Source organism: Tachyglossus aculeatus, chromosome 17, assembly GCF_015852505.1.
Source record: "Tachyglossus aculeatus isolate mTacAcu1 chromosome 17, mTacAcu1.pri, whole genome shotgun sequence".
In the NCBI taxonomy this organism is placed as follows: Eukaryota; Metazoa; Chordata; class Mammalia; order Monotremata; family Tachyglossidae; genus Tachyglossus; species Tachyglossus aculeatus.
The window spans coordinates 51,458,343-51,600,251 of record NC_052082.1 but is presented as its reverse complement, the minus strand read 5'-3'; the positions used below and the strand labels follow the sequence as shown (position 1 = coordinate 51,600,251).

The following is a 141,909-nucleotide window of genomic DNA, read 5'->3' as shown; positions in this document are numbered from 1 at the left end:
TAGGTAGTTCCCCTGCCTGCCACTCCTCCATCCCTAGGTCGCCCTGTAGTGGGGAAGGGTCAGAAAGAGAAGAGTGTAGGGACAGAGAGATGAGGGAGAGGTAGAAATGGAGGTGGAAAGAGGAGAAATGTCAAGGGAGAGAAAGGGAAACAGAAAAGGGGAAAGGGAGAGCAGAAATGAAGGAAAGTAAAAATGGCTATAGGAAGACAGTAGAAGAGGGAAGGAAAAAGGCGTGAGAGGGAAGATGGGCCATAAAGGGGTATACTTACCTCCTCCCCATCCCTCTCCATTCTCTACCGGATACCAATGCCTAATCCCAGCAGTTCTGCCAGGGCCGAGGGTGAGGTGAGGTGGATACTGCCTATTATCAGCACTGTTACCGCCTATGCCAGGCGGAAAGAGACTGGCAGCAACGGGATTGATTCCCAACCTCACCCAAACTGGCCCTTTAGACCAATAAACCAGATGATGGATTTTCACCTTGCTGGAAACACCCATTCCCAGGCACTCCTCATTTTCTTCAACAGCGGCCAGAAGAGCCACCATCAAATTGCTACCCCAGCCTAAAACCGGACTCCTCACGTGTCACTCATTAGGCCTTTTGGGTGGCAGGACAAAACTTCAAAAACACCAGTCTTTTTTTTCCTAATCTGTCACTGCTAATTATTACGTACCTAACAAATAACCTCCTCAGAGTTCCTGTCTTTGGGCTCCAAGTGTTGGTTCTTTCTAGCCCAAGTAAAGGGTCGAAAACCCACCTCCCTGGGCTTGTAATTCCTGTCCCTCCTTACTTCTTCCTTCGCTGGTGTAGACCTGTCTTCTTCCAGTCTGAATCATGGCACAGACAGTATTTCAGCAACTGTCCCTCTCTCCTGTTTTACATTCTCCTGGGCACACACAGACCCTTCCTGATGCCCACTTTATGTGTCTCTCTTGTGCAGGGTGAATGAAATGTGCCAAGAGAGTAAGCTGAATAAGGGAAACCGATTAGTGGGAATTAATGAGGATCCCACCCCTTCAACTAAGAGAGCAATCCCAGGTAATGGGGCCCCTTTGGGGGAAGATAAACCAGCAACTCAGTTAAAAGGGCCGAGGCACGGGACCCTTCAGGACACAACTCACAAAATGGACCTTATACTGAACAAATTCTGCTTTAGGTGAAGCAGCGGCTTATATTTTAGATTCCATCCCATAGTTTTTTTTTTAATAAAAAACACTACCAAAATAAGCTATCATGAAAAAGCTCCTTTACAAAAAAAAAAAATTAAATCACAAACTTGTTTTACATCTTCCTCTGTCCTCTAACAATGGGATATTCATAATTTTCCCAGAAACAAACCCCAAAATCTGAAACAGCCACCTGGTAACTGGCTGCTTTTTACCCCAGTCTTCCCTGAGCTTAGCTTAGAGTCCTTGGTCGGGAACATTAACCTCGCCAACTTCTCCAGAGCCTTCAGGCTTCTTGGGAGAATTGATTCCCTTTCTCCAACTCCAGAAATCCACTTGCAAAGCCCTCTACTCTTTCCATGGAGAAGCCCTGTGGACATAGTAGATTTTTTGTTTTTGTTTTTCAGATCGAAGACCTGATGTGGAAAGTAAAAGGAAAGGTGTACGAAACTCCTTTGTGTGAAGGGGAATGGTCAGAAGGTTTCCTTTGTCTCTGGTTGTTTCTTCACTAGGTGGTAAGCTCTTAGAGGGCTGAGATTCTATCAACTGTACTGTATTGTGTTCTCCCAAGTAAGCTCAGGACACATAAAGCACTCAATAAATACCATTGATTGATTGACTGATTAGGTCACAGGACCTAATGACAGAATATACTGGCCATTTCAGCCTGGTTCTAGTTTATGAGAGAGGTTCTACCACTCACGGTCTCATTTCTCTTTTCTCTTCCAGCTGCTCCCAGCATACAGACTGGCTGTAAGGGCCAGTTTCCCATTTTTTAGCAGCGGGTGAAGAAGGACCTCAAATTTGGGGTGGTACCTTTAGGGACAGTACTTTGGAGGGGGGTGGTGACTTCCAAATAATGAAGTCAGAATATAGCTTTCAATAAGTGACTAAAAGTTTTAAAAAGACATAATGTTAGCAAAGACAAAATGGGTAAAAGACATCTACCCATGTAGAAAGAGCATGGGTTTGGGAGTCAGAGTACTTAGGTTCTAATTCCAATTCTACCAATTTCCTGCTGTGTAACCCTGGGCAAATCACTTAATTTTTCTGTGCCTCAGTCACCTCATCTGTAAAATGGGGATAAAAGCCTCCTCCCTCCATTTTAGAAAGTGAGCCCCCATGTGGGACTGGGATTGTGTCCAACCTGGAAAACTTCTTTACCCCAGCATTTAGAACATCGCTTGAAACATAGTAAGTGCTTAACAAATACCATGAAAAAGAAGGCTTAGGTAATGTCTGTATAGTGTTAGGTACATGTTCTTAGGGTTTCTATGGAATTGGTCATCTGAGGGGGGCCTGAAATGGAAGGGGAGGGAAGAGTGGGGAGAAGAAATGGGTAAGGGAGAGGGAAGAGCACTAAGAAGAAATGAGAAAGGGGGAGAGAATAAGGAAAAAAGATGGGGAAGAGGAAAGGGAGGGAGACAGACAGGGAAGGAGGGAGGAATATCAAAGGATGAAAGTAATCACGGAAAGAGCTGTATTTTTTTTTAAACCCCAATATATCACCCATGGTGGCAGGTGGAAAGTTGTCCTTCCCCAAGACGTCAAACATGATGGCAAACAGTGCTCTACTAACTCTCAAGAGATTACCCCTGAACTCTCTTCTTCAAACCCAAGGACCCGTATGCCACTGCTAAGAATCTCTGAAAGATGGTACCGTTTAGTGGCATTAAGTGGTCACAAGGCGGAAGCGGGAGTAGTGAAGGGTACCAGACGGCTTGGGTTTTGAAGGCTTTTGAAGTCTAACAGATTTTAAAGATTAATTTCATTCAATCAATCGTATTTATTGAGTGCTTACTGTGTGCAGAGCACTGTACTAAGTGCTTGGGAAGTACAAGTTGGCAACGTATAGAGACGGTCCCTACCCACCAACGGGCTCACAGTCTAGAAGGGGGAGACAGACAACAAAACATGTGGACAGGTGTCAAGTTGTCAGAACAAATAGAATTAAAGCTAAATGCACATCATTAATAAAGTAAATAGAATAGTAAATATGTACAAGTAAAATAAATAGAGTAATAAATCTGTACAAACATATATACAGGTGCTGTGGGGAGGGGAAGGAGGTAGGGTGGGGAGGATGGGGAGGAGGACAGGAAAAAGGGAGCTCAGTCTGGGAAGGCCTCTTGGAGGAGGTGAGCTCTCAGTAGGGCTTTGAAGGGAGGAAGAGAGCTATCTTGGAGGATGTGTGGAGGGAGGGCATTCCAGGACAGGGGGAGGACGTGGGCCGGGGATTGACGGTGGGACAGGCGAGAACGAGGTTTGATGAGTTACTTCAATTTGGAATGCTACTGGGACAAAAGCTGAAGTTTGATAATTGGCTTCATTTTCCCAATCATTTATTGAGCTCTTACTGTGTGCAGAGCTCTGTACTAAGAGCTTGGAAAAGAACAGTATAGCCAACACATTCCCTGTCCACAGTGAGTTTACAACTGTGTTTAGACTGTGTTACAATTTAGTGCAGTGGTTCTTTCTGATATAAACTACCATGCATACTGATTAGAAGAGCACATTGTACAGACACTATTTTCCACCTCTGTTGGGCTATTCCAAGGGCTTAGTAGTGAGCACTGCACCCAGCAGATGATCAATAAATCCTGCTGCTTGATTATTATTGCTGCTTAATTTACCCCATGTTTTATTTCTCCATCTACTCCCTGCCTTCTAGGTAGTGAAAGTTTGTGGGCTGGAGAGTGTGTCTGAATCTATATCATTCCATCTGTCACCAGTGTAAGGAACCCTGAATATTATAGGCGCTTACCAAATGTCACTAATACAAATGATTCTAGTACATTTTAGTTGCATTCCTGCAAATCCCTGTGTTGTCCAAAAATTGTGTTGTGTCCACTGTTGTTTCATCAGGAAATAGGGGAGTCAGAGGGAAGATGGTTAAATTAAAATATCAGTACAGTCGCATTAATACCTAGTTAATCCTTGTGTTTCTCCTGCTCCCACTATTTCTAAATAATCTTGTCTATCTTGTCGATTTAACTGTATGCTACTTGAGGGCAGAAAAAAGTGTATTTGGTTCTGTTATGTTCTTCAAAGTGCTTAGAATAAAGCTTTGCAATCAGGTGCTCAACAAGCAGTGTGGTCTAGTGGAAAGAGCATTGGCCTGGGAGCCAGAGGAGCTGGGTTTTAATCCTAGCTCCCCCACTTGCCTGCTGGATGACCTTGGGCAATTCACTTAACTTCTCTGTGCCTCAGTTTCCACAACTGTAAAATAGGGTTTCAATACCTGTTCTCCCTCTTACTTAGATCGTGAGCCCCATGTGGGGCAGGTACTATGTCCAGCTGATTAACTTGTGTCTACCTCAGCGTTTGGAACAGTACTTGATGAATAGTAGAGGATTAACAAATACCATAAAATAAATGAATGAATGAATGAATAAATGCCATTGGTTGTCAGTCTTCTCACTGGGCTCGTTGCCTCCATGCTCTCCCCTCTTCTGATGCCTGGGTCATTTTTCTAAAACATCATTCTGAACACATCACTTGGCATCACAAAAATCTCTAATGTGGTTACCTATTACCCTCCCCATCAAACAATCTCCTGACTTCTGATTTCATGGCTCTTCACCAGTATTCTCCTCCTCACACATCTCTCTCTTCACCTGTTGTTCCCCAGATTACCTTTTAACTCCTGTTCCCTGTTCTTGACTGGCCCATCAATCATACCCTTCCCTGTCCCTGAAACTCTCTTCTTCCTCAAATCTGTCAGACCAAGTTCTTCCCATTTTCAAAGGCTTTATAAAAACCCAGCCTTATTACTTCTCTACCCATGCTTTTCATTCCTTTACTGTACACCTACCAATTGCAACTCCTATTTAGTCTGGGGAGGGGCATACGAGTGTCTGCTGCTGAAAAAGGCTCAAGAGATATTCTATTCCATGGCCACTACCACTTCTACATAGATTGTTCCCAAAGATACATCTCCAGCCCTGATTTCTCACCTGACTTACAATCTTGCATATCTTCTTGCTTCCAGGACTTCTCCAGATGTCTAACACTGAACTCCTCATCTTCCTTCTTGAATCCATTCTTCCCCCTAACCATCCTCTTTGTCTCAGTAGTTTGGCCACCTTGACATCACCATTGACACCTCCGTCTTCATCCTCTTACAACCAGCCTGTCACTAAATCATGTTGTTTTTTCCTCCTCAACTTTTCCTGGATCCTTCCCTTCATCTCTCCCAAATGGTCACTCTCCTGGTTTAAATTCTTGTCATCTCCCAACTCGACTTCTATATTGCATCTGTCTCTGGTCTCTGCTTCCAACCCCTCCCCTCCTCAGTCTCACTCTTCTCAGTCTTTTACCAAACCCCAAGAGCTGCGAGCAGGGTCAAAAAAGCCCCCAAAATCAGGCCTTCTACCTGATGCAGTAGGTCACATCATGTAGCCTCCCGAATACTTCCTGCCACTCCCAAGCTCTAGCATGCTTGCTTCCTTCCTCATATAAACCCTCCCACATTTTCACCCATATACTCAAAATGAAAAACTGACAGATCAATCAATCAGTGGAATTTATTGAGTACTTACTGTATGCAGAACATTGTACTAAGTGCTTGGGAAAGACCAAGACAACAGAGTTCGTAGAAATGCTCCCTGCCCACAAGGAACTTACAGACTAGATGGGGAGACAGACATTAAAATCAGAGGCAGATGGGAGAGGATTGGGGCTAGGTAATGAAACTTGAAATGTTTTCTGTGTCCCAGGAGCTACCCCAAACTGGACTGTCCTGCAAAACCAGGACAACCCCTCGTATCCCCACCTGGCCAGAACAGCAGGTAAATGTCCAAAAGATCACTGGGGGAATGTCTATCTGGAGTGTGATTGACACTTGCTGGACTGCCCCATCCAGCTAAACAGAAAAATCTAATAAGATTCTGTTCGCCAGAGCTCATTTCTAGCCCAGAGCACTGGGCAGCCACTGTTAAACGGATTCACAGTGGTTCACATGGTTCACAGTGAGGCAGGCATTTGGGCTCCTCTTTCTCCCATCATGCTCTTCCACCTCTCCCATCTTCTTGAGGGCTACTATCTGAGTCAAGGGCAAGGTTCCCTGCTGGAGGCACCACCTCACCCCAAAAGAATACCTTGATAGGCCCTTCTGGCCTCAATTAAGCAGCCAGGGCTCCAGACAAACTTTCATGGCCCTTTTGCTCAAAGTAGAGTATTTAGGTCATTTATTCAAAACTGAAAAACAATTGTTACATGCCACAATCCTGGGGAGAACAGAAATATCAGACCTCAACTTCCCACCTTCCTTGCCTGATGTGCAGTCATAAAGGGTTTCATAGACATTAGATGGGCCTCACTGCAGGTATCAGTTTAGCAATAGCTGTCCAGCTGGGCTGAGAAGACTGCCTACTTCACAGGATGATTCTTCACCCTCCAAGTATACAGATTTTACCCTGATTTACAGGAAAGGCCCAGCCCCAGGGAGCAATGTTGGAGGGAGAACGGAGGACAGGAGGGTAAAGAGAAATAGGCCAGCCCAGTGGAAAGAACACTAGACTGGGAGTCAGAGGTCCTGCTGGGTTTTAAAACCAGCTCTACCACTTCCCTGCTGCATGACCTTGGAAAAATCACTTAACTTCTCTGTACCTCAGTTTCCTCATCTATAAAATGAAGATTCAACGCCTGTTTTCCCTCCTACATAGGCTTTGAGCTCCATAGGGGGCAGGAATTGTGTCTGAAGTGATCACCTTGTACCTACTCCAGTGCTTAGTATAGTGCTTGACACATAATAAGCGCTTAAACAATACCATTATAAAGAGATGAACAAACATCCTGGTTAAGTCTGCTCTTTGCCCAGTGAGATACAGACCGCTCACCCACCTGTTCTAATTCTATGATCCAATTTTTACAACCTGTATGAAATAGGGAGGATATTTTAGTTTCATTTTCCAAAGTACTCCCATTTTACCTCAGAACTTGGTTTCCGGAAAGTTTTCTCGTTTGGGGCAGAGTGAGGACACACCCACACCCACCCGGGGACTTACTCTACAGTCCCTGACTCAGGGAAGTCGAAGTTGTGCCTAACACAAGGGAGCAAGACCTTGGATTTTAGAGTCACGAAGGTGCCACTCCTGGATCCAAGACTTTTTCTTTTCGAAATGCCATTTTAGGATGCTGCCTCTTCTTAGCTCACCATCTCTCCTTTCTGCCTGGTAGATTTTGCTGCCTGCTCCCCAGGGGAGGAGTTTGAAGCGGCAGTGCCCAGCCTGGCTCAGGGGCAGGGATCGCCTCGTCTCTGGTCGGTGAGTGTGGGGAGAAGGGACTGGTGGTGGTGGGACTGGCCAAGAATGAGGGAAGGAGCCACATGGAGTGGAAATGCAACTTTTTCCCCTTCAGCACCTACTGTATCAGCCTCCGCCAGTTAGGAAAATGAATCCTTGGAAGGCATGCTGGGGGGAGCTGGGGGCTTGGGGACAATCCCTTTGTTAGCCACAAAATCTATTTGAAAAGCAAGATATAAAATGCTAATCAGTCAATCAATCAAAAGGTGGCATTCATTCATTCATTCAATTGTATTTATTGAGCACTTACTGTGTGCAGAGCACTGTACTAAGTGCTTGGGAAGTACAAGTTGGCAACATATAGAGACAGTCCCTACCCAACAGCAGGCTCACAGTCTAGAAGGGGGAGACTGACAACAAAACAAAACATGAGGACAGGTGTCAAGTCATCAGAATAAAGAGAAGTAAAGCTAGATGCACATCATTAACAAAATAAATAGAATAGTAAATATGTACAAGTAAAATAAATAGAGTAATAAATCTGTACAAACATAGATACAGGTGCTGTGGGGAGGGGAAGGAGGTAGGGCAGGGGGGATGGGGAGGGGCAGCGGAAAGAAGGAGCTCAGTCTGGGAAGGCCTCCTGGAGGAGGTGAGCTCTCAGTAAGGCTTTGAAGGGAGGAAGAGAGCTAGCTTGGCAGATGTGCGGAGGGAGGGCATTCCAGCATTTATTGAATGCTTGCTGTGTGCAGAGCACTGTACTAAGCACTTGGGAGAGTACAATACATTAGAGGCGGTAGACACATTCCCTGCCCACAGTGGCAGGGAAGCTTACAACCTACAGGGGAAGACAGACATTAATGCAAATAATCTCCTTCCCTTATACCTACCTTCCTGCTCCCTGTGCATCTAGACTCCTGTTGAATCTCTGGGAGTGTAAGTTAAGCTGCCCAGTGACCACTCAGGTGAGGTTCATCATCTATTATTGCCCTCTTTTTGATTTTTTTAATTTTCATGGTATTTGTTAAGTTTTTATTATGTGCCAAGCCCTGTTATAAAAACTGGGATAGATACAAGGTTATCAAATTGGAAACAATCTTTGTACGGCAAGGGCCTGACAGTCTAGCTTAGGAGGGAGTAGGGTTTAATACCATTTTACAATTGAGGGAACTGAACCATGGAGAAGTTAAGTGACTTGCCCAAGGTCACCCAGCAGAGAAGTGACAGAGCCAGGATTAGAACCCAGGTCCTCTGATTCCCAGGCTTGTGCTCTTTTCCCTAGGCCTCACTGCTTCTCTGGGCCTCAGCTTCTCCTATCTCTAGGTCCTGGTGCTGCTCTGAAACATGGGTATGGTAGAAAATGGCCATTTTAGAGGGAGAAATGAGGGACCTGGGTTGTTCCTCATGGGCTAGTCTGGAAACACCTTCTTTTTAAACCTAGAGTGAGAACAGGCAGCAGGATTCTCCAACCAAACTGAGACCGTCTCAGCCCAGGAGTCCTGTACTGTCCAGCTGTTACTGACTGGTCACTCTTGCTGGTTACTCCTTGAGAATGTTCTGCCTGTGTTGTATCTAATCTATGGCAGTATGAAATGCCAGGGGAATGGAGAAAATAGGAAGAAGTCATATTACATTTGGTAGCCCCTCTTCTACCGTAACTGAACAAGCCCCACGGAAAGAGTTTCTGAGTTTGTCTCTGTTCAGTTGTTCAGGTCCAGCCATGAGCAGTCAGAACCCAGATGGACAGGAGACAAATGGAGGGTAAGTTGTTTTGTTGTTGAACACTGGACTGCTGTTTTCTGGTGTCCCTTCTTTGCTCCTCCACAGGTGCTGTTTCAGGATTTGCTCTGTGGCTAGTGGAAGGGGAGATGAAAATTATTTGCCCTCGGAGCCCTGAGTGAATCACCATTCAACCGAGTGCACACTGGTTTGGGTGAGGTGGAGTCTTAGGTGGGACTTCCACATTTCAACTCTTCTTCAAAGTGCCTCCATTCCCCCTTAACTCCAGAGCTCCTGCCCTCAGCCTCTGGACTAAGCCACCTGAAGAAGTTCTAACTATTCATGGGGTATCACCACAGGAGTCCAGATTACAGTTGGCAACATCATCATCAATGGCATTTATTGAGTGCTTACTCTGTGCAGAGCACTGTGTGCAAGCACTTAAGAGACTGCAATACAACTGAGATGTTATGATTTCAATCAATTAGTGGCATTTACTGAGTGGTTACATGCAAAGCCCTGTATTAAGCTCTTGGGAGAGTACAGTAGAGTTGGTAGATACCCTCAGTCTTAGACCGAAGAGTCGAGAGAGCAGGGTCTAGTGAGAGGCCAGTGCAGGTGAGCCACTGGTGAAGCCGATGCTCTTCTTTGACAGAAGAGTGGATATGATCTGAGTAACCCCTCTGGCAGTCAGAGCAAGGTTACACGAGGTACAGAATGGTTTCCCCACCATGACCACCAATTGAACCCAACATTCTTTGAAGAGGATGTTGAGGTTGTGACCTGGTACATGTGTTCTTGCTTCTTGCTGAAAAACCTGTCCCGAGCCATGCTTTTGTTCATTCGTTCATCTTCTCTGCAGATTACAAGATGACTTCGAACCATCAGGCCAACAGAAACCCACTCTGGAGGAGACAGATGCTTCTGATCTGTGAGGAGATTTTGTGACTTATGTTACCAAGAGGTGACCGGGGAATCCCAGCTGAACATGCATGTGCCAGAGTTGCGTTTGGTCAAACCCAAGATTGACAGTTTCTTGCCACATATTGATGCAATCCTAGGTTGCTAGAGGGGTGGTGCTGGGGCAGACCAGAGGGGAGCCCTACTTGGTCTGAGGATAAAGGGGGTCAATCCCCTTCCACAAGCCCCCCACCCTGTCACCTCCCCAGATCTAGTCTCCTTCTTCTCCTCTCCCTCTACAACCGAGGCCCATTGGACTCTGAGGGTAGTAGGTTCTACACAGCAAAAGGAAACAGGTCTTCCACCAGTTGGGTAGGCATATGGAATTTGTTACCAGAAGAAGTTGTGCAACCAGTTTTACCAGTTTGCCCCTGGGAGCAAGGAAGGGAGGATCATAGATTGGACTACTGTTTTCCTAGTGGATTCCTAGGAAGGGGAGGTCTCAGATGTAAACTGCAACTCCAGTCCTGGTTCTCTTTGGGTGTCCGTGTGAGTCAGCCCCTGTGGGTCACTGGGTTTGAAGAATGTGAGAAAATAGATGAATTGTGTTATGTATTATTCCAGTCAGAGCAATAAGAAGGTGGAATGGTTTGTCCACAGACATGGATCAAACTTTGAAGTTAGGGGAATGGTTTGATGTCTGCCCAAGAGAACAGGAATGGCATCCTGCCTGTGAATGTGGTCTCCCATAATTAAAAAAACTCCTAAAATCTGGCTTCAAGACTGTACATCTGCAATCTCCCTCTTACCTTTCTACCCTCTCCTACAGCTATAACCCAGCTTGACCTCTTCACTCCTGCCAAATCAACTACCTAACTGTCCTTGTGACTCAGCTTTTTCTGACCTGAATTTCTTTCCCCCTGGGTGCAACTTCCTCCCATCTCCAATCTGCTAAACCATATTCCTCCTCATCTTCAAAATCCTTCTAAAAAGCCATCTCATCCATAAGGTACTCCATAATTCCCAGCTTCCTGGCCACCAGGCACCTTAGAACTCACATATATCCGTTTATTCGCTAAGTTTGTTCAATCAGGTGCTTACTTTTGTCTTATTGTATTTTGACTTCATGCTCGTTCTTATTTGCCTATTGTACATTTGCCAGTTAGTGTCTACTTGCCCACCCCACTAAATTGTTAGCTATTCAAGGTGAAGTAACTTTTTAAAAATTTCTCTTGTGTCTAGTGTATAGTTCAGTGCTCTGCACCCGGTATGTGCTCAGTAACTGTCATTTAAAAAAAAAATCTCAACTTCTTTAAAGACAAATACCCAGCCCTGATTTTCACAGCATCGCAAGCAGCAGGTGGGAGACACAGGTGGATACTCATTTGCCTTCTATCTCACCCAGGTAATTAGACTCCAACATGAACCACACTTGGTGCTTTATTCCTTTCCAAAAGAACCTCCTTTCTAATATGGCCTTGATCGAATTCCTGTCTCTCACACATCTCATTCCCTTCTTTGTGGAAACTGGGAGGTATCTATTCTATTTATTTTATTTTGTTAATATGTTTTGTTTTGTTTTGTTCTCTGTCTCCCCCTTCTAGACTGTGAGCCCACTGTTGGGTAGGGACCGTCTCTATATGTTGTCAACTTGTACTTCCCAAGTGCTTAGTACAGTGCTTTGCACACAGTAAGCCCTCAATAAATATGATTGATTGATTGATTGATTGGGAAATGATGCCCAAGCTCCTGGCTGAAGCCACAAAAATCAAGGACCTGTGGTTCCTGCTGTGAAGGTCTGGGCTTACAGGGGAAGTGGTGTGCAGTTTCCATGGAAAGGGGCAATCATATTTTCCTGGTCCAAGAGGCATAGAAGGCAAGCTGAAGGATGTTGGTAAGGGGTGGTTTAAACTTGCTATAACTCTAAACCACGCCTTGTGGGCAGGGAACATGTCTAATAATAATAATAATAATAATAATAATGATATTTATTAAGCGCTTACTATGTGCCAGGCACTGTACTAGGCACTGGGATGGATACAAGCAAATCGGGTTGGATACAGTCCCTGTCCCACACGGGGCCACAGTCTCAATTCCCATTTTACACATGAGATAACTGAGGCACAGAGAAGTGAATTGACTTGCCTAAAGTCACACTACCATCTCTGTTGTACTCTCCCAAACACTTAGTACAGTGCTCTGCACACAGTAAGCACTCAATAAATATCATTAATCGACTGAAGACAGAAACAGAGACCACCAGAAAGAACACAAATAATAGTTCTCCATCCAATAGCATGTCCATTGGGTTAAATGTTTTCTCCTTCTTCCCAGCTCCGAGTATGACTGCATAGACTCTGAAGTGCTATTTTCTTCCTCCCATGAGGCTCAGATGGCACAGGGAAGTGACTGTTCAACGAATGGGTGAGTTTGGGATCTTGGAGATCATTTCTCAATCAACTCAGTTCCTTACTGCAGGTTCAGATAATGTCTCACCTTTCCCCTTGCTCTAAACAAACCTTTCAGGGCTGAGTGACCCACTACATTCACCTGCCCTGGCTGTCAAGTGCCACAAAAGTTGGGTGGTGTTGGGGTGGTGGTGGGCACCACCCCAATACAATACAATGTAGAGCTGACCATTAGACTGGTCAGCCTGGCATCAAGAGGGACCCACTGGACAGGCTCATACAGGCCTTTCAACTCAAGACCCCCCCAGCCCACATCATTTTGTCCCCACACTTGAGGAGGCTGTGGGGGCTGCACCTCAGTTGATGGGACACTGCTTCTTGTGTGGTAGTTCCCCACCTGTAAAGATGCTTTCTGCACTTCTATCTAAGACTACAGCCCAACAGCCTCTACTTGTGTGCATAACGATATGGTACCTTGAGTTTGGCTTCCCTACTAGAAACATTGCGGACTGTCCATCTGTGCAAATTTTTTTTTTAAAGGTTAGGTATCTATCTATCCTGGCTGCTTTAGAGGTCTGCCCATCTAGATCGAGTGATCTGTTCAGGGCTCCTTCAGCTCTAGGCCTCGAGGGATCAGTAACCTGGCATCCAGAAGCAGCGTGGCTCAGTGGAAAGAGCACGGGCTTTGGAGCCAGAGGTCATGGGTTCGTATCCCAGCTCCGCCAATTGTCAGCTGTGTGACTTTGGGCAAGTCACTTAACTTCTCTGTGCCTCAGTTACCTCATCTGTAAAATGGGGATTAAGACTGTGAGCCCCACGTGGGACAACCTGATCACCTTGTAACCTCCCCAGTGCTTAGAACAGTGCTTTGCACATAGTAAGCGCTTAATAAATGCCATCACTATTAATAAATGCCATCACTATAAATGCCATCACTATTATCCAGCCGGAAATGAAGTCAGCATTTCCCAGCTCTTGGTTCAGCCAGTTTGAGCGTCCATAAGGGGCAGAGCATTCCAAGCAAGGGAAAGGAACATTTAAGAAGTAGAAGAGTGCCAAGGCCAAGGGAAGTAGTAATCATAATAAGTATATAAGTATTTGTTAAGTGCTAGCTATCTGTCAAGCAGTGTTCTAAGCGCCGGGGTTGATAAAGGTAAGTCAGGTCAGATACAGTCCCTCTTCCACATGGAGCTCACAGTCTAAGTAGGAGGGATATCAGATATTGAATCCCCATTTTTCAGATGAGGAAACCGAGGCACAGAGAAGTGGAGTGACTTGCCCAAGGTCACACAGCAGACAAGTGGTGAAGCTGGGATTAAAACCCAGGTCCTCTGAGTCCCAGGCCTGTGCTCTATCCACTAGGCCACGCTGCTCCTTGGGGAGTCCCAGAGGAATCCAGTTGGGCCCCAAAGCCACTTTAGATATATGGAGGCAAAGGAGGAGAGGGAAAGAAGGGACAGACGGTGAAAAATTTTGGACATGGGGACCTCAAGGACCCCTCAAGAGGGCAAGGGGAATAAGGAACATGCATGTTTGACTGAGGGTAAGATTTAGTGCTGACAACCCTAAGGGTGTGACTGCCCACAAAACTCCAGTTGTTCTCTGCACTTTGCCCTCTGCTCTCTGCTGAAGAGATTCAGCAGGAAATGTGGTTTACAGTGGTCAGGGAGTGCCCTGGGAAATTATTGTTATTATTATTATTATTACAGTACTTGTTAAGCTCTTACTATGTGCTAAGTGCCGTACTGAGCTTGGGGTAGATATAAAATAATTAAATGGGACACGGTCCCTGTCCCACACAGGGCTAACAGTCTAAGAGGGAGTAGGATTTAATCCCCATTTTGCAGGTGAGAGAACTGAGGCACAGAGACTTAAGTGACTTGCCGAAGGTCGCATAGCAGATAAGTGGCATAGCTGGGATTGGAACCCAGATCCTCTGATTCCTAGGCCCGTGCTCTTTCCACTAGTCTATGCTGCTTCCCTAGGGATACATTCCCAAGTGTGTCTGTTATTCTGAGTTCCCAGAACCAGATTTGGATTCTCTGATTAATACGAGAAAGTCCTTTCAAAAGATATTTAGCTGGTGGTATTGTCCAACAATTATAATTGTTTTAATTCAACCAAAGCACTTTGGTGGCAGGTGGTGGGATGGGGGCGGTGGGGAGGATGTGGAGTGATTAAGTGACACTCAGATTTAATAGAAAGTTTTCAATCTGTCCCATGACCACTTGTGGGAGTTTTTTTTAGAGCTGGTCACAAATCCATATGAAGCCTTCAAATCTTTTTGTAACCATTGGCAAGTGAAAATCCCAGATTGAAAATATGTGTGGATTTGTAATTTATGACACTTAAATATTCCAGGCATTTTCCAAGTGGATCAGAATCCTATGTAGCAGGTGGATACTGCCGGTGTCCCGACCAGGAGGACAATTCAGAAATCAAAGGTGCTCAAGCTATTACGAGGTAATATCTCCTGAGTAGGGTCCACTCCTGGTACTTGGGAAGGGTGAGTTATTTAAACTGTGAGAGACTGCAGGATGCAAAGGTGATGAAATCTTTATTGATCTAGTTTGTGACACCTTTGACCACCTCGCTCTGTACACCTAAAGGTCCAAAACAGGGAGAACCAAGCTCAGTGGTAATTTAATTCTGTAATATCTGTGTCTGTTTAACTGGCAACTCTAAACTCTTCTTTCCTGTGAGTCTGCATAACCAAAGATTTCTGGGCAATTATAGCAAACTTACCAGGATCCTAGTGACCAGAAGGCACAATGCAGCCAGGGTGCCATCTAAGGATGGGGAAAGTAGCAGTGTGAACCAGATTTAATCATATTTAAACAGCCTTTGCATCCCTGCTGTCTCTGCTCCAGGACCTAATGACCCATGAAAAAAGACATTTAGGGCTCTGCCCTGTAGTAGAACATGTTTAAAGTAGGAAGAAGACATGGCCTCAGGCCCAAATGGTGACAGAGAAGGCTCCAGCTCCCCCAACCATATCTGCAGCCTAGGTACAGGCCTCAGGAAAACTCCAGGCTCTGTGCCACATCAATCAATCAATCGTATTTATTGAGCGCTTACTATGTGCACAGCACTGCCACATAACATGTGAAACGTGAGCACTGGGAGATTCTAGAAATGCTGCAGGACCCCTGGGGTGGAAGAGAGCAGGGCAAGTCTCTTGGGGTCTAGTGCCTCCTGCAGAGGATGGAGTAAGGGAGTGGGGCAGAGAAGCATCCCATGACCCCAAAAAATCAATCACTCAGTGAAATTTACTGAGTGCTTACTGAGGGCAGAGCACTGTACTAAGGGTTTAGGAGGGACAATAAAATGCAATGAAGCCCAGGACTGGGAACCAGGGCCCTGGATGTCCTCTGAACCAGGGCTGTGGATGTCCTCTAAGACTCAGGCCTGCTGCAGGGAGAATGTCTGAGAAATGCAGAATGAGGCTGAATTCAAAAAATCTATAATCAATGGAATTTACTGAGTGTGGGAACAGGGACTGTGTCCAACCTGATTAACTTGTATCCACCTCAGTACTTAGAACAGTGCTTGATATAAAGCGCTTAACAAATACCATAATAATAATGATAATAATAACCTGTGTAGTAGAGGGAAATACAATGTAATTGAGTTAGTAGACAGGCATTAAAATGATTTACAGATATGAACATAAGAGCTGAGGGGCTAAAGGTGGGGTGAATATTAAGTGCTTAAAAGGTACAGACCCAAGTGCATAGGTGATGCAGAAGGGAAAGGGGATAGGATAAATGGGGGCTTAGTCCGGGAAGGCCTCTTGAAGGAGATGTCATTTTAGTAGGGCTTTGAAGGTGGGGAGATTGATTAGGGTAAAGTTAGTAATCTCTGACTGCCATCTGTCAGGCAGATTGAAAACACCAGGCACAGGGTGAGATGTGGCTGGAGGAAACTTGGCTTTTTAAATACAGTACAGTTGAGCTTCCTGATCTAAAATCTCTTCTTCATTCCCAGGCTAACCAAAAACTTAATTAAATGCATATGCAACGGAGACATAACTCAACTCAAAGTACAGCTGCAAAACCTTCAGAGAAATGGGAGAAATATCATGGATGTGCGAGGTACTGTTACTCAGTCTTACTCGGGGAAATGAAGCTCAGAAACAAGTAACTCCAACTTCGGGGAGAAGCTCAGGATCAGGACTGAAGGAGTAAAATCATTCCTTTTGCCCCAGTCAGTCAATGGTATTTATTGAGCCCTTACTCTGTGCAGAGCACTGTACTAAATGCTTGGGAGAGTACAATACTACAGAATTGGTAGACCCTGTTCCCTGCCCATAAAGAGCTCACAGTCTAGAGGCCACTGAGGCTCTGCCACTGCTGTATAAGCCCACCTTGGCCCCTTTCGGCAACAGAAGGCCAAGCCCAGCTTGCCCCACCACCCAAGAAGGTAAACCCACATCCATCTCTGCCTTTCACTGTCCTTGTTTTTCTGTCTCTGATTTTTCATTTGGCCATCTCTTTCTTGCTCCCTCATCTCTCTTCTCATCTCTCTTACCCTGCCTGGGTTATCTGACTCTGGCTGTGGTCACTGCCCCTAGGTGCCTCACTGGATGGTAGCTTGGCATCCCCTCTGGTTCCTGGTGGCATCTTTAGCTGAACTTCTGGATCTTTGGCAATATCTCTGAGGTCTGTCTGGGTTTCTCTCCTACCTTTTTCTCCCCTTCAATCTTCCCTGTATTAAAGTGAAGAATTGGTGTATAGTGTATTAGTGCATAGGCCAGGAAGGGTCCCATGCATTGCTAAAACTTTACAGAATCTATTTTCATGCTGTGTTGGTATTAGTACCATGAATGGAGCACCCCAAGTGATCCTCAGCCTCTCCCTTCTTCAGTTCATACTTCCCTCTACTACACAGATTATTATTATCATTATTATTATGGTATTTGTTAAGCACTTAATGTATATCAAGCACTGTTCTAAGTACTGAGGTAGATCCAAGTTAATCAGGTTGGACACAGTCCCTGTTCCCACATGGGACTCAGAAAATTAAGTACCTTTTGAGGAAACTGAGGCAAAAAAGAGGAAAATGGCTTTCCCAAAGTCATACAGCAAGAAGTTGGGAGAGCTGGATTTAGATCCCAGGTCCTCTGCTCCCAGGCCCCTGCTCTTCCCAGTAGGTGATGCTGCTTTTCATATTAACTTTCTGAAATATTCTGCACATATCTTCCCACTCCTCTAAAATCTCCAATGGTTGTCCTTTCCCCTCCATGTCAAGCAAAAACTCCTGACAACTGGCTTTAAAGGATTCAATCAATCAACACTCGCTCCTGTCCACTCTTTTCTCCCATTATACTCCACTTCTCACACTTTGTTCTTCTCAAACTAACTTATTCACTGAGACCTGTTCTCATCTCTCCCATTGCCAACCTTTGACTCACACTGCCCCCACTGAATGATACTTTGTCCCCTTACACACCCAAAAGACCACTGCCCTCCCCATCTTCCAAACCTTTCTGAAGCTATTTGGATAATAACCACACCTCTGGTAACAGCGATTAGTGTCTCTGCAGAGTAGGAAGGAGGTAGCTGGTAGCACCTCTACAGAGGAGGAAGGAGGACCAAGGAACTGGAAAGTATGACTTAGCCACCTTCCCTGAGATAGTGACCTTGGGTTTTTCCCAGGGTTGGTTCATTAGACTCTTTTAGTCAGCTGCAGCATTTAGTAAGATGGACCAAAGAGTTCATATTGTCTCACTGTTTTTTAACAGAGGGAGAATCTAACAAGACCTGCCTGATGAAAGCACTTCTTCAAGCCTGCGATAAGACTGAAGACATAGTGAAGCTACTTCTACACCATGCTAAGGAGTATGGGGGTTTGGAAAACCTGTTGAATGCCACCTACGAGGATTATTGTTACAAAGGTGAATGTGCCTTGCCCCTGCCCACTTTGGTTGTCTCAGTATTTGTTGCCAGCTTATTGTATCTTGGGGGCTGAGTTGTAAAACCATCAATAACCAGGGTGAAAACAACTCCACAGGGCCTTTGGCTGTTTCAGTCCTCCCTATCTTCTAAGCCCCAAAGAGAAGGGAGAAGGAAGTTGTAACATCAATAATCCTGACCAATTACTAGCCTTATCCACAGATGAGGCCAGGGAAGAAAAGCCCTCTGAATTTGGCTCCCCAAAGAGGAGAATATTTAGGTCATAGATCAGGCCTTGGCTCCACAACTTCCATCTTTAAAGGCAGCTTCTTTAGGCATCCGGGCCCAGCGTAACTCAGGAAGGTGTTTCCCTATAATGTCTAGCAGGGGGGCAATCTACTTGGGGTTTATGCTGATGTGAGTCCAGAGAGAGTATTGAGCAGATTCCTACTCAGATGGAGTAACAGTAAGAAATACTTTACTGAGATATTAAGTCCCACCCCATTCCCAAGTACCTATATAAGATTATTCCTTCCCAAATAAAATTTTAACATCCAAAAAGAAATGCAGGCATGAGCCTCTCACTGCTCCGTACATCCAGATCTCATCTGACCACCTAGATTTCTTTCCTCCGGGGTATCATGACCCCAGGTGGCTAGGTCCTGCCTCCTACATCAGATGCAGGCAGAGCCACTCAGTCTCCCAAATCCCTAACTTCTACACTCTCCCCCCTGGCACAAGGCTAGCAAACTTCCAATATTTCCTGTTGACTCCTGGTTACCCACCCTGTAGTCTCACAAACATTATGCCCACTCCATACCTAGACAGGGAGAGCTCAGCTCTCTGTTCAAGGCTTCTGAGCTCACAGCAGAGATACAAAGAAAAAAGTAAATTCCCTCTGAGGCTCCCTGATTCTTGGAAGCAATATTGTGCCTGCCTCAGAGTGTCAGTGGCAGGGGTGAGCTGCTCTTCCCTGTTCCTTTCTCTCCCAAATCAGGTGTTTGATATGCACTGTTAGAGACCCAGAAATGCCAAATGGCAGCTGCTGCCCTGACTGCAGAAAAACCTTACTGCCTTTCTCACCTACCTCCCCTTCTCCTCTGGACCCATCCTAAACACACTGCACATCCTCACCCCACAGTGTCTTATTACGCTCACTGGGGAGCATTGGGGGAAACACATCTATTACATGTATTTGTAACCTCATTCCTCATTGAGTTAAACCACTTGGCCACCTTTCAATTAGTAGTATTTTTCCTGGTCTTCATTAGTAATGCAGGATGCAGTCTGGTACTTAATAGTCACCCCACATCCCTCTTAGGCAGTGAGGGGAAAATAAATGGGAAAATGTACCTCAGCAGCATCGGAGATTTGGAGCCATCAAAGTGCTGGAAGATCCATCCTAATGACAAACACCTGTGCTTCTCAGTTTCTGACTTACCTACAGCTCCTCTGGGCTCTGCCTTTCACTGTGCTGCTTCTTCAGCTGTGGGCCCTGTGAAATGATGCAGGAAAGGCAGTGATTGGTTGCTTGTCAAATGGCCATTCAGGAGCTTGAACAGAAAAGTAAAAGGAATTCAATCCTCTTTTCTCCCTTGTTATTACCAGGGCTGTCTCCTCCTTCCCCCTCTCCTCCCCACCTAAAAGCCAGACTGAATATGGCTTGCATTAGCGACCCACTTTCCTGAGGGCTGCCACTTCAAGCCTTTATGTTCCCCACCCCTAATCCCACACCCTTCATGGTCCTCCTCCTCTTCCTCCAATCCAGGGGTAAAACTCTTACCCAGTACTGGCCCTCACCCACAGGACTAGCTTATTCATTCAGTTGTATTTATTGAGCACTTACTGTGTGCAGAACACTGTATTAAGTACTCGGGAGAGTATAATACAAAAATAGACACATTTCCTGCCCACAGTGAGTTTACAGTCTAGAAGACTGAACCTCTCTAAGGTAGTTACTGGGAGAAGATCTTTCCAAGGTCTGAGCAGCCTGGGGCCTTCCCAGATCAGGGAGGAGAATGTAAGCCTGAATGTGCCAGATTCCCTTTGAGCTGCTAGGCCTCTGAGTGGATACACTACAAACATTCCCACTTTCTTCCTCTTTGTCAATCACCCAACTCATATACGGTTCCAGTGACAAAGATGAAAAGAGATTAGTGGGGAATGTTACCTCTCTCTCTTCCTCCTAAATCTAATGCCTCTGATCTTCCCCCTTCTTCTCCAGGGCAGACAGCACTGCACATCGCGATAGAAAAAGGGCTAAAGGACATAGTCAAAATCCTTGTGGAAAATGGAGCTGATGTTCAGATTCCGGCAACAGGATTGTTCTTTCAGTTAAACAGAAAGAGAGAGGACTGCTTCTATTTTGGTAAGTTACTCCAGTAGATCTATTGCCTAATTTCTTGTCTGGGCAACATCACTCAGGTCGATTTCATGGAAATGGGAAGAGTGATGAGGCCCTGGTATTGTCTAAGCAGAGGGGAAGACTTGTGAGGTACCCCAGTGGTTAGTAGAGTTCTTGGCACATAGTAAGTGCTTATCAAATATTATTATTATTATTACAGGTTCTCCAGGTTTTAAGGGCTTATGTAACAATGAAATTAATGTCATTTTTCAAGAGTAATCAGAATTTTTGTTAAATCAAATACAAGCTAACCTGGATTGAAAGTAACTAAAATAACTTTTGTACCCAGTATTATATATATTTATCATATCTAATACTGACTTAGAATATTGGTCTTAACTCTCACAAATCTTTTCATACTTTCCCCAGGGTGACTAAAGCTGCAGTATTCTCAACTCCATTTCCCCCATAAGCCTTCAGTCTTATCTATCATTGCCTTGTCAATCATGGAATAACTGAGTTTGGCAAAGGAAAATTTTATGATCCTGTTAGGGCCAGGGAAATTCCATGCTGACACTGCTTGAGCAATGAATGTTGGGGAGAGCCCGTTTGGAAATTCCTTTTTCAACCCAGAGTGGTTATTTTCCCAAATTGTTTTCCTAACGCTTCTGAATTCACTATGTGAAGCTAAATCCAAGGAGTGTCTGAGAGACAGCGTGCATTCATTCATTCATTGTCATATTTATTGAGTGCTTACTGTGTGCAGAGCACTGTACTAAGCGCTTGGGAAGTACAAGTCGGCAACATATAGAGACGGTCCCTACCCAACAACGGGCTCACAGTCTAGAAGGGGGAGACAGACAACAAAACGTCTATGAAAGAAGTTTAAATGTGAATTGAGGACAACTGGAGTGATTAGGGGTTAATGATCTGCCATGCAATGGGTCCAGCATGGGGACTGTCAATCACAGTGGTACATATTGAATGCTAAATGTGTGCAGAGCACTGTAATAAGTGCTTATTGGAGTATTGTACAATAGGGTTGAAAGATATACTCCCTGCCCACAAGGATTTTACAGACTACACAATCCCAGACCCCCATAGTTTCATCTAATAACCTCCGTGTTTCCTGCAGGGGAGTATCCTCTCTCACTGGCTGCCTGCCTCAACCAAACTGAAATCGTGGAATTTCTCTTGGACCGAGAACACAAACCCTCCAATCCAGATGCTCGGGATTCTCTGGGGAACACCGTGCTCCATGCTCTAGTGATGGTGGCTGATGACACGGAGAAAACACACTTTGTGACCAAGATGTACGACCTCATTCTAAAGAAGAGTGAAGAGAAGATTATAGAGAAAAAGGAGTTTTCTAAGGCCAACCTGGAGAAGCTTCGCAACAATGAGGGGCTGACCCCCCTGCTGCTAGCAGCCAAAGAAGGAAAACTCCAGGTACAAGATTCTGGGCAAGAGACGAGGAGCGGAGGAGTAGAGCGATGTGTCAGTCAGCCCCAAGCTTGACTTTTAGCTGTTTAACCCAAAAGGGGAATTCTGATTGATCCGTCCAGAGCTCAGGCCACAAGATGAGGAATGGGGAGGTTTCCTGAAGCATGGGAGAAATTCCATGCAAAGCACTGAAACCCTGAATCCAACTCTAGAGATGGGTTTTCCCGGGGGCACTTGGGGCTATATATGCCCTGGGGCTGAAAGCCATTCATTCTAGAATGGAAGGGAGCAGAAATGACCAGTCAGTAAACTAGTGTTGCCCTCCTCCTTACTTCCCATACCTACTAGTGAGGGCACATTGGAAGTCTCCAGTCCCAGAAGCTTCCTTCATGGTGAATCACACTGTAGAAGTTTTACCCGGAGGCATAGCTTTATGGGAGCTTCCCAACCAGCTGGGTGGAGGGAGCCTATCTAACCCATTGTCCTGAATTCTGCCTGGCCAAGCCAGCAATGTACCACAGTTAGTGACACTTAGGTGTTGAGCATCCAGAAGCATCAGCCAGACTGAGTGAGAGGCATGCAGGAAGTGACCCATAGCATATGACTCTGCTCCTCCTCAAGCAACAGGATTTATTGAACATTTAGACTGTACTGAGCACAAAGAGCCACTGAAATAAATTTCAGGAAGGAGGAAGCAATAGTGGCAATATGCCTGAAATTGACCCTGGGGCTGGGGATGTCTTGAAAATGAAGGGCCCTGGAGTCTGGGGCTAGCTAATGGCCCTGGTTACAGGTGAGTCTTGTTTGCAGGCTAAGGTGTTCACTGCTGTTGCTCCTAGGACTACAGGAGGCTGATGCAGGGAGTCATGGAGGCTGAAAGGGACCTGACTTTCCCACTTCATGAGGACATGCTCTGTGGTGCCCCCATGACCCTGCTCAGGCTGGCTGGACGGCACAAAGTCCAGAAAAGTGTCAATTCCCTTAGCTTGGCTGTAGCTTGTATGTTAGGGCCCAGCTCCTGATGAAGAGGGAGAGGGAAGGGAAAAAGATGAAGCACCATGATCATACCTATGGGGAGAGTTCAGAGAATGACCTTCTCCATTTCTTTCTGAAAAGCTCTTTCGGCACATCTTAAGCAGAGAGTTTTCTGTCCGCGACCGAATGCACCACCTCTCCAGGAGGTTTGTTGAATGGACTTATGGGCCCATTTGCGCCTCTCTGTACGATCTGGATGAAGTGGACACGACAGACCAACAGTCTGCCCTGAAGATTGTGGTGTACAGCAGCAAACAAGAGGTGAATGCCGGCAGAGGGGAAGCTGGGTCACTGCAATGGGATGGGGTTGTGCTCATCTGTGAGTGGGGCTGACCCACAGAGGTTTTGCCACCGGGCCACAGTCCACCACTGTCTCCTAAAATCATATTCTCCTCCAAGAGGTCTTCCCTGACTAAGCCCTCATTTCTATTATCCAACCTCCCCTCACCATCAACTACGGCTGTGTACTCCCTTAAGCATTTTAATACTCGCCCCAGCCCCATACATGCTTATGTAAATCTCCTTATACTCTACTATTTCCCCAGTCTGTAATTTATTTTAGTGTCTGTCTCACCCAGTAGACTGTAAGCTCCTTGTGGGTAGGGATTGAGTTTACCAAAGCAGTTATATTGTACTTTCCCAATCGCTTACTACAGGGCTCTGCACGCAGTAAGCACTCAAATGCAGTTGCTTAATTGAGTGGCCCCACCGTTCCCATCTGCTACAGTGGCTATAGGAGAGTGACTAAACGAAGCCAGGAAAAGCAGCCCAAGGACCTTGATTACTCCAGGATAGGAGAGAGTTTTAAATTTCCCTTTCTCTCAGGAATACAGTGACCTGCTGGATGTGGAGCCCCTGAAGGAACTGATAGCGATCAAATGGAAGATGTTCGCTGCAGTCATGTTTGGTGTCAACACAGCCTGGTACCTCCACTACATCATCCTGTTCACCATGATCACGGCCCTGCAGCCCCACATAACTCAGGTGAATCCTCACCCCCTCCAAGCCTTGCCCACTTCTGTACCTCGCAAGGAAGCCAGCCCCAAGGCTAGGTCTCCCCTCTCCTTCTCCTCATCGTGTTTATTCACCCTCCCCTATTCCCAGGCCTGCTTGGCACCCTGCACAAAACTAAGAGAAGTGGTCTGCCCATAAAGAGCTGGAGAGGGTATTTCAGTGTGAAACTATTAACCCTCTGAGTAGAATTGAGACCAGACCCTGGAGGTCCTTAATAAATGGGATGTGGGGAGGGTACTGGTGAGTTGTGGGACTGGGTAGACCCTGCCCTAAGAGTCAAAACAGATTTTCCCTTTGGTCCTTCCTTGGTTTCCTTTTTATTCACATCCTTCCGGGGCCACTAACTAATGTTTCTCCTCTCTGCCCAAAAGTTTTCGCCCAAGTCAGAAAGCAGCTCTTGGCTCACCTTTGGGAAGGTTTACATTCTGATTGTGGCCTTAGGCCTCCTTCTGAAGACGGTAAGTATAAGAAGGATTTTCTGGAAAGAATCCTGGGGGTGCTAGAATTTGTTCAGAGGTGATTCTCTATGACTAGGAACTCATATTTTCCATGATTCCCCAGTTGTTTTTCCTTTATAAGAAGCTAGTTAGCCCAGAGGTAAATTTCAGGTTTTCCAGGAGTGGTTACTCTGCTCAGATCAACCAGAGCAGATTCATCATCTAGCCTCCCCCATAGCTTCCATGGAATCTTGCATTCTTAAAGGAGCCTGATTCTTCCCACCCTCCCCAAGGCAAAGGTGGAGTAAGAGAAGCAGAGGGGTATCCTCTGCACAGTTTGCTAGCCCCAAAAGTTTGAGTCCTGGGACTGAAGGGAGAAGAGGGGGAAGAGTCAGACAGGGCATCCTTTCAGTGCTTCCAAAACTTCCCAGACTCATCACCCTACCAGGGAACTCCTGGCCATAGTGCCATGGGAGCTGGGAAATGAGGAAAAGAGGTGAGTGGAGCCTCATCCCTGTACTAGCCCACGGAAAGCCGATAACTAGCCCCATCCCAAAATAAAAGGGAAAAATCAAATCCGTAGCTCTGAGGCATCTGAGATGCTGACTGTAAGCTCCTTGTGGGCAGGGACTGTGTCTACAAACTCTATTGTATTTGTTTTCCCCTAACACAAAATATGGTGTTCAGTACATAGCCAGCACTCAATATCATTGATTGAAAAACTACCCTGGTCTGGATTGGACAGTTTTGTGTGGGGGTGGGCTGGGATGGTGGGGTCACGGGTCTAAGAAGGGTGTGTTCACCATCTGATGTCCCCACTGCTGCAGAGAGGTCACTTTTCAGGACCTGCACTGCTTCCAGTGGGCAAGTTAAATGCTCTGAAATCTGAATTAAATGTTTCCAATGTTTGCAGATGTGTGTATATATACGTATATACTTTGTTCTCAGGCCTTTGACACCGTCGCGATGTGGCCTTTTCAGTTATACTCCTTCCTTGAGAACTGCTATTTCCATATCCTTTTGTAAGTTCACTTCAACCTCTAATGCAACCTTTCATGACATTGGCATTTCTAATAGAGAGGAAATTTCCTGACTGCAATTTGGTTTTTCTCAGTGTTCTTCAGAGCTCCCTGGTGGTGGTCTCACTTCTCCTGTACTGGGATGGAAATGAGAACTTTGTGGTCATGCAGGTGATGGCTCTAGTGATAGGCTGGTTTGATCTTCTCTATTTCTCCAGAGGATTCAAGTTCACCGGCATTTTCACTGTCTTTATCCAGCAGGTAAGGTCAGGGACCTTGCTGCACTTGGGATATTTACCCAAACGCTTCAGTTAAATACAACCAGACCTCAGACCTCCCCCTCATCCACCCTTAATTAGACATTTCACATGCTGGCGGGGAAGTTGGAACTCCCAGAATTTGTGATTCCCATCAGCCACACACAGGGTGTTCACCAAGCTCTGTCATCTGACTTGGCTCCCTTAAGGAAGCTCCGTCTGCCTTCATCATCATCATCATCAATCGTATTTATTGAGCGCTTACTATGTGCAGAGCACTGTACTAAGCGCTTGGGAAGGACAAATTGGCAACATATAGAGACAGTCCCTACCCAACAGTGGGCTCACAGTATAAAAGGGGAGACAGAGAACAAAACCAAACATACTAACAAAATAAAATAAATAGAATAACTATGTACAAGTAAAATAAATAAATAAATAAATAAATAGAGTAATAAATATGTACAAACATATATACATATATACAGGACATATATACATATATACAGGCATATATAGGCATATATATACATATACATATATACAGGCATATATATATGCCCTGAGAACAGGCAGCAGTGCTCCTTGAACCAGCCCAAATTTCCCTAATCAAACACTGTTGGTCGTACCTGCCCTCCTGTTTGATACCATCACAATTCACTTTACAAAGGCTCTTTTTATCCCAAGTCACATTTCTTTATTTTGAAGGGAAGGAAGGCCCCTGGAACCAAAGCCTCCTTTTCTTATATATAATTAGATTTCCTATGCAGATCTGTGTTTCCTCAGAATGTGTCCTCCATCCCAGTTGTAAATTAATGGCATCTGAATATGATTCCTGAACTCAAAGGAACTTTATAAACCTCATCCTTGGAGGGAGAAGTGGAAAGCAGGTGGAGGAGTTAAGGGGGTAGATGAGGTTCAGCTTTCTCACTTGTAAATGCTTGGGATCCTGATTTTTGCTTTTGTAAAAGATTCACATTACCCAACCTTTGTTCTTTTAGAACACACCAGCTTTCCTATAACCTGGAGTTACTTTTTGAAAAACTCGGTGTTAGGAGAACTTGCCTCCTAACTTGTCTCCTGAAGCCAAGCATTTGCACCCAAACCATTTCTTCTGACACCTCGGCATGCTGTATCCACACTCCCATTGTAGTGCAAGTGCTTTATAGGATTCACGTTCTCTAATTCCCTCACAATGTTCTAGATAAAGCATATAGTGAAAATATTTGTTACAGCTGAACTGAGTAGAGGTCTACAGTAAAAATGGACAGTTTAATGGGCTTTCTCTCTCTCTTTCAGATGATTCTCAGAGATGTCTCCCGGTTCCTTTGTGTGTACATAATGTTTCTCTTGGGGTTTGCAGCAGGTAAATACAACTCATCTAGTGGGAACACAGACTTAAAGCTCTCATCTGACTTCTGTGGGATCCCGGTGTCTGAGAGAACTGTGCTCTTCCCTTGCAGCTCTTTCCTCTTTGAGCGACAAGTGTTCTGCGGAGAACCCATGCCTCTACAATGGCTTAGGCAGAGCAGCAGAGGAACTTTTCAAACTCACTCTCGGTATCGGAGACCTGGCGGGCCCTGAGAATTCCAGTTATCCTGACCTTTTTCGGTTTCTCCTGATCGCCTATGTGACCCTGACCTGCATCCTTCTCTTAAACATGCTGATCGCACTAATGACACAGACGATCAACAGTTTGTCCGAGAAAAATGAGAAAATATGGAAAATGCAGGTGAGATGGTGGATCCAGGCTTATTTGGCAATGTGATCAGTCTGCTGGTAACAAGATAAGGGATGTTTGTTTCATTTTCCTTGTCTCTTTGCCATGTGTTTAGTGCACCCATCCCTACCTAGCCCCAGGGAAGCAGTATGGACTAATGAATAGAGCCCAGCCCTAGGAGTCAGAAGAACCTGGGTTCTAATCTCAACTCCACCAGTTTTCTGCTGTGTGACCTTGGGCATGCCACTTAATTTCTCTGTGCCTGTTACTTCATCTGTAAAATGGGGATTAAGACTGTGAGCCTCATGTGCAGTGACTAGGTCCAATCTATTTAGCTTGTGTCTATCTCAGCGCTTAGAGCAGTGCTTGACACATAAGTAAGCACTTAACAAATACCATTATTATTATTAGGCCCACAAGCCCTTAGACCTCAGGCCAGGCTTGTCTGGACAGACTGCAGATTGGGTCCAGTTCCTCCAACCCAGGAAAATTTTCTCTTGACTGGAACCTCCACTGGCTTCCTCAAGGACATGACATCCATCTTGGGCACAGGCTGGCTCCTTAAGACAGCTTTCCAAGGAGATTGTCACAGTATCCCATTCTAGGGAGAAACTGAGAACTCCAGGGTCAGGACTCACTCAATCATCAGTATTTACTGAACACCTCCTGTGAACCAGAGCACTTGTATTGGGTACTTGAGAAAATACAAAAGAGGGGAAAGATGTAGTCTGTCTCCTCAAAGAGCTTATGATATTCTCACAGGGACACGAGTGGTAAACTGATGATATATAACTGTTACAAGGGAGAGAATAGCTAGAATGCCGCTGATACCAGCACTTAGTACTCTGCCTAGTGCATAGTAAGTGCGTAATAAGTATCATTTAGAAAAAAATAACATACAAAAATAAAAGGAAAGACTCTGGGACTCTGACCAAAGCTGGATACCAGCACTTAGTACTCTGTCTAGCACATAGTAAGCACTTAATAAGTATCATTTAGAAAAAAATAACATACAAAAATAAAAGGAAAGACTCTGGGACTCTGACCAAAGCTGGCCCAGGCCCAATCAGGTTGGCTTTATTTTAGCCTGACCAGCGATAAGGATTTTGTTCTTGCAGAATCTGCAGGCTAGTTGGGTCCCCATCAGGGCTCTCCTTGCAATTTGGAGCTGAGACTTTCGCACCACCTTTTCAGGAGCTGCAATTGCACAATGAGCAAAGCTTCATTCATTCAATCCTGTTTATTGAGTGCTTACTGTGTGCAAAGCACTGTACTAAGAACATGGGAGAGTTCAATGCAACAATAGACACATTCCCTGCCCACAGTGAGCTAAGCTCCACTGAGAAACAGGATGTAGCCCAGTCTGGGCAGAAAGTCTGCAGGGCAAGATGTGGCCTGATCTATCCGTGAACCCTGTACAACCTTTACTACCTTAGTACAGTGCTCTGCACACAGTAATTGCTCTATAAATACGATTGAATGATACCTGTTCCCTTTTCACTGGAAATCAGCGCTCAGAAACTCACATAGTAAGCACACAAAAAATGCCATTGATTCATCAGGTACCTCCGACCCCCTGCAATATTCCACTCCTGCCACTGGGTGCCGCTGTTCTTCCTAGACTAGATAGATACACGAGAAAAATGCTCTTAGCAGTCAATCGATTGTATTTATTATTAATAATAATAATAATAATGGCATTTATTAAGCGCTTACTATGTGCAAAGCACTGTTCTAAGCTCTGGGGAGGTTACAAGGTGATCAGGTTGTCCCACGGAGGGCTCACAATCTTAATCCCCATTTTACAGATGAGGTAACTGAGGCACAGAGAAGTTAAGTCGACCCCCGGCCCACGTCATCCCCCAGGCCTGGAATGCCCTCCCTCTGCCCATCCGCCAAGCTAGCTCTCTTCCTCCCTTCAAGGCCCTTCTGAGAGCTCATCTCCTCCAGGAGGCCTTCCCAGACTGAGCCCCTTCCTTCCTCTCCCCCTCGTCCCCCTCTTCATCCCCCCATCTTACTTCCTTCCCTTTCCCACAGCACCTGTATATATGTATATATATTTGTACATATTTATTACTCTATTTATTTATTTATTTATTTTACTTGTACATATCTATTCTATTTATTTTATTTTGTTAGTATGTTTGGTTTTGTTCTCTCTCTCCCCCTTTTAGACTGTGAGCCCACTGTTGGGTAGGGACTGTCTCTATATGTTGCCAATTTGTACTTCCCAAGCGCTTAGTACAGTGCTCTGCACACAGTAAGCGCTCAATAAATACGATTGATTAAGTGGCTTGCCCAAAGTCATACAGCTGACAAGTGGCGGAGCTGGGATTCAAACCCATGACCTCTGACTCCAAAGCCCGTGATCTTTCCACTGAGCCATGCTGCTTCCCAATTTATTGAGCGCTTACTGTGTGCAGACCATTGTACTAAGCACTTGGGAGAATACACTATGACGGAGTTGGTAGATATGTTCCCTGCCCATAACGATCTTACAGTCTAGAGGGGGAGGCAGACATTAATATAAATAAATTACGGCTATGTACATGAGTGCTGTGGAGCTGAGGGAGGGGTGAATGAAGGGAGCAAATCAGGGCCTCGCAGACAGAAATGGGAGAAGATGAAATGAGGACTTAATCAGGGAAGGCCTCTTGGAGGAGATATGCCTTGAGTAAGGCTTTGAAGGTTGGTGTATTAAATAGAGCATGGCTGTAGTACTCAGAAGGTCATGGGTTCTAACCCCGACTCTGCCACTTGTTTGCTGTGTGACCTTGGGCAAGTCATTTCACTTCCTCTGGTCCTCCTCTGTTACCTCGGTTCTCGGTTACCTCATCTGTAAAATGGGGATTGAGATTGTGAGCACCACGTGGGACAGGGGCTGTGTCCAATCTGATTTGCCTGTATCCACCCCAGCGCTTGGTATAGTGCCTGGAACATAGTGCTTGGCAAATACCACTATTATTGTTGTTATTGTTTTTGTCTGTTGGATATGAAAAGGTAGGGTATTTCAACAAGAGGAGGAACACAAGTGAGATATGGGCAAGAAGTCACCAGTGAGATAGTTGAGATCGGGATACAGTGGGTAGATTGGTATTAGAAGAGTGAAGGGTGCAGGCTGGGTTGTAAGTAGGAAAGCAGTGAGGTAAGGTAGGAGTGATCAAGGTGATTGTTTTGAAGTCCACGTAAGGGGGTTCTGTTTGATGTGGAAGTGGATGGGTAACCACTAGAGGTTCTTGAGGAGTGGGGAAACATGACCTGAACATTTTTGTAGAAAAGTGATCTTAGCAGCAGAGTGAAGTGCAGACTGGAGTGGGGAGAGACAGGAGGCAGGGTGGCAGCAAAGAACCTGATGCAGTAATCCAGGTGGGAAAGGATAAATGCTTGGATTAACGTGGTAGCAGTTTGGATGGAGAGGAAAGGGTGGATTTTCGTAATGATGTTGGATGGTGAGGATGGGGAGGGCTTGTTAGGAAGAGGGGGCAAGTTGCTGGGAAGGTTGGGTGGGGAAGGGCTGATTGGAGGGTGAGGATTGAGGCGACATGATGAAGTTGGAGCAGTTTAAGGGTAAGGTTATTAACAGCAATAACTGCTTAATCTGATGGTTTCCTGAAAAAAACTGCTGTATTTTATGCAAATCCTTGGAGAGTGAAGAGACAACTACTTAGGAGTAAACAGAGGGTTTGATTGATGCTTATGTAATAATCCGGGTTTTCACTGGGGTGTCAGCCACACCTGTTCTGTGTTCTCTACTGTGGATTCAGACCAGGGTGTGGGAAGAGGGAAAATGAAGGAATAGCTGCTTCTCGGCTGAAGGAGTTTGGCTGATGCAGATCTGCAAGGAGATCTCTGCAGCCTTGGACAGATCTCTGTCCTGGCTGAGGGCACTCAGCGGAGAGATCTCAATGTCCCCGGGCAGGTCTCTGTCCAGGCTGTGGCTGCTTGGAGGAGAGCTGTTAGTGTCCTCAGGGAGATCTCGGTCCCGGACGTTGTTCAGTGGGCCAAGCCAGCTGTGGCTGCTTGGAGGAGAGATCTTAGTGTCCTTGGTCAGGTCTTTGTTCAGGATGTGGCTGTTCTGCAGAGATGATGTTGCCAATTTGTACTTCCCAAGCGCTTAGTACAGTGCTCTGCACATAGTAAGCGCTCAATAAATACGATTGATGATGATGATGATGATGATGTCATCATTGTCAGTAGGAAGTCTCATTCAAGGGCCTGCACAGCAGGAGTTTGCCCACACTACCAGGGCAGGGAGAGAGAATACAGCCATTTTCAGCTGTCTGCCTATGACACCTGGCTAAAAAAGTATGGAAGTACAGCTGTCCATTAAGAAGTTATTTCTTTGTGCAATAATAATAATAATAATGGTACTTGTTAAGTACTTACTATGTGCCAAGCATTGTCTTAAGTGCTGGGATAGTTAATTAAATTGGACACGGCCCCTGTACCACAAGGGGCTCACAGTCTTAATCCCCATTTTACAGATGCAGTCACTGAGGCACAGAGAAGTTAAGTAATTTGCCCAAGGTCATGCAGCTGACAGGTGGCAGAGCTGGGATTAGAAGTCTTCTTGACTCAGGCGCATGCTGTATCAGCTAGGCCACCAGAACCTTGCTCTAGAAGGTCTCCCTCAGACAAGTTAATTCTGAGATCCTCTGAGGATTTTATTTATTTTTTTTTACAGAGGGGTATCCTGGGATTCTGAAATCATCCCAGACTAGAACTAGAGAAGCAGGATGGCCTAGTGGAAAGAGCCAGGCCTGGGAGTCAGAAGGATCTGGGTTCTAATCCCGGCTCTGCCACTTGTCTGCTGTGTGACCTTGGGCAAGTCTCTGTGCCTTAGTTACCTCATCTATAAAACAAGGATAAAATGCCTGTTCTTCCTCCATCATAGACTATGAGCCCCATGTAGGACAAAGGACTACGTCCAGCCTATATCTACCACAGTGTTTGGCACATAGTAAGTGCTTAGCAAATGCCGCAATAATTATTGTTATTTTTAACTGTACCCAAGGCACCCTGGCAGCCTCAGAATCAATCTGGACCACAAAGGCCTTAGTAAGTGTTAAAGTTAATCACGTGTCAGAATGACTAACCCTAACCCCAGACTGTCCCAGGACCCTTTCAGCAAACTGACTCAGTAACCACTACCGGGAAACCCTAACATGAACATTTCAGGGCTCATGGGAGATAAGACAAAGGACCAGTGATTCCTGTACTTCATGCAATATTCTCTAACTGGATCTGATTTCCAAGCAAGTAGAATGCCAATCAATTAATGGTATTCATTGAGCCCTTACTTTCTGCAAAGCTTAGTACTAAGTGCTTTGGAGAGTAGAATAAGTAGACATGATCCCTGCATTCTAGGAGCATTCACTCTAGCAGATCCAGGTACTGTCTAGGGTTTCCCAGTCCAGCTCCCCCTCTCAAGCTTGACCTTGCCCAGAAAATACCAAATTTTACTATACGCCCTGGAATTGAGGGAGTAAGGTTTGCTGGAAAGTTACTTCCCCAAGAGCAAACTCCCTTTTTCTGCCCTTTGCTGTCATCTAGACCAGCATGGGGAGAAGCAGCAGTATAGTCTAGTGGGTAGCAGCCTGGAAGGCTATTACATAGCCATTGCAGGAACAGAAAGGAACAGCAACTCAGTCTGGGATGAAGCAATCTACATAGGTCAGACTGGAAAAATCTGGACTCTGGTCTGGAGATGGGATGTCACTGGAGTTTACAAAATGATGAAGATTAAATGCAGAATTGCTATTCACCAAATCCCACAGCCCAAGGACAAGGGTGTCCCCATTGAAATTTGCAAATTCAAAACAAAGGACACTTTTTCACACAGTAGGTATTTAGCTTATGAAAATAGTCATCACAGAAGTGTGGGTAGAAAATATAGCTATATAAATTTGGACAAATTAATGAATAGACCCCAAGCTTATTAAATTAGTAGTATTAGAGAAATTGGGCTCCAAACCAGTTTAGATCAGTTCATGGACATTAGGTCCAAGATGGGTTTTTTTGGGGGGGGTGTTTTGTTTTTTTTTTTTAAATGTTAAGCACGTACTATGTGACAAGCACTGTTCTAGGTACTGGGACAGAAAGTCTCACAACTAACAAGTGGTGGAGCTGGGATGAGAACCCATGACCCTCTAACTCCCAGGCCTGAGGGAGTCACTAAGCCACATTACTTCTATTAGAAAAGTTTCTGGTCCCTTTTTGTTGTACCTGTCCCTGCTGGAACCCCACCCACCATCAAGGCTGTTTTTCCATTGCTTATCCATTATTTTCTCATTCCCAGAGAGCCATCACCATCCTGGATCTAGAAAGATGTTTGCCAAGATCCTGGCTGCATTATTTACAAAAAACAAAAATTCACTCAGATATGTTTGTCGGATGGAGCCGTTCTAATAAGGAAGATCGAAGAACCTGTTTACGGTAGGTTAGTGGGGTCTTCGAAAATAGGTGCTTCTTCCCACACCTCTTTCTTGTGGAATTCCTTTCCCTGTCTCTGCCTCTCAACTGCAGGTGGGAGAGGGCAAGACAGCAGAGACCCGGAGGGAAGAAAGGGCCCAGAAAGGAGGCCTTCACTCGGGCCCCATGTGGGCACAGAATGGCTATCCAGGAGCACAGCTGCAGCCCTCCAACTGGAGAGTTGCACTAGGGTTGGCTGTGGGACCAGCCTCCTTGAATCCGAAACAGACTTTCCTGCTAGAGGAATGGCGACATTTTAACCTGGCAACTCCAACAGGCTCACAATCCATCCCTCTCACCGGAAAAATCTTCCCAACATCAGAGCCTCAGCTGGTTCGTTTATAATTCAGATTTACAGCATGAGCAAGAGTCCAGAGAACTCTGGGACTCCAGAGTCCCAAAGAGGCAGAATCCTCGGGCTCCTTTTGTTTGTTTCCTTCTTGGGCACAAGAATTTGCAGGAAGGATGTCCAGAAATGCACTTGGCCATCCCAGCATATTCTGGCTACCGGAGCTGCCAGATCAGGCAATCAATCAATCGTATTTATTGAGCGCTTACTGTGTGCAGAGCACTGTACTAAGCGCTCGGGAAGTACAAGTTGGCAACATATAGAGACAGTCCCTACCCAACAGTGGGATCACAGTCTAAAAAGGCAGAGGCTGGGGCATGCTGAGGCTCCATCCGCAGGCTCAGAGCCGGTTAGAACTGCCACCACTGAAAGTGCAGCCACTTCCATGTCACTTGGTGAGCCAGAGGGAAACTCCCTGCCAGGGTGTGGTCCACCGCTAGTATAGACCCTTCTTTACATGCAGGCAGTGGCAGACTGTCCCTGTTTTCTGTGTTACATCTTCCATGGCTCTCACGGCTCTTCCCTGTTTCCCCTTTGTGACTGTCATTTGCAGGGTGAATGAAGTGGGGCAACAGAGCAACTCTACAAGCCGGGTTGTGGGGATCATTGAGGATCTCATCCCAGTACCTAGAGGAGCACCAGGTAATAAGGCTCGGGGTCGGATTCAGGGTGCTGGGAGCCTGAAGCAGGGGCGGATTGGGGACCTTTAGGACTAGAATCACGAGCAGAGGAGCTGGATTTGATAAACAGAAGTTCCTTTCCAGCCAAACCCCCAAATTTCCCCTGTTCCGTTGTGTACATTTCCTTTAAACTGTGTCATGGGAATTTCTGTGGCTTTGGCTTTCTCAGAAACAAGCCCCAGCCTGGCCCAGCCCTCTGGTGACTGGCTCCCTTTGACCCCTTGTGCCCCAGGGGGTGGCCAGAGGCTTACCCATTTGACCAGTAAAACCAGCCGCTCTCAAGCTCTCAGTACCTCTGAGCGAAGGTGTCCCCTTTCTCAAATCCCAGGAATGCTCCTGCAGATACCCTGAAAACATACAAGGGGGATTTTTTTTTTCCAGACGCAATCACAGGTATGGAGGATCAAGATGAACTGGACATAATCACCTCCCACGTATGAAAGAGAAGGGCCAGAAGTTTCCTGCTCGCTGGTGGCCTCAGGCCCCAGAGACACCTGTTATTTCTGCCTGGGCCTCAAGTTTTCTGGGAAAGGTTCTGCCACTTGTGGCCAAATTCCTCTTTTCTCATGCAAATAGTACACTATAAACCAGCCCCTGGGAAGCCAGACCCCATGAGTATTTACCCAGATGAGGCACCTGTCGTGTATTTGTACTCTCTATTGACTTATTGAACTGAATTTGGCATACGTGGGGTTGTGCATGCTTTTGTTGAGCAGGATTTAGCGTTAGTGACCTACAGCACCATAAAAGAATAATCGATGGTAATATGAGGAAATGCCAGAGAGGGAATCATTGCTTTGTAACATGATTTTTTAAAAAAATCCCAATAAATAGTAATTGTTTATTTTCCCAACTTTCAGCTTTTAATGCAATGGTACATCAACTTCTGGCTGTTGTTCTGGCAATGCTGCAGTCAGGAAGTGAGGACTGGTGATTCCAGAACAACATGCCAGCACACTTGGTCTTTTCATTGGCCCAGGAAGTGGTGGGAGGGCTCTAAGTGTCTATGGGAGGGCCCATCACCTGCCTAATTTACTCCTCCCCTTGGTTCACAAAGTCTATTGTACCCTGGAACTAAAAGGGAGGAGGCATTTAGTTAGAGGTTGAAGAGAGTTAAGGTAACCTATGTCCTCAATCATGAGCATTAATTTCCTGTTGCCAAGAGGACCGCCCACTCTGCCTTATGGTCTCTGAGGTTCAAACCTTGAGGAAAACAGGAGTCATGGCCAAAGGTGATAATTGTTTTGCCAATTATTATGGGGCTGGCTCCCCTGCCAGCATGGCAGTGGGATTAATAGCAATCAATCAATCACATTTATTAAGTGCATACTATGTGCTGAGGACTGTACTAAACACTTGGGAGAGTACAGCACAACAGAATTAGCAGGCATGTTTGCTGCCCATAACGACCTTACAATCTAGAGGAAGAGACATTAATATGAATGAATGAGTAATTTATAATATAAATTTCAATTTCATTTCAATCAATCATTACAATTTATTGAGTGTTTATCATGGGCCAAGCACATTACTAGGCACTTAGGAGAGTACAGTAGAGTTGGTAGACCTGTTCCCTGCTCACAAGGAGCTTACAGTCTAGGGGGGAAAAGACATCAAAATAAATTACAGATAGGAGAGATGGGAGAGTATTAAGGATATATATATGTGTGTTGTGGGTCTGGAGAAGGGGTGACTATTAACAGCTTATAAGACCCAAGTGCATAGAAGATACCGAAGGGAGGGCAAACAGGAGAAATGAGGGCCTAGTCAGGGAAGACTTCTTGGAGGTGATTGATTTTAGTAGGGCTTGAAGGTAGGGAAAGGGTGGTTGGTCAAATATCAGGGGGATTCTAGGTCTGCCAGAACTTGGGAATTAGGTAGCTGTGTCACTTTTGGGTATTGCAGAAAGTGGGATTGAACAACCCGTTTCTCTGTTTTTCTACTTAGTATTTAGATGTCTTCACAAGCCAAGAAAAGTAAAAAGTTGTCATTATTCAGTCAATTTATTTAGTGTAGACAGCCAGTCTGGATCATTCAAGCCAAAAGAACCTTGTTCTCCTCAAAAGCAGATCTTGGGGGACTGAATTAGAGAATTGCCTCCATTTTCCACTTCACTTTGCACAAAGCTAGTAAGTGAGCTAAACACATAGCAAAATGACACCAATAACTACATTTACACTAAAAAACTGACAGTGCATTCTATAGATACAATTACATTGTAAATGTCCATAAAATGTCCCCTTTTTTCCTGTTATTCTTGTTGTTCAAAAGACCTTCAGATATGCTGAAACTTCATTGGATTTTGTACCTTCTAACCCACCCACCCTAGATATGGCCAAATTTCCTTGTCAGAAAGGACCAGAAGCTTCTTGCCTGAAAGAAGAGGAGCACTTGGAGAGAGTCAGTACTCACCTTTGAACTTGAGACTACTCCCTGCTTCTTGAGCTCAGGCCAGAACCAGGAGGGATAGCTCAGACAGCTGGACTCAGCCAGTCTCTGCCATCAAAGGGTGGGTTGCAGGGCGGGAGGGAGCCAAGTCTCTGTGTGCTGAGGGGGCCAGAGGCCAGGACTTGATAACTGGGGGGCCAGGTTTTCAACCTACCCTAGTGTGGCCTTGTGGATACAGCATGGTCCTGGGAGTCAGATGGACCTAGTTCTAAACCCAGTTTACCAAGGCTGCTGTGTGACCTTGGGCAAGTCACTTCACTTCTCTGAGCCTCAGTTTCCTCATTTGTAAAATGGGGATTAAGACTGTGAGCCCCATGTGGAACAGGGACTGAGTCCAACCCAATTTACTTGCATCCACCTTAGTACAGTTCCTGACACATAGTAAGCGCTAACAAGTACCACAAGTATCATTATTATTACCAGCCTGTCGGCTTGCAGGGCTTGGAACCAGGCTGGCTTGCTTATGGTCTTGCTCTGTGTGGGATCGGGCTGGGAAGGTGATATTTTGGCTAATTCTTTTTAGGAGCTTCATTTTACACTAGATTATTTCTGGGCTGAATGCTAATGTTTGAGAGACTGGGGTAAGCACCCACTCCAACCTCTCAAGACTAAACAGATCCAGCCCAGGGATTTTTTCCTTTCTAGACTCATTCTATTTGTTGCCAAAATTGTACTTTCCAAGTGATTAGTACGGTGCTCTGCACACAGTAAACGCTCAATAAATACTATTGAATGAATGAATTCTAGCTTCCACTGAGGGCAGGGAGAGAAGATTGGACTTTTCAGAAGAGGTCCAACCCTGGGCCAATCTGATACGATGATCCAGGCCAGAAATGTTTGCCAACTCTTTTCCAATAGTCTCCCCTGTTCGGATCCTTGTCTGGAGAGAGCTCACCGTGGGCAAGTTAGTTTTGCTTAATGAAACCAACCTCAAGATACCAACCTATCAGGGTCAAGAACACCTAAGAAGGCAAATGAGATCCTGGGGACTTTGAAACTTTTTCTTTGGACCTGCATTTCATCTAAATAGGTAAGTGTGTGTATATTAATACATAAACGATATGTGCTTGTGTACATATAAAGGTGTATATAGATATATATTGTATGTATAAGCTATCCTCATGCCTTCCCAACTAATGATGGAAAGTCATTTTCTCTTGGAGGAAAAATGTTGATTTTTGGGTCCAAGGCCAGAGTAAATATGCCCTTACTGAGGTATTTAGGGAAGGGTTGGCCTTGGAGCTTGGGGCCTTATCCCAACTCATGATTACCTAACTAGACCCAGGGATGTTAGGTCTGAATTTGGCACAGTGTCCTTCACTCCTCTGAACATTTATCTTCTAAAATAAATGACACCTTCTGCACTTCAGCATCTTCTGGCTTAAGTGAGCCTGAAAAAGGCCTTAGCCTGATTTCTTCGGGATGGGGAGTTGGCCTTTCTCGAGTGCTTCCGTCTCTTAAAAGTGGAACCAGAGGAAAGGTCTTCCAGTTTTTCCCTGAAACTTATATGGAAAGTGGAATTAATGATTCTGGAAAAAGAAAAACAGAGAAACCATTGTGTTCAGTTTCAAGTACCACTAAGAGCTAAGGAAATAGCTGGAGGGAGCTCCCATGTTATGTCAATCTCCTCCTTGGTAGCAGCAGAACATATCTCATCTGTGTCTGCTGATTAATCTCTCCAGGCTCCTTCAAATCTACTACTGACTCTCTGCGAGCCCATGGAAAAGTCACTTAGTCTCCATGAGAATCCATGGATCTCCATTTCTCTATATAAAACTGCCCTTCCTGGCCTTCCAAGGATGCCGTGAAGGGAAACGGAATACATCCGTATGGGGAAATGTTCTGATCCCTCATGAGAGGAGTCACAGCAGGGCCTAGTGGAAAAAGCAAAGATCGGGAGTCAGAGGACTTGGGTTTTAAACCCAGCTCTGCAAGTTCCCTGCTGTGAGACCTGGAGCAAGTCACTTAACTTCTCTGGGCCTAAATTTCCTCGTCTGTAAAATGCGGATGCAGTGCCTGTCCTCCCTCCCACTCAGACTATGTGGCATCTGGGACAGGGCTTAGAACAGGGCTTGACAAGTAAGTGCTTAACAAATCCCATAATAATAATTATTTTTAATGACTTTCTGAACCCATCTGTCTCACACTGAGTAAACAGAACCTTTTTCCCCCTACACAATCCACCATTCACTGAATCCTCTCTCACCTCCAGTTCTTTCCCCCGGTCTCTTCCTTCCCACCCAGTTAAAATGGTTGATAATAAATGTGGGGACAGCAAAGAAAACATTTATTCAACCAGAACCATAAATGTCCTTATATGATTCTCAATGACAAGAAAATTCTGGGCTTCAGTGGTCAGTTGCATGGGTCTTGAAAACATTTAGCTTCAATCTGTGTAAATTATACAAAATATGTAAGCGAATAGGATTTAAACATAAAATGAGTTATAATAATCAGCCAGAAGTGTTCTTGTGATAAATATCCACATTTTTAAAACAGTATTTAGAACCACCAGGATCAACAGCTCTGCCTTAGTCCCTTCTTGCTATCTCAGGCCTGCTACAGTCTGATAAAAACAAGCTGTTGAGCTGCCGCAGAGAACATGGTAATTTCTAGTCTCGTTGAAGTATTCCAGCCACATATATTTAAATCAGCAACACAGCATTAAACCCTACTGAATTTGACCATCTTTTCTATTCATTAGAAATCCCAACCTTTAGCATCCTGAAAGTGAATGGCCTGCCAGTAGGCCCCTGACTTTGTTCCCCTCGGGGACTGGGAGACTCAGACTTTGGGTGACAGGTAACTCGGGATGGCAGAGGCAACTTTCCAGGGGAATTTTAGACAATCTAAACTTCTTGGGGATTTTCCCTCACGGGCCTACTGCCCCCAAAGCATTCCTAAAAGCAACTTCATATTTGCCTCTAACTGGGATGACAGAACATTGGCCCCCCAGGCAATGAATTGTCATGGCCCTGCAGGGCCGTGCTCTCTATGGGACAAATGACCCTCACCCCAATTTTCAGTCCTCTTCACTCTCATGTGTCTCACAGAAAGCCAGTCAGGTTGAGGAAAAGACTGGGGTCCCCCCTATAGCTCAATCTTTGTTTCCTGGACATTATGGAAACTCTTGTAAATAAGATAAATTAATTGGGTTCTAATGGGTCACCATGTTTATTAGTAATAATATTTATTAAATTCTGTGTGCAGAACACCGTACTAAGTGCTGCAAAAGAGTATACAAGTGAGAATTAGACACAGACCCCAAGTTCCTCCAGGGATTCACAATATTTTAGAACTGGCCTGAGTTACAAGTCAGTAATCCTCAAGTTTAGCTCATATAATTCAGAGTGGCATCTCCTCCCCTTTTTGAGAGGGGCAGCATGATCTAATTGGGCATCTCCTCACGTGAAGCTGGGTTGTGAGCAGAACAGGGAAGGTCATTTTACAGTAGACTAAATTCTTTCCAGCCCGGAGGGTAAACAGGCACAACTCGAAGGTGCACAGGACATTCTCAGGAGAGGCCCTCTGCAGACCATCTTGACTGCAGGGAATCATCTTTTTTGCAGGAGGGGCTTCATGCCTGCTCAACTAACTGCACTTTTCATCATCATCAATCGTATTTATTGAGCGCTTACTATGTGCAGAGCATTGTACTAAGTGCTTGGGAAGTACAAATTGGCAACAGAGACAGTCCCTAACCAACAGTGGGCTCACAGTCTAAAAGAGGTGCCATCATCAGAGAGGTGCCATCCCTAGCCTTCTCCCTTCCTCTGAGTTCCCTTGGCTTCAGTACACTTGGTGGAATGTTCTCTTCTCCTCCCTGATTGATGTGCTTATTTGGAGAAGCTGGGACATCCCTCCTGACAGGAGCTATACATATTGCATTTGGATTTAGGGGTAAGATATTCAGGAGGTGGAATCAGTGATTTGTGTTGTAAAACAGAAATTCTGTTTCCAGGTCCCAGCCCGCCTAGGAGACCAGTGGCCACAGAGAGAGTCGAGAGGTTCCAGAACATTTGTTGGAGACAGGACGTTCTTAAAAAAGCTTCCTTCCTCCCTTTCCCTTGTCTTGGCCTAGATGCTCTCTTCAATCAGTGGTACATGAGTGCTCTACTGTGTGCAGAGCACTGTATTAAGGCCTTGCTGAACTGTTAATATTTATTTAGCACTTATGGTTTGTTTTTCACCTCACCCATTCACAGAGTTAAGGGAACCCTGTTCCTATGTTCCTACAGAAAGAGAAAGCCCTTCTGCAGCTCAAGGGCTTGGGACTTTAAAGGCCTTTGGCTTTAGCAATGACAAAGGACTACAGATCCCAACAAATGTAAAGGGTACAACTTGGAGACACAGATCAACTATTCTGCGTGTGTCTGTTGGTGAGCAAAATGGCACTGTAGCAATATCTAATCTCAACAAGGTCTATTTCTACTGCAGTTCAATGGCTTGGGACCTTTAAGACCTTTGGTTTTAGAAAGGACAAAAGGCTACAGACCACTGCTGTATGAAGTAGGTATCAACTCAGACACAGATCAAATATTCTACATGTTGTGTTTAGGTAGGGGGTAGGCTTCTCGTGGATCCTGGAATGGGGATTTTGGGACAAATAGTATCATGCTTTCTTTTCTAGGTCAATGGAAACAGTGTGTACTAGTGGAAAAAGCATGGTGCTGGGAGTCAGAGGACCTGGGTTCTAATCTCAGCTCTGCCACTTGCCTGCTTTGTGACCTTGGGCAAGTCACTTAACTTCTCTGGGCCTCAGTTCCCTCATCTGCCAAATGGGGTTCCATACCTGTTCGCCCTCTTCCTTAGACTGTGATCCCCACGTGGGACCCAATTATCATGTATCTACCGCAGTGCTTAGTACAATGCTTGGCACATAATAAGCACTTATATTCCACTATTATTATTATTACTAGATGGGGGCAGACAATACTTTTTGGACTGCTAGACTGGGAAGTCTCCTTTTTGTAGAGATTTTAGTGCTTGGCACATAGTAAGCACTTAAATACTATGATCATTATTATTACATCACCTATTCAGGTAAATGTTTGTAGTGTAGGCTGAGCAAAGGATGTAGAGAAGGGAAAACGGACTAGTTGGATGAGAGTTGTTCCTTGGGCCTGATGATTATCACTACAATATTCCCTGTTGGGGCTAATCCCCCCTTCCCACACCTCTGCCTTTGGTTTAAATTCAGACACGAAAACGTGGGGATGGCCCACCCTGATGGAATATGGCAAGAACCAGGCTATTTTGTGGTCCTGGGGTTCTCACCTCGGCCAGACCTCAAAGAAAAACTCAAGGTGCGTTTAATCCCTTCACTGTTTCCAGGGTCCTCGTTGATGATGCCTAGATTGGTGTTCCAATGGGTCCAATTTACTTCATCGACTCTGTAGAGAGAATTGCAAGAATGAAATCCCACAGGGAGACTGATAAGTCAGAATAGTGATTGGAAGAAATTCAGTGAGTCTGAAAAGAAACTGGGTGATGAAAGAGTAAGATTTTAATGTGGAAAATGTGTCCTCTGTACTGGAACTCGATTTCTTCTGGCCCCGGCGGTAATCACTTTTCAGATGGGGGCATTATTTGGTTCCACCCACATATGTGAAACCCTTTGAATATTATGTAGATTTTTGCAACAGGTAGATTAAGACTAATGGAATAATTTTGATAGAGAAACTCTACTAAGGTGGTCTAAGTGGTAATGGCATGTCTCGTTCTCAGGTGTTACAGGAGCAGAGCATTTGGTTGTTGCAAAATGATGTGAAATGCTAATTTAGATTTCTCTGGGTTCTTAGAAAATCTCCAGGAGGATGGGCATATAGAATCTTCTGCCTTCAGTTACTATACTAATAGTGATAAAGAGTCTTTATCTACCCAAATCTACCCAGGTTATCTAACCAAACTCAGATTGAGGACCCAGAAGTCTGGCTGGAATAGAGTCTCTTACACTCTGAAAAATTAGCTGTAGATGCAAAAAGGAATATAAATATTTCAACTGGGATACAGGAATTTTATCCTCTTCTCATCAGCCATTCAACCATTTCACTATGGATTTTCACTTTAACTTCCCTAAACTATGGGGGATGCGGGGGCAGGGGGGTGGGAGGGAGAGGCAGCTTCAGATGTCGTGCACACTTGTCACAGAAAGTGGCAGCTGTTGAAAATTTGAAAGTGCCCTGCCTCCCTCAGTCTGGGTTGGAAATGATGCTTGTGTGAATGGAGAGTTGCGAGGGGAATGAACTGGCTCTGAATGAGGACGGTCAGGGGTTCCCTCTAGAAAAATACACTAGGTTTGGGTGGGCTTGTATATGATGTCATTACATTATGCTGTGTACCCAGGAAGGGGGCAAACTATTCTTCCCTCACTTCAGGACAGCTAAAAGTCTCAGGCTGGCCCTGGGGACCCCAATCCAGCCCCCATATTGCCAAATTGTAGGGGACCGCCAGTGTTTGCCTTGAGGCAACTGGGGAGCCCTGACTTCTGCCCCGCAGCCTGTTGGGCTCTCTGTCTGTCCAGCAGTAGGGCTGGGATGCCCTGCTGCTGCCCACAGAGTTGCGGGTAATGAATGGCCCAGGAAAGGGGGTTTACCTAAAGCACCATCTGTAATCGTCCTTTCCATCAGGCGTGTAGCCCACCTGGACCAGCTTTCCCGAGCGGAATGCTTTCCTCATGCAATTCAGGAAGCTCTTTTCAATGTCCAGGATGGTGATGGCTCTCTACAAAGGGAAATGCAGAAGACAGAGAAAATGCTATCCACACAAACTCCTCTCTCTGCCTCCAAGGACGCAAGGCCCTGTGGGGTCTGGCCGGGCTGGAACACTCCCGCCTTTGTTTCCTTCTAGGAGGAGTGACCATTAGCAGTTTGGGATGGGGGTGCTAGGAGAAGGTTCAGGTTGGGGCAGAAGAATTCATGAGACAGAGAACAAGACTCAGTGTTGGGAGACAAAGTGCCAGGAAAAATCAACAGGTTTCCAACCTGTCTTCAGTGATTCCATCTCCAGGCTAAGGAGAGGGCACACATGATTAGGGGTTCAGAGTTGGGAGGCTGGATTTTCTGCTTTTCCTCTTACGTATGTGTACACACACACACACACACACACACACACACACACACACACACACACACACACACACACACACTCTGACAGAAGGGAAAATAGAAGAATATCCTGGCACCTGTACTAGAAAATGCCATTTACGCTAGACTTTGATGTCTACCTGTCAACCTGGGACTTGAGTTCCCTGCCTATCCTAAAGCCCACTGGCGTTTTTCTACTATTAGAACAAACTTTCCATTTCTCCTCTGGTTACAGCTTCTCACTCTCCTCTAAAGGCCTTTTCACTGGTTATTAGTGCTCATTTGCTCTTAATTCTGTAAGTGACTAATCAGGCAATATCCCCTTAATTCAGTTTTGCATGCCCTGAAAGCAATTAATGGAGCACCAAGCTCAGACTGGGCCTGACCAACCACCAGGGAAAGGAATTTAGTGCCAGCCCCAGCCCACAGAGCTCTGCTAATATCAGGAAGATGGGAAAGAGCCAACAGACCTGGAGTTTCCAGATGTTCTTGCTTTCTTGCGAGACCTTGTTCACTGTTTCCCCCATCAGGGCGATGAGCATGTTTAGCAGGAGGATATATGTCAGGATCACGTAGGAGAGCAAGAGAATGATGAAGACAAATTTGAAATCATAGTTATCGGTGAACTCCAGATCTCCCATGCCAATAGTGAACTTGAAGAGCTCCAGGCAGGTGGAGTACAGGCTGTTATAGGAAGGGGAAGAAGGCTTACAGGTGTTGCCTCGTTTCCCCTGCCACAGACAGGTACATTCTGTGTTGTTTTTTCCACCTTCAATCAGGGACACCACCGCTAGAGCCAACGGGAAAGCAACATAGATGGAAAGTTGTAAGCTCTTGGAGGACAGAGACCGCGGCTTCTACTTTGTACTCTCCCAGTCAAACCACTTCCTAGTAAAGTGCTCTGGGTACAGAGGGTGCTCAAAAAATTCCAAATAGGTAAGAACCCACATCAAGTTGGGCCAACTAGTTGGGCCCTCACCTCCCGTTTCCTGTCCCCAGGCTCTGAGAGTGCCATTCATCCAACTCTAGGGGCTGCCATACGCTACCCAGAATATAGGAAATGGAAGGCTATGAGCACCACAGGGATGATTCCTCTCTGGTTTTCAGCTTGTTCAGGCCCTGGGATTCGGGAAGTAGAAACAATTCCCTCACCCTGAAGAGCCTCATTTCTAACCACATAGCTCTCCCTCCATGCCAGCCCCCAGCAAGGGTGAAAATGTTCCACTTCTGTGGCCTGTCACACTCGGCACAATGAGTTGCCATTCATAGAGGGAGGAAACACCAGCTGAATCTTATCTGTTTAGCCAATGGAAATATCGCCAGACAACAGACAGGTGGGGCCCCATCTCCCTGGAGCCTGAGGAATGAGCAGGAAAGCCTAAGATTACCTGTGGAGAATCCAAATAGAAACACACTGTAGACAAACATGAAGCGACATAGGTCTCTCAGGATCATCTGCAAGAAAGACAGTTCTGTTCTCTCTGACAACCCAGCCCCCAAGGCATCCCAGACTATGCAATGGTAGGGCAGAGCTGTCACAAGAGATATAGTTTGAACCCTGACCCAAACTGAAATGAGACTTGCCATTCTCAAAGCCTGCATTTACAAAGAAGGAAGGGCAATAGATATACTCTCAGGGTATTAAAGGGAGTCAAGATTGAATTTAATCAGAGGGCACGGAGATATCTAGTCAGGTTCTCTTTCTCTGGGGACAAGTGTGGGAGGGTTCTTTTGGCCTCTCGGGGGGCTCTATCTGGGGTTCTGTAGGAGGACTGTGTCCCATCCCATATTTTTCCAGCTCAACCTAGAGTGTGGGAGGTAGCTGAGTCATATTATCCACATTTCCAGAGCTGTTGGCCAGCCCATCTGGGACCAGGGCTGGGGAAAAGGTCTAAGGGGCCCCTACTCCCCGACTGACCTTTTCAATCATGACAGCATAAATGCCCATCTGCTGGAAGCCACGGGTGTAGTACAGCATGTTTGTCCAGCCCATGGCCAGAGACAACACCATGAAAGCCACGTACACCTTCTGGCCACTGAAGTAGAATCCCACCGAGATGAGGAGGAGCAGAGACTGGATAAAGCTGAAAGAGACAAACATCCACAGACAGAGGAAAGAAAGAGAGAAAGGGACAGAAGGAGCTGGATTGGTCCTGACCCTGAAGACTGTGTTTGTCTCATGCAGGAAAGCAGCGTGGCATAGCACGGGACTGGGAATCAGAAGGTCATGAGTTCTAATCCTGCCTCCACCACCTGTCTGCTGTGTGACCTTGGGCCAATCACTTCACTGGGCCTCAGTAACGTCATCTGTAAAACGTGGATTGAGACTGTGAGCCCCAGGTGGGACAGGGACTGTGTCCAACCCAATTTGCTTGTATTAAGCCCAGCACTTAGTACAGTGTCTGACACATAGTAAGCACTTAAATACCATTATTAGTAGTAGTACTAGTAGTACCTAGAGTATGGATTCATTTGGTGGGCACCGTTTACACTTCCAGAGCCACAGGCTCCCCCCGGAATTTTCCAAGTGGATGCCTCAGCACCACAGTCAGCAGGATATTCAGTGTGGCCTCAGAAGGCAGCAATTTGAAACTGTGGTTCTGCCAAAAAAGGAATTGACTATCCCCTAAAGTAAAATTTTCTGATCTGTTCATGGTTTCCCTAAATCTTGTGTGTGTGACATATGGCTGGGGGAAAACAATCACTCATGCAAATGAGACTGACTGGTTTGTAGTAGCTGCAGAAGAAATCAAACTCCTGCCTATTAGTCCTTCTGGCTGAAACAGTTCCATTTTACCCCCACAGCCAGTGTGAGGGAGTTAGTGGGGAAAAGGCTCAGTAGATCAATCCTTCCTGGGCATTTTGGGTCACTGAAGCCAGGTTGCCTGGAGGTGTTCTGGCCTGATGCAGGCCCTGTGCTTGGCCCCTTCCCCTCTGGTCTAATCTCACTCCTATTAATTTCAATATTAATCATGAACATACTGTCTAGAATAGCTTCATTAAGTTAGTGTTTCTGAATAGGCCTTAAACAGATTACATGATTCTTGAAAACATACCTTGCCTTTTCTTGTTCTATGCTCATAACCCCTAATGCCTAGTACAGCTCTATGCCACCCAGTGCCAGCTCCATTTATTTTATTTTGTTAGTATGTTTGGTTTTGTTCTCTGTCTCCCCCTTTTAGACTGTGAGCCCACTGTCGGGTAGGGACTGTCTCTATTTGTTGCCAATTTGTACTTCCCAAGCACTTAGTACAGTGCTCTGCACATAGTAAGCGCTCAATAAATACGATTGATGATGATGATGATTAGCTGAAATGGTCCGAGTGAGATTGCCTAGGGGCCGGAGAGCAGGAAGAGACCAGTTCAGCGTAGGAGTGGCGGCAACTTAGTTCACAAACTCTATGAAGGTAAGAATGGGGGCCTTCTCTAATTGTTGTTAAATCCCCAGGTTCCTTTTACAGAGCGCCCACCTCAATAACTGTACGCAGGGGATGCTGCTGAGATGGAGCAATTCAAACTGGATGTGTCCCTAATCAGAAATTAACCTTGTGAGTATCGCTAGGAGGGAAAGAGACCCAGCGAAGCCCAGATTTAGCCTTATCTTAGCAGTCCTTGTGTTTAAAATAGAAATGGGAGGGGAACGTACAAAAGCACCTCACTGTAGCTGTCGACGAACAAAGTCTTCAAGGATGGTTGCCTCTGCAGGAAATACTGTATCTGCAAGGAAGCCACAATAGACAGTTGCACTCAGAGAAGCAGCATGGCCTGGTGGAAAGAGCACGAGTCTGGGAGTCGGAGAATCTGGGTTCTGATCCCGGCTCCACCACTTGTCTGCTGTGTGACCCTGGGCAAGTCATTTAACTTCTCTGTACCTCAGTTACCTCATCTATAAAATTGGGATTAAGACTGTGCACCCCATGTGGGACATGGAATCTGTCCAACCTGATTATCTTGTATCTACCCCAGGTATGGTGCCTGTCACATAGTAAGCGGTTAATAAATACCATTAAAAAAAAAAAAAACTCTCAGAGGGAAGAGATTAGGGGCTGCCACTCGCCTTGGCCACTGGAATTCCATTTTTGGGCCCTCTCCCCTTTGCCTTGCCTGAATGGTAGCAATGAAATGGGGGCTCTTCTAATTATGGGATTGGGTGTCCACCTTCTGGTACCGGTAATGGGTGTGGCCCTGGACACACATGCTGGGACAACATTATCAAGTGACAGGAGACAGTCTAAAGCACTTACCCCTCTGATAAAGAAATAGATCCCTCCCAGCAGGGTCAGAAATTCTCCAAACACTTGTAAATACTGCAAGGCGGTGTTCCCAAGAGCATAAGGAGGCTGCAAGACCCAGAGAAGTAGGTCACCAAGTGTATGTCTCATGAGGGAAAGTTTCTCTTAGAGAAGAAACTCCCAGAGAAGTTCAGCACACTGCAGGAGAGACTGAGGGGCAACTAGAGACTAAATCTGAACAGGCCTAACACTGTCTTGCTCATGAAACATTGCCTGATTCCACTCCCTTCTGAGCGTGGAATCAAGTGGAAATGGGGAGTGGGAGCACCTCAGGAATTTCTCCAGAAATTTAGGCAACCATGAAGACATACAACCTTTTGGGTTAAATCCACAGGCCTGTAGCAAGCAACAAGAGTGAAGGTGATGATATACAGGATGTAAACGAAGAAGTTGAAGTAAAATATGCGTTTGACAAATCTGTCCCACTTATCTTGCAGGAGCTTATTCAGGGGCTCAACCAAGAGCATGTCATGGCGGTTCTAAAGGAAGCAATGAAGACAGGAGACAGTCAGTTCCCCAGACTGGGTACCGTCATTTCCTGGGGATGGTGCCATTGTTAAATTGGCTTGCCTCCCTCAGCTCCTATGATACAGCCCTCTAGTCCATAAGCTCACTGAGTCTACCAACTCTGTAGAGTTGCACTCTCCTAAGCACTTAGTATAATGCTCTGCCCACAGTAAGTGTTCAATAAATAGAATTGATTGATGTTGAACTTAACCCCATATTATACTTTACCCACTTGGTATGGCTCAAAACAGCCTCAAAAAAAAGACACACAAAACTGGAGGAGACCTCAAGTGTCTTCTAATCTCCCTTCTTCTACTGGCAGGGGAATTCCTATACTTTCTGGGACAGTGATCTCTGCTGTTTTTCAAAATCTCCAGGGATGAATATCCCATAAATTCCCTTGGCACACCTTTGAGAACTGCTGGAAATGGAAGAAAATGGTGCCCCAACAAACCAGAAGTGTGAGTTTGCCTCTGGGTTTAAGTACAGCAAAACTTTAACAAGATATATCCTCTACCACAAGCCTCCCTGCCTCCTTCTTCTGACAATCTGATACTCACAGGGGTTTCACTGCTGTATGCAATAACCTCGAGGACTGAGTTCTTCTCACATGTGTCAATGCAGGAGAGGTCATAAAGAGATGAGTGCACTGGCCCATAAGCCCACTCTGTGAATTTTCTGGATAGGTGCCTGCATTCAGGTTCTTGAATTTCTCTCCTGAGGATGTAGGCCAGGACCTGAATCAAGAAAGCAAGGAGCAACCAAGCGAGAAAAAAAAATGGTTAGCACCCATCCTGCCTATGGACTGTATCAATCAATCAATGGTATTAATTGACTACTTTCTTTAATGATGAGCACTTTTTACTAAGTGCTCATTACAGTTGGTGCACACACAGTACCCCCTATTACAGGCTAACATAGGAGGCATACATTAAAATAAATTACAGGTAAGGGAAGCAACTGTGTACATAAATATGTACACTAGCGCTGTGGGGATGGAGGGTAGTAGCTAAGTGTGTGACTAAGTGCAGGAGAGAGGCAGCAGGGATCAAGTTATGGATGAAGGTTATATGGGATGAGAGACATCCTCTAGAGTCAAAGCCGCATCCCTTGTTTTTTGATGCCTCTCTGGGTTCATGGACAAAGTTGGGCAGAGCCAGATTGGAGCTAAAACCTCTTCCTCTGTCCCTGTCAACACCACACACCCCAACATGATTCATGGTGAGGGAAAACATCTGGCCTTGGAAATTTTTTTTATGGTATTTGTGAAGCGCTCACTATGAGCCAGGCACTGTACTAAGCCCTGGAGTAGATACCTGCTAATCAGATTGGGCATAGTCCATGTCCCTCAGCGGGCTCACAGTCTTAATCCTCATTTCACAGATGAAGTAATTGAGGCACAGAGAAGTGAAGTGACTTGCCCAAAGTCACACAGAAGACAAGTGGTAGAGCCTGATCCAGAACCCAAATCCTTCTGATTCCCAGGCTTGTGCTCTATCCATTAGGCCACGCTGTTTCTCTTAGCTGGTATGACAAATAAAATGTAGCCTCCGGATGATAAGTACTACAAGGGAATAATCTCCCCATTGACCCCCCCCCCACCTTGATGGAACCCAACTGGGGGCCCACTTACCCCAATCTTCCCACTCTTGGCAGCTAGGGCCAACGGAGTCAACTCCTTCTTATTGGTGAGCTCTTCCAGATTCAAGGTAGGGTTAATCTTGGCCCCCAGGATCAGGATCTCGTTGTACATGTTGGTCACAAACTTGGTATTCTCCGGGGTGTTGTCAGCCACCTCTACCAGGGCGTGCAAGACCGTGTTACCTATAGAGTCCCTGGCATCGATGTCAGCTGAGTGGTAGGGGTTCTGCAGCAGGAACTTCACAATGCCCAGCTGGTTGGTGCAGGCAGCGAGGGAGAGTGGAAGTTCCCCTGAGGCCAAACACAAATTTGAGATCATCTTGGCCAACAAAGGAACAGACCTGATTGTTGGGGGGCTACATTAGTCTGCGCCTGTCTGCTGGTGTACATACATATTTATTACTCTATTTATTTATTTATTTTACTTGTACATATCTATCCTATTTATTTTATTTTGTTGGTATGTTTGGTTTTGTTCTCTGTCTCCCCCTTTTAGACTGTGAGCCCACTGTTGGGTAGGGACTGTCTCTATGTGTTGCCAATTTGTACTTACCAAGCGCTTAGTACAGTGCTCTGCACATAGTAAGCGCTCAATAAATACAATTGATGATGATGATGATGATGGTGTGACTGACATTTCCAATTAGGCCGACTCCCACCCACTACCAGTTTGCCCAGGTCACATAATAATGGTATTTGTTAAGTGCTTATTATGTGCCAAGCACTGCTGGAGCACTGTTCTAAGCACCTGCACTGAATTGAGGAGAGCACTCTCCTCGAAAGGGAGCCAGGCAGAGGAAGTGGGAAGGTTTGAAACATGGGGCGAGTGGTTATTGTTTTCCTTTGGCTTCCCCCCAAAAAGTGTTTTATCTTTTTCATTTTATTTTCCAAAAAAACTCACTGCGCAGAAAATAGCACACAGCAGAGCAAGTGCTGTTGGGTAAGAAATGGCCTTCCTGTTCCTCTCTCTGTGAGTCATCAGCAGGGCTGGGGTCTAACACTTGGGCTATCTGAGAACCACTGATACCCTGGAGTCAGAGAAAAACCAAATAGATCACTCTCTAAGCTAAACCTCTCTCTAATAATAATAATAATAATTATGGTATTTGTTAAGCAAGTACTATGTGCCAGGCACTGTACTAAGCGCTGAGGTGGATACAAGCGCTGAGGGACACAGTCCCTGTCCCACATGGGATTCACGGTCTCAGTCCCCATTTTACAGATGAGGTAACTGAGGCACAGAGAAGTGAAATGACTTGCCCAAGGTCACAGCGCAGACAAGTGGCAGAGCCAGGATTAGAACCCATGACCTTCTGACTCCTAGATCTGTGCTCTATCCACTACACCATGCTGCTTCTTTAGCCAATTTGAGTAGTAGATGGTGGCGTAGCATACCCAAATAGAAAGAATAGAAGCAAGAGAATTAGATGACTTGGGTTCTAATCCTGCCTCAGCCATTCTTGGCTGTGTGACTCTGGGTGGGCCGCTCAACTTCTCCTTACTTCAGTCTCCCCATCTGTAAAATGGGGGTTTCACACTTGTCCTCCATCCTACTTGGATCGAGAGGCTCCTATAGACAAAGACTGTGCGTCTGACCTGATTAGCTTGTATCTACCCCCGTGCTGAGAACGGTGCTTGACAAGGAGTAAGCACTTAACAAATACCATAATTATAATTATGAAATGTCCAAATGTGGGTCAGCCTACCAAAATAAAAGCCCGCCCGGCCTTTGGTTTTCTTAAAGAAGTCACCATGGGCTGCAGCATGGACATCGGCTCCGTTCTGTACCAGGAGGGTCACCAAGTACATATTCCGCCTCTCAATGGCAATGTGGAGAGCAGTCTGACCTGGAAAGACACCGACACGTCCACCCACTCGGAAAGTACACGCCACGGCCATTGGGGCCATCAACAAGGACAGCCTGGACAAAGGCAAAAACAAGATTCCAACAACAACTAGTTTGCCCCTCTGCCAAGGGACTCCACTTTGAAGACAACAGAGGTCAGTAGTTGGTGGCACCTGGGTAAACACTGAAACAAAGGCCTAGATTGGCACACATCAGTGGAATGGTCACATTCAATCAATGGTATTTGTATTGCGCCCTTGGGAGGGTGCAAAACAACAGAGTTGGTAGACACATACCCTGCCCACGAGGCTATTCCCATGGCAATAACATATCAATCAATGCATTAATGGTATTTACTGGGCACTTAATGTATCAGAGCATTGTACTAAGCCCTTGGGAGTACGCGGTACAACAGAGTTGGCAGGCACTTTTCCTGCCCACCAGAAGTCCATGATCTAGATGCTCCCTGGGATATTACAACACCGGGGAGCACCTCTGACTTTTACCATCTGATTCGCCTGAGACCTAGACTCCTTGACCACAAGTGACCATGGCCAAGATCAACTTCTAAATTCCCCTCCCGAAACAAGAGGGCATCTGTCACAGCCGCAAAGGAGAGAACACTTTCGGCACCTGCCAGGGAATTCAAGCCCATCTTCTTGTCAGGTCAGGGCAAACCAGGTCCTGCCCGCTCCGCTCCTTACCCCTGTAGTAGCTATCGGTGTAGCCGGCATTCACAAACTCTTTCAGGTTGTCGGTCTGTCCTGCGATCTCCAGCAGCAAGGGGATGGTCTCGTTCTTCCCGCTTTGCAAATTCAGCATAGCTTTCAGCAGGCAGGTTTTCCCCGTTTCTGGATCTGAAACACAGAGTCAGGGCTGAAGCTGTTGGCTCTCAGGTTTCATCGCGGGAGAGCCCGAGTTTGAGAAAGCAGCTTCTCCTCCCTTGATACCTTTGAATTCTACGTCCGTAAGCTGCTTTGTGCTCTTGAGGAGATAGACCAACAGGTCTTCCAGTTCCCTACAGTTGCCTTGGGCCACTGCATCAAAGATCTTTCGGCGATCGTAGAGTTTGAAGGCTTTCTCTGAGCCGATGGAAATGGAATCCACAGACAGCTGCCTGGGAGAGAGCAGTTTGGGAGAGGGAGGTCTTTAAATCAACAGACCCGGCAAAGAGCCAACCTCCTCCTTCCCTTCATGCCCCTTCATTGGTTCTAGCTCCCTGAGTGCTTTCACTCTCCCGCCTGATATGACTGATAATAAAAGGCCCATCAAACCCTAATGCCCTCAATGAATTGAGTGGAGAGTGGCCATATACTCTTTTTTCAAGATTTTTCAAACTTACTGCAATTAAAAAGAGACAAACACACAATTTTAAGTCTCATGTGCATGTTTGGTTTCTAACAGGCTCGTTTAAAGTGCTGAAGCCCCAGCAACTCTAAGCCCAGGCTGGTTTACTCTGCTGAATAACTTACTTCCAACATCTGCCCTTTGGGGAGAGAGGCTTAAATGCTTTTGCCCTGAAGAAATGAGAAAAGTGCAGTGAGAGCGACCTGGATGCTCAATCAATCAGTGGCATTTATTGAGTGCTTACTATGTGCAGAGCACTGTACTAAGTGCTTGGGAGAGTATGATACATCAGAATCAGTGGACACATTCCCTGCCCATAATGACCCTTTGGTCTAGAGGGGAAGACAGACATTTATAAAAATAAACTCACTTGACAAATTGACGGTTACATCTTCCTCTATCGACCATGGGGCTGAACTTGATGATGGGGCACGAGGCTGGTTCCAGCTCCTCGTAGGAGGAGTCCATTGGGGCAGATTCCTCTGAATCCCCCTTGGTGAAGAGCCTGTGTCGGCTCCTAGCTGTGGAGAAGATGTGATGCTTGGGAGGCGGAGGCTTGGAGCCCGGAATGCCATCAGGGGTGCCCTGGTTGGGATTCTCATCAGGGTTGTCATCCAGATGCTCCTTTGCCACTTCCAACTCTGCCAAATCGGAGCTGCCCAACTTCTTCATTCTTGTCGGGATCCCTCTGGGGACCCACGGGGCACCCTGCTGGGAAACCAAGGAAAGAAGAATGTGCTCTTGGGATAGCGCTAGTTCCTCCATCTTCTAGGTTAAATGCCCTGCAATATAATAATAATAATAATTATTGTTATTATTATTATTATTATTGTGATATTTAAGCACTTACCATGTGCCAAGCACTGTTTTAAGCACTGGAGTAGATTCAAAGTAATCAGTTTGGACACAGCACTTGTCCCTCATGGGGCTCACTATCTCGATCCCCATTTTACAGGTGAGGTAACCGAGACACAGAGAAGTTGAGTGACTTGCCCAGGGTCACACAGCAGACAGGTGGCAGAGCCGGATTAGAACCCACAACGTCTGACTCCCAGGCCGACGCTCTTTCCACTAGGCCATGCTGCTTCTCTAGCATTTGTTAAGCGCTTACTATGTGCCAGGCACTGCACTAAGTGCTGGGATGGATACAGGCAAATCAGGTTGGACACAGTTCCTGTCCCACGTGGGGCTCAGAGTCTCAATCCCCATTTTACAGATGGGGAAACTGAGGCACAGAGAAGTTAAGTGACTTGCCCAAGGCCACACAGCAGACAAGTGGTGGAGTTGGGATTAGAACCCACAACCATCAATCCTGTTTGCCCTTTTAACTTGGACTGTGAGCCCCAAGTGGTACCTGATGATTTGTACCTACCCCAGCACTTAGTATAATGCTTGCACGTAATACGTGCTTAATAAATAGCACAATTATTATTATCAATCTCTAGAGCCTCCTCCCCTCTGCCCCTTCTCGATGGTATCCTGTTTTGTGGCTGGTTTCGAAAGCATAGAAAACACCGGAAAAATGAATTGTCCCAGCGCAGTCCCTACCCTCAAGGTAGCAACAGCAGCCAACAGAGCTGTCCATTCCAGCCCCCCACGAAATGAACGGTACGTCTGTGTTTGGTTCAGACTTTTTTCCGTTGTGGGGGTGAAACCTTTTCAGTTTCTTAGTTTGGTATTGTGCTCAGCTGCTTTGAGGTAATTTATTAATGAAAGTAGGTTAAGCACTCAAGGTATAATTACAGCATAAGCAATGATCATGGACCAGCCACGATCCCCTCCGTCTCAGTTTCGTCTTCTGGCAAATGGGTAGGTAATATGATACTCACTCATAACACAGGCTTCGTGCCAAGAATTACTAATAGATGTGACTCCAGGGCCCTACCGATAACAATAAAAAAACCTTAAATTTGTGTAATGCTTTCATAATAATTATCTCATTTTGTCTAAAGTAGAATAATAACAACAGTAACAATGGCTCCGTTCAAACTCTGACTTTTAGTGGTTCCAGGCTACTTCACTACAAAAAAGAACTAGGGCTGCAGTGAACATTAGGAAATGCATTACTGATTTTTCCCATTTGATGCCAAAGTCCAGCTGGGCGGAGCTCTGATAGAATGGGGATTTCCATGGCTACAGGTGCTGCTGCTCCTAAGGGTGGGGTCTGTCAGTGGAGTGTCTGTGGTGGCTTGAGGGTCCCACAGCTTTCGATGGTTAGAACAAGAATGCATTTCCTCCAATGATGCCATTAATTATTTTTATGGAATTAGCATTATAAGGCTTAGGACTTTTGAGGCTTCAGAGAGTGCCCTACTAGTTTCAGCATGAATTAGGTCTGAAACAGCCTAATTTCTTATCTCATACAGAACTCCACCCTCTGCAGGAGTTCAACAAATATGAACGCAATTATTTCTAATACCCTATTTGTTATTATGGGTCCTTAGCAGGTTCTCCCTTCATGCCTGGTACTCAGCCCACTAGAAGCCCTCGGAGAAGAATTATTCATGGCATTGTAATTAATGTTGATGATGTTAATATCACACAGGTTGCATTTCTTCTGGGGACCCACTTCAGTCCGAAACTTCAGGTGCATAGGAAGCTCTCTGGGGAAAGGCTATGCTATTCATCCTCGGTATTTATTGAGCATCTACTGTTTGCCAAGCACTGTGGTAGGCACTTGTAAACATGCACTAGAAATAGAAGACATATTTCTAGGCTTCAAGGAGTTTGTAGTTTAACAAGGGAAACTAAGTCAAAGGGGAAAAGGAAAGATTTAGCTTGGTTTTAGAAATAGCTGCTCTTGAAAAATGATCAGAATTAAGTATTTTTGTAATGTTTAATAACATTGAGCACTCACTTTTTTGAAAATAGGGGTGTTGGGAGGGAAAGACTACAAAATGTTTTACTTTTAGAATGTCCTCTAAGGGTTGCAGTGAAGGATTTCTAAAGGATAAGCTAAAGTGAAGGAGCTGCTAAAATATTTCAAAAGGTATCTGAAACCCCCATCTTTACCACACCACAAACTCTTGTAGCAGGAACTAAATTCCACATTCACCTAAACGGCCTCCCCACACACCTCTTCTTGCCCCCCTATGTCTGTTTTTGCTTCCAAAGAATCTTCCTGTCCTCAAGCTTAGTTCATAATTCGGTAGGGAAGCTTGCTGTCCTAAAGGAGGGGAATTGGGGGGTGAGAGAGAGAAGGAGAATGGATGAAAGGACAACAGGTTAAACCCAGATCCCTAACGTATTATAAGCCTGGAGGGTGATAAGAGGACTCACCCATTCTGTAGTCTAGGAATTGTGCTCTATTACTGGTTTCATTACACAAGATCATTGCTTCCTATGGCTAGTTTCCCATTTACATCATTCCACTATCAAGTAAAGCTGCAAAAGATGCAGTTGAATAGAGTGGTCACTGATGTTACCCAAGAATACTGGGTATTCCTTTCCCTCCTCCTTCTCACACGCACACACACACTCATACAGTAGTGGACAGGAGCAGACTAGGTATACACTGGACCCATCCAGTATAAAACTGGATGAATAACCATGCAACATGTCAAACCACACCTGAATGATATCTGAATTAGGTGGTTCTATTTAACACGAATATTCTTCAGGGATCAATTTCAGGCCCAATAAATTGGTCTGTGATTGGAATAGGCTACAGTTGCCTTTGTATATACCAACATTAATCCCGCAAGATTTGAATTTGGGTTAAAATATTTGGAATAGAGGAAAGTGGTAACAGGGACAATGGGCTGGTTCAATCAAGCAACTTTGAATAGGATTTTTCATTCTAAGCAATTTAATGCTGTGAAAAATGCTAGAACAGGTTGCTGCTCTCTCCTCACCTACCCTTTGGGGATAGCCAGAAAAGTGGCACAACTTGGCTGGTGTGTCCTGTGCCAATTAGGGCTCAAAGAAAGCTATTCACCTCTAAACAATTGGATGAAAGACCCTTGGAAAAACCTTCTCCGTCTTGTTTTCCATTTGCAACCTGTTAAATAACCCTCACCTTCCTTACTGAAAATTCAGCAGTGAACAATTTCACCGCTCTCCATCAAACTTTCTTGATAGATTAGCTTGAGGACTACTTATCCTCAGAACCCATTAAATAGAGAACCCCAGTTCCACACATGCATGCACCTCAAGGTGGCTTTTGCCACTGTTCCTGCGGGAAAGATAATTTGCCTTGGGAGTCTTACACTACAATTATCTCACAATTAGCAATGAAAAATAAACGGCAATTTTAAAGACCGTGTGAGTCAGCTATCAATCTCAAAACCGAGACTTACCGGCAACACGGCAACACTAGGTGAGTACCGAATGCTGCTTTCTTCTATGAAACAGTAAGCCAATTGCTATTTAGCCCAAAAGTTGAATGGGTTTAGGTAAATTCACTTGTTTCTTCGCTGGTCACTATCCTCTATCCTCATCCACTTCATCTGTCAGCTGCTTGTTCCAACCTCAGCGGGGTTTTGTTGATCAGGAGATGGTGGGGAAGCGCTAGGATTTAAGCAACTCAATAATGAAGAAAGATGTTGTGGAGAGCAATAGCAGCAGCTGCTGCTGCTTCCTGTTCCCATGGGCATTTCAAAGCTTTTTACAATCATTTTGCTGTTTTTCAGTAACTACATTTAGGCACTGCCCCTCCTTTTGAGATTTTGACTGCATGAAACACTTAAACCACAGCTAACACACAACTCTGAAAGTCTATCCTTACCGTTTTCTCAGACCAGAGCAAAGATGGAGTTCAGAGGCTGAAAATACATGACAGAAAATACAGAAAAGTCAAAGCAAGCTTTGTTTCATCAAATCATTCCTTTTTTAAATTGCAATTTTAAAACTTACTTTTCTTTTTGTAATTTAGACTGTAAGCTCGTTGTGGGCAGTGAATGTATCTACCAACTCTGTCATATTGTACTCTCCCAAGTGTTTAGTACAATGTTCTGCAGAGTAAGAGCTTAACAAGTACCACTGATTGATTACAAAATTACACAACTGAGTGTCAATTCTACACTGTTGATATGAAAACTGAAAACTGGAAGGAAAGTTATCAAAAGCCCATCCACCCTATGTGTCTGTCACCAATTCCTTCTCCCTGAGGGACAGGAGGCCATTTCTAATTTTCAGTGCTCTGCACACAGTAAGCACTTAATAAATACTATTACTACTACTACCAATTGGAAATAACTGCAGGCTTAGTTTTCCAAGACTACCCTGCCATGCACACTTATAATTACCAGCTACATATTCTTACAGACATACACCCACAAGATGATCAAAATTGCCTGCAAATATAGTTTGCTGAGGTCGTGTAGAAACCATCTGGACTCTCGATGACCTGATCAGCTCTACCCTGAAGCCCTACCACTGGTCTCCTTTACCACTGGTTTTATTGGATCCTGAACCAGCATTTACATTATTTCATCTTTCTAAAACCCCTTCCCAACTTACTTTGTAGGTTGTGAGCATCTGAAGGTTCATGTCTAATGCTCAGCTGTGCATTTTTTTCCCCAATCAATCAATCAATCAATCAATCGTATTTATTGAGCGCTTACTATGTGCAGAGCACTGTACTAAGCGCTTGGGAAGTACAAATTGGCATCACATAGAGACAGTCCCTACCCGATAGTGGGCTCGCAGTCTAAAAGGGGGAGACAGAGAACAGAGAACAGCAATGAGTACAGTGCTCTGGACACAGAAGGCACTTAATAAATACTATTGCTACTACTTTTAAGAGGATTTGGGTTGCAGGCATATGACAGAGTTCTCTTAGTCTAGCAGGAAGAAGTAGTGGGGTGACCAGGAAAGGTGAAGGGGGTGCTAAGAGTAGGAGGGGCTGCTAAAAATACCTGAAGGCAGTAGTAGTAATAGTAATTGGTATTAATTACTTGTTTATTGTGTGCATAGCACTGTACTTAACATTGGGAAAGAGCACCCAAGGTGAGGATTAGACACTGTTTCTTGAGGAAAATCTATATCAGCAGAGTTAATTCCAGATCAAATGATTCCAAATATATTTGAACATCTTGAATTTGGGCTAAGAGGAGTTTCCAGTAACCATTTGCTTCCCTCCACCCCATATGACCGAACCAAACTGAAGTCTCACTGTGACTTTCAGCATTAGGAAAACATTATGCTGGTCATGGCAGCAGAGACATTTAGCGAATCTTATTTTATTCATAAAGAAGCAATCAGTCGCAACATAATGGGCTAATTTCCAAACACAGGACAGCATTCAGCAAACAACATTAAATTGGAATGTTTTGTTCTGGGAATCTGAGCCTGAATTTCAGAAATGGGTGGAAAGAGGATTAAGTGCTTCAGAGAAAATCATCTATTCCTCCTTCCTCCAATTAACTTTGCTGTTGACTCTCGTATCTTCCCCGATGCCAACACTGTAGCTCACTCCAGCTCATGTGACAGTCCCTGCTTTATTTCTTTGTGGCACTTACACTGGATTTCTTAAAAGCTGTGTGTAATGAGGGGGGAAAAATCATTCCTCAGAAAACAGTTCATGATAGAGTGCACTAAACTTGGAGGAAGAATTGGGCCGACCCTCCCCAAGGCTATCCACAACTGGCCATCCTTCTTACAACTTCATACTCTCCCATACCCACTCACCTCTCTTCCACCCAGGCCACAATCCTCACCCTTGCACCCCATTCCATCCCACTGTTCACAAATCGATCAGTCAAGAATATTTACTGGACACCCACTGTGTACTGAGCACTGTACCAAGCAGTGGGGTGAGCACAATAGAAGGCAAGAATTCTACCTACGGGGAGTTTACAATAATAATTGTGGTATGTGTTAAGCTCTTACTCTGTGCCAGTCACAGTACAAGCCCTGGGATGGATTCAAGCAAATTGGGTTGGACAGAGTCCCTGTCCCACATGGGGCTCACAGTCTTAATCCCCATTTTACAGATGAGGTAACTGAGGCACACAGAAGTGAAGTGACTTACCAAGACCACCCAGATTTACTTGTACATATCTATTCTATTTATTTTATTTTGTTAGTATTTTTGGTTTTTTTTTTTTTCTCTGTCTCCCCCTTTTAGACTGTGAGCCCAATGTTGGGTAGGGACTGTCTCTATATGCTGCCAATTTGTACTTCCCAAGCGCTTAGTACAGTGCTCTGCACATAGTAAGCGCTCAATAAATATGATTGATTGATTGATTGGCAGGGCTGGGATTAGAACACTGGTCCTCTAACTTCCAGGCTCTTGCTCTATCCACTAGGCCATGCTGATTTTAACCTCACGAGCAATCCCACAAACTGTGTTAAACCTGTTGGATTGCTGAGGTGGATGGGAAGCAAAACGAATGACTTGCAGGATCTGCTTAGTCTATAATCAATCAATCGTATTTATTGAGTGCTTACTGTGTGCAGAGCACTGTACTAAGCGCTTAGTATAAGTGAATTTTTTGGTGGTAGGCCTGAATCTCCAAACAGCACCACCTGGCTGACTCCTACCCGGGCTATCAGAGTTAATCCCCAAGACTGCAACTCCACAAGATCACACCACACTCTTAAATGAAAGTAACTGATACTTACACATATTTGTCTGAGCTGTTTCAAAATGAACAGAGTTCTGATTCCCCCTAAGTAATCTGTTTGGTTTATTACCTTTATAGTACACTGTTTGCTACGGGAAGACTACTCTGGTGCTTACAAATTCACAATGGCTAAGTAGAAAAATAGATCCAAATAAGGCTCCTGGGTCGAAATTTTTTCAGCTGAAAAAAAGACAGATTTGCAAGCCTACCGTGGCTTTGTCATGACTCTGTTGTGGCTTGGAGAGGCTCGAAGAGACCCTCTTTCTAGTTTTTTGGGTTTTGGGTTTTTTTAAATGGCATTTAAGTGCTGACTATGAGCCAGACACTGTACTAAGCACTGGGGTGGATACAAACTAATCAAGTTGGACACAGTCCATGTCCCACATGGAACTCATGGCCTTAATCCCCATTATACAGATGAGAGAACAGAGGCACAAAGAAATAAAGCAACTCACCCAAGGTCACACAGCAAAGTGGTAGAACAGGTATTAGAACCCTGGTCGTAATTCAGAAATGCCTGCCTTCTTTGGTTTCTTATAACCCCTTGTGGGTTCTAAGAGGTTTTTAACAAGGTGGTAAAATAAACATAAAACTAATATGCCTTCTGCTTGTCTCTTTCACTTGTCTTCAGGGCACAAAGTAACTGGGAGTGAATAGCAACAACCACAACTCCTTTTGCTAGTGTTTCCTACTCCTCTAGCCTTTCGATTAACTTAATTAGAATTAGTAGGCAACTGAGGTTAATGTGAAGTGGACTGACTCATATTTTGAGGTCCCTTATGAGCTGAGTATGTGTTGTAACTGGACTACCAACGGCACCCTTTTTCCAATGCTGATAAGTGAGATGACGGTCACACAAAGAGGCATAGAAGTTGGCCCCGCCCCATAGAAAGAGGCTTTGGCCCTGCCCATTTATAAAAACTGACAATATTGCCCACTTTCCAAAGTTTACGGTTATAGAATCAAGCCTGGAAGAAAGCAGCAGTTCAGAAAATTACAAAATAACATTTCCCAAATGATAAAAGTGCATTCTTTCACAATTCATGATTGCAACAGCTCAACCCTTCATTCAGTCTTGTTTCAGAGCACTGGTCCATTTATTTTCTGATTTAATGAAGAGCCCAGGGAAGGGAAGTAATTTGCTCCCACAGGCTTCCCCATTAGCTTTCCAAAAAAAAAAAGTTTAGAAATTTCCTTGATTCTCTAAAATACAGAAAGCTGAAATTTGATTTTACTATGAAATTCTGTATTGGAGAGTTGTGGAATGAATACAAAAGAGGGTCTTTAAGGCTGGAAAAAAAATGAAGACTGTAAACCTACAACTGGTCAGTCTATGTGGTACCACATCCAGAATTCCCAATATAACGGTCAATCTAATTCACTGGTCACAGTAAGAAACCTAAACCACTTCTTGCCAGGGGGAGAAAGGAACAGATAACATTCTTGGAGAATTCTTCCAGAGGCAACTGGTCATTCTTCTACAAGTGAAGATTCTTGGCCAAGAAGCATCTATACGTTACTGGCCCTGGTCCTGTGCCAAGTGCTTAGTACAATGCTCTGCACCCAGTAAGTGCTCCATAAATATGAATGATTGATTGGTGCCATGAACCCTAAAATTACTCAATAGGCAGAGAAAGCCATGTGAACTAGTGGAAAGAGCATGAGCCTGGGAGTTGAGACCTGGGTTCTAATCTTGAATCCACCACATCTGTTTTGTGACCTAGGGCAAGTTATTCCACATTTGTGTGCCTCAGTTTCCTCATCTGTAAGATGGGGATTAAATACCTGTCCTCCCTCCCCATTAGACTGTGAGCCCCAGGTTGAGCAGCGACTGTATCTGACCTGGTGATCCTGCATCTACCCCAGTGCCTGGCACACAGTAAGCACTTTAACAAATTTAATGATGGCATTTATTAAGTGCTTACTATGTGCAAAGCACTGTTCTAAACGCTGGGGAGGTTACAAGGTGATCAGGTTGCCCCAGGGGGGGCTCACAGTCTTAATCCCTATTTTACAGATGAGGGAACTGAGGCACAGAGAAGTGAAGTGACTTGCCCAAAGTCACACAGCTTAGTGGCAGAGCCGGGATTTGAACCCATGACCTCAGACTCCAAAGCCCGTGCTCTTTTCCACTGAGCCACGCTGCTTCTCTAATTCCACAAACATTATTTTTAGCTGACGATGACAAAGAAGGATAATAATAATGGTATTTGTTAAACGGTATATGCCAGGCACTGTACTAAGCACTGGGGTGGATGCAAGCAAATAAAGTTGGACAGAGTCCCTATTCCATGTGGGGTTCACAGTCTCAATCCCCTTTTTACAGATGAGGTAACTAAGGCCCAGAGAACTGAAGTGACTTGCCCAAGGTCATACAGCAGAGGCAAGATTAGAATCCATGACCTCCTGACTCCCAAGCCCATGCTCTACCCACTATGCCATGGAAGTGTTTATGTTTCTTGTCCCCTGCTAACTTATGGTATGCAGACACGCTGACCGTAATGACCTTGGTGAATGAGGTTGAGGATAATTTGCAAGCAAAATTGAATATCTTTTCCAGGACATGACTGGGATGGTGGTAGCAGCTATGAAAAAGGCAAGAAAGCATTGCTATTTGGTAGAATTTAATTCGAGTCTGGAACTCAATGCTTCCGGACTCTCTGATGCTACCAAATAATGTCCTGGCTTTTATATATTTTTTCCTTGCCAATCTGTGAATCCCTAGGCAGTTAGTCACTAAGAGCACCCATTTATTATTGTCAGTTCTGTGCTATCGTTGAGGATTTCTGATGGCAATTGGGTTTGGTCGAAAATAATAATAATAATAATAATGGTATTTATTAAGCGCTTACTATGTGCAAAGCACTGTTCTAAAAATGAATGTATGATTGTGGTATTTTTAAAAACACTTGCTATGTGCCAAGCACTGTTCTTAGCACCGGGGTAGACACAAGTGATCAGGTCCCACATGGAGCTCACAGTCTAAGTAGTGGGGAGAAGAACAGGTATTCAATCCCTGTTTTGCAAATGAGGGAACTGAGGCCCAGGGAAGTTAAGTGACTTGCCCCAGCTCACACAGAACCAGGATTAGAATTCAGATCCTCCTACTCCCAAGCCTGTGCTCTTTCCATTAGGCCACCCTGCTTCCACGAAATCTGAGAGAACTGGGTCAATTAGCAAAACTCTCTAGGATCTAGAGAGGCCTCCAACTAAATTAAAATTATTTGGGGGTGACTATTTAGGTACCCTTATAAGGTCTGTACCACGCACAGGTGAAAAAGATTTTCCAAAAAACCCTCGGAAGCCCTTCAGTAGAATAATTCAGCCTCTGCTCTAGGCCAGTACATAATGTCTCCAGGTGCTGTTAGATTTAAGTGGGCTCACTTTAAGACTGTGAGCCCACTGTTGGGTAGGGACTGTCTCTATATGTTGCCAACTTGTTCTTCCCAAGCACTTAGTACAGTGCTCTGCACACAGTAAGCGCTCAATAAATACGATTGATGATTGATGATGATGATTTAACAAGCCGTAGAACTAACATGTTTTTTTGCTGTGGAAACATTGGCATCAGGACACGAGACAAATTTAAGGTGTATGGGATTATTAAAGTGAGGACAGCCGTGAGAATTAGGATAATGGAGTGAAGGCAACTGCGGGAACATTCGTGAGAGAGCAGGACTTTGGATTCCTTTCTGAAAGGCATATATTGTATGTGCAGTTGATCGTCTTACTTAATGAAGGTGTCACTGATGGCGAAATTCACCCCTGGGTGTGTGTGGGACTGAATTGGAAAGCTGAGTAGTGGCTAGTGACCTGTTTTTAATTGAGTTTCTCTCGAAGCATGACAAGAGCAGCACCCAGGGCTGCATCCACATCCTGGCCAAAGAGTACAGGGACTGGAAAAGCCTTCTCCACTTCCTGTCTCAGTACCTCATTCCGGGAGAGCGCACTGCCACTCCCAATCACTCTCTCCACGCCCCACTCCCTCAGCTGTTGAAATGGAAGCATGGTCTGAAGGTTTTGAATGATGCCCTGGCACAGAGCTCTGGTCACATGACCGAGGGAAAGGTTTGAGGCAGCAATACCAGTCGCTGAAGCCAGCTGATCCGGCATGTGCCTCTCTCCGGATAAGGTCGGGGTGATGGTGAGGGTGGTGTCCATCTGGGTTAAGGCTGCTTGGATCATTTGTGAATACACGGAGGACTCCAAAACTTCCAACCCTGCCAAAAACAAATCAGCACAATGTAAATCTGTTCTCCACCTTCCTGAACCCTCTCTTGTTGTGATTCGCCACGGGAAGTAGGTTTCACAGAAGAGAGTGACTAGCCTATTGTTAACTGCTTTTTAAATTCTTGTTCTTTCCTTTTTGCCACCAGTTGGTCAGCCGGGGAGATAGAGCCTTCATTCATCTTGCTCTGATTCAAGGACGCTTTTGGAGTTTTGACACCACCAATTCTAGTAATTGCCCAGCTCTCTGGGAAAATCAAGGCTGTGTGCCAAGGAAAAACTCTAAACATTTGGAACCTGAACTATCCAATGATTTAGTTAGGATATGTTGGCTGCACTACTTAAGCCTAAGTCAGCAGGTGAAGTTTTTTGTTTGTTTGTTTTAAGGTATTTTTTTTATGCATTTACTGTGTGCCAGGCACTGTATTAAGTGCTGGGGTAGAGACAAGCAATCAAGTTGGACACGGTCCAAGTCCCACATAGGGCTCACAGTCTTCATCCCCATTTTACAGATGAGGTTACTGAGGCAAAGATAATCTAAGTGACATGCCCAAGGTCACACAGCACTCAAGTGGAGGAGCTGGGACTAGAACCTAGGTCCTTCTGACTTCAAGGCTCATGATTTACCTGCTAGGTCGCACTGCTCCTACAGGGAAGTTTGCTGTATGAGGCAAATATTCAAGTGCTGAATGAAGGAAGAATAACAGAATGTCCTGCCCAGCTGGAGTGCTCTGAAGACACACCACCAAGCTATCTACACTCACTCCCTTGGTGAACTCATTCACTCCCATGGCTTCAACTATCATCTCTATGGTGATGACACCCCAATCTACATCTCTGCCCCTGCTCTCTCTTCCTCCCTCCAGGCTCATATCTCCTCCTGCTTTCAGGACATCTCCATCTGGATGTCTGCCCGCCACCTAAAACTCAACGTGTCCAAGACTGAATTCCTTATCTTCCCTCCCAAACCCTGCCCTCTCCCTGACTTTCCCATCACTGTTGATGGCACTACCATTCTTCCCGTCTCACAAGCCCGCAACCTTGGTGTCATCCTCGACTCTGCTCTCTCATTCACCCCTCACATCCAATCCATCACCAAAACCTGCCGGTCTCACCTCCGCAACATCGCCAAGATCCGCCCTTTCCTCTCCATCCAAACCGCTATCCTGCTCGTTCAATCTCTCATCCTATCCCGACTGGAATACTGCATCAGCCTCCTCTCCGATCTCCCATCCTCCTGTCTCTCCCCACTTCAATCCATACTTCACGCCGCTGCCCGGATCGCCTTTGTGCAGAAACGCTCTGGGCATGTTTCTCCCCTCCTCAAAAGTCTCCAGTGGCTACCAATCAACCTACGCAACAGGCAAAAACTCCTCACCCTCAGCTTCAAGGCTGTCCATCACCTCGCCCCCTCCTACCTCACCTCCCTTCTCTCCTTCTCCAGCCCAGCACGCACCCTCCGCTCCTCCGCCGCTAATCTCCTCACTGTGCCACATTCTCGCCTGTCCCGCCATCGACCCCCAGCCCACGTCATCCCCCTGGACTGCAATGCCCTCCCTCCGCACATCTGCCAAGCTAGCTCTCTTCCTCCCTTCAAAGCCCTACTGAGAGCTCACCTCCTCCAGGAGGCCTTCCCAGACTGAGCCCCCTCCTTCCTCTGCCCCTCCTCCCCCACCCCATCTCCCCCACCTTACCTCCTTCCCCTCCCCACAGCACCTGTATATATGTATATATGTTTGTACATATTTATTACTCTATTTATTTTACTTGTACATATTTATTCTATTAATTTTATTTTGTTAATATGTTTCGTTTTGTTGCCTGTCTCCCCCTTCTAGACTGTGAGCCCGCTGCTGGGTGGGGACCGTCTCTATATGTTGCCAACTTGTACTTCCCAAGTGCTTCGTACAGTGCTCTGCACACAGTAAGCGCTCAATAAATATGACTGAATGAATGAATGAATGAATTATGCCTGGACAGATCACTGTGTCATAAACCTACCCTCAATCCACCCCAATCCATAGGATTCCTGAAAGTAGAGCACAGACTACAATTCAAAGTTCCAGAATTAATGCATTGTCCCTAATTTGAGACCCAAATATTCACCAAAGTGCTGACCCACGGCACACTCTGATCTGCTTTTTCCAATAGGCCTTTCTGGAAAGATAGGAGACAGAAAGGTCTCACCCATTTCCTTTTACATTTGAAATTCAATCCAACTTCTCCTGAGACCGGCTGAATACACACGCCCAGTAATGTTTCTCCATCCTAACTTGGGCCCAAGTATTCCTGCCCCCCATGGCAGGGAAATAGATGTGGTCCAAAGACATGGCCAACCTAGAAATCATCAAATTCTTCATGAGCTACGAGACTTGTGGGTTTTAGCAGCCTCAGCCCTCGCCCTTTACAAATTGATTCTGCCCAGAATCTCAGATCCAAGTGCTCCGCTAGAGTTATACACTTTTGGGGAAATGTGTTTCTGCAATTATAAGGTCTGGAATATAAAGATGATAATAGAGCTGTGCAAGTACATAATGACTTCTAACTTTCAGTCTAAGCACCAGTTAGGGAGTCAAGTCAGCCCTGAGGAACTGAAAGAAACAGAATTGTAGAGTGGGCAGAATCCAAGGTTGCAGAAGAGGGGACTAAAGCTCCATTCCCACCTCAGCCATTTGACTTATGTGACCCTGGTGTCCTGACTCCTCAATAATAATAAAAATGTTGGTTTTTGCTAAGTGCTTACTATGTCCCAAGCACTATTCTAGGTGCTGGGGGAGATACAAGGTCATCAGGTTGTCCCACGTGGGGCACACAGTCTTCATCCCCATTTTACAGATGAGGGTACTGAGGCACAGAGAAGTTAAGTGACTTGCCCAAGGTCACACAGCTGACAAGCAGCAGAGCTGGGATTACAACCCATGACCTCTGACTCTCAAGCCCGTGCTCTTTCCACTGAGCCCCTCTGCTCCATCTGAGGTTAGTTTCCCCAGGTAAGATTAAAATTCCTCTCTACCTTAACAGAATATTGTGAGGATCAACTGACCTCAAAACTGTTGTGGATCTGAACAGTTTCTATAATCTGGCATGCATGGGTAATACTACATCTGCTACCCAGCACTGTGAATGCCTTTTTTCCAGCTTCTCTGGTGTGATGGAGAGCAGAAGGAGTTCTCTTAGCAGTGGGGCACAGGTGTCCATCATAGTCCTTACCCCCACTGAGCGGGCCACCAATCAGGTGCTAATTGATGTGCTCAAAAATTAAAAAAATTAAAAGCTCACCAAAGCGGAGAAAAAGCCCATAAATGATAATATGGAAGTCACTTGTTATGGAAAAGGTGGCAGATGCTTCTTAACACCACAAATTCTCTTCTTCTCCAGGTGCTAATATACCAATCCCCAGTCTAGGGCTAAAAATAACACAGACCTGCTTTGTGCTTACAAATTTCAACCTAAAGGGCCTGGAGCCAGGAAATTTTGGGCCTACACAGTTAACTGCATATATTTCCTTTAGGTGAGGAAAGGCCCGGCTCCACAAGAAGTGCTGCTCCGGGAAGAATGACAATCACAATCACTCTCCACGACTCACACCCCCAGCCAAAATCTGCTGGGAAATCTGGATCATTTGGGAAATGCTTTACCTAGCTCTGCCATCCACTGCAACAGCATGCTGACAAACGTCGCCAAAACATTGCCTCCGTTGAGAGATGCTGCCACACTCAAGTAGGTCCCATTGAAGTAGGGAAAGTAGGCAATCGGTGCTGAGGGGTCTGGGGTCTGTGTGGGCTGGAATCCAGACGGCATGGCGGCTGCCAGCTGCGCAGAGGTGCTGATGTTGAGAACTAAGCCCGAGAAGTAAGAAGAGGTTAGACTCTTTTAATAACAGCAGGAAAGACAAAAGTAAAAAGTAACTGTTGGGTCCCGGAGCCTTGTCTGGCTAAAATCCAAGCACAGTGGTCACATAGGGAGCCCCAGACTACCTGCTGGTGATCAAATCAATCAATGGTATTTGTCAAGCACTATGGATAGGGAATTTTTATATTGTTATATCACACTTTCCCAAGCCCTTACTACAATGTTCTGCATACAGTAAGTGCTCAATAAGTATGACTGACTGTTTTACATGGTATTTGTTAAGCACCTACTATGTGCCAAGCGCTGAACTAAGTGCTAGGGTAGATAACAGATAATCAGGGTGGACATAGTCCCTAATCCATATGGGGATCACAGTCTAGGTAAGAGAGGGAGAGAGTACTATTCAGGTTCTGTTAGGGGAGCTTGATTCCAGAACTTTTGGTGTGGTTTTCAAGTATTTGGATGATCTGAAACAGAGGAAGTGTTCTTCCCAAGATTGGCTTGGGAATTTGCTTGGGACAACTGGCAACTCTATAATGCCCATCGCTCCTACCACGCTGCTTGCTTTTCTGAACTTTGGGGATGGCCTTACTGCCCCGGAGAGCAGCAGCAGGGTGTGAGGTGGTCAGGCTGGCATTAGGGTACCTTGGAAAGACTGAAAAGTGGACTAAGGCTATACAGTGCCTGCCTGCATGGTGCCATTCCTGTTAACATTCACTTATACTTGGCATTGGTTTGCCCTGGGCAGAGTGGGGAAAAAAACAGATTTTCTCTAGGAAAAATATTTTCTAGTATCATCTCCCAGTAAAGGTGCTAATGAGCAGGAAATGAAGAGAGGAAGGAGAGGAAGCAGCAAAGGACCTGGATAATTTTTAAGATTGGATCACTGACCTCTGGACCATCAAAAATTGGTTGTATTCCAAACCTGGTTTGAGAGCAGGGACTAATTCAATTAAAAACAAATACCCATTCTTAAGGGGGAAACAACTCTTGGGAATTTCCTCGCCCACATCCTCTTTCAAGAGGACAACTGGAAAGCAGACCACCAGGAAAGAGAGATCTTCAAAGAGCCCCAGAGTGGTGAGGCCTGGGGTCTAACTCTCTCTGTCCACCGACCCCTTTCCAAGCCCCGCGGCCTTACCTGCATCCGTCCTCTGGGTCATACTGGAATAGACTGAGCACTGGAAATCCCCCAGAGCCACTCCCACTTCAGTCCCTTTTGGGATCCCACACCAGTCTCGAGACGTTCGCCCTGCCACACTGCCAGGTGCTGCGAGGTCAGGGAGCAGGTGTACAGGAAAGTCAGAGCGGCTCAAACTGGAATGCAACAATGGACACTTATAAGAGTTTGGGTTGAGCCAGCAGGAGCAGGCGTGTGGGAAGAGGTAGGGGGTTGAGCTATGAGATAACCTCTGCTTTGGGGTGTACAAAAATCTATCTCCAACTCACTTTGTGCCTTAGTCTTCTTCCATACAATTAGACTAGTCACAGGTTTGAAAAATACCCATATTTTGGAAGGAGACGAAGCAGATTCATTTCCTCGGAGGAGGTGGACAGAACCAATGTCCGCTCCCCTAGTCAAGGAGGCTTAGGAGCTGGGCAGAAGCAATTAGCCTAACGGCGTCACATGACTAACCCGAATGGCCATTTTTCGTAGGGTAGCTATTTTAAGTTGCAGTGCCCAAGGAGTCGTTAGCAAGTCAATACCCAAGAAGGAACAAATTCAAAGCCATTACTTTTCTGAAGCAAACAAACAGAAAACACATCAAGGTAAGTGAAAATGGCACATCAACTCAAAATTGATTTCTCCGTTTTATGGCATGCTAGAGAGTCCTTTACCTTCCCTGCCTGGAGGTCTTTAAGAGCTCAGTGTCTTGGCCCTGAAGGAAGGAAGAGGATTTTATAGGAGTCTGGACCTTGCCCCAGAAACAGTATCCTTAAAGACCACCCCTCAAGTCTAATACTTCCCTTGCTTGGTACTATTGAAAAAGAAAATGTGTATTTCATTATTGTCAGTCCAAATGCTATGGCAGGTGCTGCGAAGAACTTAGGAGTAAACAGCTCCTTGTTATGCTTGGGTAAAAGCAAGGTGCTCGGCTGGCAGTTCAAGGAACCGGCATCCTCTAAGGACAGCGGCAGGTGTGAGCCCTGAAGGACTGGATCCCAAGGTGGGAGATCCAGCAATTTAGCTGTTCAGCTGCCCATTTTTCCTCTCTCCCCAACCCATGGCTCACTGCCATCTCCGGGCCAACCCACTTAAATTAGTTTTGCTGGGTTTGGGGATCCTAAACACCTGCCCTACTGGGATGGGAAAAAGGTGCCCCCCACCCCTCAATCACTTTAATAGCTAGGGAACAGATCCCAGTTGTTGGGACAGACTTCAAAACATGAATTATCCATGGTAGAGCTCAGCCCATTCTGACTTCACTCACATTTCCGAATTCCACGTCCTACTTCTGGTATTGAAATAGCCCCAGCTCGCGGCATTGTGGTCGGACATCAGAGGTTTCTTCAGGCCACACAACATGGCCACCACATAGTCATGGATGGTCCCAGCCGCGCTGTAGGACTTCAGAAACTCTGGGCTGTTTCACATACCGCCCCCAAAAAACAAAAACAAAAAAACGCCAATGAGGTCAAGTATCTTCCTGAAAAATTGTACCGCCTTTTGTTCGTAATGAAGCTGTGGAATTCCTGGATGCGGGTGGGCACTGACAAGAAGGAGAGCAGAATAGCAGCCATAAGTAGTCTGCTCTCAGCAGCTGGACCAGTGCTGAATCCCACAGGGATTTGCTCCCAGCCAACTGGAGTAGAGTTTCTGCGAGCAAGTGGCTGGGGAAGGGAGAGGTCAGTAATTCCAGTTGGAGCCAGGGCGGTTTAGTGATTTTAATGGGGGTGGGAACTTGGGGGAAAAGAAGGAGCTGACTTTTCCATTTCCAGTCACACTGTAGGCCCAATCAGCCACCTGCTCTCTCAGAAATTGGAAAGTGGAGGGATCGAGTGCAGGATGACCTAAGTCCTTCAATTCCCATCTCCAGCCACTGGCTCTGGGAAGCTGGAAGAGAGGATCTAGGTCAGGCCTTTGGGGTGAGAAGCCAGTTACTTCTTCCAGTTCTTACTGCCTCCAGCAACTGGCACCCAGAGAACTGAAGGCCAGTCCAACAAATTAACTAAGCCAGATGGTGATGTATTTTATCAATCAATCAATCAATCGTATTTATTGAGCGCTTACTGTGTGCAGAGCACTGTACTAAGTGCTTGGGAAGTACACATTGGCAACATATAGAGACAGTCCCTACCCAACAGTGGGCTCACAGTCTAAAAGGGGGAGACAGAGAACAAAACCAAACATACTAACAAAATAAAATAAATAGAATAGATATGTACAAGTAATATAAATAAATAAATAAATAAATAAATAAATACATAGAGTAATAAATATGTACAAACATATATACATATATACAGGTGCTGTGGGGAAGGGAAGGAGGTAAGATGAGGGGGATGGAGAGGGGGACGAGGGGGAGAGGAAGGAAGGGGCTCAGTTTGGGAAGGCCTCCTGGAGGAGGTGAGCTCTCAGTAGGGCCTTGAAGGGAGGAAGAGAGCTAGCTTGGCGGATGGGCAGAGGGAGGGCATTCCAGGCCCGGGGGATGATGTGGGCCGGGGGTCGATGGCGGGACAGGCGAGAACGAGGCATTCAACTTTCTTTGGAGGAGCTCAAAACACTTTACTACTTCTCATGGCAGGCCTGAATAGAAGGACTGACCAAGTGTGACTCCCATGACAGGGAACTCTCCCCTTTCAGAGTGAGGATTAAAATTCCAGGTCACTATGAATCAACTGATGATATTTATAGTGCGCTTACTGCACACAAAGTATTCTTCCAAGTGTCAGTCAGTCAATCATATTTATTGAGCACTTACTGTATGCAGAGCACTGAACTTGGGAGTACATGGGAGAGTACAATAAGATTTTGTAGACACGTTCCCTGCCCACAATGAGCCTCCGCTCTTCATCTCACATTGAACTGCAAAATTCATCAAATGTTCACTTAATCTGCTAAAATAATCAGCGAAAAGACACTGAGCAGCAGCAGCAGGAGAAGTAGGAAGAGAACCAGGAGAGAATTGTATTGGGGCACCAAAGTCCGATGGCGTCTCCAGGAGAAGTGAGTAGATCCGGCGTCCAAAGCAGCAGAGAGGCTGAGGAGGGTTCGGATAGAGTCTCCTAGATTTGGCAAGGAAGAGGTCCTTGGTGGCCTTGGAGAATGCAGTCTCAGTGAAATGAAGGGGATGGAAATCAGATTGTAGAGGTTAATGGATGATTCTAGGGACCAGATATGTGACCAGCAGCAACTGAACAAATGCCATGTGAGGACTTGCTTTAGGCCCTTGGAGAATTCACGAGGGGAATTAAGGGAGTGGCCGGGAGTCCTGCACCACCAGGGAAAAACAAGACTTGAAAGGGAAAGGGCAATGCTTTCCCAGCAGACTAAAGCGGTTCCTTTGCCTCATTTCAAAAAATTACATCTCTAGGGTTAATGGACTAGTCCTGGATCCAAAATGAGAACACCAGCCACTGAACAAATGCCACCTGAGGAGCTGCTTTAATAAAATTCACTACAGGAATTTAGAGAATTGCCAGTCTTATCTCACTATCTTTTATGTTTGAAATAACTGCTGGTAGACCTTGCCTTTTCACTTGTCCTGGCCAAGTTATATCTATTCAGCCCGGCTGAACCGGCCTTCAAAGAATTCAGAAGGAAGAGCTAAGCAATCTTGCGATCTGAGCCATAGATTGGAGGTCATTAACTCTGAATTCATTTCTAGGACTTGCCCCTGGCTCCACAACAACTTCCAGGAAACGTCATGACTCTAGAGTCCTTCCTCTCCCCCTCGTCCCCCTCTCCATCCCCCTCATCTTAACTCCTTCCCTTCCCCACAGTACCTGTATATATGTTTGTACATACTTATTACTCTATTTATTTAACTTGTACATATCTATTCTATTTATTTTATTTTGTTAGTATGTTTGGTTTTGTTCTGTCTCCCCCTTTTAGACTGTGAGCCCACTGTTGGGTAGGGACTGTCTCTATATGTTGCCAACTTGTACTTCCCAAGCGCTTAGTACAGTGCTCTGCACACAGTAAGCGCTCAATAAATACGATTGATTGATTGATTGAGATCAGCACCTTGTACCTGTTCATCAGATGCCAGTATATTGTTGCACACCCAAATCCAGTGGCCACGCTGAGATGAGACTGAGGTGGTGGAAGGGAAGCCAGGAAACTGCTGCTGCAGCGGCCATCTCGCCAAGTGATCAGATGACTGACTTCTTTAGGCTCGAATACACAACTAGCTCCACTTCCTTTCCACTCGCACCCTGCATGGAATGGTAGTTCAGAGAAAAATACAGAGTCACGGTTGTTCGGCATTACTCAATCCTGAGATACGACTCATTTAATAAAGCACTAAATCTCATACACTAGCAGTCCCACAATTTTCTTAAATAAGACTTTATTACAGATAACCTAACGAGATATACTTTCTGGCTTGAAATGAACTTTCTCACAGATTATTTCTGGGATAAAGTAAATGCTGTTCAAGAATAGGAATAAGGGTCCAATAAGGCTTTCTCCCAGCCCCCCAAATGAGAATAGTTCATATCTGAGGCAAGTCTAGAAGAGACAAAATCATCAAGGTTCAGACTTCCATCAAAACTGCTTTGGTTTTTTGTTCTATTTTTTTTAGAGTTCATTGGTATAGAAATCTCCTCTTCAGCCCCACTCTTAACCTATCACCTTCCCTCAAGCCTAAAAGTGGAACTCTGGATTCGATATCTGACCTGAGCCTCCAGCCCAGCAATGCTAAACAAAATACTCTGTCGGTGTTTGTGGTGCATTTTGTCTTTCTCTCCCTTCCTAAACCACTGCAGTAAGAGTTCTCTTCCATCCCATTTATTCCGCCCAAGAATAATGCCCGGAAACTGAATTAGCCACAATGCCAACTCTAAACACACTAAAGGCTGTCATTAAAGTTGTCATTATTATTATCAAGTCGTTTCCGATTCAAAGCGACCCTGTGGATATATTTTCTCCAGAACGTCCTGTCTTCTGCCATAATCTGCAACCTTTCTAACAGTACTTTCATTATCGTTGTTATGGTCTCTCTACCCATCTAGCTGCTGGTCTGCCTCTTCCACGTTTTCCCTGGACTTTTCCGAGCATTAGTGTCTTCTCCAGAGAATTAGTCCTCCTGATTATGTGTCCAAAATAGGCTAATCTAGTCGAGTCATTTAGCCTTCCAAAGGCCACTTTGGATTAATTTGCTCCAAAATCCATCTGTTTGTTTTTCAGGCAATCCAAGGTATTTGCAAAAGCCTTTTCCAACACATTTCAAATGAATCGAAGCTCTTTCAATCTTGTTTTTTCACTGTCCAGCTTTCGAATCCATTCATTGTCACAGGAAACATCATAGAATTGACAATTCGTATTTTTTGTGGTATTTTTACATCAGCACATTTCATGACTTTTTCCAGAGTCTCATAGCAAGGCTTCCTAAAGTTGTCAAGGTATAGTAGAAAATGTGGTTGCACGTAAGTCTGCTAAGCAGACACAAGAGGAAAGGAACACTTCTTATTGTCTAGAAGCCTGAAAACAGACCAAGTGAATATGTGACTCTGCCTCAAAAAACATTAAGCAGCTCCCAGAAAAAGCACGTCCAGTATACGCTATGGTTTATATGGCTTAGTTGCATTGCTCCTGGGACAGGTGGAAAGTAAAGTACATTGTATGTAATAGATTCACAAATCATTCAAACTAGGCTGTCTGCCTTTTGGTACATTCAGTTCTGCAATATTTTCAAAGAAGACACCTTTGACGGTGAAGTCACCCATAAATGTGTGTGTAGCTGAAAAGGCCAATGTGGGATCCACAGTGCTGGCCACAAGGGACACACAAAAAAGCTGTTAGCTTGTCATGTGATTGTGCTGAATATCTGTAGCACCTGGCACTGTTTTCTCTTTTGCCTCCTTGTCTCTTTCCATTCAAAATTTTTGCTCAGAGAGAGCTACTCCCATCTTGAGAGCAGTCAACCTGCAGGTCTAGCTTCCAGTTGTCAGCTGGGCTGCTGCTGAAATTTAGACTCAATCTTAGAAAGTCTTAGACTTTCTATTACCCTGTCTTTCAAATGCTCCCTCTGACCTTCTCACTTTTGATTTCCTAATTTCAGCAGTTGCTGGTTATCCTGCTGCCACTCAGAAGCACCGTGGCCTAGTGAATACAGCATGGGCCTGGGAGTGAGAAGGATCTGGGTTCTAATCCCAGCTCCACCAATTGTCTGCTGTGTGATCTTGGGCAAGTCGCTTCTCTTCTCTGGGCCTCAGTTCTCCTTTTCACCCTCCTGCTTAGACTGTGAGCCCCATGTGGAACAGGGACTGTGTCCAACCCGATTATCCTGTATCTACCCTAGTGCTGAGAACAGTGCCCGGCACATAGTAAGCACTTAACAAATACCATTAACAACACCAACAACAACAGTAACAACACCTCATTCTCCTCACCTGTCCCACCCGGCACAGTTGTATTAAGGTCTGATGCTAGGTCCCAACTACGTTCCAGAACTTCATTGTTTTGCCATAACGTGTGTTTTCACTATGCATTTTGGTTAGAACGTTGTTAGGGGATTTAGGGGGCATTTATCCCATAAGGTGAGGCCGTTTGGATACAGCGCACTTCTGTGTCAGAAGAAATCGCTTAAGCCCCTATGCGTGGTGCTTAATGGGTGAGTACTACTGTCTGTGTTTTCCATTATATGGAATTCTTTGAGAACGTGAGCTCTGCCTTATAAGAAAACTGGCTGTGTTCAAAGAAAATTAATTTTCTTGAAGATTTCAAAAGGGATTTATTGACCTCTGGACTACCTTAGGCAAGGCAGGCTGGATCCTTTTGGGCTTATTACTCCATTCATTCTCTGCCCCCCCCAAATAGGATGAGTTACAGAGACCCCAACTGTCCCCTGCAGTCCCCACCCTCACCTCCCAACAATCCAACCAAGCCATGGTCCGGACCTGCACAGCTTTAGTAAAGTGAGGGCTGAGCAATCAGCCTATTGATCTATTCCACGTAGACAGTCCAAAGCGATTATTTCCACCCCAAGATAGCAGTGTGGCCTAGTGGAAAGAGCACCAGCCTGCTAGTCAGAAGGTCTGAGTTCTAATCCTGGCTCTGCCACTTGCTGCTGTGTGACCTTGGGCAAGTCACTTCACTTGTCTGGGCCTCAGTTTCCTTTGCTGTAAAACAGGGATTTAAACAGGGGTTTCTCCATCCTACTTGGACTGTGATCCCTACGTGGTGCAGGGACTGTGTCTGACCTGATTAACTGGATCTACCCCAGTACTTAGAACAGTACTTGACACGCTGACTGCACTTAACAAGTACGTAATAATGGTAATAATAATATACGGTTTTTTGGCTTAAACAATCTGGTTAACCCATCCACACAGAGCAAGTCAACTGGACAACTGTTCAGTCCTCCTTCTGGACAGAGAGGACTTACCTAGGCAATTTGTGTCTGTGTTTAACTTGTTTATCTTGCCTCTACCAAGGTATTTATACAGCACATTGAACATGGTTAAACACTTAACAAACACCACAATTAATATGGCTTGTTCTCTCGCCAATTTGCTTTCTTGCGAAACAAAGTTCCTGAATATTGCCGTCAGCCTGCACAGCTAAGAAATGGGGTCAGATACAAGGTGTCCACCGAGAAGTAAACGTTTGCCTCAAAGAACAAGAGAAGCAGCTTGGGCTAGTAGAAAGAGCATGGGCCTTAGAGTCAGAAGGACCTGGGTTCTAATCCTGACTCCACCGCTTCTTTGCTATGTGACCTTGGGAGAATCACATCAGTTCTCTGTGCCTCAGTTACCTCATCTGTAAAATAGGGATTAAGACTGTGAACCCTATATAGGATATGGACAGTGCCCCAGCGCTTGGTATAGTTTTTGGCACACAGCACTTGGTTACAATATTTAAACACAAAACCTAAGAACATTTGAACTGTAAAACCTCTGGATTCCTTTGCAACATTTTTCCAGCACTGCCCACACAATTACACAACAGAAGAGTCCTTTCACGAGGTGCTACCTTGATTGGTTTTCCAAAACATCACTCCATGCATCTGTCCTGAAATCCCAATGCAACAAACCCTCTGGAGTTGCTGTATTGGGAGAGCAGAGAGACATTCATTCAATGCTTGGATGACCTTCTGCACATCCTGCTCCCTTCCCTGCAAACAAAAATTTAGAAATCAGTTCCCAGGGGCCAGATATGAGGGGCTGGGGCTGACTGGAAGTACTGACTACTCGATTGATCCAAACACCTCAAGTTGGTCGACCCAGATACCACATCACATTGCTCAACCTGTTGAACCCTCAGCTCCATCAATGGACAGGGAGGTGCAAAGAGGCTGGGGCAAGGAGAAGAAACAAATAGGAAGGGGTTTGGGTTTTTTAATATTTGTACAGTGCTTATTGTTTGCCAAGCACTGTACCATATGCTGGGGTAGATACAAGATCATCAGATTAGACCTAGCCCCTGTCCCCTATGGGGCTCACAGTCTAATGGGGAGGAAAGAACAGGTATTGAATCTCCATTACAGGTGAGGAAACTGAAGACCAGAAAAGCGAAGTGACTTGCCCACAACAGACGAGTAGCATGGCTGGGTTAAGGAAATGAGGAGTAGGCTTGCTCGATGTGGACGGGGAACATGTATACCATCTCTGTTGTATTGTACTATCCCAAGCACTTAGTATATACCATAAGTATTCAATAAATAACGATGATTGATTGATTGAAATGTTGGGGCCGTTTCTGCCACTACTTTCACTATCACTCCCCCCACCACCCTGCCTGGAGTTCCTGGCAAGGGATGAGAGAGCAGAGGCAGAAGGCACATACTAAGTGCTTAACAGGCCTCTAGACCTTTAAGCTTATTGTGAGCAGGGAATGTGTCGGTTTACTGTTACATTGTACTCTCCCAAGTACTTAGTACAGTGCTCCACACACAGTAAGTACTCAATACGGTTGACTGATGGACAAATATCATTAAAAAAAAAAAGACAACCCATTCCTCTGACCTCTCCTGGATCCTTGGGCAGCACTGGGAGCTGCCCCGGACTCAAGGAGAACAGAAGGATAGTGGTGGCTCTTGTCCTTCAAGTGTGCTAATTAAGTGTGGGTCACACCCCCAGCCTCTAAATGGGTCATCGTCCTCCCTGCCCCGGGGACCATCCCATTCCAGAGACAGAATGGCTCAGCTCACAGTGGCAAAGCACAAGACAGACGCCTGGCTAGATCCCTCCCGCCATTGCTGCTTTCTAAACAGAAAGAGACCTATCCGATCAGCAATGATGCGGCCAATCAACCGTCATCATCATCATCAATCGTATTTATTGAGCGCTTACTATGTGCAGAGCACTGTACTAAGCGCTTGGGAAGTACAAATTGGCAACATAAAGAGACAGTCCCTACCCAACAGTGGGCTCACAGTCTAAAAGGGGGAGACAGAGAACAAAACCAAACATACTAACAAAATAAATCAAATCTAGACACAAAATCCAGCCCCGTCCTGCTGAGTTCAGCCACAGGGCTGCCCAACCAGGGCTCTGAAGCCATCCACCAGGCCCACTGGCTGGCAGACATGAACTCTTTCAGAATCTCATTGCTACCCAAAATGACTCGTTTTGGGAGAAAAAAATATCAGTACGGAATTTTACAATTCAAAACAGTCTGGCTGGCATGTTTCTAGCAAGCCCGGAGAATAACAATGATCATAATTGTGGTATTTGTTCAGCGCTTATTAATGTCTGTCTCCCCTCTCCCAGACTCTAAGCTCGCTGTGGGCAGGGAATGTATCTGTTTATTGTTGTACTGTATTCTCCCAAGCGCTTAGTACAGTGCCGTGCACACGGTAAGAGCTCGATAAATGCGACTGAAAGAATGAAAGTGCCAGGCACTGTACTAAGCACTGGGATAGATACAAATTTGTCAGGATGGACACAGTCCCGGTCCCACAAGGTCGTAACCCTTCCATTTTACAGAGACACGGAGTGACTTACCCAAGGTCACACAGCAGACAAGTGGTGGAGGCAGCATTAGAACCCACATCGTCTGTGTCCTAGGCCCGTGCTCTTTCCTCTAGGCCACATTGCTTCTCTGGGGTTGTTTTCCTTTCAGTATCGCTCACCTATGGCTTATGCTTATGCCTTTGCCTACGTCACAATTTAGAGAATTTCCAGCACTCACTTTTTGTGGGCACTGCTCAAAACACCTAGAGATAAACTCTGCTACTCATTTACTGCTGGGCTTGGGTCAGTCACCAACTCTACGCCTCCATATCCTCTTCTGTAAAATGGGATAACAATAGTAGCTCACCTCACAGGGTAAGGCCTCACTAACCAAAACGATCCACAGGATTCTACAAAGAGAAAATAGTGCTCATGAAATGGCTCTTAGGAAAGGAAGATGAATAATATGGGATCGAAGCAGTATAGCCTCTGGGAAAGAGCACGGGCCTGAGAATCAGAGGACCTGGGTTCTAATACCAGCTCTACCACTAGCCTGCTGAATGGCCTTGGACATGTCATTTCACTTCTCTGTTTCCTCAACTGTAATGGGGATGAAATACCTGTTCTCTCTCCTACTTAGACTGGGAGCTCCATGCGTGTCTGACCTGATTAACTTATATCTACCTCAGTGCTTGACAAATAATAACATTTTTGGAACAGATGAAGTCCAGAGACTGGACCTCTGCTAATAGTAGTGGGAAGGTAGTGATGTGATTCGCGTGTTCTCCCCCATGCTGAACTTCAAGGACTCTGACCCTCTGGGAACAATGGCCCTCAGCTTATCATCATCATCATCAATCGTATTTATTGAGCGGGAAACAATCAGTATGTTCCCACTTAGCAGCTTCTGATGCAAACGAGCCAGAGAAGTACGACTTTCTTGTCATGAAGCCCAAGTTGAGGAACATCTACTCCTCTGATTGTCATATGAAGCTGGATGCAATGCAGGCGATGTTGGGCAAAGTTGCCGGTGCAGAGATTTTTCTGGGGTTCAGAGGGAGACCCATCATCACTTACTTTTCAGGCTACTACACTGAAATAGCTGCCACCCTATCTTCTGTTTCACACTCCGACTGGACTGAAGTGTACAGTTATTCACTAGGAAGAAAATGGCATTAAGCATCATGAGGTTCCTGGCCCTAGTTATTCCTGCCTGTCCCAAGCCAGGCTTCCAGATGCCAGCAGTACAGGTCACCAGGCTGTTCTGGGCATGTTGGGTAGGGACCGTCACTATACGTTGCCAACTTGTACTTCCCAAGCGCTTAATACAGTGCTCTACACACAGTAAGCACCTGTCCCACCGTCAATCCCCGGTCCACGTCATCCCCCTGGCCTGGAATGCCCTCCCTCTGCTCATCCGCCAAGCTAGTTCTCTTCCTCCCTTCAAGGCCCTACTGAGAGCTCACCTCCTCCAGGAGGCCTTCCCAGACTGAGCCCCCTCCTTCCTCTCCCTCTTCTCCCCCTCTCCATCCCCCCCACCTTACCTCCTTCCCTTCCTCACAGCACCTGTATATGTTTGTACATATTTATTACTCTATTTATTTTACTTGTACATATCTGTTCTATTTATTTTATTTTGTTAGTATGTCTGGTTTTGTTCTCTGTCTCCCCCTTCTAGACTGTGAGCCCATTGTTGGGTAGGGACCGTCTCTAGATGTTGCCAACTTGTACTTCCCAAGTGCTTAGTCCAGTGCTCTGCCCACAGTAAGCGCTCAATAAATACGATTGATTGATTATTCTACTTATTTTATTCTGTTAATATGTTTTCTTTTGTTCTCTGTCTCCCCCTTCTAGACTGTGAGCCCACTGTTGGGTAGGGACCGTCTCTAGATGTTGCCAACTTGTACTTCCCAAGCGCTTACTACAGTGCTCTGCACACAGTAAGCACTCAATAAATACGATTGATTGATTGATTGATTATTCTACTTATTTTATTCTGTTAATACATTTTGTTTTTTTCTCTGTTTCCCCCTTCTAGACTGTGAACCCACTGTTGGGTAGGGACTGTCTCTAGATTTTGCCAACTTGTACTTCCCAAGCGCTTAGTCCAGTGCTCTGCCCACAGTAAGCGCTCAATAAATACGATTGATTGATTGATTGATTATTCTACTTATTTTATTCTGTTAATACGTTTAGTTTTGTTCTCTGTCTCCCCCTTCTATACTGTGAGCCCACTGTTGGGTAGGGACTGCCTCTAGATGTTGCCAACTTGTACTTCCCAAGCGCTTAGTCCAGTGCTCTGCCCGCAGTAAGCGCTCCATAAATACGACTGATTGATTGATTATTCTACTTATTTTATTCTGTTAATACGTTTTGTTTTGTTCTCTGTCTCCCCCTTCTAGACCGTGAGCCCACTGTCGGGTAGGGACTGTCTCTAGATGTTGCCAACTTGGACTTGCCAAGCGCTTGGTCCAGTGCTCTGCCCACAGTAAGCGCTCAAGAAATACGATTGATTGACTGATTGATTGATTGATCTGGCCAGTGCCCAAATGAGGCATACCCACTTTCTCACCTGCGGCCCAACAGCCGGGCTTGCCACCTCGGCCTGTGTCCCCCTGGTACAGCTCGCGGTGACCACGGGCTTCTGCTCAGCTCCCCCTGCCACTTCCACCAGGGCGGCCTTGACCGACGTGGTGCCCAGGTCGATGCCCAGAATGAGGGAAGGGGTTGCCATGGCAACTGGGGCGGCCCAACTGAGGCCTACTCTCTGCAGGGGTCAAACCCCAGGCCTTGGACGTCACCCGAAGCCACGAGCAGAGTCCAGATTGACTGAAGAGGGCGGGGGGAGGCGAGGAAATCCCGCCCACTTCCTTAAAAGAGGCTGTCCCTGCTTGAGCGGGGGAGTCGACTACAGCCCTCCCATTGGGAGGGACTTGGTTGGTCACATCCGGCGAGCTGAAGTAGCCAGGAGGGGAGCCACGGTGGTAGGTGAGTTCCCCAGGCCCCACTCTTCTTGCCCCAGCCACGGAAACTACAATTCCCAGCGGGCTCCGCGCCGCCTGGTTCCTTAGTCCCCGCGGCGGAGGGGGCGCGCTGCCTGCTGGGAAATGTAGTCCGGCCTCCCTCCCTTTCGCCCCGCATTGGGAGCCCTGCAGTTCGGTTGGGGGACCCCCCTCGCCCCAGTAAGTCCCCCTAGATAAAGGTTTCTGTCTCATTAGGCTTCTCTCGCTCGGGTTGCCTCGTTGCCGACTTGTACTTCCCAAGCGCTTAGGACAGCACCCAGTAAGCGCTCAATAAATGCAATTGATAGATAAATAAATTTTACTTGTACATATCTGTTCTATTTATTTTATTTTGTTAGTATGTTTGGTTTTGTTCTCTGTCCCCCCCCTTTTAGACTGTGAGCCCACTGTTGGGTAGGGACTGTCTCCGTATGTTGCCAATTTGGACTTCCCAAGCGCTTAGTACAGTGCTCTGCACATAGTAAGCGCTCAATAAATACGATTGATGATGATGATGATGATCTATTTATTTATTTATTTTACTCGTACATTTCTATTCTATTTATTTTCTTTTGTTAGTATGTTTGGTTTTGTCCTCTGTCTCCCCCTTTTAGACTGCGAGCCCACTGTTGGGTAGGGACTGTCTCCGTATGTTGCCAATTTGGACTTCCCAAGCGCTTAGTACAGTGCTCTGCACATAGTAAGCGCTCAATAAATACGATTGATGATGATGATTGATTATAAAGCAGCGTGGCTCAGCGGAAAGAGCCTGGGCTTTGCACTCAGAGATCATCAATCAGTCAATCAATCGTATTTATTGAGCGCTCACTGCGTGCAGAGCACTGGACTAAGCGCTTGGGAAGTCCAAGTTGGCAACATATAGAGACAGTCCCTACCCAACATCATCATCATCATCAATCGTATTTATTGAGCGCTCACTGCGTGCAGAGCACTGGACTAAGCGCTTGGGAAGTCCAAGTTGGCAACATGTAGAGACGGTCCCTACCCAACAGTGGGCTCACAGTCTAGAAGGGGGAGACAGAGAACAAAACCAAACATATTAACAAAATTAATAGAATAGATATGTACAAGTAAAATAAATAAGTAAATAGAGTAATAAATATGTACATGCATATATACAGGTGCTGTGGGGAAGGGAAGGAGGCAAGACGGGGGGGATGAAAAGGGGGACAAGGGGGAGAGGAAGGAGGGGGCTCAGTCTGGGAAGGCCTCCTGGAGGAGGTGAGCTCTCAGTAGGGCCCTGAAGGGAGGAAGAGAGCTAGCTTGGCGGATTGGCAGAGGGAGGGCATTCTAGGCCAATCAATCGTATTTATTGAGCGCTTACTGCGTGCAGAGCACTGTACTAAGCGCTTGGGAAGTACAAGTTGGCAACATATAGAGACAGTCCCTACCCAACAGTGGGCTCACAGTCTAGAAGGGCTCACAGTCTAGAAGAATAATAATGGTATTTGTTAAGCACTTACTATGTGCAAAGCAGTGTTCTAAGCGGTCGGGGGGAATACAAGGTGATCACGATGTCCCACTTGGGGCTCACAGTCTTAATCCCCATTTTCCAGATGAGGGAACTGAGAAGTGAAGTGACTTGCCCAGAGTCACACAGCTAACAATTGGCGGAGCCGGGATTTGAACCCATGACCTCTGACTCCGAAGCCTGGGCTCTTTCCAGTGAGCCATGCTACTTGGGTTCAAATTGTCAGCTGTGTGACTTTGGGCAAGTCGCTCAACTTCTCTGTGCCTCAGTTACCTCATCTGTAAAATGGGGATTAAGACTGTGAGCCCCCTGTGGGACAACCTGATCACCTTGTAATAATAATAATAATGATGGATTTATTAAGCGCTTACGATGTGCAAAGCACTGTTCTAAGCGCTGGGGGGGGGGGATACAAGGTGATCAGGTTGTCCCACGTGGGGCTCACAGTCTTAATCAGAGAAGCAGCGTGGCTCAGCGGAAAGAGCTCGGGCTTTGGAGTCAGAGGTCATGGGTTCATGGGTTCAAATCCCAGCTCTGCCAATTGTCAGCTGTGCGACTTTGGGCAAGTCACTTAACTTCTCTGTGCCTCAGTTACCTCATCTGTAAAATGGGTATTAAGACTGTGGGCCCCCCGTGGGACAACCTGATCACCTTGTAATCTCTCCAGCGCTTAGAACGGTGCTTTGCACATAGTAAGCACCTAATAAATGCCATCATTATTATTATTATTAATCTCCATTTTACAGATGAGGTAACTGAGGCTCAGAGAAGTTAAGTGACTTGCCCAAGGTCACACAGCAGACATGGGCGGAGCCGGGATTCGAACCCCTGACCTCTGACTCCAAAGCCTGTGCTCTTTCCACTGAGGCACGGTTGTACTTCCCAAGTGCTCAGTACAGTGCTCTGCACACAGTAAGCGCTCAATAAATACGATTGAATGAATGAATGACCTCCGACCCCCAAGCCTGTGCTCCTTCCACTAAGCCACGCTGCTTCTCGGTCAGTAAGCGCTCAATAAATACTGAATTATTTATTCAGTATAAATAAATAATTCCCTTCCCCGGAGGGAGCAAATGTATATTCGTAACCCCGGCCCGGAGGGGGTGAGGAGGGGATGCCCTCGTTGGACTGGGAGGAAGCCCACGTTGGGCACCTGTGCTGCTCTGCTGCGGCTCCATCGCCAAACAGCTGTTGGAGCCCTGGTCTACTTGCCCCTCGCCCTGTCCCTCCCGATCTGGGTGTGTGTGTGTGTGTGTGTGTGTGTATGTATATCAATCAATCAATCGTATTTATTGAGCGCTTACTATGTGCAGAGCACTGTACTAAGTGCTTGGGAAGTACAAATTGGCATCACATAGAGACAGTCCCTACCCAACAGTGGGCTCACAGTCTAAAAGGGGGAGACAGAGAACAGAACCAAACATACCAACAAAATAAAATAAGTAGGATAGAAATGTACAAGTAAAATAAATAAATAAATAAATAGAGTAATAAATATGTACAACCATATATACATATATACAGGTGCTGTGGGGAAGGGAAGGAGGTAAGACGGGGGGATGGAGAGGGGGACGAGGGGGAAAGGAAAGAAGGGGCTCAGTCTGGGAAGGCCTCCTGGAGGAGGTGAGCTCTCAGCAGGGCCTTGAAGGGAGGAAGAGAGCTAGCTTGGCGGATGGGCAGAGGGAGGGCATTCCAGGCCCGGGGGATGACGTGGGCCGGGGGTCGATGGCGGGACAGGTGAGAGCGAGGTACAGTGAGGAGATATGTATGTATTTATATGTATACATGTATACATGTATATGTACACACACACCCTCTGGAGCCATCAATGAGAGAAGCAGCATGGCTCAGCGGAAAGAGCCCGGGCTTTGGAGTCAGAGGTCAGGGGTTCGAATCCCGGCTCCGCCACACGTCTGCTGTGTGACCTTGGACAAGTCACTTAACTTCTCTGAGCCTCAGTTACCTCATCTGTAAAATGGGGATTAAGACTGTGAGCCCCACGTGGGGCAACTTGATCACCTTGTATCCCCCCCCAGCGCTTAGAACAGTGCTTTGCACATAGTAAGCGCTTAACAAATGCCATCATTATTATTATTATTATTATTATCAATCGATCAAGGGCATTTTTTGAGCATTTACTATGTGTAGAGCACCGTACTCAGTGCTTGGGAGAGTACGGTGCAAGAGTTAAATGACAATTTACCCCCCCAGGTAACAATGAGCTTACCTGTTAGGGTATTTTTGCAGAACCGGAAGGGAGGGGAATTGAGGCACCCCAAGTTCACGCCTGCCCCCCCGGGCTAAGCCCCCGGTGGGTTTGACTGTCTTGGGCACCAGGATGGTCAGAGGTGAAATGGAGAGGACCCTGTGTGCCCTTCTGTGTGTTAGGTGGGGTGGGTCCTTGTGAGCCGGGAATGTGTCTTGTTAACTTATACTCTCTCAAGTGCTGTCTCAGTGCTCTGCGCATAGTAAGCACCCAGTAATTACCGCTGATTGATTTGATTTCCCATTTAAAAACGAATCGGGGCCCTTTTCAAAATGTCTCCTAGCTTTCTGGTTCAGCCTGGAGTCTGAATCCCCAAATGGCCCTAGATAATTAATCCTTTGCTTCCTTGTGGGGAGACCCGCCTGTGGAGAAGACCAGATCGAATCCAGAGGGCCCCTGTGAAATGGGGATCCCAAGGGGTCTGAGCTGAGGTGACGAGCCAGGATGGCAGCCCAGGAAGTCGGTGTGAGGTCAGGGCAGTTAGGGGAGTGGGGCAGGTGCTGCCTGGGGTTTGAAGATGCCTGGGGCAATGCCCAGTCCTTAGTTCCCAAGTATGTGGTGGAACTAGAGCAACAAGGATTCAGGTTGGAAGGAGAATGGCCCAGTAGAAGGAGCACAAGCTTGGGAGTCAGGACCTGAGAGCTCACCTCCTCCAGGAGGCCTTCCCAGACTGAGCCCCTTCCTTCCTCTCCATCCCCCCCATCTTACCTCCTTCCCTTCCCCACTGCACCTCTATATATGTATATATGTTTGTACATATTTGTTACTTTATTTTACTTGTACTTCTAGTGGTGGAACTAGAGCAACAAGGATTCAGGTTGGAAGGAGAACGGCCCAGTAGAAGGAGCACAAGCTTGGGAGTCAGGACCTGAGAGCTCACCTCCTCCAGGAGGCCTTCCCAGACTGAGCCCCTTCCTTCCTCTCCATCCCCCCCATCTTACCTCCTTCCCTTCCCCACTGCACCTCTGTATATGTATATATGTTTGTACATATTTGTTACTTTATTTTACTTGTACTTCTAGTGGTGGAACTAGAGCAACAAGGATTCAGGTTGGAAGGAGAATGGCCCAGTAGAAGGAGCACAAGCTTGGGAATCAGGACCTGAGAGCTCACCTCCTCCAGGAGGCCTTCCCAGACTGAGCCCCTTCCTTCCTCTCCATCCCCCATCTTACCTCCTTCCCTTCCCCACTGCACCTCTATATATGTATATATGTTTGTACATATTTGTTACTTTATTTTACTTGTACATATCTATTCTATTTATTTTATTTTGTCAGTATGTTTGGGTTTGTTCTCTGTCTCCCCCTTTTAGACTGTGAGCCCACTGTTGGGTAGGGACTGTCTCTATATGTTGCCAACTTGGACTTCCCAAGCGCTTAGTACAGTGCTCTGCACACAGTAAGCACTCAATAAATACGATTGATGATGATGACCTGGATTCCAATCCCAGCTCTACCACTTGCCTGCTGTGTGACTGACCTTGGTTGTGTCACTTAACTTCCCTGTGCCTCAGTTTCCTCATCTGTAAAATGGGGATTAGATCCTACTCCCTCCCCCCAATTTAGATTCTGAGTCCCAAGAGGGACAGGGACTGTACCTAACCTGATTGCTTAGCGTGGAACAAATTTTATAACTATTATTGTACTTGCACTAAGTGCTTAGTACAGTGCTCTGCCTATAATACGTGCTCAATAAACACCACTGATTGATTGAAGGATGAGAGATCAGATGTCAGCCCACTGGGACTTCTTGGAGCTCACACCAGTAGATAATGTGGGGTAGGAGGGGTGGGGCAGAGACCATACAGGGCTTAAGGGTCACAAAGATAAGTAATTTACCTTTTTTTTACTGATAAGGAGAATTGCTTGCCTGAGGTTCTGTTCAAAACAAGTTAAGAATGGGGAAGAAGTATTCAGACCTTTATACACCACCAGCTGACTTGTCTTTTGAATTTTTCTTCTGTACTTTTTTTCCTAGTTGTCTGAAGTTCAAGATGGTGAAAAGATGGACACTTCTTTTTATGGTCTGTCTTTCTCTCAAGCGGCAAGAACAATGTGGTAAGTTTGGAACTGGGAAGTTAAGGTTAGATCAGATATGACTGTAAGGGCAAAAAAAAAAAGGTAACAGACTTGAGGAATATGTGTGGTTAAAATTTCAAGTCAAATGTTTCCCAATATAGAGCCCTATGAAGCAGTCAATAGAAATTGCTCATCATAGATCTTATTCATCATTTTAATCAATAATATTTATTAAGCACCTTTTTGCAGAGAAGCCTCACTAATGTATTTAAGCACCATTTTCAAGTATCACCCTCACATCTGACCATTTTGCTAAGACAAAAGTTGTTTTTCAGACCCCCTGAGCAGATATGCAAACTAGAACTCCTTTTTTAGTTTTGAGTTCTTTACCAAGTTAAATGATGGGGGTCTTGGTGGCCCAATACATTAGGAAAATAGGTTTTCCAGATCTGCAAGTAAAATGCTCACCAAGATGATCTATTAAAATGGTTTGGACACCACGTCTTAATTCTGAGTCAGGCTTTGTGTTTTCAACAATCACTTGGAAGAAACACCAGTGATCAGAAGAATTGAAAACTTCAGAGAACCACTTTCCCAGCACCCAGGTTAAACTTGCACGAGTGAAATTAATATTAATGTTGATTGCCAACATGTACCTACAGAGATTATTTGGCAGCAAGTTAAGTATGAATGCTGTTCTTACACTACTTCTCCTTTTTCCCTTTGGCCTTATTTCATTTGCCCAGTGACAAAGGCTGTTTGGGATCACTAATAAAGTGCTTCAAGGTTCTGTTTGTCTCCAGCTTTCTCTGGGTGATTATCTTCAAATCCAGTTACCTTGAGACTTATGAAATGTAAACAATTTGGCCCTTCTACCCCAGTTGTAAGGAATGGCTTAAGTCAGGCCACTCATACCATGGAGAAGAGTTGCAAATTGTACTTCCTTTGGGAAGTCATGTGATACCACTCTGTTCCCGCTCAGTCCCGAGCAGTGTGAACAGCCAGCTTCTCCAGAGCCCTGAGCCAGAGAAAGCAATGGTTCACCTGACCTACAGCACACATGTTTTGTGACCCTGAGGGATTAAAAATTTTCACTAACCTGTGGCAACCAGGTGAACCTGTTTTTCAAACCGTGTCCCTGGTTAAAATGTTCCAGAGAGGAAATAGGCTTAAAGGATAGTGTGAGAGATTTAGCTTAGGCATTAGGGACAATTTCCTGACAGTGACTGTTGTTAAATATTGAAGAGGGTCCCAGAGGGAAGTTGTGAAATCTATTACGCAGGCCTCATAGGTTAGAATGGAAACAAGTTTGTGGAGATCAACCAGTTGGGCTGTTACTTCACATCTGTAAATCCTGTCCCCGCAAAACCAATTTTACAGATGTCTCTGCTAAAAAATCCCATTGTGCTGCAGCCCGTCTGGAAGTTAAAACTGAGAATCAAGCTTATACTCCAGGATGAACGTAGCAGGAACTAAAGGAGAGGAACTTAGTAAAATCTTGGATGGAAGGAACACCTGCATTCTGTTAGGTGACAGAAGGGTGTATGGCAGCACTGTCTTAGAAGTCTAAATTGAGCCTGTGATTTCACAAGCTTCTGGCTTTGGATATTAAAGCAACTCTATTACCAGTTCACATTTCCAAGCTGGTAGCATATTGTATTGAACCACAGTGTGGCCTCCAAGCTGTAGCTAACATCGTCGGTTTAGCACCTTTGCAGGGGTAAAGGGGGATAGAAGGTAATACAGCAGGCTGAGGCTAGAAAGAAGCAACTCTTCTCTGATCCCTTCTTTCCCCACAAAAGCCCTACCCCACTCCTGGTTCTCAAGCAACTTAGATGGGGGCCCCAGGGATTGGAGTTTTACTCGGAAAAGGCAAACTAGGGTTGGGTCTGCCCTGGCCCATCCACCTCTGTGTCTGGCCTCCTCAGCATGGTGATCTCTGGCTAGTCTGAGCACTGTTCCTATTCATATACTGAAGTCCCAGTGTATATGCAGAGACCGCACGGCTCAGCAATACATAATGTGTGTTGCTCCTTCCCCCAACCCCCTTTTCCTCACTTCTTCCCCTTACAGAAATCAGGTCAAGATCAAGTAGACCTGATTTAAAAAAAGGGTTGGGCTAGATATGCGCCCTACCCTGTCAGATTTGAGTCAGGCAAGAGATTTTTCCTCTCAGACACTCATGGATTCCATAGCATTGCTGGAATTGTCTGATTCAAACAAGTTGTTGCCAACTTGTACTTCCCAAGCGCTTAGTACAGTGCTCTGCACACAGTAAGCGCTCAATGAATACGATTGATGATGATGATTCAAACTGCAGGACAACTATGCTACTGTATACCAGGCTGTAGTGGTCCCTACACTGGATGTTAACTCAAGCTCTGATTCTCCTGCCTGTGAGATCACAGTTTGGGACATCTGCTTTATGCCATTAAACAGTTTTCTGATTATTATCTCCATTATTTTTACCCATCAACCTCTGCTGGTGTTTGCAGTTGTCATTTGTTTGTCTTCAGAATGAGGTACATCTTGTTGTCCTTTCAGAGGCTGCTGTCCATCTCACATTACCTCCCGTGGTGACTCTAGAAAATGGCAGCTCAACGAACGTCAGCATACAGCTCAGGTAAAGTTTTCTGGCCCCAACATTGCCCCCATCCTCCCAGCAAATGGACGTGGGCAAGGCTTACAAACACCTCACTGGAGTCTTAAATAACCTAAGCCTGTGGATTCAAAGGGGCTCTTTTGTAAGTCTGTACAGGATGGTATTTTCTTAGAAATGTGTGGAGAGAGGTGACCTCCATGATCTTAGCTCCATAGTGAAACCCAGAAGTTTCTGCCGAGAAAGGTAAATTACAGCTGAGAAATGAGGCATCCTCAGTTCACTGGGTTTACTTGAGTTGGGAAGATGGGTTAGAGAGCAAGGCAGAGGACTGATAACTGCCTTGGTTGGGAGCTTTGAACAGCAGATATCATGAATTAAGCAAAGGTTATCGACTACAAGCCTCCAGCGAGGAACTTAATTGGTCATGTTGGCCATGTTCATAAGATGTGCAGTGTAATTCACATGTCTGGATTCAATGGCAGCACTTCCTAGTAGTAGTACTAATGGTGTTTATTGAGTGCCTACTGAGGACAATCAAGTGCACTAAACACTTGGAAAGAAACAACAGAAGCCCAAGACACATTCTTGCCCACTAGGACTTAAATGCTCACAGGGGAGACAGATGTTAAAATATTTACAAACTGTGAAATTAAAATGAGTGTATATATATATATACACACTCATATACATATATATATATTATATACACACAAGTGCTGAGGGCAGGAATAGATAGATTTATAAGTACAAGAAGCAGCTGTTGAGTTCTATCACTTGGGATTTGGAGTATTGGATTGAGGAAGGTTTGTTGGAAGAGATTTTTTTTTAAAGATGGCTCTGAAGATGAGGGAGGGTTGAGGTATGGTAGATTTGGTTGGGAAGGGAGTTTCAGGGCAGGAGCTCAGCATGTGCAAGGGGCTAGAAGTAAGTAATGTTTCCCCAGCGTCGGGTTTTGGATTTTATGGCACTTGAGAACTGATTCATTTTTTTTCTCCAGCATATGCTTCTTTAACACACTTCTTCACACATAAACCTCTACACCTGCAAGCATGCACGTATATTCCTCCTCATATTCTTAGTTGGCCAAGGCTAAGGGCCAGGTTTTGATCTGAAGCTGGGAAACCACCGTATATGGGACTTCAGGTGATGAAATGGTTCCAGATATCTCTGTCCTTATGCCTTCTTTATATACCATACTGATCTGATCTGTTCAGGATGCTTATGTTCTAGACTGTAAGCCTATTGTGGGCAGGGAATGTCTGTTATATTGTACTCAAGTGCTTTTTACAGTGCTGTGCACATAGTAAGTGCTCAATAATTACAATTGAGTCTTATCTCATCATTTTCTGGAACCAACTGGTAGTTTCTCCTGGCCTTCAGATATTGCCAACTGTTCTGAGTATATTAAAATATAGGGACTGTTACCAACGCCATTCTGTTATCTAATCTCTTCTGGAGGGTATATCTAGGAGTATTTCATAGACACTACATAAAGATATGTTGGTTGGACATATCAGTGGGTTTCTTTATAGATTTCACTGTAGACTTCTTCTGCCCCTTTTTAGTCATAACCCAACCATCTTCTTCCACAGTTTCTCTCTCTCTCTCTCTCTCTCTCTCTCTCTCTCTCTCTCTCTCTCTCTCTCTCTCTCTCTCTCTCTCTCTCTCTCTCTCTCTCTCTCTCACACACACACACACACACACACACACACACACACACACACACACACACACACGTCCATACATCCTCTGAAATTCATGACAGTGAAACCAGAGTGGGGTTGAGTTAGGAGGAGGGCTTGGGAAGAGTGTTTCAGCATCTGATTAAACTCTGATTTACCTGATTAAAAAGCACAAACTAGAGTCAAAGATCAGAGAACTCCTGGGAAGGAACCCACGCCATTGGGAACAGTTGCTCTGTCAGTCTCTGAAAGTAATCAGACTTTTGTCTTTCACAGTGGCCCATTAGATACAGCGCTGGTGATTACATTTAACGTGACATTCTCTTCAAAAAATAGAACCATAATTGAACTCCCTAATGAAGTAAGTAACTATTATAACTAAAGTATAGGGTAGCAAATAATGAACAGTTCTGGGTGGAAAATTTTTCCTTAATAATCATCTGCATTCTACAGAGGGACTTTGGCATTCTTCATACAGTAGATTAATTTATTCTCTCAGGATTTGATAAAACCCTAAAATCCCAAAGAAGATCCAAACTTATTTACCTCTCTGTACATTGATTTTATGCCCAATTTATATCTGGAGGATTGGACACAAATATTACAGAGGAAAAAGCAGTTCTGGAAAGATATACTAAAAGTGATTTTTCTTGGCTATATTCTAGCTTGCTATATCTGGAGAATATTATTGTCAAATCTGGTTGTTTTTTTCTCTTATCATTTGGGTTGAGTTCAGGCATCCTCAGCCCACTCTCCTGTTTTAGGTGGTGGAGAGCGGGACTGTGGTGCAGTGGGCTGAGGAGCCGCCCGACGGAAAGGAAGTCTGAGGCCTATCTAGAAGTGACCCGAACCTTATTTCTAGGGGGTGAGCTACACACAGTTCTGGCAATCCTAAAGGATTAAGATTACAATTCCCAGTAGCATATGGAGGTAATTGCTCCTGCCCAGCAGTTCAGAATATAGACCCTCACTGCAGTGTCCTCTCCACGGAGAGAAGTAAAGAAGCCATGGGGAGAGACTGAGGTGGGAGCCATGGGTTGAAGCAATAGAGTCAGAAACAGAATTTGGAGTAGAGATAATAGTTTTTGTTGCCTTTTTGTCCACTTCCTGATGTGTGTGTGTTTTTAAATCTCTGTACTAGGTGGAGATGCCTGCTGCCCAGACAGAATCCTCTTTTGTCGTGAAATCTAAAGCTGTTGGACAGGTTACTGTGTATCTGCAGAGTAACAATTCTAACCAAACTGGGTGAGTTGGCTAAACTAGTTTAGCCTGTCATGCAGGGAAAATATGGCTCACTGAGGGAGGAAGCTGGCTGAGCCCTGGAGGACACCAGATTTCACTCTCCTGAATCCCCAACTTTCCTTCCAGGCCAAGAATCCGCTTCCTAGTGATTCACAGCAACTTCGTTGGGATAATCAACCAGTTGATTGGTTGGATTTACTTCGTGGCCTGGTCCGTTTCCTTCTATCCTCAAGTGTACGAGAATTGGCGGCGGAAGAGGTAAAAACCTGAATGAGATAGGCGGGTGGGTAGCCAAGCGGACCAGCACCATAGAACTGCTGTTTGCCTTCTTCCTAGGAGACATTATCCCATTTTCCTCTCTTACTCTTTCCTTACTGGATCCAGTTTGAAAGTCTCACTATAGATCCGAAGAGGCTTTCGTCTTCTGATACAGCAGCTCTAGACTGTAAGCTCCTTGAGGGAAAGGAAGGAGAGCCTAACTTCTGTTGAAGTCTCCCAAGCACTCAATAAGGTGCTTCACACAATATAATCAAGCAATTGGTCAAGAGAAAACTGGCTTAATTTACAGCAAGAGTTAATTTAGACTTAAGTTTTACTAATGGGAGATCAAACAGTGAAGGTTGGGTATACTGCAGATTTTTTTTAAGACAACCAATCAGGTTGTAGAAGAGGCTTTAACTCCTGAAGACAGGAGGCTGGACCAAATATCAGCTCAAAGTCACTTCTGCCTTTGAGGGTTTTATGATTTTAAAGATCTCAAGGATACAATCCAGCCTGGGCTTGATATTTTCCCATTTGAGCAATGTTATCATCATCATCATCAATCATATTTATTGAGTGCTTACTGTGTGCAGAGCACTGTACTAACATCTAGAGACAGTCCCTACCCAACAGTGGGCTCACAGTCTAAAAGGGGGAGACAAAACCAAACATACTAACAAAATAAAATAAATAGAATAGATATGTACAAGTAAAATAAATAAATAAATAGAGTAATAAATATGTACAAGCATATATACATATATACAGGTGCTGTGGGGAAGGGAAGGAGGTAAGATGGGGGGATGGAGAGGGGGACGAGTGGGAGAGGAAGGAAGGGGCGTGAGTTCCCTGTAAAATAATTAAACAGGACTTCCCTATTAAAATAAAACCCAAAAACTGTAATTGCAGGCTCAAGGGGAGATGAGGAGCTCTTTTTCTTTTCTTTTTCTCCTTTTACGTCTCTCTCCCCTTCACAGTGGAAATCTTGTTTCTAGTGTCTTGGAGCTGAGCTATCAATCAATCATATTTATTGAGCACTTACTGTGGGCAAAGCACTCTACTAAGCGCTTGGAAGAGTACCATTACAATAGAGTTGGTAGACACATTCCCTGCCCACAGTGAGAGCTACCTAAAAGTAATTAATCATATTTTGGAGCACTTATCGTAGGCAGAGCACTGTACTAAGCACTTGGAAGAGTACAATATAACAATATAACAGACACATTCCCTACCCAAAATGAACCTACAGCTTAGAAATTGAACAAAAGTCTCCCACGGACTCACATTTCTGGTGACTTTTCATGATGGAATTAAGGAGCCAAAGGCAAACCACGTACCAAATCTTCAAATGCCAAGTGTCTAAAGGTCAATTAATGACAAAACAATGGTCCAGTGTTCAGATACCAAGGAAACCAGGGGGAAAGACTGAAGGAATTAGTTGTTTGGCCTAGAGCAAGGGCTAAGCTTGTGACTTACCAATCTTTAGTTCTATAAAAGTTTTCTTGTGGAGGGGTTGGTGACTGGTGATTTTTCCATGTCTACTGGAGACCAACAGGAGTAATAATAATAATTATGGTAGTTGTTTGAGTGCTTGCTGTGTGTTAAGCACTGTACTAAGCACTGGGGCATATCAATTTGCCCACATTCATTCATTCAATCGTATTTATTGAGTGCTTACTGTGTGCAGAGCACTGTACTAAGCGCTTGGGGAAGTACAAGTTGGATGTCCACAATGGGGCTCATAGTCTTAAGTAGGAGGGTGCAGGATTGGTGCAGGATTTTTATCCCCATTTTATTGTTGAGGAAAGTGAGGCCCAGAAAAGATAAGTGGTTTGCCCAAGGTCATACAGACAAGTGGCGGAGCTGGGATTAGTATCCAGGTACTCGGATTCCAGGCCCTTGCTCTATCCACTAGGACACGCTGCTTCTTAGAGTAAAAGAGGTAGAAGAAAAACACTGAACTAGGAGGTGATGGGCTTTCCAACCCTGGAGATACTTAAGAGAATACTTATGAGAAGCAACATGGTCTAGTGGTTAAAGTCTGGTCCTGGGAGTTAGAGGACCTGGGTTCTAGTCCTGGCTCTGCCACTTGTCTGCTGTGTAACCTTGGGCAAGTCACTTAACTTCACTGTGCCTCAGTTAGCTCATATGTAAAATGGGGATTAAGACTGTGAGCCCCACGTGTGACAGACTGTGTCCAATCTGAGCAGCTTGTACCTACCCCAGGACTTAGTTTTTTATGGCTTAAAAAATGCCAGGAAAAAAAGGGAGAAAAGACTGGACGACTTTCCTACTCCGGTTTAATTGTTCATCTGTCTTGAAGCTGGTGATCTCTTGAGCTCTAGGATTCTGTGATTCTATAAAGCTCTTCATAAATGCAGCTGCAATTTAGATTTTTCCATCAAAAAGTTGCTGACCAAAACTTCACAAAACTCTCGATTTGGGGCATGGCTTTCTGCTGCAGTCTACCCTCTCCTGTCTGTTCTGTCAATTAGAACTATTGTCTGGGTGAAATTGAACACGGTGAGCAGGCTTCTGAGGAGGCAAATCTGCTTCATGACCAACTTTTCAACTGCATTTCTTCCTCTTGGTTGCAAGCTGTGCAAGTGTAACAGCATTGCAGATAAAGGTGTACTACAGAGCCATCTAACTGCCTGCCCTCCTTTCCCGAGCATTCATTGGAGCTGGAATTGGAATTGGAGCATTCATTCAATCCCCGTGGAAAGGGGAGAAGAGGTGGAACACCACATGATCGAACTCTGGGAAGGGCTGCCTTGTCCTAAAGGAAGAAGAGTCTTTTTTAAAAATCGTTCAAGCTTCCCCTCCCAGGCCCCAGTGAACCAACAGAGAAAGGGCCATGATTTTACCACTCTGTAAACGAATGAGTGAGAAGATAGTGTTTCTCTCTGACCTTGCTGTTCTTCAGCTGGAACTGTGTCTTTGGGCTTCTCCCTTGAGGCCCTGGTGCCTTGCTTGAAATAGCAGGTAACACTGAGGGAGGGGGAAGGCCCTTTCTCCTGAAGACAAAGCAGCCTGAGAATCTGAACCTTAATCTCTCCCCCGCGAGCAGGGAACGTGGGAGTAAAAAAATCTATGGAATCCAGTTTGGGGAGGAAGCTATTGTAGAACAGAGGCCCTGAAAACTGGCTTTTTTCTCTCCCAGAAACTCCTTCTCAGTAACTGGTCTTGAGCTACTTATTGGTGGTGGGGGGGTGTCTTCAAATATTATTATTATTATTTTTAAAGGTTTTGCCTTTTTCCTTTTCCAGTGTCGTCGGACTGAGTTTTGACTTCATCGCCCTGAATCTCACCGGCTTTATAGCATACAGTGTGTTCAATATTGGGCTCTTTTGGGTCACCTATATTAAGGTAAGGAGGCTTAAGCTAGTCCCTTTACTGATGAGGTGTCACTTGTATAAGTAAGCTCTCGCCTCCTAACTGGCAATGCTGTTTTCTTTTTCTCAGGAGCAGTTTCTGCACCAACACCCCAACGGTGTTAACCCGGTGGACAGTAATGATGTCTTCTTCAGTCTTCATGCGGTTGCCTTAACCCTTGTGGTTATCGTGCAGTGCTTTCTGTATGAGGTGAGTGAAGGAGCTTTCTGGCGGCCATTGCAAAATACCCAGCTTCTCCTCAGGTGCCTCCCTGAGGGGTTATAGCTCTCCCAAGCAACTCAAGATCTCAGTTGAAGTAGATTTTTTACGTTACACTGGTTATTTATTATACTATCCCGAGCACTTAGTACTCTGCCCACAGTAAGCACTCAATAAGTACCACTGATATTTAACTTGCTAGGGCCTTCTGTCTCAACTAAACTAGGGGCTTGAGAGCATAGAAAGTTTTATTGTTTGGGGGTTTTTGGCAATTTTTTCCCTTTGCTTAGTGAGTTTTTTTTGTCTTAAAATGGAAAGGATACTATGAGACAGATTTCTCCTGTTCGCCCTTTGGGGCTGCTTCATATACTCAGGTCTGGAGCAGACTTGTTGAGAGCTTCAGAGAATCAATCAATCAGCAGTATGAGCCCAGTACTAAAAGCTTGGGAGAGTACAATACAATATAGCTGATAGAGATGTTCCCTACCCACAATGATTTTACAGTCTAGAGGGTGAAACAGACATTAATATAAATAAATTACAGCTACATGGACTGGACAACTTTCCTACTCTGGTTTAATTGTTCATCTGTCTTGAAGCTGGTGATCTCTTGAGCTCTAGGATTCTGTGATTCTATAAAGCTCTTCATAAATGCAGTGTGGTGGGGCGAATATCAGATAATTCGTATTGGGTATTAAAGTGTTTATCATGTGTCAAGCACTGTGCTAGATACAATATAATCAGATTTGATATGATCCCTGTCCCATATTGTGCTCACAATCTGGGGTTGTGGAGCAAATACTTAATCCCTGTTTTACAAAAGAGGAAACAGGCACAAAGAAGTGAAGCAAGTTGCCCAAGGTCACACAGCAGGCAAGTGGTGTAATCAGAATTAGAACCTGGGTCTCCTCTGCCTTACAAATATTTGCCTTTTCCACAGGGCCATGATGCTTCTCCATCATCCCGTAATTTTGTCCTCCTCCTTTGACAACATAATGAAAACACTGCATGACTGTGAACATTCGTAGGCAGAAGACATTCAGCAGTCACACTGTGGGTCTTGATTTCAATTCCAGGCCTAGCACAGTACTCATCTCTGATGGATCCTCAATAGCCCTTTTTGTTGTTATTTGTTTTATTTTAGAGTCCTTAGGCCCTGCCTAAATTGGCGGGCTGGCTGTAGATTCCTGAGAGTCTGGCCAGAAACACTCCAGCATCTTGAAAGGCAACAGTGATCTCAGGATGAGGTTTTTGTTTCCCAAAATGTGCCCAGACTGACCTCATCTGATCGATTTGTTTGTGTAGTTTGAAGGGAAAAGCCTGTGATGTGGTCCCTAAACAAACCAACAGAAGGAAGCAGCATCACTCAGCGGGCGGGAAGGATTTGGAATTGGTTCCCACAGGAAGTTTTGCAGGCAGGAAAAATCAGTATTTTCCGGTGGACTTTGAATAAGCGCATAGGGAAGTGGTAAATATTATTAAGTTACTAGAGGGAAAGTTAGGATGTTAGATGGTACATCCCTAATGTTGGGATGGATGCCAAAAAGGGTAACCAAGCCATGGTTGTATTGAGTGGTGTGGAGTTATCTACCTCTGGGCTTAATCTTCTAGACTGTGAGCCTGTTGTTGGGTAGGGACCATCTCTCTATGTTGCCAACTTGTACTTCCCAAGTGCTTAGTACAGTGCTGGGCACACAGTAAGTGCTCAATAAATATGATTGAATGAATGAATTCAGAGCTAGGCACAGTGAGCACTTAAATACCACAATAATGATTATTATGGTTTCTCTAGGCATCCTGTAGCCCCCATCAGAAATGTAATAACAGGTGTTACCACTCGATACAACCAGGTAACCTGTGCTACCTTTGTATGGGGCTGGGTGGACCAATAATGGCCCTTCCAGGGTAGGACAGGAGAACATGAAGGTACTTCTGGGTGGCTGAAATGGGGAAAGCAAGGGTAAATCCAGCTGTTGATAATGATACTAAGTGCTGGGGTGGGTACATGCAAATCTAGTTGGACTCAGTGTCTGTCCCATGTGGGGCTCACAGTCTCAATCCCGTTGGGTAGGGACTGTCTCTATATGTTGCCAATTTGTACTTCCCAAGCGCTTAGTACAGTGCTCTGCACATAGTAAGCGCTCAATAAATACGATTGATGATGATGATGATAACTGAGGCACAGTGAAGTGACTTGCCTAAGGTCACATAGCAGACAAATGGTGGTGCTGGGATTAGGACCCGTGACCTTCTGACTCTTAGGCCCGTGCTCTGTCCACTTTACTATATTGCTTCTCACGTAACCAGTGATGTAACCATTGAAGTTCTTTCCTTACCCAGTGATCTCATTTTGCTCTTTTCAGAGAGGAGATCAGAAAGTGTCACCCCTTGCAATTGGTTTCTTGGTGCTTTCCTGGACCTTTGTCTTCATTGTTCTGGGCGTGGCGGCTGCCGGAGTCATCACTTGGCTGCAGTTCCTCTTCTGCTTCTCCTACGTAAAGCTGGCAGTCACCTTGGTCAAGTACTTTCCCCAGGTACCGCCGGACCCTTCTTCCCTTCTCTCCTAAACACTGTCTTGCTTCGAGTGGAAATTGGATGAGGGTGAGGAGGAAAAGGGGGAGAAGTGTGTTGGGAGACTGGGAATTTCTGCTCTGCAAAGACCCGCCTCTCACTGCCTCACGTCCGTGTGTCCGTCTGGCAGGCGTACATGAATTTCCGCCGCAAGAGCACGGAAGGGTGGAGCATCGGGAACGTGCTGCTCGACTTCACTGGGGGCAGCTTCAGCCTCCTCCAGATGTTTCTACAATCATTCAACAACGGTTAGTGCCAACATTAGGAGGGTGGGGGAAGGAGAGAGGTGGGAAGGCTTCTGGAATAATGGGAGACTGGAGTGGGGGTCGGCAGGGGTCCTTCCCAACTCCAGGACTGTGGGTGGGACCTCTCCCAAGCACGGGCGATAACCCGCAAGGAATCCCCTTCTATTCCCAAGAGGGGAACTGGATTCTAGTGGCTGTACTGGTGATCTGGGGTGTGGAAGTACAAATGTGATGCCAATTTGTACTTCCCAAGCGCTTAGTACAGTGCTCTGCACATAGTAAGCGCTCAATAAATACGATTGATTGATTGATTGATTGATTGGCCCTTATGGAATCTTGCTCTGCGTAAGTTTTTCCATCTGAGTGAAAAGGTTACACTTCTTCATTTCCTCAGGGATCTGGAGGAGAATTACCCCGCAAATGCAGAGTTTTGACAATATAAGCACTCCTGCCAGAATGTAATATTTTAGATTGATTTTTTTTTTTTTGGTGGGGGAGAGGGGCGGAGGTTAGAACTCTATGGAAGAATAGGAAAGCAGATGGGACTTGGCTTGACCCCAAGATGAGTCTGGGCTTTTTAAAGCTTGCTTTGACAGGATCACAGAATTGCGTAGGATTGCTGTATTAGTAGTTCCTTAGCATTGCACTGGAAAGCAAGTCACAATTATTTGAAGTTGATACCATTATTTACTGGAAACAGTAAATGCAAAAAGATCAAATTGGCTGGCTGTGTGGTACCATTGAACTTCAGATAGACCTATACCCTGCTTGAAACGACTTCCACAATCTTCTTTAATTTCACCCAGTGTGACAGAAACCATGGACTATTTGAATTTGTTTCAAATATTGTTTTAGTGGAGTAGCTGGCATAGAATAAGTGCTTACAAAATATCATTAAAAAAATTTCCCACAATTGTTGATGCAACCTGATTTTTTATAACATGGGATTTACAGGAGCTCAACTGATATTAATACCATATTATTATGGCACTTGTCAAGCACTGTACTAAGCACTGGGGTAGATACAAGATAATCAGGTTGGACAGTCTGTTTCACATGGGGCTCACAGTCTCAGTAGGAGGGAGTAGGATTTAATTCTCATTTTACAGGTGAGGAAACTGGCACAGAATTCAAATGACATGACCGTTGTCATTCAGTAGACAAGGGGTGGAGCAGGATTGGAACCCAGGTCCTCTGACTCCCACATCTGCAGTCTTTCCACTAGACCACCCTGCTTCCCTACTGCATTGTAAGAGGAATGTCCCTAGCTGTATGTAATGGTACTCTCCCAAGCGCTTAGTACAGTGCTTTGCACATAGTAAGCACTCAGTAAATACCGTTAATTGATGTAATGAACATTCCTTACATTATTCGTTGACACCTACATCAGGTCACTGCCGATTTACAATGGCAGTCAGTCATATACCTGCTTAGCTAAAGGTCAGCGGGACCTTTGCAGCCTTCCCCAGGCTAGGGCTTCCAGAGGTACATGTTGGTCCCCAGGTCAATTCAGAGGTCATGGGGAATTTCGAACAGGTGGAGGGAATCCAGAAGGGCCTGAGCAAATTCCCTGCTGTGCCCTTCCTGGCTTTTCTCCTTGTCGGACTCCCCCCACCCCATCCCTGCCTGCTCTTTGTTAATCTCTCTCAAGCAAGCAATCAGTGGTATTTATTGAGCAATTAATGTGTGCAGAGCACTGTACTAAGCACTACAATACCGTTGGTAGATACAGTCTCTGCCCTCAAGAAGCTACAGCCCAACATCCACAAACCATCTGAAGGCACCCCAGAAGAAACACCAGCCATGGAAAAGACTCTGAAGGGAGCCAAGCAATGTCCCCTTGAAGGCTGTGATCTAAGAACCACTGGCCTCTGTGCAGCATACTTTGGTAATGACAGTTGTGTCTTGGCTGGTCTGAGAGGGCCTCTCCTATCACTCTTTCTCTTGTCATTCACAGATCAGTGGACGCTGATATTTGGAGACCCGACAAAGTTTGGCCTGGGATTGTTCTCCATCTTCTTTGACATTGTTTTCATCACCCAGCACTACTGTTTATATAGGCGGAAATCAGGGTATGAGCAGGTCAACTAGCACCTAAGGATGCAGACTAAACAATCACTGTGGGCTCTTCTGCAGCCATCCGCAGATCAGGGGCGCATCCCCCAGTCCCCGTCTGATAATCTGAAGAGACTAGTCCTAGAGTCATGTTTGTTTGGTCTGGTGTGCGGACGATATTGAATCTCTTCCTCCGTGCCAAATGCCTTAAACAAGAACGACCCCACCGCTTCCAGCTGGAAACGCTTCTGCTCCGGTCACTGAGGTCCGGCATAGTAAACAAACTCCACTCTGAGACTAAACCAGGAGTATCTCCCGGCTCCATCCGGCAGGCTCCGGAACCATGGAGCTGACAGGGATGTGGACTTCTTAGGGTGGGGGGTGGGGGAGGATGAGTTTTCCCATCTGCCTAATGCCGTAGTTTGTCTTGATCTCTTAAACCCGAGAGACCGGCGTCTGCCTGGGCACCAGCTCTGGCTGCCCGTACCAAGCGTGTGCCCAGGTCAGTAAAGGGGCTGGGGGAAAAGCTGGGTAATCTTGCTGCTGACGGTGTCTGAGCTTTCCCAGTTGGCCCGCTGGGTGAAGAAGGGTTGCATCTGTACACTTAATCTCTTTCTTTTTAAGGCGTCAGCTATCCCTCAGGTTGTGATGTCCAAGAAGGGGCAGTAGCTGAGGATGGAGGAGAGATCACTTTCACCTTGGAGCCTGCAGTCTTCCACCACCTGGAGTCCTTCCAAGGGACTCTACCCCCACTGGCCTCTCCCTTGCAGCCGGTGGCTCTAGTGTACTGCCTGGGCATCTAGGAACACACTCCCCCCTTTCCTAAGGAAAACGACAGCAGAAGTGTCGCACCCTGTGGTTCAGCAAACAGACTGAACTAGGAAACGGGCTGCAGGGGATTTCCTCTTATAAACTGGTCCTTTCCAACCATTCCCATACGTCCCCCTAGCCCCAGCTGCTCTTCTCCCACACACGCCCACCTTCTCAAACAGCCACCACTCTATGTCAATGATGTTAAGGAAAACAGTATTGTGTACGCCTTACAGTATTGTCAAACGAGCCCAAGACACAGAAAATACTTTTTAAATATATTGATAATTGAGATATCAACCTGAAACCAGTCACCACAGTCCTTAGGTACCAGGGTCCTAGAGGGGCAGGTCCTTAGTACTGCTTTTCTGGCCCTGAGTTGAGAGGAGATGCCTCCGGCCCTGGACCGCCGCTGCCTTTTCTCATGCTGCAATTAGCATGGTTACTAAATGGCAGGTTCCCATCCACTCCCTGCTTTGCACATACATGGGCACCTGTGCCCAAGAGAAGGGAGGGCATACTCTTGGGAGCACTGCTCAGGTCAAGGTGGCGGTACATGGTCTGTGTCTCCACGGTCCCAGTTTGGCTAACAAAATGAACCTTACCCTTTGATGGAACTGCCAGGAAACTCTTGGGGTTTCTTTTCTCTATAATTCAGAAATACAGGCAATAAGACTAAAGAAAACTGTACTGGTGGGGCTCACTAAGTTAAAAGGTGCTTGGGTGACTTTCAGCTGAGCTCCCACGGTGCTCCCTGAAACTCACCCATCCTAACGAGCTGCTGCTGTCACCCTCTGTCTTTCCTCTCTCCCCTGGTGTGCCTATGTTGACTTCTTGCTGATCACTTGGAAATATTTTGTAAGGCTTTTCACTATTGTGATTTGAATTGACAGCAATAATAGAGCCTAAATTTTTAATTAAAGCTTCACAAGATGGATTTTTTTTCTTCAGTTTGCTAACTTTCCTATGCAGCTATTAGCCTCCATAAGAGCCACCGAATGTTAAGGGTAAGAATGGGAAAACAGCTCTCCTCGGTGGCAGTTTAGCCAAGAAGCACTTCTCTTCTTCCCTTTTGTAAAACCGGAGTTTGTTTTTGGTCATGCATCTTTTCCTGCAATAATATTTAACTTTTCCAGGAGCAGAGTTAGGCTAGCAAAACTGGGAAGTGTCTTAGTGCTGCAACACATTCTAGCTCTTGAGGGAAACATCTACTTGTGGTGTCTTAAGTTAAACACCCAAAGTGTATTGTGCCTGTTCTAGAGGTAGTTTTAAGCTAGAATGTGTTCACTGGAAGGAGCAGTTAGTTTTGGACTCTGGGGTTTTTTTTTTGTTGTTGTTTTTGGGCTTGTTTTTTTGAGATGAGTAGGGCTGAAAAGTTTCAGAAGCGGTTTTGTTGGAGGCAAAAAAAAGTATTTGTCCTAGGTTTAAAATGAAGTGGGGCTTGTTGGAGGCAAAAAAAGGTATTTGTCCTAAGTTTAAAATGAAGTGGCTTGAGGACTGAAACTATTTTATGATATTCCATCCTTACCTTGGGAGCCAACTCTGCATTTTAAGCATGAAGGCACACAGGTGAGGCTAGGGAGAAGACTGGGCTGGAGAAACACCAACTCAAAGAGAAATGTTTTTAGTCCCTCATCCTCTCTCCCTTGTGCTATCCTCACTGCCCTCTAGCATCAAGGTGAACCGTGGTCAGCAGACAGTGGTAGGATTGTAGCCAAATCCTACTTAGACACTTCCAGGTCCTTTTCAGCGCCTTGGAGGTTTCAGCCTCTTAAAGGCTGCTTGTTGGGGTGAGACTGCATGAAGAAGAATAGAAACAATAAGCTCCCCTAGGGCAGAGACTGTACCTTCTTCCACTCCTGGCTATAATCCAAGTACCTAGCATCGTGCCCCATCTGTCTTGTGCACTTACAAATGGGCAGAGAACAAATTTAACCCTTTCCCTTTCCTAGAACCAGCAGGCCAGAGTCATAGCTTTCAAGTAGCGGTGGGCATTCCACATGTCAATGCTCTTCAGGGTAACAAGAATGTGAGTAAGCCAAATATATTAATAAAATTAGCAGAAACAGTAATGGAACAGTCATCAAGTTTAAATAGCCTCTTAACCCTAGTTCAAAACATTACTATTGTGGATGCTTCTAGGCAGTACATTTCCCCTGAGTCCCTATTTAACATCTATGAAAGAGAAAAGACCATGTGAAATCCAGCTTCATTTATTATTAAGAAATTGAGAAAATATTAGACTGTGCACTTCTCCCCACATTCTAAAGTAACAAAAATAAGGCCTAGGTGTAAAATTGTTACCACGTGATTTGTATTAACGACAACTCCAAAAACATCAGCACTCGCCGTCGGTACTGTCGGGTATAAAATGTAAGGCATATAAAATGCTGATAGGAAAAATACAAGAGAAAAGAACAGCTTGTCCATCAAGATTAAGAGCAATGTGGCATCAGAACCAGACTAATTGCACCATCCTGAAATAAGTTACCCTATAACTGCTTCAGTGTTTTCCTATTTACAAAGAGGGTGAGAGCAATGACAACTGTTGGGGGAGATAGCAGGGGAAGCTGAAACGATTCAGTAATGAAACCGGAGGCGGGTAATATTCCAATTTAAAACAATCGCTGGGAAAGACAACAGAGGAGAGAGTCTGGCTCTCGGCGTTGGGTAGGAAAAGCAGCAGTGTCAGCGGGGGAGCAGCCTACTGTAGTGTAAAACTTTGTTATGCATCTCAGCACCAATCCTCCAAAAGTGTTAGGAAACTATTTCTAAACAGCCATCTGTGCAGTGCCTGCACAAAAAAACTTGTATTGCATACATGCAGGCAGTTCCAATCCAGGATTCACTAGTGTTTAACAAGCCTGATCCCAACAGACAGAAGGAGCAATAGGAGAGAAAGGGAGTCCTTGGCCTGAAGAGTGCTTTTGCTAAGCAAAATGCAGGAAGAATTTTTTTTTTTTTTAACAAACATGAAAGTCTCCTGCATTCAGAGGAAGCAAAGACTGCTAGCAAAATGTCTGCTGCCCATTTCTGCTTAAAGCTGTCCTGGATGTATTTAGGGCAAGAATGAAAGAGGAAAGGCTTCAGCTTCCCACACCTGGAGGACAGATGGTAGCTCAGCTGTAACCTAGTTTTATGTGGTCTTGACTCATTCCTTGTTCCTCAGCTAAACAGTGAACTAAAAAAAAAAACTGCTGAAGATCATGGGAGGGAGTTTCTGTTAACATTTCAGCCCCTCTACAGAGGAGATACTCTGAACTATCTAGAAAGGACAATCCCCTCTTCTTGCGGGGAATTTCAACTTGCTGTGACTCAGAATGCACTTCCCATTTTTGGTTAAGGAGGAAGGGGCCTGATCACAGTTTCTGAAATGCAGGCTGGTCCATGAGGAGCCTGCAACTTAAGGACAGGAACGATTATCTGTTTAACTCTGACCTTGTAGGCACTGGGAAAATAGAATTTGACTTACCGGTTTCAGGGCTTTCATTTTACAAATGCCTTCATGTGTAAGCCAAAGGCATCCTGAGGGCACAAGAGCTCTTTTCCAACACCGTCATGTTGCAGGAAGCTCTCAACAAGAAAATCACCTAGCCTCAGTAAACTACATGACACTCAGGTCTTCTCAGACCCTTTGCTTAAAGAAAAAAGGGGAAAAATATTTCTACCTCATTCTTACCTACTGTTTAAAAAAAAGACTCTTGTCCCCTAGTGCTGAAGTGTAGGCTTTTGGTCTGGCTCTCAGACTATATTCCTTTACCCCTTGTTCTTTGATTTCCTGGGAATCAACTTCATATAGAACCTGATGAAACACCAGAATAACACTTTTCAGATCATGTCAACTGGGTGGGAATATCATTTTCCAATTGGGCCAAGGAAGGGAGACACAGAGAGGGAGAGAGAGGGGAGAAAGTCTGCATTGCCCAAACTTTTTGTTTTTTAAAATCAAGCATTCCTGGTCTAATACATTTACAACGGTGTCTGCAGAGAAGGTGGCCCCAGGGTGACCTCATTTGGTTAAGAAGTGTCTCCCGGCGGGCAGCACTATGACAGCATCGACTGTTGCACGGCCTTCTGCAGGGCCTGCCGGGTCACCAGGAGCCGGACCACTTCCTCATTCCGCTTTGTGAGTCTTTTCCTCGCTTGGTCGTGCGTCACCATAGTCATATCCCAGCCGTTCACCTATGAAGACAAGTGTCCCCCCCGCCACCGCCCCATTCGGTGAAATCTCATTCCCAGCTTCACTGCTCAAGTCACTGGCAACTTCCCTGGGGGGCCCAGAAAACCCCAATGCCCCAGCCATTCAAAACACCACTCTACCTGTCTTCAAAGCTTGCGAGAAATCCCACCGCCTCCTGGAAGCATTCCCAGATTAGATGCGATCCTCTTAGGTTGTGTCATTTCTAGGCACTGCCTTAGCACTCTTATATAGGTCAATCTCTGCACTCTGTCTATCCATCATTCCTTACTCTTGCTCAGTTTTGTTTGGTTTTTCCTCCTGTTCCTACTAATCGTAAATTAATTACGGCTGCCTGTCTCCCCTATTAGCTCATGTGTTCCTTGAGAACAGAAACTTTTACCTCAGTCGTATTTTCCCTAACTGTTTAGTTCAGGGCTCTGCATCCAGTGGGTGCTCACTAGATGATTGTTTAAAGCCCCAGTGGCTTGAGACCATAAGATTTCTCCCTGCTTCGTCACTGCAGCCACATGTGGAAACGTAGGGAAACAGACTGTGAGCCCACTGTTAGGTAGGGACTGTCTCTATATGTTGCCAACTTGTACTTCCCAAGCGCTTAGTACAGTGCTCTGCACACAGTAAGCGCTCAATAAATACGACTGATTAAGTGAAGAGCCCCTTGGGGAATCTCCACTGCAACCACTGATTCTCCAAGGCTCACCCCAACCCAGCAGAGGACAGTCCAGAAAAGAAAGTGCTGGATGTGGCAGGACACCCAAGGCATTTTGGGGCCTGAGACCAAAGTCAAAAACTCGTTCTTGGTTATCAGATTAGAATGATCGGGGCCCAAAACGATTCAATTGCTATTACCACATGAAACATTCTCAGTCTGCTGTTTTCTGACATCAAGGAGAAATGGCTCAGAGCCATTAAATGCACCCTGCCGACAGGACTCGAGCCTCAAGTGGGCATTAGTCAACCCCAAATATAGCTTGAAGGCAGAGTCCCTGACTAACATCCACTTTCACCAGCCAGTGTGATGAGATGCCTGCCGGGGCTTCTCACAGGCCCTGCATAGGCTGATTCCCCTTTTGCCTCTTTCAGGATGGGGGTTTTTGCATCAGTTTACCTGCATTATCTTGTCTCCGATCTGAAGCCCCGCAACCTCGGCTGGTCCTCCTTCCGACACTCTGGTTACATAAATGCCCTGTAAAAGACAACGGCTTTATTCCGGCAGTGAGGATTCTCCTTCCGAGAACCGATCGGCGAGTTCCTGAACCTAATTGTTTCCTAGGTGGTCCTTACTTGCGGGACCAAGAATGGACCAGCCAGACGAGGTGCATTTGATCTTCTGGAGCTTCAGATGCTTTTTGCAGCAACCAGAGAAAATCCCAACCATTACTCACGGAGCAAGTAAACCAGTACACGCCCTGGGTTTGTGAATTCAGATGGTGGGTTTCATTAAACTGTCCCATGCCTTTCTCATTCTTCAAGATTAGGCTTTCCAGGGAAACTCTATTTGCAAATGAACTGAGGACACCTCGCAAAATAATAATAATAATAATAATAATGTTGGTATTTGTTAAGCGCTTACTATGTGCAAAGCACTGTTCTAAGCGCTGGGGTAGATACAAGTTGATCAGGTTGTCCCACATGAGGCTCACAGTCTTAATCCCCATTTTACAGATAGGGTAACTGAGGCACAGAGAAGTTAAGTGACTTGCCCAAAGTCACACAGCTGACAATTGGCAGAGCCGGGGTTTGAACCCATGACCTCTGACTCCAAAGCCCGGGCTCTTTCCACCGAGGCAGATACTGTTCATCATGCTTAGAAGTCTGGGGTAAATAGTACGGAAACAAGGAGAACACCGATTAAGCATGGGGCTACTGAACATCAGTCAATTAATGGTACTTGCTGAGCACCGTACTAAATTTTTGGGAACATACAATATAAAAGAGTTGGTAGGCACGATCCTAGCACCTAAGCTTTGAGTGCAAAAGCCAGGTATGTCTTCAGTTAAGACCTTTCAGAAAATGTTTTGTCCCTCCAAACTATCTCTGGTTCAGAATGTCTCATATCCTATAACACTGCCTGAGTTCTCAAGAGGTAAAAGGTTCACGGTTCCTTCTCAGACTAGCTTATGTCTCCACCCTGGCTCATACAGGTCTGGGACTTCTCCCCCTTTTAGACTGTGAGCCCACTGTTGGGTAGGGACTGTCTCTATATGTTGCCAATTTGTACTTCCCAAGCGCTTAGTACAGTGCTCTGCACATAGTAAGCGCTCAATAAATACGATTGATGATGATAATGATGATGACTTCCTGGGACACAGTTCTACTGTCCGGCCAAAAGTGCTCAGGGCCCCAAACTAGAGAAGAAGCATGGCCTAGTGGAGTCAAAAGGATCTAGATTCTAATGCCGGCTCCACCACCAGTCTGCTGTGTGACCTTGAGCAAGTCACTTCACTCCTCTGTGCCTCAGTTCTTAGACGGTGAGTCCAATGTGTAATAGGGAATGTGTACAACCTGATTATCTTGTGTCTACCCCAGTGCTTCAAAGAGTACTTGGCACATAGTAAGTGTTTAACAAATAATAATAATAATGGCATTTTATTAAGCGCTTACTATGTGCAAAGCCCTGTTCTAAGCGCTGGGGAGTTTACAAGGTGATCAGGTTGTCCCACGTGGGGCTCACAGTCTTAATCCCCATTTTCCAGATGAGGGAACTGAGGAACAGAGAAGTTAAGTGACTTGTCCAAAGTCACACAGCTGCCAAGTGGCGGAGCCGGGATTTGAACCGATGACCTCTCACTCCAAAGCCCGTGCTCTTTCCACTGAGCCACGCGTTAATGGGGACTGAGATGAAACTGAGTAGGGTTAAAAGCCAATCACAAAAAGCCAACTGCAGCTTTGCAGGTGGGTTCAAGAAATGCTTTGTTTCCTTCTGGGACAACTTAAATCAGTCAATCAGTTGTACTTGTTGAGCACTTAATGTGTACAGAGCACTGTACAATATAACAGAATTGGTAGCCAAATTGGCAACTTGGCTGATTTTAACCCCCATCTCACCTTGTCAGTCTTATCCTCGGAGAAGGGATTCTGAGCTGGATCCTGGTCAATTCCCCCTCCAATGCTGAATCCAAGAATCAGGTTTTCACCCTGGCGCAATTTATGAATTTCCACTCGTTGCTGAGGAAAGCAGAGAGAGAGAGAGAGAGAGAAAGGCACTTGAAGAGCCAGCTGACTTGATCAGATTGTTAAGAGTGGCACAGCCCAGCCTGGAAGACAACCGAGTCCACAGTAATAAAGTTTTCCATCGGTTTTCATGGGGCCTTTAAACCACACACAAGTAGCATGAGGGCAGATTTACTTTGATCAAAGACTGGCTCCCTGTCAATGACAAAAGCATCTCATCATCATCATCAATCGTATTTATTGAGCGCTTCCTATGTGCAGAGCACTGTACTAAGCGCTTGGGAAGTACAAATTGGCAACATATAGAGACAGTCCCTACCCAACAGTGGGCTCACAGTCCAAAAGGGGAAAAAGGAGTTTTCACTCCGAAAAAGGAGTGAAGAGGAGGAATTTTACTTTCTTTTTCAGGCTTTTTACTTACTATATTGGGGGGGGGGGGGGGGGTAGGAAGTGGGAGTTTTCGTTCAGATGAATCGGTTTCATGTACAGCGCAACTCCTGACTCGTTTAGTCCGGAGAATTTTCCGAGGCTAAAGCTTTGCCTTGCAAGTAGTTCTCCCCTGCCCTCTGGTGGTAAAAGCACTATGATAATAATAATAATAATAATAATAATAATAATAATAATAATAATAATAATAATAATAATAATAATAATGTTGGTATTTGTTAAGCACCTACTATGTGCAAAGCCCTGTTCTAAGCGCTGGGGTAGATACAAGGTAATCAGGTTGTCCCACGTGGGGCTCACAGTCCTCATCCCCATTTTCCAGATGAGGGAACTGAGGCCCACAGAAGTGAAGTGACTTGCCCAAAGTCACACAGCTGACAAGTGGCGGAGCGGGCATTTGAACCCACGACCTCTGACTCCAAAGCCCGGGCTCTTTCCACTGAGCCACGCTGCTCCTCATAACAGGCTACTGATCAATCAAATCCATCTGCGGTATTGAGCACTTAGTATGTGCAGCGCACTGTACTAAGCACTGTCCCTATCCTCAAGGAGCTCACAGTCTAGAGGGGGAAACAGACATTAAAATAAATTACAGATTGAGGAAATGGCGGCCCATAAGGACATGGTACATAAGTGCCGTGGAGCTGCGGGTGGGGTGAACATCAAGTGCTTAAGAAGTACAGATCCAAGTGCATAAGCAAAGCAAAGGGAAGGTTATGAACTTAACTGTGGTCAATTACTTTGTGCCGAGCACTGTACTAAGCGCTTGAGAGAGTACAATACAATAGAGTTGGTAGACAAGATCCCTGCCCTTAAGGATCTTATCTTACAGTCCATACATAGGTAAGTGCTTAAAAAGAGGAGTAGACAAGTATGCAATATCCACTGCATCTCTTTGATCCGAAAGCCAGTTGATGTAAATCAATATATACAACAGTGCTACAGGTGATTGTCAATGCACAAGTGCTGAAGTGAGAGTTGGGAGGATTAAGACCTGGACAGAAGAAAAAAGAATCATGGAAAGCCTCCTCAAGGAGGTGGGATTTCAGAAAGGCCACGAAGGGAGAGATTTTTTTTTAGTGCTTTAAAGCAATGGTCAGGAATTTTTACATTAGGTGGTGAGGAACAAGCAACCATTGGAGGGAACTGAGGCCCAGAGAAGTTATATATATATACATACACACACACACACACATATATAGTTGTGTGTGTGTATATATATATATATATATATAGTTGTGTGTATATATATATATATATATATATATATAGTTGTGTATATATATAGTTGTGTATATATATATACAAGCAACCATTGGAGGTTTTTAAGGAGTGAGATGTGTGCAGAAAGATGTTCTGAAAAGTGATCCAGGCTGCAGAATGAAGTACGGACAGGAGGCAGGAAGAGACAGAAGACCAGTAAGGAGGTGTCTCTATGTGTTGCCGATTTGTACTTCCCAAGCGCTTAGTACAGTGCTCTGCACACAGTAAGCGCTCAATAAATACGATTGACTGATTGATTGATTGAGGTTGATATGGCAGTCAAGCCGGGATATGACAAACTCCTGGGTCAGTGTGATGGCTTTTTGGATGGAAAGGAAAATATAGTTTCCTGCAGCTGGATAAGAGCAACCTTGGCTTTGACTGGATGGGAATGGAGCAGGGAAGTAAGGCAATGAGCTCCTTCATTTTCCCAAAAGTAACCGAGAGATGGAACATGATTTGAGATGTCAAAGACCAGAGCGTCTCTTACAATCAGTCATATGTATTCGGAGCTTACTGTGTGCAGAGCACTGTACTAAGTGCTTCGGAGAGTAGTATATAACAGAGCTAGTTGACACATTCCCTGTCCACAATGAGCTTAGAGTCTACAGATGACAGTCCCCTCCTCATGTCAAAGGAACAGTCCAGTCAACCTGCTTCCTGCCCAGGGAAAGGGCTTTGTGACAATAATAATAATCACTGTATTTGTTGAGTACTTACTACATGTCAAGCACTGTTCTAAGCTACCGGGCAAGTACAAGCTAATCAGGGCAGATGTTGTCCCTGATCCACAGTTAAGAGGGAGGACAGGTGTTGACTGGATCCCCATTTTACAGATTAGGAGACTGAGGCACAGAGAAGTTATTGACTTGCCCCAGATCACAGAGCAGATAAGCGGCAGAGACGGAATTAGAACCCAAGTCCTCGGACTCTCAGGCCTGTGCTGTTTCCACTAGGGTAAGCTGCTTCTAAATGAAAACACAGGGGAGAGCTGCTGTTCTTAAATCTGAGATTCACCTTCTGAAACATGCACGTCTCACATCCCAGCGTGGATCGGCCGTGTAAATTATAACTCCCCCCAGAAATCCCTCCCCTGGGATCTTCCCTCCCACCCGCCAAACGCATCCAGGCCAGGGCTCTGCACATCATATGCCTTCTTGCAGGAAATACCTGTTGGCAAGTTAGTGATGACAGAAGAAGAGAAGCCAAACTGCTGCTCCACTTGCCAACTGAAAAGTCCACGTCCAAGGACGAGCAGGGGAGCTGCTCAGACTCCTGAGAGTCAAATGTTCTTCCACTCAAATACAGCTGTGCTTGGGCTAGCGTGGCCCTGAGGACTCGGACCAGTAACACAGACGGTGCCTATGACCGAGTGCATTCTTTTTCAGACCATTATTTCTATCCTCGGAGTCAATTTACAGCTAACGTCTGTTTCCCATTCGATTTTAGCTGAAAATAAATATGGGAACGGTTAGGAGTAAAACCCAGAGGATGCTGTCAAACAGCTGTCTCTGTTTATCTTTCAGGTGGGCTTTGGTGGTGCAGCATTTGACATTTTCTGCCTGGAAATTCTTCAGTTCCCTTGGCACCCCACTGGCCCAAGCAGCTCCTTGAGATTTATCTTGCAAACCAAAGCATTCATTCATTCGTTCAATCGTATTTACTGAGCACTTACTCTGTGCAGAGCACTGTACTAAGCGCTTGGGAAGTACCAGTTGAGCAGCTCTTCGGCTGTGACTCTGGTAATTTGCTGGTGGATTTGAAAGGATTCCTCTCCCCGCCGGCCCTGTCACCTCCCACGTGGCAGCCGCTGGCTTGTCAGCCCTGGGAGCGAGGCCGGTTCTGACCTTTTCTATCTGCCTCGACCGCCCTCGGGGCCTGCCTCCCAGTCAAGCTCTTTGGTGGTCATTTCCTCCGGCTCAAAGTGGGGTCACCTTTCCTCCCGAGAAAGGGGGGGCGGGGGACCCACGCGGTCACATTCCCTCAAAACAGGCCAGGACACCAAGGGTTGCTGACATCTTGGGCTTTTCTGTCCAAGTGATTAGGAAAACACTGCCCAGAAAGAGCAGGTGTGGATCTGTGCCCAGCCCGCACCCTCCGCTGCCAATCTCCTCACCGTACCTCGTTCTCGCCTGTCCCGCCATCGACCCCCAGCCCATGTCCTCCCCCGGGCCTGGAATGCCCTCCCTCTGCCCATCCGCCAAGCTAGCTCTCTTCCTCCCTTCAAGGCCCTACTGAGAGCTCACCTCCTCCAGGAGGCCTTCCCAGACTGAGCCCCTTCCTTCCTCTCCCCCTCGCCCCCCTCTCCATCCCCCCCATCTTACCTCCTTCCCCTCCCCACAGCACCTGTATATATGTTTGTACATATTTATTACTCTATTTATTTTACTTGTACATATCTATTCTATTTATTACTTTATTATTTATTACATATTTATTACTCTATTTATTTATTTTACTTGTACATCTCTATCCAATTTATTTTATTTTGTTGGTATGTTTGGTTTTGTTCTCTGTCTCCCCTTTTAGACTGTGAGCCCACTGTTGGGTAGGGACTGCCTCTATGTGTTGCCAATTTGTACTTCCCAAGCGCTTAGTACAGTGCTTTGCACATAGTAAGCGCTCAATAAATACGATTGATTGATTGATTGATATTTATTTTATTTTGTTAGTATGTTTGGTTTTGTTCTCAGTCTCCCCCTTTTAGACTGTGAGCCCACTGTTGGGTAGGGACTGTCTCTATATGTTGCCAATTTGTACTTCCCAAGTGCTTAGTACAGTGCTCTGCACATAGTAAGCGCTCAATAAATACAACTGATGATGATGATCTGGTGAAAGCTAGGCCAGTCAAGGATGTGATGGAATCAGGAATGCACCAAAGACCTGCTGGAGGAAATACATTCACAGGGAGAGCCGGCCCCTTGGCCCCAAACCTAAAGATGCAGAAACTTGGTTAAAGGTTCTTGCTCTAATCTAGAAGCCCAGGCGCCATCATTCTTCTTCTTCTTCTCTGTGCCTCAGTTGCCTCATCTGTAAAATGGGGATGAAGACTGGGAGCCCCCCGTGGGACAGCCTGATCGCCTTGCATCCTCCCCAGCGCTTAGAACAGTGCTCGGCACATAGTCAGTGCTTAATAAATGCCATCATCACCATTACTATTATTCTCTGTGCCTCAGTTGCCTCATCTGCAAAATGGGGATGAAGACTGGGAGCCTAAGGTCAGGTTCCCCGCTGTGAGGATGGCCTCCTTATTTTCACCTCCTCCGCTGTTTTGTCCTGGACTTCCTGGTTTACCCCAGCCCCCCGACAAGGCCTGAGAGCTTCCAAGCAGGGCCGAAAAGACCTCAAAATAGGGGCCTGTCTAACCCGCTGGCTCTCGGAAACTTGTCCGCCACGCCCGAGCCTCTTCCTGCTCCCTTTGCGTCCTAGCTCCTATGTCAGAAAAATAGGAATAAAGCCAGAGCAGAACACATCAGCTGAACAAACACCGGACAGGAACAATTACTGGGAATGACCCACTGCTTTGTACGCCCAGCAGAACGCACAGTGTCCGTCTCCCAAGTCAGGGCCTGGAATTGGCCATCCCAATCACCCCCTTCCTCCAAAAAAAAAAAAGAAAAAAAAAAGAAAGGCAGCACTAGTGCAAGTAGAAGAACAGCATTGAAAATAATAAAAATAGGGGTTAAAGAGATGGACTTCTCCTAGGCACCAGCTAGTATTGTGCTCCACGTGGGATTGTGTGTGTTGAAATTGCTTTTCCTAAAAGCAGGAGTATTTACTGGAAACAAATAGATTTGGAAAGGCAAAAGAACAGTTGTTAACGTTCTGTCCTCCTTTTCCCTCGCTGAATGCTACAAGCTGCTATCATTAAAAACCTTGGCCTGTGTTCAAGGTCTTCAACTTATATGGAACTGACAAGTTATGATCGACATAAAATCTTGGAACAAATTGATAAGGTATCTACAGGGAATTCAATGCTCCGGGATTTTTCCCTAAGCCATTTGCCTTTCCCCCAATTCTGTCCTTAAAGTTTGAAAAGAAGAGGAAAATTGAAGAGAAAAAAAACACGCAGTAAACGAGCCTGTCTCTCCCAGATATTTGTTCCTCGGCTAAGGCTCTGTATAACAAGTTTCAGCCTGGAGCAAATTTTTAATGGCTTAATAATGAACCACTGAAAATGAAGGAAAATAAAAATGGAAACGATGACTAAATCTTAGCTGTAGTGGCAAACCTTTTTTTTTTCCACCCCCGTTTCTAACCCCGGGCAATTCAAGTTCTGCCTTGAAGACTGCTTTCTTTGCCAATCAGTTATTCCCTAACTAAAAAATAATTCCAAGCCAAAAGAGCAGGCTATCTAGAACTCCCACTAAGCAAATGTCCGGGTGAGTATCTGAGAAGAACCACACCCCCGAGAAGATCAGGGTGACCATTTACCAACCATAACTCTTCGGATTTAGGTTCTTCAACAGTTCTTGTTTATCACCCTTGCTCTACTCTTCAGTTTTGATACCAACAGCCCTTAAAGATTAACTCTCAGAAGTAAGGGGATTCTTGTGGAAGACATTAATGGGGTAAACAAAACCCCTTTGATAGAAGGAAGTGGCTTGAAACTGCTTTCCTTCTTCCTTTTCCTGCTGGGAGGGAAGGATAACAGCTGGCAATGAAGAAAAGGCTGGATAATGAAACAGGAGAGCTGGGGTTAAGTCTGGAAGGGTGCGTATGTGGGCATGGGTATGGCTTCTTTTACGTGTTCAATAAACATTTATTGATAATGGTGAGGGTGATGTTAAAGAATGTCTGATCCTATACCTTATTTCTTTAGGCTGGAGGTCAGTGGGCCTGGGAAGACTTAGCTGGGAAACCGTTCTCTGCCCGGCACTGAGCGGAAGGGATGCTCTGCACTTCTTGATTTTAAACATTAGTCTTGATTACTTGGGTTCAAAACCTGCCTTACCTACTGTTCTCCACTTCCCAGCTTCACTGCTGGAGTTACTGCAGTAGCCCCAAGGTTTAGAAGAGGCAGAGTGGGGACGAGGGAAAGACTGGAAGATCAGCAGAGCACTGAATACAACCCAGGAGCTGAACCAGCAAAAGACGGTCGTTAAGAGCAGGCCCGGAGAGGAGGAGAGGTCACTGCAACAAAATCACTGGCTCAATCATCAGACTCTCCCAAGGACGGATCTCCATCACAGGGATGTTTCGACTTGCCCGAGCACAGGGTGAAATGAAGCAACGGTGGAGAGAGCAGGCGAGTCTGGCTCAGTCCCTCTCACTCATCCACTCCCTTCTCCCACTACACCCCAACTCGCACTCTTTGTGCCCCTCAAGCCAACCTGTTCACGGTCCCTCATTCTCATTTCCAATCCTCCGCTCCCAACCTCTTGCTCAGGCCCTTCCTCCTGCCTGGAGCCCCCTCTCCTCTTCCAATCTGCCTACTCACTGCTCTCCCCATCATCTTCAAAGATTTTTTGAAAGCTTATCTCCTCCAGGAAGCTTTCCCCAATTAAATTTCTTCCACCCAGGTCACTCCCTCCTTACTACTACTACTTCAGCACTCACGGGGCGACAGCTCTGCCCTCCCAGTCACAACTTCTCTCTACCACTTGCCTCCTGTGTGACCTTGGGCACTTAACACAATTTCTCTGTGCCTCAGTTACCTTATCTGTAAAATGGGGGTTAAAACTGTGAGCCCCACATGGGACAACCTGATTACTCTGGATCTATCCCAGTATTAAGCACTTAAACACTACCATCATCATTACCATCATCAACAACTTTTATCATCATCATCAATCGTATGTGCAGAGCACTGTACTAAGCGCTTGGGAAGTACAAATTGGCAACATATAGAGACAGTCCCTACCCAACAGTGGGCTCACAGTCTAAAAGTTGTTTATATCAACTTGTGTAAGCTACTAAGTCCTCAGCCACACATTTACTTCTCCATTTCTTTTTCTCCACTCTGTAAGTGATTTTGTGTTTATCACCTCCATTGAATTGTAAGCTCCTGGAGTTAGTTATAAGGATTTTTGGAGTGTTGTCTTAGTGCTGTGCAGTGAACGGGGCAGTTCAAATTAAAGTGACACCATTTCCTGCTCACAAAGAGCTTAGGCTCTACAGGGGGAGAACTTTATGGAAGGCATGATGTCTTCGTCTCTGCTGTTTTCTCCTATATGCTTAGTACTGTGCAAGACACGCAGCAGGCGCTCAATAAATACTACTGGCTGATTGAGTGATGAGAAGGGGAAGGCACTGAAAGAAAATTTAAGTGATTTTTTTTCTCTTTTACCTTTAAGATTTTCATATTCTGAATGAAAATTGCATGTCAAGACAGATGGAAAAGGATTGCCCTGGAGTAAATGCTGCCTTATGTGATGAGCCTTATGTGATGAACTAAAGCATATTTCTTGAGATGTATCTGGGCCACAAATGTGAATTAGATAATCAGCTGCTTTCTGATAGCAAAGCACAAAAAGAGGGAAAGAATGTGAACAGCAACAAAAGAAACCCTCACAAAACACCCTTTGAGAAGAGCTATAAAAGTTCTCGGAACAAATTTTCAGTTTTTTTGTTCCTAAAAATGTTTTCATGGGTCCAGCCTGTTCACATAACAGTAAGGCAAAATGGGATGGTGGTAAACAAACTGTCTTTTATATTCTAGTCGTACAGAGAAGGGGTTTATGAGCTCACGGAAATACTGATTATGTTCATGCAGATCACCAGAATCAGAGAAAGATGAGGGTCAGGGAACAGACTCTGGGCTTGTTTCCAAATGAAGGGCGGCAGCTTGGATTTTTTTCTTTGTTTGTTTCCTCTTTCACATGGATAGGGTCTGGAAGAATGCTGTCGATAAGTGTCCACCCAGCAATGGGCATTCACATGGTGTTTTTATCAGACACGTTTTTATGACATTCTTACATGACAGGCCCTTCTCTAAGCTGCCAATTCAATCCACCACGTGCAACTATTTAGGCAGGGGAATTCTTCTGCCTTTGCTCACTACAGGCAAGGAGGGAGGAAAAATTGAACAACACAGATATCAATCAAGTTGCTCACACCCTGTTAGGGTCGCACCTGGACAGTTTCCAGTACTCTGCCAGTCTCCACTCTGGGAGGGAAAGTCAAGCAGAGACACACCAAGTCCATTCCTAGCTTGCCCAGGGGCTAGTGAGTGGAAGGCAATCTGCTACAAGTCAAGGGCGGAGACTCAGGATGACTGCACAGAAGGAGGTAATGGTAAACCACTTCTGCATTTTAACCAAGAAAACCCTACAAATACACTGCCAGAACAATCACAGATGGAAGTGGGGAGAGATGTCGCTGTGGGTCAGAGACGACTCGACAGCATAAGACAAGTTGCTCATAAAAACCAACAATATGGGCGGGTATCCGATTACTTCAAACAAATCTATCTATGGAATGTGTACTAAGGCTTTCACAGTCTGCATCCCATAACACTTGAGTTAGAAATAAGATAATGATCGGGATATATCAATCAATAGTATTTATTGAGTGTTCACTGTAGGCAGAACACTGTACTAAGCACTTGGGAATGTACAATAACAACAGATTTGGTAGGCAAGATCTCTGCCTACAAGGAGCTTAGAGTCTACCACGGGAGACAGGCATTAAAATAAAATGCACATAAGGGAAATAGCCAAATATAAGGATACGTACATAAGTTCTGTGGGGCTGGGGTGAGTATCAAAGTGCTTAAAAGGTGCACAGCCAAGAACAGGATAGATAGTAAGTTATCATATATAATCAAAACAGTTGAAGTTCTCCAATATGAGCAACTACAATCTGCTTTTGCACTAATTTTTAAAATATGCTATCTGTGTGTAATTCCAAAGTTAAAAATAAGCATTGCACTAGACTCTAAGCTCCTTTATTTATTTATCTTACTTGTACATATCTATTCTATTTACTTTATTTTGTTAATATGTTTGGTTTTGTTCTCTGTCTCCCCCTTCTAGACTGTAAGCCCACTGTTGGGTAGGGACTGTCTCTATATGTTGCCAACTTGTACTTCCCAAGCGCTTAGTACAGTGCTCCGCACACAGTAAGCGCCCAATAAATACAATTGACTGATTGATTGATTGATTCAGGACAGGAATCATGTATGCCAAATCTACTGTATTGTACTTTTCCAAGTACTTAGTACCGTGCTCTACATACAGCAAACGTGCAATCAATTCTTTGTGCTTTCCCCATTCTACTGATTTCTTTCCTTTTAGGAAGCTTAGTGGACTGAAAATAAATAAATAAATCATTACGCTCACTGCAGGCAGGAAACTGCTGTACTGTACTCTTCCAAGTGCTTCATACAGTGCTCTATACACAGTAAATGATCAATTAATACCATTGTTGGAATGATATACTGTAGTTGGGTCAGTAGAGGTGTATCACACGTTTGAAGATGTTACTTCTGATGACATTTCTATCCATAAGTGTAGGTCAGTCTTAAAGGACCTTTGTGCAATCAACACGCTATGTGCTGTCAATCAATAACACATAAAGATTGCAAACGTAAAATACATGTCAAGTTTGTCCTTTGCTGCTTGTTAATCATTTGACTGCTTATCTAGGTTTATTATCATTTGTATCTATGCTCTCATATTTAATGATCTTTCATATTTAATGATCTGTATCCACTTGCCTCCCCACATTAGATTGCAAACTCCTCCAGAAATCACGTCTTTTACTCCTCAAGAGCTTAGTACTGTGTCTGCCTGCAGTGGGTGTTCAAAAAATGATTATTATGATGGAACTGGCTCTTGGAGCGCCTGTTGCTGATTTCTTATGTCTGTCTCTTGTACCGTGCCAATTAGCACAGTCTTCTGTACGCAGCAAGCGCTCAATAAATACCATTTATTGATTGATTGCTCTTTCTGAAATGTTTGTTGAAAGCACACCCTCTCCTGATTTCCCCAAGGCCCAGCTTGTCCGTCAGCTGTAGTCTTCCAGGAATGGGCTGCTGTTTCACCCTGTTTCAGTGGGCTTCACTAGGTTTAAAATGTTTTTGCTACCCCTGCCCCTCATCATCATCATCATCATCATCAATCGTATTTATTGAGCGCTTACTATGTGCAAAGCACTGTACTAAGTGCTTGGGAAGTACAAATTGGCAACATATAGAGACAGTCCCTACCCAACAGTGGGCTCACAGTCTAAAAGGGGGAGACAGAGAACAAAACCAAACATACTAACAAAATAAAATAAATAGAATAGATATGTATAAGTAGAATAAATAAATATATAGAGTAATAAATACGTACAAACATATATACAGGTGCTGTGGGGAAGGGAAGGAGGTAAGATGGGGGGGATGGAGAGTGGGACGAGGGGGAGAGGAAGGAAGGGGCTCAGTCTCATCCTATTTCATTTCACCGGGTTGGTGATTCTGCTATATTATCTCCCATTCTCTCACCTCCTCTTCTTTGTCTAACCTGGTCACCTCCAAACCAACTGATAAAAGGCTCTTCTGAAGGTTCCACAAAAAAACCAATGTGTAAAAATCAGAGACAGCGGAAAAACTCTTCCCAACCCGGGATCCCTCCCATTCTGGATCGAAGCAGCCAGCCGGAGGCAATCCAACTAAGACAGGAGACAGTATCTATCACATAGCAACTTGGTGACAGTATTGTTTGCCTTGTTCTGAACAGTGCCAGATAAGAGGGAATCACATCATCTCCTCCCCCCTGTAATATGATAGTTTCTTCCTTCAACTTTGAAAAACGTTCCATAGTACGCCAAGGTGTCTATGCATCTTCCACTTCAGCAATTCCTCTGGACGGTGGGAAATAGGTTTGATTTTTCCCCACTCTTCTTAGGCATCCAGTATTGAGATGTGGACGGAAAAACACCTTCCTGTCCCTCACGGGGGTTCCTTAGCTTATTCTAGTTTTGTGTTCTCATGAAAACGGAATTTGTACCCGGCTTCACAAATGCTTTGTGGGGGAGAAAGAAAGGGGAGCACTGCACTGCTCATCCTCGGCCCTTACTCACCAACCTCTCGACCAATTTACAGCCCAACCCTCTTCCAGGCAAGGAAGGAAGCATGGACGGAGGGCAGGGCTGGAGAGGAAAGAGGGGAGACCCCGGGGTATAATCCAGGATCCAGGGAAGGGCGAGGGGGCAGGGGAGCACAGATCAAGTTGGGGGGCTGGAGGGGACACCCCTTCTAGACTGTAAGCTTGTGTGTGGGCAGAGAATGGGTCCGTTTATTGTTATATTGTACCCTCCCAAGTGCTTAGTTCAGTGCTCTGCACATCATCATCAATCGTATTTATTGAGCGCTTACTGTGTGCAGAGCACTGGACTAAGCGCTTGGGAAGTCCAAGTTGGCAACATCTAGAGACAGTCCCTACCCAACAGTGGGCTCACAGTCTAAAAGGGGAGACAGAGAACAAAACCAAACATACGAACAAAATAAAATAAATAGAATAGATATTACACGTAAAATAGAGTAATAAATATGTACAAACATATGTACATATATACATGCACACACTGAGCGCTCAGTATACGACTGAATGAATGGGGCAGAGACCAAGTGATGGGGGCAGAGATCAAGTGGGGTGGGGGGGCAGAGATCGAAGCAGCACGCCTTAGTGGAAAGAGCACGGGCTTGGGAGTCAAAGGTCATGGGTTCTAATCCCGACTCCCCCATTTGTCAGCTGTGTGACCTTGGGCAAGTCACTTAACTTCTCTGGGCCTCAGTTACCTCATCTCTAAAATGGGGACAAAGACGGTGAGCCCTACGTGGGACAACCTGATTACCTTGTATCTCCCCCAGCCCTTAGAACAGTGCTTGGCATGTAATAAACGCTTAACAAATGTCAACATCACTATTATTATTATTATTAGATCAAGTGTGGGGGGAGGGCATAGATCAAGTCCCCCTTCTAGACTGTGAACCCGCTGTTGGGGAGGGACCGCCTCTTTATGTTGCCAACTTGTACTTCCCAAGCGCTTAGTACAGTGCTCTGTACACAGTAAGTGCTCAATAAATACGATTGAATGAATGAATGAATGAAAAGTGGGAAGGGCAGAGATCAACTGGGGGGGGCAGAGAGTCACTCATTCATTCAATCTATTTATTGAGCGCTTACAGTGTACAGAGCACTGTACTAAGCGCTTGGGAAGTACAAGTCGGCAACATATAGAGACAGTCCCTACCCAACAACGGGCTCACAGTCTCAACTGGAGGGGCAGAAATCAAATTGGGGAGGGGGCAGAGAGCAAGGCGGGGGGGGGGGGGGGGCAAAAGGAAGTCCAGCGCTTAGAACAGTGCTTTGCACATAGTAAGCACTTAATAAATGCCATTATTATTATTATTAAGGGCAGAGGATGGGGGAGGTTACACCGCTCACCCAGAGGCAACCTCTGGCCCCTTGCTCCTAAGGAAAACGCCCTCCACCCTCTCTCTGGCTTGGGGGGCGGCAACTAATTAGGGCTCCGGAGCTCGGGGGAGAGACTACCGGCCCTCTGCCCCGCGAGGACTGATTCATTCATTCAATCATATTTATTGAGCGCTTACTGTGTGCAGAGCACTGTACTAAGCGCTTGGGAAGTTATTATTACTCTATTTATTTATTTATTTTACCTGTACATATCTATTCTGTTTATTTTATTTTGTTAATATGTTTGGTTTTGTTCTCTGTCTCCCCCTTCTAGACTGTGAGCCCACTGTTGGGTAGGGACCGTCTCTATATGTTGCCAACTTGTACTTCCCAAGCGCTTAGTACAGTGCTCTGCACACAGTAAGCACTCAATAAATACGATTGACTGGCTTTGTTCTCTGTCTCCCCCTCCTAGACTGTGAGCCCACTGTTGGGTAGGGACTGTCTCTATATGTTGCCAACTTGTACTTCCCAAGCGCTTAGTACAGTGCTCTGCACACAGTAAGCACTCAATAAATACGACTGACTGACTGATTGATTGGTTTAGTTGTCTGTCTCCCCCTTCTAGACTGTGAGCCCCCAGTTGGGTAGGGACCGTCTCTATATGTTGCCAACTTGTACTTCCCAAGCGCTTAGTACAGTGCTCTGCACACAGTAAGCACTCAATAAATACGACTGACTGACTGATTGATTGGTTTAGTTGTCTGTCTCCCCCTTCTAGACTGTGAGCCCCCAGTTGGGTAGGGACCGTCTCTATATGTTGCCAACTTGTACTTCCCAAGCGCTTAGTCCAGTGCTCTGCACACAGTAAGCGCTCAATAAATACGATTGATTGATTGATTGATTACAAGCTGGCAACATGTAGAGACGGTCCCTACCCAACAGCGGGCTCACAGTCTAGAAGGGGGGAGACAGACAACAAAACATATCAACAAAATAAAATTAATAGAATAAATATGTACAAGTAAAATAGAGCAATAAATCTGTACAAACATATATACGTATATACAGGTGATGTGGGGTGGGGAAGGAGGTAAGGCGGGGGGGATGGAGAGGAGGGGGAGAGGAATAATAATAACAATGATGGCATTTATTAAGTGCTTACTATGTGCCAAGCACTGTTCTAAGCGCTGAGGAGGTTACAAGGTGATCAGGTTGTCCTGCGTGGGGCTCACAGTTATCATCCCCATTTTACAGATGAGGCCAAGAGAAGTGAAGTGACTTGCCCTAGGTCACGCAGCAGACATGTGGTGGAGCCGGGATTCGAACCCATGACCTCTGACTCCAAAGCCCATGCCCTTTCCACTGAGCCACGCTGCTTCTAGACTGTGAGCCCACTGTTGGGTAGGGACCGTCTCTAAATGGTGCCAACTTGTACTTCCCAAGCGCTTAGTGCAGTGCTCTGCACACAGTAAGTGCTCAATAAATACGATAATGAATGAATCCCCATTTTTACAGATGAGAGAACTGAGGCCCAGAGAAGTGAAGTGACTTGCCCCAAAGTCACCCAGCTGACAATTGGCGGAGGCGGGATTTGAACCCCTGACCTCCGCCTCCAAAGCCCGGGCTCTTTCCACTGAGCCACGCTGCTTCTAGACTGTGAACCCACTGTTGGGTAGGGACCGTCTCTAGATGGTGCCAACTTGTACTTCCCAAGCGCTTAGTACAGTGCTCTGCACACGGTAAGCGCTCAATCAATACGACTGAATGAATCCCCATTTTTACAGATGAGAGAACTGAGGCCCAGAGAAGTGAAGTGACTTGCCCCAAAGTCACCCAGCTGACAATTGGCGGAGGCGGGATTTGAACCCCTGACCTCCGACTCCAAAGCCCGGGCTCTTTCCACTGAGCCACACTGCTTCTAGACTGTGAACCCACTCTTGGGTAGGGACCGTCTCTAGATGGTGCCAACTTGTACTTCCCAAGCGCTTAGTCCAGTGCTCTGCACACAGTAAGCGCTCAATAAATACGACTGAATGAATCCCCATTTTTACAGATGAGGGAACTGAGGCCCAGAGAAGTGAAGTGACTTGCCCCAAGTCACCCAGCTGACAATTGGCGGAGGCGGGATTTGAACCCTGACCTCCGCCTCCAAAGCCCGGGCTCTTTCCACTGGGCCACGCTGCATCCCAGCCCCGCCACACGTCTGCTGTGTGACCTTGGGTGAGTCACTTCACTTCTCTGAACCTCAGTTCCCTCATCTGGAAAACGGGGATTGACTGTGAGCTGTGAGCTGATCATGTCATATCCTCCCCGGCGCTTAGAACAGTGCGTGGCACATAGTAATAATAATAATAATAATAATAATAATAATAATGGCATTTATTAAGCACTTACTATGTGCAAAGCACTGTATCCTCCCCGGCGCTTAGAACAGTGCGTGGCACATAGTAATAATAATAATAACAATAATAATAATAATAATAATGGCATTTATTAATCGCTTACTATGTGCAAAGCACTGTTCTAAGCGCTGGGGAGGTGACAGGGTGATCAGGTTGTCCCAAGGGGGCTCAAAGTCTTAATCCCCATTTTACAGATGAGGGAACTGAGGCCCAGAGAAGTCAAGTGACTTGCCCAAAGTCACACAGCTGACAAGTGGCGGAGCTTAAGTAAGCGCTTAACAAATGCCATCGCCATCATCATCATTCTCTGAGGGGGCTCAGGCTGGGAAGGCGTCTTGGAGGAGGAGGACTCTCTTGGTGAGGGAGTGGCAGCCTCCTCAGCCGCCTCAGCCGGATCTACTTTCGGCTCGCGCTCGCGCTCCGCTCCACACGCCGAGTCGGCAGGCGGAGGAGGACCGGGTCCTGAGAAAGGCCCCGCGCGGAGGCTGGCGGACTGACTCGCGGCGGACTCACTCACCACCACAGCGGTGACCGGCTGGCCCGGGACGTAGGACATCGCGACGCGGGGCTCCTCGGCGAAGGCTGCGGAGGCCCCGCCCTCCCGGCCGCATAACAAAGGGGGCCCGGCCCGCCCGCCCCCCTCATGAATAATTAACGACCCCCGCAGCCAACCGCCGCGGGGACCCCTCGCCGCCCAGCCGCGTCTGCGCGGAAGGGGGCGCAGGCGCGGAAGGGAGGAAGGGTCGGGATGAGGTCGCGCATGCGCAGAAGGGCGCCCTCCTCCTCCTCCGCCTCTTCTTCCCGGCGGTCTGGGGTTCAAGATGGCGCCTTAGGGGAGCCGCCTCAGGCCTCACCCATCTGCAGCCCCCGACCTCAGGTAACTCGGCCCCCTCCTCCCCCTAGCACCTGTATAGAGGTTTGTACGGATTTATTACTCTATTTATACATATTTCACCTCCTCCAGGAGGCCTTCCCAGACTGAGCCCCTTCCTTCCTCTCCCCCTCTCCATCCCCCTCATCTGACCTCCTTCCCTTCCCCACAGCACCTGTATAGATATTTGTACGGATTTATTACTCTATTTTATTTGTACATATTTCACCTCCTCCAGGAGGCCTTCCCAGACTGAGCCCCTTCCTTCCTCTCCCCCTCTCCATCCCCCCATCTTACCTCCTCCCCCTCCCCACAGCACCTGTATAGAGGTTTGTACGGATTTATTACTCTATTTATTTTATTTGTACATATTTCACCTCCTCCAGGAGGCCTTCCCAGACTGAGCCCCTTCCTTCCTCTCCCCCTCTCCATCCCCCTCATCTGACCTCCTCCCCTTCCCCACAGCACCTGTATAGATATTTGTACGGATTTATTACTCTATTTATTTTATTTGTACATATTTCACCTCCTCCAGGAGGCCTTCCCAGACTGAGCCCCTTCCTTCCTCTCCCCCTCTCCATCCCCCCATCTTACCTCCTCCCCCTCCCCACAGCACCTGTATAGAGGTTTGTACGGATTTATTACTCTATTTATTTTATTTGTACATATTTCACCTCCTCCAGGAGGCCTTCCCAGACTGAGCCCCTTCCTTCCTCTCCCCCTCTCCATCCCCCTCATCTTACCTCCTTCCCTTCCCCACAGCACCTGTATAGAGGTTTGTACGGATTTATTACTCTATTTATTTTATTTGTACATATTTCACCTCCTCCAGGAGGCCTTCCCAGACTGAGCCCCTTCCTTCCTCTCCCCCTCTCCATCCCCCTCATCTTACCTCCTTCCCCTCCCCACAGCACCGGTATAGATGTTTGTACGGATTTATTACTCTATTTTATTTGTACATATTTCACCTCCTCTAGGAGGCCTTCCCAGACTGAGCCCCTTCCTTCCTCTCCCCCTCGTCCCCCTCTCCATCCCCCCATCTTACCTCCTTCCCTTCCCCACAGCACCTGTATATATGTTTGTATATATTTATTACTTTACATATCCTATTTATTACTCTATGTATTTATTTTACTTGTACATATCTATCCTATTTATTTTATTTTGCTAGTATGTTTGGTTTTGTTCTCTGTCTCCCCCTTTTAGACTGTGAGCCCACTGTTGGGTAGGGACTGTCTCTATATGTCGCCAATTTGTACTTCCCAAGCGCTTAGTACAGTGCTCTGCACACAGTAAGCGCTCAATAAATACGATTGATGATGATGATGATGATTTTATTTTGTTAGTATGTTTGGTTTTGTTCTCCGTCTCCCCCTTTTAGACTGTGATCCCACTGTTAGGTAGGGACTGTCTCTATATGTTGCCAACTTGTACTTCCCAAGCGCTTAGTACAGTGCTCTGCACACAGTAAGCGCTCAATAAATACGATTGATTGATTATTACAATGATCTTATTTTGTTAATTTGTTTTGTTCTCTGTCTCCCCCTTCTAATAATAATAATGATGGCATTTATTAAGTGCTTACTATGTGCAAAGCACTGTTCTAAGCGCCGGGGGGGGTTACAAGGTGATCAGGTTGGCCCGCGTGGGGCTCACAGTCTTCATCCCCATTTTACAGATGAGGGAACTGAGGCCCAGAGAAGTGAAGTGACTTGCCCAAGGTCACGCAGCAGACACGTGGTGGGGCCGGGATTCGAACCCATGACCTCTGACTCCAAAGCCCATGCTCTTTCCACTGAGCCACGCTGCTTCTGATAATAATAATAATAATAATGGCATTTATTGAGTGCTTACTATGTGCCAAGCACTGTTCTAAGCACCCGGGAGGTTACAAGGTGATCAGTCCCGCGTGGGGCTCACAGTTATCATCCCCATTTTACAGATGAGGTGACTGAGGCCCAGCGAAGTTAAGTGATTTGCCCAAGGTCACGCAGCAGACACGTGGTGGAGCCGGGATTCGAACCCATGACCTCTGACTCCAAAGCTCGTGCTCTTTCCACTGAGCCACTCTGCTTGTAGACAGTGAGCCCGCTGTTGGGTAGGGACCGTCTCTATATGTTGCCAACTTGTACTTCCCAAGCGCTTAGTACAGTGCTCTGCACACAGTAAGCGTTCAATAAATACGATTGAATGAATGAATGAATGAGGGGGTGGAGGCGTGGTTAGAGCTCCCTTAGGGTCCTTGAGGGTCAAGGACTTAGGGTCCCCCGGGGGGCGACCCCAGCCTTCCCCCGCCCCCCACTTTATACAGACATAATAATAATAATAATAATGGCATCTGTTAAGCCACGAGAAGCAGCGTGGCTCAGTGGAAAGAGCCCGGGCTTTGGAGTCAGAGGTCAGGGGTTCAAATCCCGGCCCCACCAACTGTCAGCTGGGTGACTTGGGGCAAGTCACTTCAGTTCCCTCATCTGTCAAATGGGGATTGAAAACATGAGCCTCCTGTGGGACAACCTGAGGTCATGGGTTCAAACATGTTTACTATTCTGTTCCTTTTATTTTGTTAATATATTTTGTTTTGCTGTCCGTCTCCCCCTTCTAGACTGTGAGCCCGTTGTTGGGTAGGGACCGTCTCTGTATGTTGCCAACTTGTACTTCCCAAGCGCTTAGTACAGTGCTGTGCACACAGTAAGCGCTCAATCAATACGATTGAATAAATGAATGAATGAACCTGATTTCCTTGTAACCTCCCCAGTGCTTAGAACAGTGCTTTGCACATAGTAACCTTTAACAAACACCGTTAGTATTATTATTATTGTTATGCGCTTACTATGTGCCTAGCACTGTTCTAAACGCTGGGGGGGATACAAGATCATCATCAATTGTATTTATTGAGTGGTTACTATGTGCAGAGCACTGTACTTATTTGTACATATCTATTCTATTTATTTTATTTTGTTAGTATGTTTGGTTTTGTTCTCTGTCTCCCCCTTTTAGACTGTGAGCCCACTGTTGGGTAGGGACTGTCTCTATATGTTGCCAATTTGTACTTACCAAGCGCTTAGTACAGTGCTCTGCACATAGTAAGCGCTCAATAAATACGATTGATGATGATGATGATGATGATGTACTAAGCGCTTGGGAAGTACAAATTGGCAACATATAGATAATAATATAATAATAATATAATAATGATAATATAGATTATACAAGATAATCAGGTTGTCCCACATGGGGCTCACAGTCTTCATCCCCATAATAATAATAATGATGATGGCGTTTGTTAAGCGCTTACCATGTGCAAAGCACTGTTCTAAGCGCTGGGGAAGATGCAAGGTGATCAGTTTGTCCCACACGGGACTCACAGTCTTCATCCCCATTTTACAGATGAGGTAACTGAGGCCCAGAGAAGTTAAGTGACTTGCCCAGAGTCCCACAGTTGACAAGTGGCGGAGCCGGGATTAGAACCCATGACCTCTGACTCCCAAGCCCAGGCTCTTTCCACTGAGCCACACAGCAGACATCATCATCAATCGTATTTATTGAGCGCTTACTATGTGCAGAGCACTGTACTAAGCGCTTGGGAAGTACAAATTGGTAGACATCCCTGCCTTGTAGTCGAGGGGCCCCAGACTCCTAACCCCGAGCCTTCCTTTGGCCTCACATGGACCCAGTTCTTCCTTCCATCTTCCCTGCACCCCCCCTTTCCCACCCACCTGGGACAACCTGATCACCTTGTATCCTCCCCAGCGCCTAGAACAGTGCTTTGCACATAGTAAGCGCTTAACAAATACCATCATTATTATAATTATCATTTGCTGCCCAATCAATCAATCAATCGATCGTATTTATTGAGCGCTTACTATGTGCAGAGCACTGTACTAAGCGCTTGGGAAGTACAAATTGGCAACACATAGAGACAGTCCCCACCCAACAGTGGGCTCACAGTCTAAAAGGGGGAGACAGAGAACAGAACCAAACATACCAACAAAATAAAATAAATAGGATAGAAATGTACAAGTAAAATAAATAAATAAACTTCAGACACAATTATCCAACCCCATCTCATCGTTCGGAAAACCCACGTTGATGATTCTCCATTCGATTAGACTCCCAAATGCTTGGTACAGTGTTCGGCACACAGTAGGCGCCCGGTAAATGCTAGAAGCACCGTAGCTCAGTGGAAAGAGCCCGGGCTTTGGAGTCAGAGGTCAGGGGTTCAAATCCCGGCTCCGCCAATTCCCAGCTGTGTGACTTTGGGCAAGCCCCTTAACTTCTCCGTGCCTCGGTTCCCTCATCTGTAAAATGGGGATTAAGACCGTGAGCCCCACGTGGGGCAACCTGATCACCTTGTAACCTCCCCGGGGTGTAGAACAGTGCTTTGCACATAGTAAGCGCTTAATAAATGTCATCATTGGTATTGTTATTACTGGTTTTGTGCAGGGGTGGGGAATGTGGTGTTCCCAAAGGAGTGGCCACAGCTAGTGAAGAACAAGACAGGTCACCGACCGTGTGATCCTCATAAGATGGGGTGAGCTGCCCCTTTGGTGCCGGGACCTCTTAAAATCTGTGGTGTTCATGGAGCACACTAAACGGGACTCTTTGCCACACCTGGTGTGTTATTTGTGGTAACCAGTTATTTGAGGCTCACTTTTTGTGTGGTCAAGTTAATGCTTTCGTCCTGTTCAGTAGTTGGTCAATAAAATCTTAAGCATTGCAGAGTGTCGAGTTTTGACAAGTCCCATAAAGTCTAACTCTCTGAATTCCTAGAACCTAAGCATTGCCAGGGACCAAGCAAGACCATCCGGGCCAACCCTTGCCTCCAAATCTGACGATCCGCCTCAATCAGGCAGGACAGGAATACTGAAAGCTCGCATTCTAGTTTAGCCAAGTTTTCACTTTCCCACTCAAGTTTGGGAAGTGGATTACAATATGTTCCTGATATTCTTTAAGGAGATTCACTTGGGTATTGGAGTCATATAAAGCTCTTTTCAGTCTGACATTTACTCAGTGCTTACTATGTGCAGAACATTGTACTAAGCACTGGGGAGAAGCAGCATGGCCTAACGGATAGAGCACGGGCCTAGGAATCAGGAGGACCTGGGTTCTAATCCCGGCTCTGCCACTAGTCTGCTGTGCGACCTCAGGCAAGTCACTTAACTTTTCCGTGTCTCTGTCATCTATAAAATGGGGATTAAAGACTATAAGCCTCAAGTAGAACAGGGACTGTGTCCAACCCAATTAACTTGTTGGTACCCCAGTGCCTAGTGCAGTGTCTGGTACATAGTAAGTGCTAAACAAATACCACAAAAAAAAACAGAGTTAAAGGTCCGTGCATGTAACAAGCTTACAGTCTAGAGGGGGAGATCTTTTTTTTTTTTATATCCCTGTATGTAAATAATCATGTCTCCTTCCCCCACTAGTGTTTAAGCTCCTTGTGGACAGGGACCATGCCACTCACTTGTTTCACATTTCCCAAGCTTGTAGTAGAGGGCACCATGTTCGGTGGCTGCTCAGTAAGTGCATCTGCTACTCAAGTCATTTTTCTTCTTCGCTCTTTTCAGTTCAGGTGGTCCGGCGGAACCAAGGCCTTAATTCCCAGAAGGAGCGATGGCCACCATGGTGGCCAAACGAGACGGACCACCATTCATTAGTGAAGCCGCCGTCCGGGGGAATGCGGCCGTTCTGGATTACTGTCGGACATCCGTGTCTGCCCTTTCCGGAGCAACAGCAGGGATCCTTGGCCTCACTGGCTTGTATGGTTTCATCTTCTATTTTTTGGCTTCAATCCTCCTCTCTGTGCTTTTGGTACTAAAAGCCGGAAGGCGGTGGAACAAGTACTTCAAGTCCCGTAGACCTCTCTTTACTGGGGGCCTTATTGGAGGCCTCTTCACTTACGTCCTCTTCTGGACTTTCCTCTATGGCATGGTGCATGTGTATTAAAAGTGATGGGGCTGCCGTGGGCTGAAGTGGTTTTGATTGAACTGGAGAGCTGTTGCCGGAAATTAATTTAATCAACAAGATATAGACGTGCTTAGTTTTTAAATTGTTGAACTCACCGCTTATGCTGTTAACATTGTTGGTAACTTATGTTGAAGATGAATATTCCTTTAATATTCCTTTAATTAAATCTAATGTGAAATATTTTGTGGAAGTTTCCTTCTCTACCTAATGCAAATTAGTAAGGAAAGAATGTTTTGTTTTTGTTCATCATTTGAACCTGGAAAAACCAGCATGGCTTCTAAAATCTTCAGAATGGTCCCCTTAAAAGGGGTGTCCTCTGACAAGGAAGATTGTTTCAGATCTTTGGGAGGCAAATCTAGAAAGGATGACTTCATCTGCAAGGTAATACCTTAAATTTAGCTAGAAGGATTTAGTAGCCAAGTTAGACCAACTCTTCCCTAACCCATTATATATATATATTTTATTGAAAGAATCACCCCCTAATGACCCAACTCCTCTGTAGCTATTTGTACAATCTCCATCTCTTTATATGGATTTAATTAACTTTGTTTTGAAGTGGCCGTGGGTGGTGCCATTGAAAGATATCTACAAGGCTCACCTCATAGCTGCACGATTTGGGCTTGAATTGAGTCTGCTTGATGTAATGGCAATGAACTGTTGTAACCTGCTGCTGTTTCCTTCCCAACAAAGAAGATATGCTGTAACCAAATTGAGTTATATCACGTCCTTACCTTAGTCCTTCTTCCCATACTGCATGTAGTTGTTGGGTTTTTTTGTTGTTGGATGCACTATAAAGAGGCAGATCTCCATTCCACAAGGGCTGTACTGCAACGATTGTAGCTGCAGGCACATTTACTGATCTGAGGGTCCATGATTGGTGCTTATGATTGACCACTTAATATGTATCCTTTGGTCTTGCTGGCAAAAGGAGTGTTCAGGTTGATTGTGATATCTAAGGTAGAACAGTGTGTCTGTTAATCAGATGGCACCATCGCTTCATAGACTTCTAGATTGGTCATGAGCCATGGTCATTGAAACTGAGGTCTCACATACCCAAAAAAAGGGTATTTAGATGATATCTCTTTGCAAGAGCTCACTGTCAAATTCCACCAGCCCCCAATGAAAGCAGGGAGACTCTGCTCTTCACAAAGCAGTGGGCTATTCTAATCCAGGGTTGGATGCCATTTGTAGGTTTGACTGCCTTTTACTCTTCCAAAAGACACCCTGGTGTACTAAAATATTCTTTGAGTATCATATGTATTAGTGCTTCCTTAAACTTCTGTCTCCCTCTGAACTTCCTTTTGAGTCTTCCTTGCCTGTTTTCTGCTACTCTTTTGCATCTCCCAGTGGCCCTTTTTTTAAGGGTATTTGCTAAGCACTTACTATGGGCCAGGCACTGTACTAAGTGCTGGGGTAGATACAAGTTACTCAGGTTGGACGTAGTCCACGTTCCAGATGGGGCTCTCAGTCTTAATCCCCATTTTACAGATGAGGCAACTGAGGCACAGAGCCGTAAAGTGACTTACGCAAGGTCACACAGCAGATAAGTAGCAGAGGCAGGATTAGAACCCAGGTCCTCCTCTATCCACTACTCCACGCAGCTGTTGACCGAACTGAGTCCTCACCTGTTTGCATGTTGGGCCTGACTTTTCAATATTCGCTGATTTGCATCCCGCCCTCTTGTTAAGGCCTTCGGGTCAGCAGATTTCACCGGGGGCTTGGTCCGTGGCCTCCGGGGAAAGGAGGACTGAGGTTTCTGTAGAGGGAAGGAAGTTTCAAATTCTCTAACGGGTTAGGCTAGCAGGGACTTATTGGAAGGAGTGGGGGACCAAGCAGTCAGGAGAGGCTGGGATTGATGACTGTAGACACTGTAATGTTGTGTGGTGAGACCCTCTATGAGGGGGCCAACACTGAGCCAAGCAAGAGTCGTGTGTTTGGGGGAATGGGGACTGAACCCTGAGGACTGACCAGAGAGGCTTGGAATCCGCACCACCTGCTGAAGAATTCTTGCACCTGTAGCACTGAGCCACCACCTAAAGATGAAGACCTGCGCTTGGGACTCATCATCACCGGTATCTACTGAGCGTTTGGTTCGCGCAGATCACCGTGCTAAGCGCTTGGGAGAGTATAATACCACAGAGTTGGCAGACACTCTCCCTGCCTGCAACGAGCAACTGCTGCCTCCACTGTGGAGACCGATAAAGGACCTGTGCCCCCGGCTAGGGAAGCAGCCCGCCAGGCCATCGGCGGAGGGGATGAGAACTGCTGGGACAGTTCTTTGGAAAAATAAGTACTCTTGCAGGGTGAAGGTATCAATAACAGCCGCGTGGCCCTGGGTCTTGGGCAAAGACTTGGGAAGTGGCATGTGGTTGTGGTATTTTGGGATTGCGTGAGACACCAGGGTGTGGGGGGCCTTACTGATCCAATAAACCATCCTGATTTCATGTTGGAGCGGACTTGTCTTTTGAGGATGCCCAGCCCGCATCAGTGTCCCAGAGTCAGAAGCTGGCCCGTCTTTGTCACGTCCTGGCTTTTCCTTCCTAAGAAGGCTAAGGGCTCCATTTCCCTTCTCCTTACCTCCTGCCTCACTTCCATGCTGTTTACCTCTTCGCTTATGTTCCTTCAGGCCCTTGCTCCTCTCTCCTCCAGACCGAAGAGGAAGGATATCGGGTCAGAAAGAAATTTTGAAAAAAAAAAAAAAAAGGATCAAACTTTAAAAAAATAGTTTTATTAAGTCTAAATAGATGAGGTGATCACAGTCCGAGGCAGATCTAGGGAAAAGTCATGCTACTGTAGAAGAAACCTTGGGAAGAGTGACTTAGTTCATAAATATTGAGGGTCGCGGAGGGAGGGGACGTCATTCTAGAGCTTTGTGGAGCTCTGAGCAGACTGGTTTCGTATCTCTATGTGAGAGCCTTTTTGAACAGTTACCAAGGTAGCGTGTCAACACCATTTTGGAAAGAGGCTGGAAGCTGGCCTAAGCTAGTGAATTGGTTTGCCTCCGGCACCGTGCGTGAAGGACTCACAAGTATTTAATGAAAGGTGGCACCTGCCTGAGCTGAAGCACCAGAGATTGGTTCCCCCATGCAAGTCCGCAGTGGTTGAGAGAAGGCTGGAAAATGAGACACTTGTTGACATTGTTGAATTGGCCCTCAATCCCAACCCTTTCTCACGGAGGCCGGGCATTGGCCTCGGTGATCTTGGCCGAATGCACAGGACCGTTAGTTAACTTTGAGCGATCATCATAAAGACGTATTAAATATTCACAAAAAAATTAGGTTGTCTTAAAAGATACATGTTGGCACCTTGCTTCGTCATTTCCATCCTCTAGTTTTCCTGTTTATTTTGGGCATGAGATAAGGGACAAATAAACCTTTCAGCACAATATAAAGATAACAGGAATCCAATACTTGTGGTATTGGGCAAATCAGTTTGGATTAGTATTCCCACAAATTCGGAAGGAAGCTAACTGGGACCTGAAACAGTATGAGTGGGGAAAAAAAATTTTCTCCAAAGACAAAAGTTAACATTAATCTGGAGTTTGTCCCAAAATAAACACTAAGAACATTTTGTTAAGCCTCTGAGAACCTGGCCCATAGATGATATCAGCACCTTAACTTTAAAGCAGTATTTGACAGCAAAACCTGTACATTTCACTAGTCAGGAATTAGCATTCGGCAAGTGTGCTGAACTTGTCCTTTTGAAAAGGAAAGCAGCCTGCCTTGTTGAATGTTCACCACACAGTTGAGTTTCCTTTGGCTGTCTGGTGAGTGGCAGAACGGTTTAGTGCTGCAGGCTCTTCTCTCACCAACGTCATATTTTGTTGCGGTTTCCAGCGGAGGGTTGATGAACGCTCCTCCCTGAATTGTCAACGTGGCTGTATATGTAAAATTACCCACAGAGAATACAGAGGTAATCGTACAGGCTTACACATGCACACACAAAATTGTAGAACGCAACCTGCGTGCTCATTCTTGCACACCATAAGGAGGGCTTGTAGCCCACTGTTGGGTAGGGACTGTCTCTATATGTTGCCAGTTTGTACTTCCCAAGCACTTAGTACAGTGCGCTGCACACAGTAAGCGCTCAATAAATACGATTGATGATGATTAAAGCAGAACCCAGGCTATTTAGTCCTCCAGGTCGGGAGAAGATCCAAGAATGTGAGGGGTGGGAGGCAGCAATTGGGGTCATCAGGTTCATCCCCTTGCCTCCATGCAGGAATCACCCAAATGGTTCCAAATAGACTGCTCTAGTTGCCTACCCATTTTTAAGGCATTTTAAGGCAAACCATATGCTGCACCCCCCTCAGACTCCTGATCAAGGAAGGTGAAGTCCCATCCTCCCTCAGTTTCCAGGAGAAGAAAATGCCAAAACCCTCCAACTGCCGCTTACCTTAAGAACTGATCCCTCCCCACCGGCAGGTGATGGGGTCCCAAGGAGCTTCTCTTCCTGGACAGAAGAGCTTCTGGACAGAATGCCTCTTCCTGGCCTCTAGACTGTAAGCTCATTGTGGGCAGGGACCACATCTATCAAATCTGTTATCCTGTACTCTCCCAACTGCTTAGTATAGTGCTCTGCACATAGCAAGCACTCAATAAATACGATTGATTGATTGAAAAACTGGAATTAAATCCACTGACTTAAGCAGCAAATGCCTCAGTTCTAGCCCACAGGGAGCTACAGAGAAAAGTCTGATAAAAACTGTACAGGTCAGGTATACCTCAATCCCATTCCTCCTCCCCCCAACAGCAACCTAATTTCCTCCCCACCCTAGCCCTCCCCACTTTGGAATACTCCAGGATCTTACAATGTTCCTCACATCTCTCCAACTAGTCCCGTGCTGCCAGGAAGCCTGCAAGATGGCTTCTCAAATCCACTTGCCAGCTTTCCTTGGTTTGATGAACAACTTGCAGTTTAAAAAAAAAACACCCCAAAACGAAACATTTACCTCTCAGGACCGTAGGGAAGGTCTCAGACCAAGGTGTGAGAGGATGTTAGCTGAAAGTGCTCCTCAAAGAGCTTGAAAAGGTCCCGTTTGCCTTGGCCAAATGGGGCAACCACCCCAATACTGGGAGGCTCTGCCTCCAAGTCCTGTGTTTAGCTTTACCCCTTAGATGCAGCAGGCTTTCTTCCCTTCCTCTTGCCTTGGGTTAGGTCTCCACAGTCTGCAGCTGTCTCAGTTGCTCACCCGTGCCTAGGGCGTTGGAATTATGTTCATTTGCCGAATGGTCTGTCAAGGGTTTCTTTGAGTTGGACCTGGAGGAGTGGAGAGAGAGGAAAAAAGAGCAGAGGGCTATCATTCTGCACCAGATAAGTTGACTTTCAGGCAGACAGACAAGTGGGAGAACGAATGGGGAATGCAAATAAGGCATTTGGCAGCATATTTAGGGACGCCAAGCGGTGCCCAGGGTTCTGGTTCTTCAGCAGGGCAGCGGTAGTTAGTAAGGATCATCTCAAAGGGTTAAATGTTTTCAGCAGGTCCAGACAAGCAGAGCTTCCTCCGAGTCCCAACAGTGTGGAGGTCTTGGCCCATTAATTCAGCCCTTCAAAGTTCATGCCTCACCCTTCTTGCCAACCAGTTTGGCCTGTGGGCCTCAAGGACACGTATGCCTCACACAAGCCCTCCCTCACTTCTAAATCAAATGACCGTGGAGGTCTCGAGGCCCGCTTTCCCCCTCTCACCTGAACTGGGTAACAAGTGGGGTGCCCGGGCCCTCTGGGAAGATGGGAGAGCCAGGGTCCTGTGATTGATGGAATGTTGCCTCCCAGCAGAGGGGAATCCAATCCAGGGGTGACCCCTTGGCACCCTTTTCTGAGTGCCTCTGGAACTGGCCTAGCAGCTGAGGCCCTAATGGGCTAATCCCAGGTCAATCCCAGGCAATGAGGCAGAATTCTGCTCCAAAGATCCCTATCTCTATATTTCCTAGGATCCTGGAAAGCCCCCCTGGTTGGTATTTTGTCTTTGTGTCTGACAGGATCAATGCCCCCTTGGGGGGCACTGCCTATTGAGATCATCCTAAGAGCAGAACCACAAGCAGAGAGGAACAGACCTGAGGAGCCCTGCTGGCGTGACCACTGCCCTCTCAGGCCCCCTAAGACACTCATCCCTCTTGGCCCCCAGCCCTGGGTCTGCTTCCTTCTCACCTTACATGGGCAAAAGTGGAAGAAGGGCAACAAGGGCAAACAGGGGTGAGACGTCACCCACCCCAGATGTCCCGCCTTTCCTCAGATCCCAGGGCCGTTCCCGTTTGAGGTTTCAGAATTGGAGACTAACTCATCAGCTCCACGAAATGAACATGGTTGGCATGAACCTAGGGGCTCCAGCGACTCCCCTTGCTCGACCAGTCCCGCTTACCCCGTGGCACAGCTCTCCCCCTTCCTGCCCACGCTGCTGTCATGGACCATGCTCGGCATGCTGCTCGCTTTCCAATACATTCTCTCACGCTCCCTTTGGTCCTGTGGCTCCAGCTGTGACTCTTGCTCCTCGGTCCGATCCGCAGACTTGTTCCGTTTCCTGGGCAACGGTACCAACTTGGGTGGACCCTCTGTCCCCAAGCCTCTGGGAACCCCCACCTCACGATCCATCTCAGTCTCCAGGGCAGCTAGGTCCTTGGTCTCCCCATCGCTTCTGAGTACAGATGGAGGCTGGCTGCCGGTCACGGAGGACGACTCGTTCTCCGGCTCGACACTGGCTTCTCTCCCTCTGGACAGGGATGGGTTCACCCTATTAGGCTTCTGTTCCACAGGCTTATGCCAAAGAATTGCTCCTCCAGGGCAACCTAGAGTCAACCCACAGCTTGCCCCACCTCTGAGTGAGGCACAACCTGCCCAGGATCCAGCTCCTTTCCTTCCTGGGTGTCACTGTGTTCAGTGCCTGACCCAGGCAATACGCAGCCCCACGGGAAAAGGACCCACCCTGATGCCCCAGTGTCTCCGGTTATTTGGGATGAGGGTTGGGACGTAACCACTCACCAGTAACTCATGGCACACCCGGTGCTGTGAGAGCCACCGACCCCTCTGAATCAGTGACATTTTCGTAGGAAATTGGGCCGGCTGACAGGGAGGGAAGGACTCCTGAAACCTTTAATGTAAGCAAACCCTTGTGTCCTCATAGCTGGAGTAGTTGGGCATGGCTTGGGTGGGGAGGACATTACAGCTCTCGCAGGCTAGTCAAGATGACTGTGGGCCTGAGGACATTTTACCCCTATCTGCAAGGCTGGCTTATGTGTTCAGTGCTGAAAAGGAAACACTACTTACTTCAAGGTCTCGTACTTCTTCCCCCGGTAAAAATGGCTCTTTTTGATTAGGTAGATCAGTACCAGATCACAGAAAAATGCCCCCTGCAAAACAAGCAAAGAACACTGTTTTCCCCCCTCCACACTGGGCCCCTGTAGGCTGCTCAGTTCTGTTGTCTGCATAG

The 141,909-nt window shown here is 45.7% G+C and overlaps 6 protein-coding genes across 15 annotated transcripts in view; 2 read left to right on the top strand and 4 right to left on the bottom strand.

The window, feature by feature from the left end:
* Positions 1 to 37,908: 37,908 nt before the first annotated feature.
* TRPV1 (transient receptor potential cation channel subfamily V member 1) lies at positions 37,909 to 59,033 on the bottom strand. Of its 4 annotated transcripts, none has more exons than XM_038759195.1 (17): positions 58,995 to 59,033; positions 58,567 to 58,777; positions 54,639 to 54,979; positions 53,872 to 54,038; positions 53,626 to 53,778; positions 52,782 to 52,922; positions 51,068 to 51,366; positions 49,995 to 50,171; positions 49,242 to 49,406; positions 48,880 to 48,975; positions 48,282 to 48,352; positions 46,554 to 46,719; positions 46,024 to 46,090; positions 45,106 to 45,425; positions 44,146 to 44,273; positions 42,828 to 42,943; positions 37,909 to 39,052 (listed from the first exon to the last, which is right to left on the bottom strand). In XM_038759195.1, exons 3-17 carry the CDS (start codon positions 54,938 to 54,940, stop codon positions 38,868 to 38,870), a joined length of 2,553 nt encoding a protein of 850 aa, XP_038615123.1. In that variant the 5' UTR covers positions 54,941 to 54,979; positions 58,567 to 58,777; positions 58,995 to 59,033; the 3' UTR covers positions 37,909 to 38,867. The 4 variants fall into 4 exon arrangements, with proteins under 4 accessions (XP_038615123.1, XP_038615125.1, XP_038615126.1 ...); XM_038759198.1 differs by having other exon boundaries at positions 38,965 to 39,079; XM_038759199.1 differs by lacking the exon at positions 37,909 to 39,052 and adding an exon at positions 39,688 to 39,941.
* A 6,559-nt stretch (positions 59,034 to 65,592) lies between these two features.
* SHPK (sedoheptulokinase) lies at positions 65,593 to 83,896 on the bottom strand. 2 transcript variants are annotated; one of them, XM_038759069.1, is made up of 7 exons: positions 83,552 to 83,896; positions 79,058 to 79,130; positions 75,114 to 75,297; positions 72,348 to 72,500; positions 71,057 to 71,232; positions 69,702 to 69,902; positions 65,593 to 66,056 (listed from the first exon to the last, which is right to left on the bottom strand). In XM_038759069.1, the coding sequence occupies exons 1-7, from the start codon at positions 83,711 to 83,713 to the stop codon at positions 65,656 to 65,658; spliced, it is 1,350 nt and encodes a 449-aa protein (XP_038614997.1). In that variant the 5' UTR covers positions 83,714 to 83,896; the 3' UTR covers positions 65,593 to 65,655. The 2 variants fall into 2 exon arrangements, with proteins under 2 accessions (XP_038614997.1, XP_038614996.1); XM_038759068.1 differs by having other exon boundaries at positions 79,058 to 79,199; positions 83,552 to 83,895.
* On the top strand, positions 83,880 to 105,895 carry CTNS (cystinosin, lysosomal cystine transporter). Its single transcript, XM_038759070.1, has 12 exons — positions 83,880 to 83,967; positions 89,717 to 89,796; positions 92,302 to 92,380; positions 94,318 to 94,402; positions 95,183 to 95,286; positions 95,410 to 95,541; positions 98,814 to 98,913; positions 99,010 to 99,129; positions 101,502 to 101,672; positions 101,840 to 101,957; positions 103,912 to 104,026; positions 104,634 to 105,895. Exons 2-12 carry the CDS (start codon positions 89,733 to 89,735, stop codon positions 104,656 to 104,658), a joined length of 1,113 nt encoding a protein of 370 aa, XP_038614998.1. The 5' UTR covers positions 83,880 to 83,967; positions 89,717 to 89,732; the 3' UTR covers positions 104,659 to 105,895.
* A 1,121-nt stretch (positions 105,896 to 107,016) lies between these two features.
* Positions 107,017 to 128,286, bottom strand: TAX1BP3 (Tax1 binding protein 3). Its single transcript, XM_038759071.1, has 4 exons — positions 128,169 to 128,286; positions 112,066 to 112,185; positions 110,126 to 110,203; positions 107,017 to 109,001 (listed from the first exon to the last, which is right to left on the bottom strand). The coding sequence occupies exons 1-4, from the start codon at positions 128,205 to 128,207 to the stop codon at positions 108,864 to 108,866; spliced, it is 375 nt and encodes a 124-aa protein (XP_038614999.1). The 5' UTR covers positions 128,208 to 128,286; the 3' UTR covers positions 107,017 to 108,863.
* An 81-nt stretch (positions 128,287 to 128,367) lies between these two features.
* On the top strand, positions 128,368 to 134,666 carry EMC6 (ER membrane protein complex subunit 6). 2 transcript variants are annotated; one of them, XM_038759073.1, is made up of 2 exons: positions 128,368 to 128,567; positions 134,087 to 134,666. In XM_038759073.1, the coding sequence occupies exon 2, from the start codon at positions 134,133 to 134,135 to the stop codon at positions 134,463 to 134,465; it is 333 nt and encodes a 110-aa protein (XP_038615001.1). In that variant the 5' UTR covers positions 128,368 to 128,567; positions 134,087 to 134,132; the 3' UTR covers positions 134,466 to 134,666. The 2 variants fall into 2 exon arrangements, with proteins under 2 accessions (XP_038615001.1, XP_038615000.1); XM_038759072.1 differs by having other exon boundaries at positions 128,376 to 128,528.
* A 4,565-nt stretch (positions 134,667 to 139,231) lies between these two features.
* The window catches only part of P2RX5 (purinergic receptor P2X 5), a 27,406-nt gene continuing 24,728 nt past the window's right edge, over positions 139,232 to 141,909 (bottom strand). For 3 of the 5 annotated variants that reach the window (XM_038759245.1, XM_038759246.1, XM_038759247.1), the window contains 3 exons: positions 141,747 to 141,829; positions 140,845 to 141,192; positions 139,232 to 139,745 (listed from right to left, as the gene is read on the bottom strand). In XM_038759245.1, the coding sequence (XP_038615173.1) occupies positions 139,640 to 139,745; positions 140,845 to 141,192; positions 141,747 to 141,829 (537 nt within the window). In that variant the 3' untranslated portion in view covers positions 139,232 to 139,639. The remainder of the gene's footprint in view (positions 139,746 to 140,844; positions 141,193 to 141,746; positions 141,830 to 141,909) is intronic. The other 2 variants (XM_038759248.1, XM_038759249.1) reach the window with 2 other exon arrangements.

Coding starts and splice junctions, on each gene's coding strand:
- EMC6 (XM_038759073.1), top strand. CDS start 134,133: ATGGCCACCATGGTGGCCAAACGAGACGGACCACCATTCATTAGTGAA.
- TRPV1 (XM_038759195.1), bottom strand. CDS start 54,940: ATGAAGAAGTTGGGCAGCTCCGATTTGGCAGAGTTGGAAGTGGCAAAG. Junction 54,039..54,638: donor TGTAACCGTCAATTTGTCAA/GTGAGTTTATTT, acceptor GCTCTCTCCCAG/GCAGCTGTCTGTGGATTCCA. Junction 48,353..48,879: donor TCTATTTCTTTATCAGAGGG/GTAAGTGCTTTA, acceptor GCTTCCTTGCAG/ATACAGTATTTCCTGCAGAG.
- TAX1BP3 (XM_038759071.1), bottom strand. CDS start 128,207: ATGTCCTACGTCCCGGGCCAGCCGGTCACCGCTGTGGTG. Junction 112,186..128,168: donor AGCCGGTCACCGCTGTGGTG/GTGAGTGAGTCC, acceptor TGCTTTCCTCAG/CAACGAGTGGAAATTCATAA. Junction 110,204..112,065: donor CCGAGGATAAGACTGACAAG/GTGAGATGGGGG, acceptor TGTCTTTTACAG/GGCATTTATGTAACCAGAGT.
- SHPK (XM_038759068.1), bottom strand. CDS start 83,713: ATGGCAACCCCTTCCCTCATTCTGGGCATCGACCTGGGCACCACGTCG. Junction 72,501..75,113: donor TACTGGCATCTGATGAACAG/GTACAAGGTGCT, acceptor TATGTGAAACAG/CCCAGAGTTTCTGAAGTCCT. Junction 66,057..69,701: donor GCAGTGGATGGCAGAGCTAG/GTAAAGCATTTC, acceptor TGTTTTTGGCAG/GGTTGGAAGTTTTGGAGTCC.
- CTNS (XM_038759070.1), top strand. CDS start 89,733: ATGGTGAAAAGATGGACACTTCTTTTTATGGTCTGTCTTTCTCTCAAG. Junction 89,797..92,301: donor CAAGCGGCAAGAACAATGTG/GTAAGTTTGGAA, acceptor TTGTCCTTTCAG/AGGCTGCTGTCCATCTCACA. Junction 98,914..99,009: donor TTTGGGTCACCTATATTAAG/GTAAGGAGGCTT, acceptor TCTTTTTCTCAG/GAGCAGTTTCTGCACCAACA.